The 144,179-nt window shown below is 36.9% G+C and overlaps 6 protein-coding genes and 2 long non-coding RNA genes across 21 annotated transcripts; 2 read left to right on the forward strand and 6 right to left on the reverse strand.

Annotated features, from left to right (window-relative positions):
• Positions 1 to 7,924: 7,924 nt before the first annotated feature.
• Positions 7,925 to 11,872, reverse strand: rom1a (retinal outer segment membrane protein 1a). Its single transcript, XM_058776061.1, has 4 exons — positions 11,723 to 11,872; positions 10,201 to 10,631; positions 8,920 to 9,166; positions 7,925 to 8,149 (listed from the first exon to the last, which is right to left on the reverse strand). The coding sequence occupies exons 1-4, from the start codon at positions 11,870 to 11,872 to the stop codon at positions 7,925 to 7,927; spliced, it is 1,053 nt and encodes a 350-aa protein (XP_058632044.1).
• An 18,744-nt stretch (positions 11,873 to 30,616) lies between these two features.
• On the reverse strand, positions 30,617 to 35,674 carry cdca5 (cell division cycle associated 5). Of its 2 annotated transcripts, XM_058776387.1 has the most exons (6): positions 35,514 to 35,669; positions 35,306 to 35,416; positions 35,035 to 35,111; positions 33,280 to 33,342; positions 32,691 to 33,197; positions 30,617 to 31,564 (listed from the first exon to the last, which is right to left on the reverse strand). In XM_058776387.1, exons 2-6 carry the CDS (start codon positions 35,358 to 35,360, stop codon positions 31,484 to 31,486), a joined length of 783 nt encoding a protein of 260 aa, XP_058632370.1. In that variant the 5' UTR covers positions 35,361 to 35,416; positions 35,514 to 35,669; the 3' UTR covers positions 30,617 to 31,483. The 2 variants fall into 2 exon arrangements, with proteins under 2 accessions (XP_058632370.1, XP_058632369.1); XM_058776386.1 differs by having other exon boundaries at positions 35,306 to 35,674.
• A 2,377-nt stretch (positions 35,675 to 38,051) lies between these two features.
• Positions 38,052 to 71,705, reverse strand: clip1a (CAP-GLY domain containing linker protein 1a). Of its 3 annotated transcripts, none has more exons than XM_058775797.1 (31): positions 71,483 to 71,705; positions 67,003 to 67,235; positions 65,683 to 66,182; positions 63,971 to 64,095; positions 63,660 to 63,876; positions 62,321 to 62,518; positions 58,940 to 59,043; positions 58,243 to 58,303; positions 56,573 to 56,677; positions 54,239 to 55,138; positions 52,842 to 52,937; positions 52,249 to 52,306; positions 52,060 to 52,143; positions 51,804 to 51,960; positions 51,441 to 51,606; positions 50,576 to 50,791; positions 50,154 to 50,294; positions 48,747 to 48,832; positions 48,223 to 48,343; positions 48,022 to 48,074; positions 47,272 to 47,389; positions 46,357 to 46,442; positions 44,357 to 44,477; positions 44,117 to 44,169; positions 43,855 to 43,972; positions 42,490 to 42,542; positions 42,240 to 42,357; positions 41,997 to 42,144; positions 41,625 to 41,677; positions 39,560 to 39,687; positions 38,052 to 39,197 (listed from the first exon to the last, which is right to left on the reverse strand). In XM_058775797.1, exons 2-31 carry the CDS (start codon positions 67,091 to 67,093, stop codon positions 38,969 to 38,971), a joined length of 4,704 nt encoding a protein of 1,567 aa, XP_058631780.1. In that variant the 5' UTR covers positions 67,094 to 67,235; positions 71,483 to 71,705; the 3' UTR covers positions 38,052 to 38,968. The 3 variants fall into 3 exon arrangements, with proteins under 3 accessions (XP_058631780.1, XP_058631781.1, XP_058631782.1); XM_058775798.1 differs by lacking the exon at positions 71,483 to 71,705 and adding an exon at positions 71,313 to 71,467; XM_058775799.1 differs by lacking the exon at positions 56,573 to 56,677 and having other exon boundaries at positions 71,483 to 71,704.
• Positions 71,706 to 75,059: 3,354 nt separating this feature from the next.
• Positions 75,060 to 80,925, reverse strand: zcchc8 (zinc finger, CCHC domain containing 8). Of its 2 annotated transcripts, none has more exons than XM_058775189.1 (14): positions 80,604 to 80,925; positions 80,003 to 80,043; positions 79,834 to 79,908; positions 79,647 to 79,752; positions 79,489 to 79,566; positions 79,289 to 79,392; positions 79,091 to 79,156; positions 78,840 to 78,900; positions 78,603 to 78,730; positions 77,965 to 78,101; positions 77,611 to 77,720; positions 76,954 to 77,040; positions 76,746 to 76,854; positions 75,060 to 76,296 (listed from the first exon to the last, which is right to left on the reverse strand). In XM_058775189.1, the coding sequence occupies exons 1-14, from the start codon at positions 80,784 to 80,786 to the stop codon at positions 75,443 to 75,445; spliced, it is 2,139 nt and encodes a 712-aa protein (XP_058631172.1). In that variant the 5' UTR covers positions 80,787 to 80,925; the 3' UTR covers positions 75,060 to 75,442. The 2 variants fall into 2 exon arrangements, with proteins under 2 accessions (XP_058631172.1, XP_058631171.1); XM_058775188.1 differs by having other exon boundaries at positions 76,746 to 76,857.
• A 138-nt stretch (positions 80,926 to 81,063) lies between these two features.
• si:ch211-110p13.9 (uncharacterized protein LOC562347 homolog) lies at positions 81,064 to 86,146 on the forward strand. Of its 2 annotated transcripts, none has more exons than XM_058775196.1 (4): positions 81,064 to 81,202; positions 81,735 to 81,864; positions 81,960 to 82,093; positions 82,191 to 86,146. In XM_058775196.1, the coding sequence occupies exons 1-4, from the start codon at positions 81,080 to 81,082 to the stop codon at positions 82,971 to 82,973; spliced, it is 1,170 nt and encodes a 389-aa protein (XP_058631179.1). In that variant the 5' UTR covers positions 81,064 to 81,079; the 3' UTR covers positions 82,974 to 86,146. The 2 variants fall into 2 exon arrangements, with proteins under 2 accessions (XP_058631179.1, XP_058631180.1); XM_058775197.1 differs by lacking the exon at positions 81,064 to 81,202 and adding an exon at positions 81,509 to 81,633.
• A 1,195-nt stretch (positions 86,147 to 87,341) lies between these two features.
• On the reverse strand, positions 87,342 to 102,881 carry rsrc2 (arginine/serine-rich coiled-coil 2). 6 transcript variants are annotated; one of them, XM_058775191.1, is made up of 11 exons: positions 102,734 to 102,881; positions 102,188 to 102,311; positions 100,259 to 100,299; positions 97,924 to 98,099; positions 97,658 to 97,810; positions 97,458 to 97,574; positions 96,210 to 96,284; positions 94,880 to 94,959; positions 94,520 to 94,773; positions 88,165 to 88,254; positions 87,342 to 87,767 (listed from the first exon to the last, which is right to left on the reverse strand). In XM_058775191.1, exons 1-11 carry the CDS (start codon positions 102,737 to 102,739, stop codon positions 87,579 to 87,581), a joined length of 1,305 nt encoding a protein of 434 aa, XP_058631174.1. In that variant the 5' UTR covers positions 102,740 to 102,881; the 3' UTR covers positions 87,342 to 87,578. The 6 variants fall into 6 exon arrangements, with proteins under 6 accessions (XP_058631174.1, XP_058631173.1, XP_058631178.1 ...); XM_058775190.1 differs by having other exon boundaries at positions 94,520 to 94,776; XM_058775195.1 differs by lacking the exon at positions 102,734 to 102,881 and adding an exon at positions 99,888 to 99,967 and having other exon boundaries at positions 94,520 to 94,776; positions 97,924 to 98,121; positions 102,188 to 102,283.
• A 16,180-nt stretch (positions 102,882 to 119,061) lies between these two features.
• On the forward strand, positions 119,062 to 123,702 carry LOC131541065 (uncharacterized). The gene is made up of 4 exons (XR_009271393.1): positions 119,062 to 119,359; positions 119,460 to 119,532; positions 120,106 to 120,189; positions 121,909 to 123,702. It is a non-coding gene; the product is annotated as an uncharacterized LOC131541065 (long non-coding RNA).
• A 14,641-nt stretch (positions 123,703 to 138,343) lies between these two features.
• Positions 138,344 to 143,194, reverse strand: LOC131540155 (uncharacterized). 4 transcript variants are annotated; one of them, XR_009271201.1, is made up of 7 exons: positions 143,076 to 143,194; positions 142,858 to 142,950; positions 142,664 to 142,763; positions 141,725 to 141,850; positions 140,768 to 140,938; positions 140,083 to 140,373; positions 138,344 to 139,955 (listed from the first exon to the last, which is right to left on the reverse strand). It is a non-coding gene; the product is annotated as an uncharacterized LOC131540155 (long non-coding RNA). The 4 variants fall into 4 exon arrangements; XR_009271200.1 differs by having other exon boundaries at positions 140,768 to 140,941; positions 141,725 to 141,847; positions 143,076 to 143,190; XR_009271198.1 differs by having other exon boundaries at positions 140,768 to 140,941; positions 143,076 to 143,187.
• Positions 143,195 to 144,179: the final 985 nt, after the last annotated feature.

Consider the following 144,179-nt stretch of genomic DNA (forward strand, 5'->3'; position numbering starts at 1 on the left):
GGTTCATTAGATTAACCGTTCGAACTAACCGATTCGCTAAAATGATTCTGACTTTCCGATAGTAAGCCGAAGTGCCGCTCCTGGAATCGGTTTCAGCGTACATCAGACGTGTGGTTGGGTGGGTTGGTTCTCTGTGTAGGTGGCGAAAGAGGAAAAGCTGGTGCAATCCAACTTGCCAACTCCCGTGCTAAAGGACAGCCTCTCCCAATAACGACAGCAGGGCTTTTATCTTGCACGCCCTTTTTGGATTTCAAGTTGTATCTGTGTAATTCCTATGTCATGTGTAAGGTCATTTTGAGCTGTTATCATAAAAGTATCGATTAAGCGAGTTATTGCTAAGAGATAACAGATATAACAACAACAAAAAACGGAGCACCATCTAACACTTTGACTTTCTCAGCTTGTGTAGCTTAAATCCTTCTTTTTTTTTTCTTTTTTTTTTCACATTCACGCTTGTCTAGTACAAAAAGCCTATTAGTTTCATAATTACAGTGTATGGAAGTGAAATTTTATATATATAAACTTTCACTTCCATACATTGTAATTATATATGGGTCAATGACGTGCTAAATTTTCTGTCCGATTGCATTCTTTCAGTTAAAAATTGGTTTAGATGCATAAAAAACATGCCATATATAAGAAGTACCTCTCCCACATATGTACCAACTTTAACTTTTCAAAAAAACATTAGTTATTTGTCATTTTTCTGTTATTCAAAGTGTCAAAACATCATGTGGTGCGACCGTCCGGCCATAACTGTTGTTTTGGAAACATCTTTGAAATTACCCTAAATTTATTCAGAATAATTTTCTGCACTATTTTGGCATGATTTCCAAAGTGTTTTGTAATCCTGTATAAAATTGCAAAGCATTTGTATATATATTTCCATCATAATATTCAAACAAACTTTGTCCGATAATATCATGTGATGCGACCATCAAGAAACTACCATTTTGGTACTTTTATGTTGAAATACATTCAAAGATAGGACGTTGCATCATATAACAACTTGCCAAGGACCCATAGAAGCATCAAGCAGGTTTGTAACTCTCTTTCAAATTTGAAAAAAAAACAAACAAAAAAAAACTTTTTAATGGCTGGTATGCAGTTACCATATTTGGATATCATGCGGTATGACCTCAAAAAAACAATGAATATTAAGTTATTTCTACAAGCATTTATTTTTATTATAAATGTCAACAAATACTGTTTTGTGGCTCTTTAATGTGTCGTGACAGATCGCTGTAGCACCTCAGTTCAAGCAGCATGTGAACCGATCATCTCTTACTAGTTATAGCACAAAATAAATATGAATGAATATCAGAAGGTATCTTGTTTCAACTGTGAAAAGATGTCAATACACACTATTTTTCAAGTTCAAGTCCACCGACGTTAACCTACTCTCCTGTCTGGTTTGTTTGCCAGACAAAAATGGAACATTTGGCATTATGATTGCTCAGATTGCCTGTTAATCAAACTCCTGGCGAAGGGTCAGTTGAGCAGCTAAGGTTGGGGAAAGTTTAGAAATAACTGGGTCTAAAAAAATCACTGCAGTTAATACCATATGGCTGAACTTTAAACGCGTTTCTTTAGATTTTTAATGATGTAAAGTCTTTGTGTCATTTGGAGTGACCACTCATCATGTGGTGCGACCAATAATAGCAATAATTGTATTAAATTAAAAATAAATTTTCTAATTTCTTCGGCTTAAATATGAATCACTGCTACAGTATGCTTAAGTGAATGGTATTTTTAAAATATTTTTATTTGTATGCAGTTTACAGAAAATAATAAGTCTGCTAACGACAATTAAGAAGGCAAGTCTGAAATTATAGAACAAAAATATGAAATCATTATTTAGAAAAACTCAAATGAAATGCAAATACTTTCTCTAAACACTTTAATTACTGAGAATATCTAAAAAAAAATGTTAAGCATGTTAAGGAAATTAATTAATTTGAATATAAATCATGGTCACACCACATGACATTTTTTAAGGCTACGGCCAATTCATCTAGATTAAAAAAACACTAAAATCGCTTAATTTTATTACGAATTTATGTGTACACAACCTTCTTAATGTTTGAACAACTACAAAAGATATTATTATTTTTTGTTTAAAAATTTGCCTTAGATGTCCTTAGATGTCAATGACCCATATATATATATATATATATATATATATATATATATATATATATATATATATATATATATAGGCCTATATAATATAGCAAGTAGTAGGCTAAACATGCGCATTTATTGTCAGGGTTTTGTGACAGAGCCCCGACACTCCTGTTTTGTCCTTTTCTTGTGTGAGCGTGCGGTCTCGAGTGAGCTCGAGCTGCGCGCTCTCTTGTCTGTGTGCTCTGTTTCATGCTTGGAGCATGGCACTCATTAAAACTGAGAGGGGATTGGGCCTTTTCTGTGATTGCCCCTAAATTGTGGAATAGCCTTCCATTGTGTATCAGAACTGATAAAACATTGTCTAAGTTAGACAATGGCTAAGTTAAGACCCCATCTGTTTTCTCTGGCTTTTAATGTATTGTAGAGATTAATTTATTTTCTTTAAATTGTTTTGCTTTGTCTTGCTTTGAATGTTGTTTAAGTGCATTAATGTAAAGCACTTTGGTCAACTTTAAGTTGTTTTAAACTGTGCTCTAGAAATAAATTGACATTGGCTCATGTCTTGTATGGTTTCGGTTCTGTGCTCGTGTTTGGACACTCACGCTCTATGTCTTGTCTTTCATGTGAGCGCACAAGCTGTGTGTTCATTCACTTGCCGTGCGCTCTTGTCTTGTGAGTGCTTGGTTTATGTTTTCATTGTCCTGTTTTGTGCTAACACGCAGTCATTAGTTAGTCATTAGTTCATGTTATGTTTTGTGTGAACACGCAGCTTATGAGTTTCTCATAGTTGCGTGTTCATGTCTTGTTTTTTGTGAGCACATGACCTGTGAATGCTTTCATTGGCCATGTGCTTGCGTTTTTGTTTTGTGTAAGCACATGGCTTTTGTTTTGTTTCTTTCTGTGTGCCATGTGTTCTCATGTCTATTGTCTAAACCTGGCCACCTTGTTACCTGATTATTGGTTCGGTCAGTTGTTCCACCTGTGTTTCCCTTGTTACCTGCCTTGTTTGCTCCCTATTTATTCTACTTGTGTTTGCAGTCCTGTGCCCGTTTGTTATTGCATGTTTCCAGTCGTATTCCTCGCCTGTTCCTGTCCCAGCTTAGCCTGTCAAGTTGCCAGCTGTGTTTTTCCCCCATGGGGTAAATTTTGTTGTTTGTTTTGTTTATTTTTTACTAAATAAAACCAATTCATTCCTGCAATTGAGTCTTCGTCTCATACCTTCCCAACTGATACATATTGGGGTAAGATGGAAACTTGACAGTGAGAGGAATACTTCAAAAATATGTGTTAGATTATATTACACTCTCTGCCAAATATGTAAAACTATCTTTAAATAGCCTACCTGAATTTTTTTTTTTTTTTTTCAGAATTGATCGTTTTTAAGAACCATTATTGATAATTCAGCAACAATAAGTAGTGTATTGTATTGTAAATATTTATATAGAATATACTGATTAGCAACAACATTAAAACCATTGACAGGTGAAGCGAATAACACTAATAAATATAACAAGTGCTATAACTATAATGTGTTAATAACTAGCAAGTGAACAGTCAGATCTTGAATTTCATGTATTAGAAGCAGGTAAATGGGCAAGTGAAAAGATCTGTGTGACTTTGACAAGGGCTAAATAGTGATAGATGACTGAGTCACAGCATTTCCAAAACGGTAAGACTTGTGGGGTGTTCCCAGTATGCAGGTTAGTGCCTACCAAAAGTTCAAGAAAGGAAAACTATTAAACCACTGTCAGGCTCATTGAAGCACTTGGTAAACGAAGCTGGTCTGATTACACAGAAGAGCTACTATAGCTCAGATTTCTGAAAAACAATGCTGTCTATGATAGAAACGTGTCAGAACACAGAGAACATTACAGTTTGCTGAGTATGGGGCTGCATAGCAGCGGACCAGCCAAGAGTGGCCATGATGATCCCTGTTCACCACTGAAAGCAACAATGGGAACGTGAGCATCAGAACTGGACCATGGAGCAATGGAAGAAGGTTACCTGGTCTGATGAATCACATTTTGGTGATCAGGTGAATGGCCGGGGGCACATGCATCGTTTACCTGGGAAAGAGATGGCAGCTGAATGCACTATGGGAAGAAGGCAGGCCTGTTGGAAAACTTTAATCCCTGCCATTCACTTTGACATGATCCACCTAATTACAGATTGTTTCAGACCACCCCTTCATGGCAATGGTGTTCCCTGATGGCAGTGGCTTTTTTCAGCAGGATAATGCACCGTGTCACACAGCAAAAATTGTTCAGGAAAGGTTTAAGGATGTGTTGCCTTGGCCTCCAAATTGCCCAGGATCCATGGGATGTGCTGGACCAACAAATCCAATCCATGGAGACTCCTCCTCGTAGCTTGCAAGATTTAAAGGATCTGCTGCTAATATATTTATGCCAGATACCACATATGTTTAGAAATCCTGTAGAGCAGTGTTGGGCTAGTTAATCAAAGAATGCAATGTATTACTCATTACTAGTTACTCCTTTCAAAAGTAATATTGTTGCTTTACTTATTACTTTCTGGCAACAGTAATTAGTTACACTACTAGTTACATTACTTTTTCTTCACACCCCACAGAAGTTGTAACTGTGTATCTTCCAGATAAAATTCTTCTAGAATGTTACTAACAACATATTTCTGCCTCATCATTTGACCAAAATCAACATTGGATCACAGTCAGAAGTTATTACAAACACTCAATATTGATTGATAGTGGCATTCAAGTACAAGTGTTGTATTAATCTCATTAATTGTCATGTGTAGCTTGAAGTAATTTTTCCGTTACCCATATGCGATTAAATTTCGTTATGTATTTTATCAAATCACATGAGTTTGTAAGAAACTGTTTAATTTTCTAAAAATATTTTTAATTATATTAATATAACGTACCACATGCTGATGTAATACAATATTTCTATCTGCCGAATGTAAGCTTTTCCATATTCCAAGCTTGCCTGCTGCACTGGGGACATCACGTGCATGTGCGAGTCATGAAAATTATGAAAATAAATCTAGGAATTATTTGATTGTTAGATTTTAAATCAGCGGGGTTGAGGCATCAAACGTAACTAAGCTGTTTTATGGAAAGTAACTGTAATATTATTACTGAAATGTTATTAGTAAGTAGTTACACTACTAGTTACTGCAAAAAGTAATATTATTACAGTAACTAAATTACTAGTAACTAGTTACTGCCCAACACTGCTGTAGAGTACATGCCTTCATGCATCAGAGCTGTTTTGGCAACACGAGAGGGACCTAGACAATATTAGGCAGGTAGTTTTAATATTGTGGCCGATCAGTGTATATAGTGATAGTGGAATTTTCATATTAGACAGCAGGAATCTATTCTTTGGTCTTACAGATTTGAATGACATCTTTAAAACCAACAATGATAACCACTGCTATACACATTTGTATAGCTGGACCTTTGACTCAAAATGTTCTAGCTATTGAGATACAGCCCTTGTTAAAAACGTCCCCATGTGCCATCTAACCCATGTCTCCCGTTTTATATTGTTAATGACAACATCAGTATATAATATTGGTCTGTTAAAAGTGTATTTATATTTCACAAATCGTAGATGATCACTTGACATATATACATACTGTATATACTGCATATTCATCTTGCCTCATGTATTAACATGCTTTGTTAGGTATAATCGGATGCAGTGAGTTTGAATGCTTGTGCAGCAGTTTGCGTATTAAGAGATTAGCACAGGTTACAGGATAAAGGACGCAGACACACTGGGCTTTCACTGTGCATGCTGCCATCAATCATCATCCTTCATTATCTGTATTTGATATCCAGCTATTTATGTATGTAAGAACGTGGTTGCATGTCTACCTGGCTCATGCGATTGTGCAGATCTTTCTGCTTGCTTATTATGTGCATAAATACACCTGAATGCTATTGTGTAGATGTGTAGAAGTTTGAAAGAAAGAATCGATAAAAAGACAGAAGCAGGTGAATGCATCTAGTTCCACAAAATATCACTACACGACAAAGCGGTTCAAAATGTCAGATTTTATTAGACCTGACAGTTTTCTGACAGTTCTGCGAGTGCAGTACAGTGTTTCATAGCAGAGCATTGAGCATCATCTACACCATCTTTAAACACTTACAATGCATTTAATTCCATGCTGAATGCAAAACAAAAAACATGCAATTAACATTGGATGAGAAAATAATAATACGGTAATAGAGAATATGAAAATATGAAATCGAGTTTCTTCAGATATATTATATATTTTATAATATATATATATTGATTAATCATTTCCAGCATCAAATAATTTGCTTGTCCACACTGCAAGCGAAAATACAGTGCAATCAAAACCTATTAAAACGTACTTAATATACAGTACAGCAATTTGGAGGTTGATTTTGGGCCAGTGAGATTTCTTTGTGGGCGGCGCTGCTCAGTGTGAAGCCAAAGACATAGAAACCACGTAACAATGTGTCCTAGCATTTGTCAAGGTCGCGGATGGTTAAAACAAGAACTTTGTTTTGGAAGAGAAAGTTTTATCTTCGCACGCCTGGGTAGTATATGGTGTAAGATTCAGATGATTAGAAGGGGCTTACCCTTGTGAAAAAGAAGTTCACTTTAGCATACTTTAAAAAAAGAGTACTTATTACAGAAATAATATACTTTAACAATACTTACTTAAGTGCAAATTGAATATTATGAATTAAATGTTATTTACAATTGCTTTTTTAATTTGCGAATGCTTTTTTTGACCCACTTAAGTAAATCTTTATATGTAATTTCATAATTAGTTGTACATGGTTAAAGTTTGTTAAATGTACTGACAAATATTTATGGAAAACTAAAATATACTTTAATGTCATGTCTATTGAAACGTATATGTCATGTATTTAAATTTATGTGTAGTTACACTCTTGTAATGATGAAGTTGCAATTTAGTAATACCGAATAACAACAATTAAAATTAAACACTTTACACATGCTTTAGTAGGCTAGTCAATGCATCAAAATAAGTGTACCTCTGTAAAGCAGGAAAAAAACCTAACCTGACATTATAACAAAGTGCACTTTTTAAAAGTGTACTTAAGAAACATTGTTATGCAAGTTGACTAAGTACACTTAAGTGGCCTTTTATTTTCTTAATGTTATATTACCTGCAAGTACAGTTTTTGAAATGCACCACAAGTGCACATTCACTACAGTTAAGCGCACTTCTTTTTCACAAGGGTATTGATTTGCATCTTTCTGTTATTCCAATCATTTACATACATCCATGTGGTAGCGTAGTATTACAACATAGGCTATTTTACACAATCAGCCTCTTTTAGGTATATGACATGATTTTGTAAATGGGAAGAAATAAAATAGAACTTTCTACTGCTCAGTCATTCAAATATTCAACCATTCATGGTGGAAATTTAAGCATAATGCTAGTCATTTCCCAGGCATAACTGCACCAGGTTTTCCCTGACAGGAATGAACAGACGTTTACTCACCCCAAGACTAGCAATATCATATGTTTGCCATAAAAATGTGTGGAGTAGGGTGCTGCAGAATTGACAGTGGAATCATTCATCAAAAGAAATATTTCTCATTAAATTGGGTGAAATGTTGATGCCGTTAATTTATTTTAGAAACAACCATTTTAGTGTATTAATGAAATATACAACTCTTTCAGATGTAGGTCATTAAGACTGATATATAAAAATACCAAAACATGAATTATTTGATTAGTTGTCAGCACTCTCAGCCTCCAACTGGAAACATTTCAGTGGTCAGATAAATCTGACTCTTTAGCTCGTGGTGGTTGTTCCAGTGGCCCCTTCTTCCAGTTTGGCTTCAGAAGGGTTTACCTGGTTCAGCAACAGGAGCTTCAGCACAGGATCCATATATTCCATGAAGGTCTCCTTCACTCCCTTCTCAAGCAAGTAGCCCTCGGTTTCAATCTCCACATTCTCCTGTCCAGCGACGGCCTCCATGGATGTCTGCAGGAGGCGCACACTGGCCATCACTGAGCTCTGTAGAAAAAATGCAATTGACATAGAATATGAGAAAATGGGTCAAAATAGCTGGTTTGTAGAAGTAAAATCTGGTCTAATAAATATCTGGTCATTGCATGTTTTGAATGTTGCTCGCTCTTTGATGAATCACTTTATGTTCACGTTGGATAAAAGTGTCCACTAAATGCGTAAATGTAAATTAAGTAACATATACAAGCCTACAACAAAATACTAGTAAATATACTATGCAAGCAATGAACTGTACATTTATAAAGCACATATTCTACATGACCATATTCTACATCCCTAATCCTACCCAATACCTAAACTTAACACAACTACCTAACTAACTATTAATAAGCAGCAAATTAGGAGTTTGTTGAGGCAAAAATTGTAGTTAATGGTTTGTTAATAGTGAGAATTGGACCTTAAAATAAAGTGTGACTTTTTTTTTTCATTGTTAAATAATGTAGCTAACTCATGTTCACAAACTGAACCTTATTGTAAAGTGTTCCCAAATTTAGCTTTTGTAGCACATGATACATGGTACAAGAAATTCTAGGGAACTAAACTGGCAAATTAAATTGTCAACAAAACTAACTGATCTTAGTCAGGGTTGTATATTAGATGTGAATGAAAACAAAAACCGGTGGTCTGTTTCATCTTGAAAGGTGATTGAAGACATTTATGTCTATCCCTTGGAGTCTCATTTTCATTTATGCCAAAATAAATATAGTTTATACCCTGATTAGGTCCATTGTCTGCATGCAAAACCTTTAACAGTGTACCTGAAGCAGAAAGACAGACAGAACTACAGCTCCAATAGTGTTCATCAGCCCCATGTAATAGTTGACCAGGGCTTCTCTGCAACCACGAATGAAGATGTTCAGTTCTTCGGTCTGGTGGTCGTAGTTGTAGTGGGCGGTGTTGTTGGTGATTTTGTACTGGATACAGGGTCTGGGAGAACTAGGGTTACAGCAACTGAAGGGCACACCGTCAACCAAGTAACGGCCATCCACATTGCTCTTAATGCGGCTGGAAGATTGAGAAGGAAATGGAAGAAAAGAACCTTGAATCATTGCAAACTGTTATGATATTGTTGCTCATAAAGCTACCAATAGTTCACTGAAAACTTTCTTACTTCATGCTAAAATTTCATTGTACTCACCAAAAAGATTGTTGTATTTACAAATACATCTAAGAGTCCATATTTGAACTTGGTATTAGAATTTGTCTTTTGTGATCTGATAACAAGTCATCAGCCAAGACACTGTTCACTCCAGATATTAACATGAATCTTAAATGCATTTTTGTGAACACTTGTGGTCGTATTTGTGCATGGTCTTTGATTTTGTGACTATACTGAGTATGAACGGTTTTGGACACTTAAGACACTCTTAACAATCATGAATGCCACTGTGTTAGAAATAAAATATCAAATGAATGATGCTAGAGCTTTTCCTAGAACTTAATGAGCCATATTGGTCTGAAAGTGATTTATAATGGATGTATGAAGTCTTAAGTTCTCCTCAAGTGTCCCTATAGGTGTCTTAAATAGAGCAAATAGAGATGGTAAAAGGATAGTCGACCCAAAAATGAAAATTCTCTCATTTACTCACCCTCATGTTGTTCTAAAACTGTATACATTTCTTTACATGGTAACACTTTAGTGTAGGGACCAATTCTCACTATTAACTCATTGATTATTACTGCATATTTCTAGCATATTACCTGTTTATTAGTACTTATAAAGCACATATTAATGCTTTATTCTGCATGACCATATTTTAGATCCCTTAATCCTATCCCATAATCAAATTACGAGTTTATTGAAGCAAAAGTCGTAGTTAATAGTGAGAATCGGTCCCCAAAATAAAGTGTGACCCTTTATTCTGTGGAAAATAAAAGAAGTAGAAACATTCTTCAAAATATGTTATTTTGTGCTCTGCAGAAGAAAGTCATACACATTTGGAATGGGATGAAGGTGTGTAAATGATGACACGATTTTCATATTTGGATGAACTACTGTATCCTTTTAAGACTTTGAATTGACATTCCCATTGACTCACTCCTTAACTTCCTTAGTGCTGAAATCCAGGTAACGGTTGCTGATCCACTGCACCTCAAACCAATCCCTGTAGTCGTTATTACCACAGCACTGGAACTCCATCTGAAGGCGATCAATGGTCTGCTTCTGGAAGCATCGGCCTGGAGTGTCGGTGTCCTTGTAGAAGCGGATGCCGTTCTTCAAGCCGATTTTCAGGGAGGTCTCCAGGCTGCCCTTCATGGCGTAACTCAAGATGACTGAAATCAGCATGAGGGTGGTGAAGAATATTGAGCATCCAAAATAGGGCTTCAGGAGGGTCTTCCATCGTGGGAAACGCCCAGGATCTAGGGCATCCTGGCAGATTCGACTGGCAAAGTAATTGATGCCCATCGAAGCCAGACCAACAATCATCAAGGTGTTGGGCACACAGTGGATGTCTGTGTTGTCCATTACCTAAAGGACAAGATGTTAATGTCAGTCCATTTTGAGCTCAGATTTCTGTTTTTTTTTTTTTTTTAAATTAGCTACTTTTTATTAGAGTAGATTATATGTAATACAGAGCAAACTAACCCCTAAATTAGCCGTAATAACTTATATACATTTGGAGAATACGGCAGAGCTTTTGGATGATACATTAACAGCAAGCGGTGGCTTATTTTTTTCATTATGATTAAGGTAAATTTCATCATTCATTGGGACTGTAGTAAACCAATTAGTAAGTCATTAAGCTTCGTGAAAGGATTTCTATCTTTTCTTTAAAGGAAAAAATATAATTAAAAAAATTATTTATTATTTCAGTTAAACTTTATTCGAGCTTATTTTAATTCAACCTTAACCCTATCCCAATAAACAAATGTTTTTATTTTGTTTTATTTTTTTCAGTTAAGCCTGGCTATATGGCTGTTTTACACAGAATGATTAACTTGCCATTGCATATATATTTGGGTAAATCAGAATTTCATTTCTGTTACACATAATATATAATACCTAATATTATCATTCTCATTTTTGGACTGGTCATATAATATATAATGAAGAACATGCAAAAATTATTTGTAGTATCACGCTACGAAATTACAAGTCAATTAAAACAATGGTGCGAAAAACTACAAAATGATATATGTCCTGCATAAGACCGATGCCAGTCTTTATCATCAGGTTGATAATGACCCATCTAGACTGTTGAAGAGCTCCTTTGTAAAGGACAGCTCCTTAAGCCTATTATGACCAGCTTAGATAATATTTATATTCACATAGGTTAATCCCTGCCAGATATTTCTGAAATCTTTGAGCCCTTCACATATTTATTTATTAAGACATTTACAATGTCTTACAATTTATTAAGTCAGTTAAGATAAAGATTCTATAAACGTATATAAACTAAACCAAAGAAACACGCAAACCACACAAAATGTTAATTGCTAAACACTGAATGTCAACGCCTGTTTTGAAGTTCAAAACTAATCAGGGTGTCGTTATGTAATGCATGAAATTATAGGCAAAAAGCATCAAGCAAATGAAAAATATGAGGGTTATATGGATACCTCTCCCCTCCTTCGAAGCTCAGTCTTTAGGAAGCATCCTAAAGTGAAGGTAATCGCTCCACCCAGAGTTGCCAACCATGAGAGCAGCCACAAACCCTGGGCCAGCTTGACCCTTTTCTGAAAAGTGAACTTCATCTTACCCACAACCATTGTGAAAGAGTATTGTGGCGTAAACCTGCGAAAAAGGAAGACTAGTAGAGTGTGGAAAAAATGCAGAAGTGTTCAAACGTGGTCAAAATGTGAATTCTCTAGAGAGAGAGTGTTGAGAATCAGGCTGAAACTGCTGGAGCTTCAAATGAGCTGTGAAAAAAAAATAGGTAACTTTGTGTAAATCCGTTAAGTTTCCTTTCTTTGTTAGAATATGAGATCAATTCGATTTCATCGAAACAGCGCAGCCGATATTCAATATGTCGTGGTCACTTAATCCGTTAGCAAAGGTCAGTCCAGATTTTTTGGTGGTGATCCCCTGTTAGCGATGCTAAAATGAGCCAGATGCCCACTCAATGCTGAGAGTGGTGTCCTTGCACCTTCATGCCCATGGTTGGGTGAGACACACTGGATTTGGCCAAAGTTAGAGGTCTTGGCCGTCTTACCTGTAATCCATAAACTATCCTATTACAACAGCCCTCTCCAATGGGAAACAAGGCCACTGTCTGCTCAGCAAAGCCAGTGGTGCATCGCTGCATTGCGTCACGTTTGTAGAGGATAAAGATGATGAATAACGACAAGGAAGAGATTGGAAGGGCTGTGATTTGCCTTCCTTCAAAGTTCAGTCTAGTTCTAGAGAGTCTCTTGGTTCAGAAGTGAAGATAATCAATTTACTGAGGCATGAGAGCAGCCATAATTTCAGCGCCAACTTGATCCTTCGCAAACAACTCTTTCATTTCAAAATGTGGCTCATGTAAATAAAAGGGCAGGTCCTGTGCTTGTACTTCAATGTAAAAACTAAGACGCCATTTGGACTGTGTGCCTAAAAAAACCTTTTAATTTAAACATCAGATTTTTATTGATTTTCTGCACTTTCAAACCTTAACCCATTTGTGTAACGGAGGGCAAAATGTTATTTATCAATTAACTTTACTCTTAAAATAAAAAAATTAAAAAAAGGATTCAACAAGCTTTATGGGAACCTAGGACCTTTTTATGATAACTATAATAATATTTTATAACAATGTAATAAAATCAAGTCATTCTTAAATCTTCTCAGCTTTTTCACTAAATAGATTTTGCAGCCCGTTTGTGGTCCTGGCAAACAGGGGACATCATTGCCCTTCATGTTATGTGTGATGTGTTATGTGTGATGTGTGTTTTTGAACTTTGCTAAGACATAATTTTTGATTTACTTCCAGTTTTATGTAAATGACTTGTTAGTTGACATTAAATATTTTTAGAAATATGAATTATTTAATGCTTTGTAGTGTGACATGCTACACTCCATGTACTGTTAGTTTGTGAAACAACATTTTGTGAATTTTTAGTTGTGTGCATGCAGCTTCTGTGACTTCATATTAATTGGGAGACTACATTAAATATGTTTATTTTATAATTGAGTTCTTTACACTGCAGGGAATAATAAAATTAATTACATATGTAAAAAGATTTTTATTTATTTATTTATTTATTTTTAATCTAATACTGATTACCAAAGACTACTCTATATACAGTAGTACTATAATTTCAGATTTATTTTCTGTTAGGTATGGATTTATCTTTATTTATCATTATCTTAATTTTCAGGTATAAGAAATCAGGTGAAACTGTATCTAAATACAATGCACATTTCCTTCTTTCAAGATAAAAGATTCCCAACATTAATATTTGTTCTACTTTTATTTATATCAACATGCAAATAATTACAGACATTAATACAAACTTCAAAAGCAAGACAACACAGAACATGCATTATACAAGCTGGTGTATCATTTCATACCATTATTTAAATAAACAAAAAAGTCAAATCAAAATGACATTCAGTTACAACATCCTGCTACACCTGGAGTTTGTCAAAAGAATGCAATATGCTTTTTATTTCATGTTCTATTATATTGATTAGTATAACTACAGAATAGCATACAGACATTTACAGACAATTATTACATCAATTATTACATCACAACATACATTTGCATTTTTCTAATGAGAAAATGTATATGAACTATATCACATGGGTAACATTTTTCCTATAATCTTTTAATCTTTCACAAAGAAAAAAAAACTATGTGAAATAGTCTTATAGTGACTCCCATTTCCTTCATTTTTCTCTCCCTACTCTCTACTTTAACTATAGTTTTTATAGTTATACGTTAACAATAGTTTTACATATTCATACTTCATGGTGCTGCTATGTTTGTCATACACAAATAAAGCTAATATAGAAATAAAGAGTAAAATATAGATGTAAGAGTATTAGAAGAATTATAAATACATTAGCACATGCACTCAAACAAAGCATTATATTGAATAAATAGGAAAAAAATATCTAAGGAGCAGTTTGTTTGTTTTTTTCTTTCATTATTTGATGCAGTGTTTTGTCTTTATGTACCAAACCAAAAAACTACATACTTTAACAACACAGATAAAATCAAGATGGACAATCAGATGCTGGGAGGGAACCTTAGAATTATCTTTCACTATGATCCTAAACTAAACAGAGCAATCTTCAATGAAACAGCATTTGCAGTCCATTTCACTTTTCTAATGAGATATTTTTCCTATACTAAAAACTGAATATTCCAGGGGGAAAAGTGGGGGCTTGGTTTTATCCATTTGGAATTAATTAGAATGTAAACAGAGCGCAAGCAGTCCTAAATTGTATTTATAGGAGCCTCTATTTGCTGGGAAGCGAGGCTGAAAGCCAAGTTAAACTATCTTGGCATATACCATTGCTAATGCTTCTTTTTTTAAAGCAATTTTTTCTTAATAAACATCAACCTGCATTAACTATTAGCAAAATTTTATACTATTTTATATACAGTAGCCTAAAACAATGCCGACATAGCTATTTGGTTATTATTAGCCTTAGCATTATTAGCAAGTGATGCCAGTTGACAGTTGTTTTTGAGGTGGAGCAAGTTACATTTTGGTGAAAGATTACAAAGACTAATTCATTAATGTTCCGTATCTCAAACATTTAAAATTAAAGTATTAATACTTTTTAAATTACGTCAAATTTAATTGCAGGTGGCAGATTCACAAAATGTGTTATGATTTTTCCACAAAATTATGATTTTTCCTCTCTATTTTCTTCCCATTTTTTCATGCACCAGTGAAAATGTAAGTTGCCGAAGTGGCTAACCTGTAATTCACCACTAATATTTTCTACATAGGTACTATAATAATCAATATATAGTAAACATTCCTCATTATAAAATGTCCTTTTTAATCACAAGTGTGTACTCTCCCCATCATGAATAAAGTGGTTGAGCATTTTTTGAGCAGACTCCAGACCAACCATCCCATTTCTATCCTCTCCAGCACCATGGCTGTTCGCTTCTCTCCAATTACATACAATCTCATCCGCGTACGACACTTGTCTGGTGCCGGCTTGTGACTGGTAGAGGTCCATCATGGATTTATTGCTCCTCAGATGGCTGTGATGATCCTGCTGCTGCTCTTGCTGCTTCAGAAGCCCAATGGAATGGATCTCTTCCAGGCTAGCGGAGAGCACGCGAATGGGAGAGCCCAGGTTACGTACCTCTGTGATCTGGTAGCCATCGCATTCTGGACCATCAGGACTCTGCTCGAAGCAAGCCAGACTGACATCCTCGATAGGAACCGGTAAGGTTTCAGGGTGAACGGTGAACTTGAGATGCGGTATCTGTAGGCCGCGATGAACTTGATGACATTTACTTTCCTCGCCCCCAGATTCACTTTCTGTATCTATGATTCCCTTCGAATACTGGTTCACCCCCTCCCAACCGCCTTGGCTCTGCTGCCATTGGAAATACAACGCACTTCCATGACTTCCCTGTGAACCTCTCGGGATGCAGTTTTGTGCCTCCTCTCCCATTTCTGACCAATCAGATTCCTCCTCCTCTGGGAGGGTTCCCAGCGATTGGTCATCGGCATGCATGGAGACTTTGTCATAATGATTACAGTCCATGAACTGAGCTGGAGGTGGTGCGACTGGAAGTGTAGTGATGGGATCATCAGACTTCAAATGTTTCACTAGGGCATCCTGTAGCATTGATGTCACCTAAAGGTACAGGAATGTCTTAAAATAAGCCAACTCGTACTTGGTAAAGACATATTTGAAATAAGTACGAATGAACTACAGTAATTATTGTACGTAAGAATTTATGTAATACAAAAGATTTGAATAATAAGACCAAATGTTGTGGGAAACGTTTCCAAAAGCAAAGATACGTCAATATACTTTTTATTTCAAAAATAAATTTTGTTAAAGGAAATGACATCATAAAATTCCTCACTGTGAGTTTCTCTCACAATCTTTATTTATTTTTTGTAGAATAGCCCCTTATATTCATCATATTCAGTATCTTGACTGAGCTATGATATTTTTTAAAGGAAATATTGGAATCAGCTATGTACTATGAAGAAGCATCTACATAAATATGAATATTACTAATTATAATGAAATCAAACTCTCACATTAATGGTCTCTAGACTTTGGATGGTTGTCTTTGCTGCAGACAGTTGTTCTGTGAGCTCTGAGATCCGCTCGTTCAGTCGCTCTCGCTCTCCATCCATATTTTGAGCCTAAATTGAAGTAGCAAAACAGGCAGGAAAGTGAATAAAGTCAATAATAATGTATTGCGAATTTTAAAGTTTTTATGTAAATCAATGGTCAATCAATGATTGAAATAAAAATAATGTAATTATGAATCCATTTAAATAAATGGGCTTAATTAGGCTGGAACAATTAAACAAGAATGAAGGGTTAAATTGGGCTTTACCACACAATGCAGTTTTTTCTCCAGAAGGTGATTGCTTTGTTTTGTGCAGGAATAGTTGTCCTGAAGTCTGTTGAAATAGAAAGACATAGAAATCCATATGATATATTCACATGAATGCTTTGAAAAAACTACAAATTTCATGTTCTAAACACAGACTGGGTTGCACTAAATTAAGCATGGTTTAGAGCAAATTGGTTGGTCCAGGTTTTATTTTAAATAATGACAAATATACAATTTGTCTTTGACTAAAAACAGAAATAACATTACAATCACCCTTTTGAAAAGTGCAAGCTTACCTCATGGTTAAACAGAGATCCAAAGCATAAATAGCTCACTCACCCTTATAAAAAAATAAGTACACTTTAGCCAAATTTTGAAAAGATTATTTATTATGAAAATAATATACTTTAAAAGAATATACTTAAGTGCAAACTAAATATGGTGTTTTAATTGACTCAATTAATTGCAATTATATGAAAATATATTAACGTTTACATTTTTAGCAAATGTAATTAGCTGAACTTTAGAGTTTTGTGAATTTGATATGGCTTCTGGTGGATATTTTGAGGAACTTAAAGAGTTTTAGGAGGATGTTATTGACAGGTTTGATGAGGTAAAACCCAATTCTCCTGAGTCTCCGCTGGTTCCATACAGCTCCCCTGCATCTCCTAAGCTTCCTGTGTCTCCCAAGTTCCCACCCAGCCTCCCTCTCCCACCTCCTCAATCAGCCAGTTCCTCAGCCCAACTTCCGCTGCTGTCCTTCAGCCCCTCTGCAGCTCCCATTGACATGGAGGACCTGCCCAGTGTCTTCAGGCCATCAGCTCCACCCAGCACAGAGGATCCCCTGGTTTCAACTCTAGCCTCCATGCCCATTGCTCCACCTTGGCCTGTCGACACTTCGGCTCCATCTTAGCCCTTCCCTGGGCTCAACCGAAAAACATCAGCCATATGGCTTCTCTGGGCTCCCTCGTCCCTCCGGCTCCACCTTGGTCAGCCATCGACCTGCCTGCACCTTCGGCTCCATCTGGCTCCACCTTCATCCTCGGTCCCACCTGTTCAGCCTCTGTCCTCTGGTTCCCCAGTACCACCTCGGTCTCCAGGACCATCAGTGTCACGTGGGCTCTTCAGCTCATCTGCTCCACCTGGGTCTCCATAATTGGTGGCTGCATCTCCATCGGTAGTCCCAAGGGTGTCATCTCCTATCAAATCATTTCCACCATGGATCCTTTCGCCTTCGACTTCGCCCTGGGGCCTCGTCCTGGCTGGCCTTTGGATTACCATCCTGTTCTTGGCTCCTCACAGGCTCTTCCCTCCATCCACTCCCCCATGGACTGTAGCTTCTGCCCTGGACTCTTTAGCTGCGTTTTTTTTTTTTTTTTAAATGCCCTTTACTCACAAACTTCCCTCCATCTCGTTTACTCGGATGTACTTCATTGATTATGTTGCATGAGTGCCCACTACTGGCGGAACCCTAGGAATGGGCTGAATTGGAACGTCCTAATCCCTTAATCACTTAGAACTTGGAGTTGGATTATTGTCTGCATTTTTCTCCTAATGAATTTGTTTGGTGCAGCATTCTATAAGTCAATAAGTCTTGGTACGCTTGCTGTTATAAACGTAAAAAAAACAAAACACTTATATATTATAGTTGTTTGGGGTGTGAATAAATTAAATCCGATCTGCGATGCCATCATAATTGTGTTGCATTGTGGTCTATGGAGTGGCCTGAAGTGTGCATATGATGCAGACTCACTCCCTCACTCAAAATCGAGGGGTTGAGGGTCTGTCCATATAAACTTCCCTCGTCCACTTCACAAAGTGGAATGCACTTCAAAATGGCAGCGGGGATTCCCCCAAGAGGAAGTTCTTAGGGATGTTCGCAAACGCATGTCTAAATGTGAGTGGAATGCAGCCTTTTTCTTTTGCTTTGCGCCCTCCCTCCTCAGTTTGACTTTCCATTTAGTTCTGCTCCCTGTGACCAAGTTTTCCTCAGTTGTCTTTATTCATTATTATATCCACCTGTGTCTTGTTAATTAACTCATCAGTTCCTTTGTTTGCTTCGTGTACTTAAACCCTTAGTTCTCCATTTGTCTCTGTCCGTTCTCTTTGATTATTTGGTATGTGTCTACTGGTTTATTATTAAAGTCTATTTCCTGTTATTCTTCTTTGTGTGAGTGTTTCATACTACCAAACGTTACACATGTGCTTTAGTACGTTAGTCAACTCAACACATCAAAATACTTCTTTAAAGAACAACAAACGATTATTCAAACATAATGATTTGAATGTACTTTAAAGTAAAACTTTTAATTTAACATTATTACAAAGTGCACCTTTTAAAAGTGTGCGGAAGTTTAAGACACATGAAAATTTTGGATTAGCTCAGATGAAAAAGTGAAATCAGTGCTGTTTCTCTTGTTAGAGCAAACCTATTACCTGTTATATAAAACTATCAAAAGCTAAAACAACAGATTTGTTGTTAAATGTCTTAAAACATTATTCTTTGTTATAAAATTCAGCATGGTCAAGACTGCCCTCTTATACAGTATATCCTCTTTATATATCTATTCAACATTAAAATATAGGGTCTACTAAATGAGTTGATGTAGTGTAAATGTAGTGTATGTATATAATGCATGCTGAAGCATGTGCATTGCCCACAGAACCAAAAACCCTGACTGTTTTTAAACAAGGCTTAAAGTTTTAGCTCAAATTATGCTAAAAAACTGTCTATTTTATGTGCATGCATTATATATGAATAGAATAGAATAGAATAGAAGAGAAGAGAAGAGAAGAGAAGAGAAGAGAAGAGAGAAGAGAAGAGAATGTGATAGCTCAGTACAGTTTAGTCTTGTGTCTCACCTTGTGAACCGCTCAATTAAACTGCTAAGCTCTATGCGAGTTCTTTGTAACTCAGATTCAAGGAGCTGGTGTCCAGTTTTGAACTCAGCTCCCATACATTCCATTCGCATAGTGGTCTGCAGCAAACTGTGGTGGAGAGCCTCATTCTGCTGTTGTAACATCCTGGATGGAATAAACAGACAGACAGTCCATCAAGCATGCCTTCAAGACAACACAAACTGCAAGATAAAGAAATATTTTATGAGCTATGACATGCCAAGAAGGGATTGTTTGAATCTGAGTGTGTCTTAAAGAAAATTGTTTCACTACCTCCCAGACAAAGCTGAAAAGCCATGTTGAGAACCAAAGGTAACTCAATTAGTACTTTATCATTAGCAGGCAGCATGCAAAAGAGAATGCAATAGTAAACAAAAACTCACATTAACCTCTCCATTTCTGAATCCTTTTCCTGTATAAACATGAAAGCAGAGTCAAACGTGGAAAACCACAACAGCAAATAATATTCAGTATATATAGATATATACTAAAGCAATAAGCCCCAAGAAGCCATGGTTTACAGTGAATTTATAACAGCTAAGGGCCATTGTTAGGCACGACATGGAGCGGAGTGCCTAAAACCCCCTTAGCTGTTATAAATTTACTGTAAACCACGGCTTCATTGGACTTATTGCTTTAATAAAAAGGTTATTCCATATACGTAGCACGGTTTCACAAAATAAAACAAAGCAAATCAAATGGAATGATTTTTATAAAACCATTCTTCCACCAAACAATGTAGTTCCTCAGAAATGGTTGTTGTTGCAACAAAGTGGTTGCCAAGCAACACACAGAAACAAAGAGGTGTATGTTTGTAGAGTAATTTACAACAGCTTCGAACCAAGTTTAACCAATCAGAATCAAGGACCATAACTATCCGTTTTATAAATTTTCATTCTACTTCAACACTAAAGAAAAAAATATCACCTGTGGGAATGAAGATGACTCTTGGTAGCTCACTGTGGATTGATCATCCTGGATAGTGGAGCTAGCAGATGAATCTGACTTGTTAGAAAGTGGAGAAGTAGACCTTTGGCCAACTGGAGAGTGGCGAAGATGGCTTGGGTGATCATCCTCTTTGAAGTGGGAATGATAATGGTTTGATTCAGAATGAAAGTGGTGATGTCCCATTTGGGAATGCTGATTCTGTGATTCTGGATGGTCATGGTGGTGATGGTGATCTTGGGAATGATGATGGTGGGATTCTGGTTGGGAATGATGATGAGATTCTGAATGCTCATGATGTTGAGGATGATTAGTCTCTGGATTAGAATGGTGATGGGCATTTGAATGGGAATAACTGTGGGATTCTTGAGACTTGTGTTGATGGTAATGATCTGATTCAACAGGGGGGTTATCATTAGGTTCTGGAGAATTGTGATCACTTTGGTGGTGGAATTCCAAATTGGAAAGGTTTCCTTTAGAATGTGATGTGCTGTGATTTTGGGACTCTGAATATGAGATGGGATGATTTTCATAACGATGGGGTGAATTAGAGCGTACAGGACTTTTTGGATGACTGTCAGACAAGTGATGTTGATGAGGATTATGGTGAGTGTCAGTGTGAGAAGAATGATAATGGTGTTCAGGTGTAGAGGATGCATCATGTGAATGAGAGTATTGGTGAGTTTCAGAGTGTGAATCATCATGGAAATTATGGTGCTCTGGTTCTGAAACTGAAGTGTGATGGTGATGATCAGGGTTGGATGAGTGATTAGGATGGGAATGATGATGGTGATGGTGCTGGTGAGACTTGGGATGAGAGGACTCATAGTCAGAATGATGGTGTTGAGATTTCACACAAAACTGATGGTGTGTTTCTGAGTCAGTAGAAAGATGAGATATACTACTATGGTGTTCTCCATGGAGGTGGAGAGGAGGAGGAGGCGAATAGTGGTGAGATTTTGGATGGGAATGGTGGTGGGAAGTTTCTGAATGGGTGGAGTGATGGTGTGAAGATGAAGTGTGGTGACTTCCATGGTGGTGATGTGGTGGCAAAGGTGAATGATGATGTTGATGTGATTCTGCATGAGAAGGATAGTGGTGAGCTTCTGTATGATGGTGAGTTCCTGATTTAGAAGAATGTGTTGGACTGTGAGAAGATTCATGATGGTAATGTGACGGAGAAGGGGGACGATTGTGGGAATCTGAATGAAGAGATTTATGGTGTGGTGATGGGCTACGATGAGTTTCATGGTGGTGATGTGATGGTGAATGGTGGTGATGAGATTCTGAATGGACATGATGGTGTTGAGATTCTGGTTGGGCATGATGGTGTTGTGATTCTGATTGAGAATGATGGTGTTGAGATTCTGGATGGGCATGATGGTTATGGGATTCTGGATGGGCGTGATGGTGATGAGATTCTGGATGGGAATGATGGTGATGAGATTCTGGATGGGCGTGATGGTGATGAGATTCTGGATGGGCGTGATGGTGATGCGATTCTGGATGGGCATGATGGTGATGAGATTCTGGATGGGAATGATGGTGATGAGATTCTGAATGGGCATGATTGTGTTGGGAATCTAGATGGGCATGATGGTGATGTGATTCTGGATGGGCATGATGGTGATGAGATTCTGAATGGGCATGATGGTGATGAGATTCTGGATGGGCATGATGATGGCGGTTTTCTGTTTCTGGAGAACAAGGACATGAAGGTGAGCTATGATTATCTTTGTTGTAATGGTGGTGTGATGGAGACGATTTGTGGTGTGAAGTTCGATGATTCAGTGAACTGAAATGTTCTTTGGGGGCAGTTTGGTGCTTTTTCTGACTTTTGTGTCCACGTTCAGTCCCAGATGAAAGACCTTTTGAAGAAGAACTAGTATAGCTTGTATCACTTTTTGCACTGTCACGTCGATGCCTGGGAACAGCCTGGTGCTGTTGTTGATAGATGAGGTCCCTTTCAGGATTAGAATGTTTATTCGAGCAGGAGGTCTTGCTTGAATGTGAGTGCCGATTGGAATGGGAGCGCTTAGTTGAGTGAGAGTGCTTACTTGAGTGAGAATGCTTACTAGAGTGCGAGTATTTGCTGACATGGGAGTGAGCAGTTGAGGTTATGGAGCTAGCACTACTTCCTTGCCGACTTCTGGTAATTTTTGACTTCTTTTCTCTTTTATGTTCAGGCTTTGGAGACAATGTCTTGGGAGACATTGAAGTTTGACCAGGGCTCAAGGGCCTGTGGACATCTGTTACCCCAAGTGATGTAAGTCTTGATGGGCTAAGTACCTGCCTTGTGATTTCATTCAGAAAGGCAGAAAACTTCACCTTCTCCTTCACAAAGTTCTTATGAGCCTCTTGTTTCCTTTTCTGCAGCCCTTTCTCATCCAAGTCTCCAACACCAGCATGATCTGTTTGCCTTGACAAAACCTCCATAGACTTGGTCTTTCTTATGTTTGCAGCCCCTTTAGCACAATTCTGTTGTTGGCTCTTATTGCCCTTTTCATTCTTTTGTTGAGAATTTGTTGCAGTCTTCTTGGCAGTAACTCCACTTTTTTCTTTGACAGTCAGGTTCTTTTCCATGCTTGTGGACTTCTTCAGTTGGCCATCATCATCCAATAAAGGCATTGTATCTACATCATCCTCATCATCCTCAAAGGCTCTCCGTTCTCTGCTGATATCCATACATGACTGTGAGTGCTTTGGACGTTGAATAGCTGGCTTGGACTCAGTAGGCAAAGGGGCATTTTCTAGACTGGTTTCGGATGACCACGAAGAACATGAACCAGAGGAAGAGGAAGAAGAAAAGCTAGAATTTGAGAAGTATGATTTGGAGGAAGAAGATGAAGAGGAATTGGAGGAGGAAGAGGAATCAGAAGAGGAATCAGAACTCGATGAGCTTGATGAAGACTTTGACAAAGAACTAGAGGAAGACCCAGAAGAGTTTGAGGAAGTGACTGAAGCTTTAGAGTGAGTTTTCTTTTTCGGTGTGTGATGTTTATCCTGATGTTGTGGATAATGATGATGATGATGATGGCTATCAGTTTGGGGGTGATGATGGTTATAATGTTCATGAATGTGATGACGACCACTGCTGGCATCTGAAGCACTATAGATAAAAGTGAAGAAAAAATAATTAGTGGATCTTACTAAGGTGCTAATTATTAGTTACTACTACTATTACTTATTAAAACCCCATTACTTATTTATGTATAAATTCATCCCACACTCATTTGTGCTGTAGATGTAATGGAAGCCAGCTAGTAAGAGCTGTGCAGGTAAACCTCACTCCTCTGATTTCAAAAGGGGCACTAGCAACTGACACTAGAACCTGCAGTCTTTTGCGTCTTTGTTGGTGTGCCCACCTTGGAATCCCACATAGAGCGGATCAAGTATAACCGGAGGGGTTACGTTAGTGCTGTGACCTTGATGGAGGTGAGGTTTAAAGGGGTGAGCGTAAAAGAAGCCAGCTAGTAAGAGCTGTGCAGGTAAACTTCACTCTCCTGATCTCAAGAGGCACAGTAACGACTAACACTAGAGCTTGTGGTCTTTACCAACCTTGTTAGTGTGTCCACCTCCCATGCTGAAAACACCAGCTTGAATGCTGCTTAGGGTGTGGCGAGTAGAACCAGAGGGGTTACATAGACATGAATAATACCTTAAAACCATGTGCTTTCTTTTGATTTGAGCTAGTCAACAATCACTCAGGAGACCCTAGCAACAATCTAGCAAAGCCCTAGAAACCACCCATAACACCATAGCAACCACTGTTTAGCAACAACACTCACATTTTCTTAAGGTCCATAAGTTTTGCCTCTTTGTCACCATTTTTGAAACCTGCAGTTGGAGTTATTTGTGGAATTATCATCTTTACGTGGATTGTGCATCAGTATGGCTCCTCAGCACGGATGAATCTAATGTTTTGAGGTGTATGTGAGGGCTGTCAGTCAACTCATCAGTGTGGATATTCACTGTACTTCGGGAATTACAGATACTACGTCTTGGAAGTATGTCCAAAATAAGAAGTTTCACCAGAAAATGACATCTGAAATGTCTGCCAGGTTTGTTCTGACCAACTGAAAAAAAAGGTTTACCATAAATTGCGCTACCCATGGTGATTAAATCTAACAATCGCACAGTTATCTCAGATCACGTCAAACTGTGCAAATTATTATTATTGTTATACTTTGTTCTCAAATTGTTAATGTTAACTACATCAGCATTGTGTGACTACATATATTTAGTGTGTTTTAGTGTTATCTGTAGATTTCAGTTTCTGTGCAATCTAATCTCTAATTGTCATACCATTCAAATGTCATCGAAAGAAAGTCTTCTTTTAACCTCAAAAACCAACTTAATGTTCCTTAAAACTCTTTCTAAAATGACAAGTTTAATTATTCCAGCTGCTGTAAGAAGAGGCTACAAATGATCCGCCAACTGCAGCATTCACACATCCAATATAGTCTACTAGCCAGGACTTCTTCTTTATATACACAGACATGACGTAATGATGAATAGCGGCAAACTTGAAAATACTTAAAATACTGTAATTGTTTCTAATATTGCTAAGTGTGCTTCAAGATAACCATGTTTATATTAATATGTACATTTTTAAAATGCTTTTCAATGTTTCTTTTTCTTTTTTACAAATACATGTCATATATTTTTATTACCTCTTATCCTCATGTTCCTCTGGCAAGTGTGCACCATGATGGTGATGATGGTGACGATGAGATGAGTGGCGATGCTGATGATGAGGATGATGATGGTGTTGACTATGGTGATGTATCTGATGATGAGCCATTGTCTATATTCTTGCTTCTTCTCAGAAAGACAATTTAATTAAATTAAATTGTGTTTGCTTTGTAAAACTGTTTGTTTCCTGAGCAACAAATCATCCAAAAGTGTAATGGAAAATACTGTGGGAATACATAATAGATATGGTAAAGGTTTGGTAGTGGTAATTTAAAATGTTAAAATATGTATTGCCAGTTACAAAGCAACAAACATTGTGCACGTGGTAAAGCATGGAATATCAAACTGAATTACTGATATTTTATTAATTGGCATTTAGATTTTAGTTCTAAACAAATGGGTTTATATAATATACAGTATACTTGATCTAAGAAAAATATACAGGAATTAAAAGAAAATACTTAATGAATATTTACAGGTGTCAAATAAAATTGTAATACATAACTCTTTTTTTTAATTAACATAAAATAAAAACTGTTACAAGTTAGCTATGTGATATTGCAATATCTTACCGTAAAATGTTCAAAAATGCCAACAGAGAAAAGAAGCCAGACTTCCTCAAAGGATTAAAGAAAAATAAATATTGTGTAATATCAATTTAAAAGCACAATTTAAATTCTTAATTTCAAACAAATGCAACTTTGAGCAAACAAATGGTGCTTTCTTGAAAGGTTCAAGAGAGATGATGAGAGCTCTGGCATTTTCACAACTTTTCTATCCATGTCTGTCCGGCCCCTTTATCTGACATGGCCGATTTTCCAACAGTCATCAGCACAGTGTGAGCACCAGATGTCAATAATTCCTATCTCATTGTCTGAAGTGCCCATGGCAAATTTGTGCAGCAGTGACAATAACATCAATTCACAGCTAAAATAACATTTGAAGGGGAGATTATTTTCCATGGTAGGCACTAGTGACTGCCTCTTTTAATTTTGAGGTCCATCAGATAAAATAAGCTGCATGCATAATATTTTTCAATTATGCTTTTAGGTCTTTAGAAATCATTTATAAGTATAAATAAATACATTTTTGGAGTTTTCACCAAGTAACAGTCTTTTAATTTGACCTTGTACATAGTTTTGTCATTTTAATAAAACACTGATAAATTAGTAACTTGGCATAGTACATATTGTACTATGGTTCACAGTTTCCTTTGCTTCAGGCCTGGGCTTGTATCTGTCATCACTATTGATGCATGTTAATGCAACAGGGCTGATGATTCAATCTGAGAATGGAATCATTGAGAATCAATTTGAATTTACAACATTAATCATAATACACGTTCACAGGCACATGTTTGCCCTCACCGTCCATGCCACCATTTAACAGTCTGAAACATCCTGATCGCAGCACTGATGCCATAGATTGGGGTGTGGACACTATGAAAACTTATGATATAAAAACTAAATAAGATTTACTGATATAAGTTCACAAGTATTTTTTGTGTTATTTTGTAATTGGGTTGATTTCTATTGTATTTTATCATACTATATTGTACTACAGTATATTGATGTAGTACATTCCTAATTATAATAATAATTAATAATAATTAAAGTAATAATCTATAGTTAGGATTAGTAATTATAGCTACTATATTTCAGAATGGCATTACAAAAACATTACAAAAGGCTATCCAAACAATATTTATCATGTATAAAGAGAATCCAAATCTAAAGTCTTCAACTGACAAGGAACACACTCATACTAGGAGAATTATAAAAGCTAACCACACAAACAAAAACGAGGGAACTGAACCAGGAGTATAAATACACACACGTTAACAAAGGTTGCAAAATTTCACCATTGTGAAGCCCATTGCTTTGATATCTTGTCTTTCCTGAGCATCTTTCCCTGCAAGCTAGGAAGATAAAACTTGGATCTGTTCATCTCAGAGCAGTCATCTGGCATCCCTAAAAGTTTAATGATCCTGGAACATTCTGAAAGCCCTCTGATCCATGCTAAAATACCTAAAAATGCATATTTCGAAGCCTACAGTGCAACTGCTTTGACCTGACTGCAATGTATCTGAACAGCCCTCTTTCTAAAGTTTCATTACACTATGGCACCAAAAAACATTTTGAATGTTTATCTATGATTTATTTTGTTCATAGAGGCCATGCTGTGTTGTGCCAAACGATGCTATTTATTTTGTGACTGTATTCCAAAATTGCACAACAACCACTTGTTCCCTTTTGCTTAAATAAGGCACATGCGATTGTGTTTTATTCCAAATATAAAGTTAGATGAAGGAAAATATTTACCTGTAAAGTAGTTGTGATTATATTCATAAAAGTCACTTGTACCTTTTTGCTTAAATAAGCCATTACATGAGAAACACCAACACCTATATTGGGTGATAAAAGAGAAATTCCTGATAGGAATCTCATCTCCAGGGTTTGTGGGTAGGTATGTATTTGTTCATTCCATCCCATGCTAGAAACCGTCAATGATCAATTATGTAACACTGGTCAGGCACCCAACCATAATCAATGTCAAACTGGAATGAATTTTAACCTTCAGAAAAAGAACAAATAGACACAGTCCTAAATGAAAAGCCATACAAGGACGATCATTTCCTATCAGCTTCCTCTTATTATATAATACCAGAATTCACACAAGGACATTACAGTATGTAAATTCATTGCCAACGTGTCTTCAGGAACTATTCACCCCTCATTGATTATTGTTGTACTTCTGTGCTGTAGATTTTTCTGTCCCAGTGCAATTCTCTGTCATTTTAAAATGAAATAAAGTACATAACTGTATTAAAATACAAATATAAAGAAAGTGATAAGTATTCACCCCATCATTGTTTAACAACCTAGGCTAGGTGAAGTTTACAGGCAAGGTAACTGACACAAATGCCTACCTAAACAAGATACACATGTGCAAGTGAATCACGGTTAGTTCTTTGATTACAAGAAATCTTTGTCATGGTCGCACAACTATAAAATCAGACCAGTCAGAGCAAGTGATTAAATGTAAACCAACAACAAATGTCTAAGTATTTTACTATTCTCTGCCATATTTTATGAAATCACCTGCTCTGACTGGTCTGGTCTTTTTTTACATTGTGTACAACCTAAACTGACTCAAATATTCTCAAACAGGCTCAAATATTCTGCTTTCCACTCAATATTCTGAAAAATAAGAGATTAACTCTATGAAGCCTACGGTATCATATTTGAATAAGGGCTCCAAATTACCAACATGATCAAATCTTTGGTGAAAAACCTGTTGTACACAATCTACTACATGCCTTGTGTCATCTGACTGATAGTTTATACTTATTTAGCAAGTAAAAGCTCTTGTAGTTAAAAAAAGAATGAAACAGACTGCTCGCGTTAATTGGAAGAGGTTCAGAGAAAAAGAGGTCAAAGCCATCACATGCATTCATCTGCTGCCAATCACGACAGCTGAAGACACAAACAGGAAAGCGAAACAATTTAAATTATTGGCGAAGCACCATACACACAGAACATGGCATGACTATTCCTAGACAAAGAGTGTTGACAAGGAAGTATGGCTGTGGACAGATGAAGTCAAGGTGAAAATCCGTGAGAAGAAATGTCTCTACTACACTTTTCTTGCTGACAAGAACCATGAAATCTGTCAGAAGTATCGCGATACCGAAAGCAGAGCAAAGATGGCTGTATGGTCGCTTACGACAGGCCTACATGACATTTATTGCCTCATGAAGTCACGCTATCATCAAACTGAGGATGTCAATCACGAAAACGGGGCAATGGATCAATGGCTGTAAGAAGGCCATCGAATGCTGGTGGGACTACTTTAAGAAGGTCTCGACCGAAGAGTTTCTGCATCCACCGATTGCATCTGCTCTTCCTGTTCTTGGTCCAGTGCAGCTGATCACAGTCGACAAGGTTGCCAAAGTAGAGAAAAGAACGAAGCTGGGTAAAGCAACTGGACCAAAGAATCTGGTGGAGGTGTGGAAGTCACAATGCTGGTATTTGGTTAAAGGCTAGCAAGTTTCATCAAGCAGGTGTTTTAAAGAGAAGTTCAGCACGGCCATGCGAATCTGGAAAAAGAAGGCCAACCCAGCTGATTGTGTCAGCGGCCAGGAAATTTGATTGCTCTCACACACCATGAAGATCTTTGAATGAGTCTTGGATCAGCAGATTCACAACACTGTTCGCCTCACCGTCAACCAAATTCGCGAAGAACTGCGGGACAGTCGATGCAATTCACCCAATCCAGCTCCTGTTTGAGAAGAATCAAGAGAAACAAAAGCCCATGCGTGCTGCCTTTCTCAACCTCAAAAAGATGTTTGACCATGTTCCCCATAAGGCCATCTGGCATTCGCTAAGAACCCATTAACTTCCTGAGGAACACACTGAATGGGTAAAGCTGCTGTACGACAAACCAAAAACCAGAGTGCAGGTTTCGGTCTATACCTCAATGTGAAAAAGACAGAGTACATAGCACCCGACCCGAACGAGTAAGGTACGATTAAGATTGACAGCACTGACCTACCAAGAACTGAGACATTCAAGCATCTTGGCTCTTAAGCATGAAGTCACTGCACGAGTAAATTCTGCCTGGCTAAAGTGAAGCATGACGACCAGCTTCACGTGCGATAGAAAGACCAGAGACCGCCTCAAGTCACAGATCTACCACATTGTCATCCGTCCCATCGATCTTTATGGAGTGTTGGGCCATGAAGAAATAAGTAGAATGTCATCTCAGTGTCACGAGAATGAAAATGCTGTGGTGGATCTCCGGCATCACACGCTTCGACTATATCTGTAATAATGATATTCGGCAGTGATATGGTGTTGCCTCAATATCTGACAAACTGCATAAAGCCTGGCATCTGGTGGTTTGGCCATGTCCTGAACGCTGACCATGTGACATTGCCAAAACTGGCTTCAAACTGGAAGTCAGCAGAAAGAGACCAAAGGGATGACTAAAGCAGCGCTGGCTTGACATGCTGCACGACCAGAAAAGCAGACCCTGTCACCACGCAGGACAAACTATTGCATAGTTTGTATATTAATATTGCATATTGATAAATCCATGATTGATAAACAAAAAACACATGCTTTTTTTTTCTTTTTCATTATATTTCATTTAGTCTCAATACATTCCATTTATTAAAAAAAAAAAAAGAAACTGACTTCGTTCATATTATTTCTGACAATTACTTCATGTCAGACTTTACGGGGTTAATTTTACATTCTGGAAAACAGCAAAACATTGAAGCTATTGTGTTTCCTGGATTAAAAAGGAAACTGCAAAGCTCTTTGATTTAATGAAAAAAAAAAAAAAAATTCCCTCACATTTCATAACAAAAGAGGAGAAGAAACCATGTTAAATAAGGCTAAATGCATTTATTAAAAAAAACACATATATACATATATATATATATATATATATGGATGGCAGCAAAGCTCAATCAGTTTAGCTGCAGCATGTCAACAGATCTTCAGATCAGTCTCTCACAAACTCTTCAGCATGCGCTGATCCACTCCAGCTGCATTCAGGTTCTGTTAGATTATTGATGGATGGATTGTATTGACATGCTGATCACACTGCATACCACAAAACAAATGTTCTGGAACCATGTTGGAACATAGAGTAAATGATATACGCACATATGAATACTATGATGATCAAGTGCTCACTCTAGTGGTGAAGCATAGTAAAATTACAACAAGCAGCAATGATTGCTCAACATACTGTTTTCTGTTAGCATTCGGTTCCCATAAAAAATATATATATATAGCTCAACTAATCTATAATTTGGAAAGACCTAAATCTATTTTTTAAACATGAAATTTAGCCAGACAGAATTTATGAATATAAAGGTAACATGAAATGAGTATTCCATATTGTACCAGTGATCTTCCTGTCTGCAGACATTTTACCATAGGAAAAACACTTTGGATGCACACTTTCAACTCTGACAGGCTACTACTCCAAAACGCTATTTATTAAAATAAAAGTTTTTAACAAAATCGATTCATCAAATATGAAAAAACATACACTGAAATAACCAAAGAAAGACCAACATGTTTTTCAACATTGTCATTTAGAGATTTACTGATGATTGTGGTATTGTGAGAAATGATTAGAACAACAAAACTGTTCGATCTATTGAAACATGCTTTTAGTTAAGATTTTGCAAGCAGGAAGAAACAGAGGGCAGTAAGTGTAATGAACAATAATAAAAGTAATAAATTGAAAAGTATGACATGTCCTGAGCATGTGGGGCTCTTTAGAAATTTCATTCAACAACCAGTTCAAAACTTTCAGCTTCCTCAAACTCAGCATTCATCTGTGCAGCAAGAATGTCCAACTCTGACATCTGAAAAGAGCAGGAGAAAAAAAATTAAACCCAATCTAATAAATAAACAAGTAGTATTTAATGAGGCAACCCTGTTTGAAAGTCATTTCTGAAAGCATTATGGTTCCATGAAGTGCTTTCAACATCCATGGAACCGGTCCAGTACACAAAAGGTTTTTTACAGTGAAAATCACTGAAAGGTTCTTTAGGGAACCAAAAATGGTTCTTTATGGCATCGCTGCAAAAACTCCCTTTTGAAACTGTTATTTTTAAAATCATTTCTAAAAATATTTTCAATAATTAAAATTTGCTGAACATTTACTCACCCTCGGCCCATCCAACATGTAGATAAGATTTGGAGGAATTTTGCCATTATATCACAATGGATCCTCTGCAGTGAATGGGTGCCATCAGAACCCAAAGCTGATAGAAACATCACCATAATCCACAAACAATTTACATCACTCCATTCCATCAGTTAACATTTCGTGAAGGGAAAATCTGCATGTTTGTAACAAATCAATCCAGTGTTCAGGCATTTTCCCTAATATAAACCACTACTTCTGAGTCTATAATCCATAACAACACTTTCTCTGGTGTTGTCCTCTCGCATCAAAATCCACCACCACCATGTTTGTTTAGAACTGTTCTGGCCAATTTTTGCTTGACAGGAGTACATGATCTATGCATATTTGCATTCTCCTGATTCAGACAAGATGACTTTTTACTGGAAAAATCAATATCATGGATAGACAACTAATTTTTTTGGCCAGAAGCAACAGTTTGAAGTTAAAAACGTCTTCTAGATGGAGTCGTTTCTTACACAAACACAGCTTTTCACTTCACAAGTCATTAATTGAGGGACTGGAGTTGTGTGGATTACTTCTGGATTATAGTGATGTTTTTAATCAGCTGTTTGGACTCTCATTCTGACGGCACCCATTCACTGCAGAGGACCCATTGGTGAGCAAATCAGGTAAATGATAAATTTCTCCAAATCGGTTCTGATGAAGAGAAAAACTCATCTACATCTTGGATGGCCTGAGATTGAGTACATTTTTAGAAAATTTCCATTTTACACACTCCACCTTTAAATTTAAAGAGATGTTTTATATCACTATGTCCTTCTTCCCCAACTCACTCTCACCTTTATCTGTTGTACGCGCTTCCGCCTGGTTGTCTTCTTCCCCAGAGACACACCCGGGATGTTTGGATCAATTTCTGGTGGGTTTGACGTGCTGTCATCAGCAGCGGAGATGCTGAAAGAACCCAGTGAGATAGACATAGAGCCCAGAGGAGCTACTCTAGATCCCTCAGTTTTACGCATCACCTCTGGTGTCTGAAGCCTCTCAAAACCAAACAGGGTCTCTCGGTTGTTGACAGAAGTGGAAGGTGCAGGATGGGATTTGGGGCTTTCAAAGGACTTGTCCCCCATACTCAAGCGACTGTAAGAGCGCCGCGCTTTTTGGGACCAAACGGGGTCCTGCTCCGATTCTTTGGGCTGAGAAGATGGAGATGAAGGAGGCAGGATGGGCGAGAGGACAGCTGTCTTGGGCACTGTTGCTACAGCTGGGGACGATGTCAAGATTCTGGACAGCTTTGTGGGCACTTCAGATAATCTTTCCACATTCTCCTTGTTACTGTCACACAGGGCCTAGAGGAATATTTTTAAATGACATCATCATGAAATAAAAAATTAAAAAAAAAAAAAACTGGGTAGAGTTTGTTAGAAATACCTGAGTTTTCCTGGGTGCAATTTTCCTAACAGTGATTGACCGTTTCACAGCCACAGGTGGAGCCTTAAATGTGAGAGACATAATAATAGTACACATCTATTATAAAAAACATTAACAAATAAATGAAACACATACTAATATAAACATACACACACACACATTTATATATATATATATATATGTGTGTATGTATGTATGTGTGTGTGTGTGTGTGTGTGTGTGTGTGTGTGTGTGTGCGCGCATATACAGGTGCTGGTCATATAATTAGAATATCATCAAAAAGTTGATTTATTTCACTAATTCCATTCAAAAAGTGAAACTTGTATATTATATTCATTCATTACACACAGACTGATATATTTCAAATGTTTATTTCTTTTAATTTTGATGATTATAACTGACAACTAAGGAAAATCCCAAATTCAGTATCTCAGAAAATTAGAATATTACTTAAGATCAATACAAAGAAAGGATTTTTAGAAATCTTGGCCAACTGAAAAGTATGAAAATGAAAAGTATGAGCATGTACAGCACTCAATACTTAGTTGGGGCTGCTTTTGCCTGAATTACTGCAGCAGTGTGGCGTGGCATGGAGTCGATCAGTCTGTGGCACTGCTCAGGTGTTATGAGAGCCCAGGTTGCTCTGATAGTGGCCTTCAGCTCATCTGCATTGTTGGGTCTGGCATATCGCATCTTCCTCTTCGCAATACCCCATCGATTTTCTATGGGGTTAAGGTCAGGCGAGTTTGCTGGCCAATTAAGAACAGGGATACCATGGTCCTTAAACCAGATACTGGTTGATCATTGCCAAGTCAGCAGTCTTCCCCATTAATGTGGTTTCAAAGAACAAGAGATACCCAGAATTTATACTGTAGGGATGGTCATTAATTGAAACTCAAATGTAAATATTTTAATTTTCTGAGATACTGAATTTGGGATTTTCCTTAGTTGTCAGTTATAATCATCAAAATTAAAAGAAATAAACATTTGAAATATATCAGTCTGTGTAATGAATGAATATAATATACAAGTTTCACTTTTTGAATGGAATTAGTGAAATAAATCAACTTTTTGTTAAATTATATGACCAGCACCTGTATACACACACACACACACACATATATATACATATATATATATAGAGAGAGAGAGAGAGAGAGAGAGAGAGAGAGAGAGACATTAAAGACTACAATTTATAAACTAACAAAAGACCAACAATGACCCACAAAGTTGCTTAAAAATAACAAAATTTCAACAACAAAAAAAGTTTAAATTAATGAGAGATGAACACTAGAAAGGTACCATTTTATCAAAATTATGGCATCACACAATACCTCTAATATCTTTAGAACACAACTCTATACATCATATGCATTAAAATATGCAGTAAATTTTAATATAACTAATATTATGTATTTTAGAAAATCATGTCTATTTTTTTTTTTTTGTCTATAGTTTTTTTCAGCCATAATATCTCAAACAAGTTATCAAGGTAACAAAATTGTTTTGGATTTATAAAGGATTCATTCTCCCAGTTTTAACAGTGAGCCAGAAAAACTAAATTGCAACAATTTTATACATGTGATGAGCAAAAAACCTTACTTGTCAACTCACAACAGAAAATCAGCTTCTGATTTCATTTATATAAATTAAGTAAATACCAGACGTGTCTTGTTTTTTGTTTTGCCGTTTTATTTTTATTTTTTTATGCATTCCTACCACTCATCAATCAGTGACTGATTTTTGTGAACTCACCACAACTTTGGCCAGATTTTCATCATTTGCAGACAACCTGCAGGACCTCCTTCGTGGTGGACTCTTTCCATTTGACTCTATGTACAAACAGTAAACTTTTATAGAAAAACAACTAATACAAAAAAGAACATACTTTAGTATTATAAAGCAATTGTAGCTGTCATTTATGCATCCATTATTCCTTCGATATTTGCTTACATAACAGATAACTTAATAACAGCCTTGTTAAGAGACTAACGTTAAATACCATGTTCACAGTAATAACACTCACTTCTGATTTCATCGCTGCTTTTCCTCGACGGTAATCGTGTGGTTTTGTTGCTCATCTTGCAAGACAATACAGTTCCAGAAACTGCAAACTGCTGCTAGTCGGTAAGTTAAGCTAACACGACGAACACACGAGAAATTTACGATGCCACGATTACAACAACAAAAACTTTGCATGTAAACTAAAAGAGCTGTGCCTTAGTTTTACTTACACTGTCCAATCTGTTATATAGTCGGTTATATGGGATTGTATAAAACAAATAATACAAATGTCTGTGTTTTCGGGTGTAAACGAATATGCTATTCTTTCAAATTCGCCCGCCTTCCCATGTAATAACAGGAGATGGCGGATGCAGGGGGTGGAGCTACACCAACTACTTCCTGTGTGTTAAACATGTGTTTTCCTTTGGGGGGCGTTTCAAGGTTCAGAGACACGAATCAGCTTCATATCAGGATACTTTGAATAGTACAGATAAGACTAAAAATACAGTATTTTAAATGCAATGAATTAAAAAGATCGCCCTGGCGCGCGCACACACACACACACACATACATACATATATATATATATATATATATATTAAGGACAACATCAGTCTATAAATTCCTGATGCCTTCGGACTCCTAGAATAAAAAGTAAAACAATTCATACCCATTAGAATTTAATGTTGTCACAGGCATATTAACACAACTGCAAGACTAACTGTAATCTATAAACTACAAAAAAAAAAAAATAGCCTTTAATTTAAAGGCTTTAACATGACATTTTGTGAGACTGTATATAGGCTTCTATGTTTTAATTTCCATGTATTTTTCATAAAATGAAAACAGTATTTCAAAGAGGAAAAAAAAAACATATACATTATTTGGCCAGTGAATAAGGCAAAAATATTGGCATCTGTTTTGATTCTTCACCATGTTTCATCCAGCCACTGTCTTCAAAGCTTTTTCAAACTCATCAGAATCAAATGAACCGAATGCCAAATGATTCTCTCATTCTAACACCCTGACAATGACAGCTTTTACAAATCAGTTCCAAATGTTTTCATGCAAGTGTAATATAAATGCAATCTACAAGTCATTAAATGTGAGTGTATAACTTGTGTTGTTCATTCATCCTTGTTTGTTTGTTTGTTTGTTTGTTGAGAGGGCTTGCAATCGGGCCAATTTAGTGAAAAATAAAACTCAGATATGTCATTAAAACTGAACCTAAATCATAAAGCCTGAGATATATGCTGATTGAACTATTGAATGTTGAAAAGGTTGACATTAGGCCTACATTTAAAAAAAAATAATAAAGTACATATTTAGGCTATTTGGTATGAGCAGCAAGTGGCGGTGATAGTCCAACTATACCGGCTGCTAAACATGTTCAGATTGATGATGCACTTAAATCATTTGCTAAACTGCTTCATGAAGCTTTAAAATGTTTATGAAACTTTGGTTTCAAACCAGTGTTTCGGAGCGCATATCAAACTAGACACGTGATTTTAGCAAACGATCGAGTTATGTCATACGTTTCCTTCAGTGTTGCCAACTAATTTTCAGGGGAAGTTGCCAAAGGAAGGTCGATTTGTTGCTAAAAGTTGCTAAATGACATTGTGATGTTATTGCACGATGACATCATTGCGTAATTACGACGCAAAAATGTCACTATCAAAAAAAAAAAAAAAAGTGTTAATTTAGATTTGTTTGTAAAATAATATAAATACATTATATAATATTAAAACGTAAATAACTATTTTTTAAATACAACATTGAATTATCGAACACTTACAGAGTTTTGAACCATTAGATTTATTTATTTATTTTTATTAGCTAATAAACTAGTAAAATTACACATTCTGAACATGTATAGATTTAAGCAGTATATTAGTAATTCGTATGCTATACTCTAAGAAAAATATGTAAAAATAGGGCACAATCTACTATGTTAATATTGAGGAGTTTTCTGTATTGATTTTTCACGTGTTTTTTTTTTTTTTTACCTGTATTTTAAATTACGCATTATATTTTGTGTTTTTGGGTTACAACGGATAATGGATAACGGATAATGGCCTGAAAAATTACTAGCTTTTCCATTTTTCTAGATATTTTTCTTACAGTGTACCAACAGATCAACAATCACAGCCAGGCTAAGGTGTATCATAAATGAACAATTATCCAGTTATTATTATAAAACTGAATAATTGCAAATAGCAGCTAACTTAATTCACATGATGTGTGTACTGCTAGGCATCTTTGGTTTCCTCATTTTGTGTAATTTAGATGGAAATTGTGTGCCTTTTTATCGTTTGAGCCACTTATCAAAGTTGGCAACACGGGTTTTCCTTAATGTTTTAAAATTCTAATTGTTCACCACTAGGGGCGTTGATCTGGTGTCCCCATGAACCAGTGTATTTCAGCATAGTGTAAATTAAACTTAACACTAGTGACTTCGGTAATAATAGGCTTAGATAATAGCAGCTTGAACAAGACTATTTCTTATTTTACCGTATAACATGACAAACAACCAATTTTAGATGTAACAAGGAATGTATACATATTTTGATATTTTAAACTAGGTTACAATTATGAAAAATATAATGCACTTTTGATATTAGAATGTTTACGTCAAATTCTCAAATGCCAACTGCAATTCATTTAAAGTGATGCATTTTTTTTTCTGTTTTTTTTTTAACGAGAAAAAAGGTTGGGAAACACTGGTATAAGTTGATGGTTATGATTGACCACATCAAACAATTTAAAACTTATTTGAAAACAATGTTTATTGTAACTCACTGCTTCATTTGTCAGGCAGTTTCATTGTCAAAAACAACGTCTGGCTTGGACAAGAGCCAAATAGCCCTACATTTTCTGCAGACAGCTCAGGATGCTCTTTAGGGCCATACACACGTTTTTTTTTTTAGAGCAGCACATTGGCATTAACATACAACACAACAAAGAATATTTTTTGCACTTAAAAGATATTTCTTGAAGTTTATTTCCAAAAAAATGTCCCCCCTTTGATATTTGTACAAATAAATGTCTCACAAACAACCTGGGAAACATATGTTGACTTTGAAGTAACAAAAACAGTAAGATGGTGGTTCTTTTTTTTCTCCATTTTTTTTCGGGCAAAAGTTGCAGTTTTCCTAACAGTCATTCTTAAAGATAATAAATGACTGAAACATACTTATTTACGTATTTTTTTGTATATAAATTTTGAAATTTTCACAATTCTAGAATAACTTACTTTTTATATTAATACTTCTCTTACAGTATCCAAACTCGTTGATATGTGAAAGGCCGTTGAGAAGTCAAGCCTCCCTTCCACTAGAGGTCAGCACTGAAGTTCAACGATCTACAACCTTTTGAGCATATAAGAAAACAGTCCATTCCAGATTTCTACCACCATATAAAGAATGAGCATTCACTAAAAGGTTCTTTCAAAGTGAACTTAAAACCCTCTTTCCTCCTAACAGTCATCCAGTGCAATAAAGGCAGGTACAATTGCCACTGAGTAAACTACAGATGCTTGCTTTAAAGTGACTGAAAGGTTTAGGCTTATATGGTGGTAAACACACAAGTGAAAAACCACACAAACTTACAATAGTCTTTTGTGCACTGTTTGATTCAAGGCATAGTATTGCAAGTACAAATGTTGCGGAATCATGGAAGCAGGACCCTAGAAAGTTTGATCGTCATTGCAGGACTCCGTCCAGTGGCCGAAGACCTCACATGTGTCACAGTAAGGTCTTTCATCATTGGGACTGCCGTGGTAGGTGGTGTGTGGTGGGGAATCTAGCATCTGGTCCTGGGTGGGACAGTCCTCTGTGTCATGTTGGTCAAAGCAGTCACATATGTCACAGAAGAGACGGGGAGGGGGTTTCTTTTTAATCGTTGGCTCGGTGTGACTAGGCAGAGAAGACAAGGGTGTGAGATACTGTGTAACAGTATATTAACAGCTTTTTTTAAACACATTTTACACATTGACATAATAAAATGATGGATGAAGCATGGATAACCCAAGCTGAAATAATCGATTTCATTCTAAACAATACATAGGAATTAAGTAAAAAAGGTAACACTCCATTTTTGTTTGAAGAACTGAAAACCATCACTAAGTCTACAAAATCTTTATATACCCAAAATCAACTAATATAAAACCAGTACCAATTAAGTGAAAAAATTATGTTTGAAGATTAAATGAAAAAAAAAAAAAAAAGTGAATTCAGCACATTCTTGGGATTGTATGCTGAGATTTAAAACAGAACACCTGTTATGACTGTCCATTTCAGTTGCACCGTTTCCATTGAGCGCTGCTTCAGCCATCTTCTCTAGTTTCGATTTTAGGTTTTCATTCTTCTGCTGAAGCTCCACAATAACCGAATTCAGGAATTCAACCTTTCCAAAAAAAGAAGTTAATCAGTAAGTGTTTCAAATGTGCAATTCATAAATTTATAATCTCATAAATCAAACCGTATGATTGATAGTTTATAATTTAGCTCCACACCAGCTACCACAGCTGTAGACAAGTGAAAAATAGACAAAGTAGATAAACTATACAAACCAACAAATAAAAAGGTAAATTAAAAAAAAACTAAATCTAGTCTCACTTAATAGGAGTCGACTGATAAGTAAAGAGCCCTAGAGAAGTTTAAGACATCACAGTCCATCAAAATATGCTTCAGAGGTAATGGAGTCTGGCATAAGGGGCAAAAAGGAGGATATTCACCCATTGACAAAAACTTGTAGGTGAGATTGGAGATTATTCATCAAAAAAAGGATGTTAAAACTCCAAGGACCACAGCCCATTTAAAATTTCCACAAATGCTGGCTGTTCATATCTGAAGGATGCCAGGGGTTGGAAGACATGATTATTATTATTATTAGGGAATTCTGTTGCTGAGAAGTTTTGCTGCAATACCAAAATGATAGCACTGGCTTCTGCAGTAAAACCTGATCTATGCTGGGGAATCTGTATTCCATGTTTGCGATGGTTAACCACAAAGTCGGATGAGACAAGGGAGGCAGGTTTACATGATCGTTTCAGATTAGAGATGAAACGATCATGTTATTAATATTATTGTTAAAATGTGCTGGAAATGTTCAAAAACTACTCATATACACACACTGAAATCATTTTGAGTTATACGTCGAAAAGCAAAAATTAATAAAAATTAGCAGCACTGCATTTTTGTTAAAAAATAATACTATTAAAAATGGTGGCAGATTTTAAACCAACAAAATATTGGTTGGGTGACTTAAAATGTAACTTATCTACATGGTCAAATAAAATTAAGATAAAAGAAAGTCATAAAATGATGAATCTCACAATTCAGCCTTTACATAATGATAAATTATAGGCATTTTATCTGCTCCATAAACAATTGTACATAGGCTACCTTATCATCTGCAGTATTACATTTCTTAGAATGCACATTAGCTTGTTTTCCATCTACCGGTTAAGACTTACGACAAAAATTTGGTCCAACAAAAATGGCAGACAGGCTGAATGAAAATGTAACTCCACTGTCTGACAGCAAGTGGCACTTATGGAACAGCAGAAACAGAACAGTCTCCTTGGTAACCTTTGTAAACAAAGCAGCGCTGTTTAGCAGCTGAGAAGAACAAGAGCAAATGCTATTATCGGTTCCCCCTCATGCATTTATAGAATTCATTCATCCTTTCATAGAATTTCTCTCAGCACTCTGTTTTTAAAATATTCTAACCCTTGTTACTTTTTAATCACGGTTTATCTAGATACAATATTGGGGTGTATGATGGAACGCTTTCTCTGTTTAAAATTTGCTGGTGATAATCAAGAATGACTTTGGCTAGTTGTTAAAATTATATATATTTCAATTTGTAGGAATTCGTTTACATATAAAAATATCTGTAAATGTGTTAAAAAGCCAGTTTTAACTCAGTATGGACAACAAAAGTAAAGTAATTCATGACAAAATTCTAACAAAAATATCCTATATTTTTATAATAAAAATATTGATTCAATTTAATTGTGCGACTTTTAATTAGGCAAACTTGTAGACAGTTTAAACCAAAAATGTCCTCAGTTTGTCAAATGCCTAGAAACTCAAAAAATTAAGTTTATAAAAAGAAAGAAAAATGCCTAAGACTTTTTTACTAATTTCTAGTGTAATTTAAGTACACAGAACAACCTTTTTAAAGCAGGTTTTACACTAATACTGTAATTCCTTGTATCTGATGTTGTATGACAGTGGGCCAAAATAACAGTATGCCATTAAAATGATGGACCAAAAAAAAAAAAAAAAAAACATTATAAAGAGAAAACATTAATTATAACTTTCCACTCTGCATACCTGCCGCTCAGCATTCTCCTTTGCCTCCTTCCACATTTTTAAAGCAGAATCATCTGGTTGGAACGTAAAACATGCAAACCGGTCATGTAGATTAAACAAATACAACACACTCATAATAAGTTTGATTTAGATCAGTTTAAGGTAACAGTTACAGTATATAGGTATTTCTAAGCATAGTTTGATCCCAAAATGCAATAGCAGAACTACAGTCTGCCTGGAAAAATTTTAATGCAATGCAATGAAAAAAAAACTACATTGTCTAAATGTAATCAATAATTATTTTCCTTTTTTTTCAAATGTGCATTTCAACCTGTTTTATTTACTTTTAACTGATGGAATAGACGCATGCAATAAAGTCGTGTATAGAGTTACCTGAGGCATCATCTCCTTTGCTGGTGATCTGAACGTCAGATAAACTCGTCTCCAGATTCTTCACTCGCTCCTGCAGCAAAGTATTCTCACTCTTGTGAGATTTCAGATTGGACTGCAGCACCTGTGTCGTATCACGCAGACCTGCTATCTGCTTGCAAGAACCACAAAAGAAAAAACAAACAAAAGAAAAATCAAGTAAAACTGAAATTTGCACATACACACCATAATTCAAACAGAAGTTACCTCATTTCTCAGAGTCTCTAATTCTTTGTCCTTCTCTGAGATCAAGGCACTCTGTGTTTTGAGGGACTGCTGTAGCGCTTCCTTCTCTTTTTCTGTTTCTTTTGTTGAAGTGCTTTCCCTGTGCAGAAGACATTCATCCATTCATTAATGCAGGAATGTACGGTCAAGAATGTCTATATTAAAACAACAAAGCAAAGACTTCTACACATAGTACAGTCAAAATTGTATTAAATTTCTTGTAGTTGCTCACCTCATTTTTATCTTCTTCAACTGACTATTGAGGCTGTCACACTCCTTTTTGAACTGCATTGAGGAACAGAATTGAGTATTATGCAAAAGTACAAAATTATTTTGCATTCATATTTTCAGATTTTAAAAAGTGTAGCAACTTAGTAAAAGAGCCTATGATTTAGAAACCATAGGTCACATATTCTAATAGTATAAATCAAAATTTATGAAAAACAATCGTTTTTCCCCCTGAAACATAATTACCATGTTGTGTTCATATAAAGTTGAAAAGTACCACTTTTCAAATATTTCTGCCCGAGTAACCCTGACTTAGACATGTGAATTAAACTTACACTTTTATTATTTATTTATTTTACATGTGCAATTTAAGGATTGATTTATCGGAAAATTAATACCACGATAATAAAGACTAACCAGGGAAAAACTCCACAGTTCCAGTCTCTGAACAGAAACTGATGAATTACAAAACTGTCCAAAAGTAACAATAGCTTAATATCATGCAACAGACAAATTCATATATTTTAAGAAATATTGCAGCTTGGAGAATTGCTTTACAAATACGGTGTGTAAATTTATTACTGTAACTATTATATATTTGAAATACAAATTTCTCAAATATTATGTGTTTGTAGTTCAGAGTCAACTTGAATCTAGAATCTCCACTAATTTTGTAAGTTAGGGTTTGATGAAACAGCTTAGAAAATTATAAGATGGCTCCAAAAGAGACATGCTTGTGGACAACATTATTACAGCCACTCATCCGTCATTTACATATAAATACAGATAAATCACTGATCACGCAAAATTTGCTTTTAGCCCCCATGAAAATCAGGAATTTGTGAAATTTGGTGGGTTTCCTCAGGCTATTCTATTGGCCATATGTACCAAGTTTTGTGAAGTTAGGAAATTGCATTCACAAGATGTAGGCCAATTCGTTATAATGCCTCACGCACATTATGGATCAAACAGTAGCGAAGTTACACGGTGTAGGTTGCAAACTGTAGTATCCTCAGAATGTCCTGATGTCTGTGTATAAAGTTTTGTAAAGCTTGGATATTGTGCAAATATAGGTAAATTAGTAAAGATTAATTAGCTTTAAATCTTCACAATGCTCTGACAAATCAAAATTATTTTGATAACTTTTCAAAACCCTCAGGTCATGCTTGTCATAAAACACACCAAGTTTGGTCTAAATAAGATACATTTCCAAGTTACAGCCTCAAGTCCATTTTACCGTGCTCTTCATCAATTTTTAATTAATTTATTTTGGATGTTAATATGTTCTCAAACTGAGATAACCACTATGTAATGTGTGACAGTTCTACTCCAATATCATTTAAAAGTATTACATAAACAGCCACACTACCTCATTTCTCAGAGAGTCTAATTCTTTGTCCTTTTCTGAGATCAAGGCACTCTGTGTTTGGAGAGACTGCTGAAGTGCTGCTTTCTCCTTTTCTGATTCGCTTGTTAAAGTGCTTTCCCTGTGTAGAAGACAGATTTTTGTAGGATGTGTGCATTCTGCTTTCATTCATTTGGGATTGCAGGTTCAGCACAGCTATAGTTGAAAAGATGAAACAAATTCCTTGATACATGACACCATAAATAAATTCTCTGTTGTTCCTTACCTCATTTTCATCTCCTTCAATTGATCATTAAGGTTGTCACACTCCTTTTTGAGCTGTATTGAGGGTGAAACACCTCTCAGATTTAACATTAATCATAGCAACATTGCATTTAAAACAAAATATTTACATAAAACACATTGCACAACATTGATCCATTTCATTTTTTAGCATTCCCAAAACTGCTTTAAAATCAGACAAAAATGAATTGAGCTTAAAGATCTGGACAATCGGTTAACATACATTTAGCAGAATGTTACTGTCTTTGTGGCTGCTGGCAATTTCCATGGTTAGCTTTTCCTTCTCATTTTTCAGAGCCTCCACCGTCTGGGCTTTTTCAGTGTCTGCTTGTTTCAACTCCTCACTGAAACACACAACCAGCGTTTATTCAAACAGAACCGAGAGACAGATAAAAAGTGAAATCACAAAGGATTCCTATTCCACTTGTTCTTAAAACAATTATAAAAAGCAGCAGCTCTCAACAATTCTCTCATCTATTAATTAGGCTATACATGAAAAGAGTGTTACGCTACAGGTTTGGTGACAGCAATTTACTGTAGACCATGTTGTTGTCACACAGGCATTATATAGTACTAAAAAGGGGTGTGTGTACATATATACAGACACACACATTTCAACATTTCAAAGTAAACATTCAAAAGGATAGTTCACCCAAAAATGAAATTCTGTCATCTTTTACTCACCTTCAAGTTGTTCCAAACCTGTATGAGTTTGTCTTCTGTTGAACACTAGAGAAGATATTTTGAAGAATGTGGGTAAACAAACAGTTGCTGGTAGCCATTGACTTCCATAGTATGGTAAAAATACTATGGATGTTAATGGGGACCAGAAACTGTTTGGTCACCCAACATTCTTCAAAATATCTTGTTTGTGTATTTGTGTGTGTGAAAGAGAGAGGGTGAAGGAATAGCCGCTTTTTTTCACCGAAATTACCTGGAACAATTTGTCCCAGGAACGTTTTTCCCCCAGACCTGTTGCTGTCTGCGTTTCCATCGCGGTCTAAAGTACCGAGAAGATTAGGCAAGTCTGGTGCCGTAGGTCTGCGTGCCTTTCTCAATACAAAGTACGCAAATTTCGGACTTGAATCCTCGGTTGTTCTGACTTCGCGAGTTCGACTTGGGAGTGTGAACTCCCGCGGACGGGATGACGCAAGTTCGGTAATTCTGCAAACAGCAGCGTAGGCTACTTGATAACATCAGTTACTGCAATTTCCTTCACTGTATTTACAATAAGATGAAATATGATATCAAACATCACTGCCTCTTTTCGGTTTCATTTAAACATATTAATAGTTAATTAATATTAACAGAAATGTAGTTCGGGGAACGTACATACATTACAATGAAACTAAATTTTATATCAAACTAAGCTATTGCCTCTTAATTTTCATTTTAACATATTAATAGATTAATAAAATAATAGAATAAAGACAAAAGATTACCTGTTACATTTACCCAAAACAAAATTTTATCTTATGTTTAACCACAACAGAGACATCAGAGTCAGCGGCAAATGTCAGAAGGACTAGCCGAGTTGAGGCTGCTCTCATCGGGAAACATGAGCACTGAGCGCCCGCTGATCGCGTGGAGCTCACATCTCCGAAATCAGCGACACACATTTTCAAATAGGTGCTGTCTTTAGAAATAAACCATAGATTTGAGTTTTAAACAACTACATTCTCTTTTTTTTTTGATTACCAATTTCATGACACAATAACAGTAATATTTAAGAAAATAATGCGAATATGGTGGTTGAAATACAATGCTGCATGAAATCAACCAATCAGCATGTTCAGCGCCAAAGTCCCGCCCCCCGAAAGTTCCGGACCTTTGAAAAAGAACTACGGCGCAAGCAGGGACTTTCTGAGGGGCAAATTTTTTACCCAGAACTTTATTTAGATCTTGGTTCCTGTGGTGGAAACACACCGAGTACCGGCCCAAAGTCCCTAGTTCCTGGGGAAAGTTCCTGCGGTGGAAACGGTGCTAATGATAACAAAATTTTCAATTCAGGGTGAACTATACCTTTACGTTTTCCTTCCCTAGTATTATACATGGCTGAATTACAAACAAAGTAAATTAAATATCAGTAGCAGATTGAGACAAGATTTTAGACCGAGTGAAAGTTTATCATGAATATAAAACAGTTAATACCAAAGAGAAATGACTTAAATTTCACAACAACACAAAGAATAGCAATGTGGGCGAATGGTTGAAGACACTCACATCTCTTTACTGAGGCTGCTGATCTTCTGACTGTCAGAACTCAGATTCTCTTGATACTGCGAGTTCTGCTGCTTCAAAGCATCTAGCTACAACAAGTACAGAGAAAACCATTTAGAAACATCCTCTGATCATCTAAAAATATACGCATTATAGGACAAGGACAACCTGAAGCGGGCACTAATAAATATGTAAAATTCTGCACACATCTGACAAGAGATTTGCATAACATTCTGCCATCTCATGTTTTCAGATAACACAGAAATAAGACTCTTCTTCCAGTTTGCAAAAAAGAATAGAAAACTGCAGGTTTAAAAACAGAAATGTGAAGGTTCATATTTTTGTTCAAGCATTTACGTGAACTATTCAGTAATACGAATACTGCATTATTACTAATTCATATTATTTGAGCTGTAAACTGGTCTAAAAATCATCCTTGACTTTGTAGGTGGATAAACTTCTGGTTATACATTACTGACAATTTTGGTGGGGGAAATTTTACCCATGTAGCTATTATCCTAGCTAGTGATTGAAAGACTGAATATAACTGTACATTTAAGATTAGTAAGCACTTATGTCACATTAGTCGCATGTGAAATATATTGGCCAAGTTTTGTGGCTATACTTTCAAAACAATCCGTATCTGAGTCACCATGAAATCAAAATGGACAATTCTTTTTTTTTATTCTAAATTAGTAAAAAGTTAAAGGTGATTTATTAATCTCTATTTTTTATTTATTTTTTAACTAATGTGCTCTCACAATCTTTAATCAAAAACATTAATGACAATAATCCCATCACTCACGTGAGATATAATGATTTCACAATGGACAAAACCATATAACCATAAATATGCCTACTTTTGGACGCGCCAAAATAGTTTTCGGGTTTTTTTTAGTTAGCAGTTGAAGATATTACCTCATTTCTCAGAGAGTCTAATTCTTTGTCCTTTTCTGAGATGAAGGCACTCTGTGTTTGAAGAGACTGCTGAAGTGCTGATTTCTCCTTTTCTGATTCACTTTTGAAAGTGCTTTCCCTGCACAAAAGAGAGATTGTATGATATGTGCATTCTGCATGCAAGGAACAAATTTAGCTTTAGTCATCATTTACTCGCCCTCAAGCTGCCCACTTTAGTGGAATGTTCACACTGCTTCTTTCTATGAAGTAAAAAGCATGCAGCTCCAAAAAGCGCCATAAGTTTTCAGATTCCAAATCACATATTCTTGCACCACCTGAGTGACTGGAGTTGAATAGGAATGCTATTGCATGACTTCAGAAGACTTGGAATATAGTTCACAAGTCACGATGGATTAATTTTATGATGCTTTTTAAATTTCTTTCAGAGTTTGAGATTTCCTGGTCACTTTATGCTCTCATTGTATGGAAAAGAGCAACTTGAACATTCTCCTAAACATCTCTTTTTTTGGTTCCACAGAAGAAAAAAAACAACAACAATGTTTGTCATTTGAGGTTATAGTGGGCCAATGACTGACTGGAACTAAAAATCAGGCCCAGACCTAAAACAGTCTATAAAAATAGCCTATATATCTATAATGAATAAACTGCTATAGGACATATCCGTTTAAACATTAAACACAGTCACTGTCTGTACCACCATCTTGATGATATTGTAACAAATTCTCATTTCTTTTTGTAAAAATTCATTACCTCGTTTTCATCTCCTTCAATTGGTCGTTGAGACTGTCACACTCCTTTTTGAGCTGCATTAAGATAACAATGAAGAGAACACATAAATGAGAACAAGATAAAATTCAAAACAAAATAATAATAATAATTAGTTTAAGCATCTGGATTTTGAGTGTCCTGGTACAAAATAAAACAGTAAAACACACATTTCACTTTACATACATTTAGCAGAATGTTACTGTCTTTGTGGCTGCTGGCAAGTTCCATGGTTAGCTTTTCCTTCTCATTTTTCAGAGCCTCAACTGCCTGGGCTTTTTCAGTGTCTGCTTGTTTCAACTCCTCACTGTAATACACAAAATTATTATGTTTATTAAGGCCTCTTTTGAACTGCTGTTTCCACACAAAATCCCACTACAATGTCACATTTGAACTTTTATAGTGTGTTTGGTGATGTTTTTTGTCTGTGTCAATACCCTCAATCAATATTTACTATAACGATAACCAAAGAATGTGGAGAAGAGACATTTATATAGCTACTTCAAGGATTTAAAAAAAAAACACCACAGCAGATGTTGTATTAACTGTGTCAATTATTTGTAACATGTTAACAGACAAATATTAAATCCCAGAATTTAACACTTTATCCCAACCCTAATAATAATAATAATAATTTGAATGAATACCATACAGAAGTTACTCAATCTACACAATTCCAAAGAAAACAGAATTGAAGTGTAGACACTCACATCTCTTTACTGAGGCTGCTGATCTTCTGACCGTCAGAACTCAGATTCTCTTGATACTGCGAGTTCTGCTGCTTCAAAGCATCCAGCTACAAGTACAGAGAAAACAATGAGCAGCTTGAAGCAGACACTAGTAAATATAAATTATTCTACAGATATCCGAGGAGAAACCTAGCCTATATGCAGGATTTAAAAAAAGAAATGTGCAGCTCATATTGCCATTAACACAAATTATTCAAGTTATCTGAACTGCACATATTTGTAAGTTTTACTAGCAGACCAACTTTCCCAGGTAGATGAATGTCTGGTAAGACCTTACTGATGTAATTCCTGTAAGTTTGTACAGTTTTTCCTCTCTGTAAACAGTACTTCAAGGACAGGTGCAGGGCATTTCTTTATTTGTGGTGCTACACACTTGCCTGCTAAGCTTCCATTTTGTGACAAATACATTACTAATGTACAGTCGAAGAAGAAGAAGGAAAACATTTATTTTTTTTAAGAGAAAAAACAATTTAATTTTAACAGTACACCTCTGCTACTCTGTTTAATGAAAGGAATTGTTCAATTCATTTGTTCACATTTTAAAAGATTAATTAAATTGTTAATGTGTTCACCACCATTTTTGATCATAAAGGTTTAAAAAAATGATACATTCAGAAAAGTTAATATAGACAACTCAAGCTCCTATTGTAGTGTAAAAAAAAAACAAATTATATATATATATATATATATATATATATATATATATATATATATATATATATATATATATATATATATATATATATATATATATATATATATATATATATATATATATATATATATTTATTTATTTCAATTGTTTTATGAATTAAATTGAGTGGATATGCTTTTTGATTATTAACATCTTATTAAACCATTAACAAAGAATAAACAAATATTAAAATGGGAAAAATACAAATATTAAACTTAATAGGGCTCTAAAAAAAAAAAATGTAATTTTTTGTTAAACTTTTAATAAATTAAATTTCATGATTTCAATTAGACCTGATTTTGATTACCAAAATATAATTTAACCATTAAAATGGAATCTACAAATATTAATATTGAGAAACTAAGAATCTAGAAAAATGAATGAATTAGGGAAATAAAACGTTTAAAAAATAAACTAGTATTATTATTATTAATAGTAGTAGTGGTAGTAGTAGTAGTAGAATAGTATCTGTTACAGTGAACCTTAAAGGGCATATTCTTGGGTCTAGTCTAGGTTTGGCGTTTTAGTGTCGGAACTGCAAAACACGGCAGAAGTGTCTAGAAATCACACAGAGATGACAGAACTGTGACACTTCTTCCCTTTTTGTCCTTATGACAAAGGTGTTAAATGTTATACCTTGGAATAATTCTTCCCTAAACTCAGCATGCATTTACCTTGCACTGCATTTCTTGCATTGAGTTCTTGAGCTGCGTTACCAGAGCCTCAGCCTCAGACTTGTCTTTCTGAAGTCGTTGGTTCTCCTGGGTCAGTTTCTCCAGTGAGGCCTGCGCAGTCTGTTCTGATTTCTCTGAGACCTAGGTGCAAATTAGCAGTAGGGGAAGAGTTCAGCCTGAGGTCACATTCTGATTATGATTATGCGTCATGAGACTGAGCATTTAGGAATAGTATAGATGTTTTTAAACGCTAAATTATTTTAGAATTTTACCATTTCTTCAAATAGCTTTTATGGATTAATAATCTGTAAATGTATAAGTGTATTTTCTCTGCAAATTTCAAGATCTACATTTCCAACTGCAGTACATGAATTGTCAAAAAAGCCTCATGCTGTTTCACAAATGAAGTATTATTGTCTTACCGTAGCTTTTTCTTTGAAGGTCTTCAACTCCTCGATCTGTTTCTTCAGCTCCAGGCTTTCATCCTCAGACACTTGGAGCCCCTGTTGCACTTTTTCAAACTTGCTGTTTAGTTCCTGCATTTCTTTTGCATGCTGTTCCACAGCATCTGCAACAGCTTTCTCTCCCAAAGCAAGCATGTCTTTGGCTTTAGCCTGACTGTCTTCAGAACTCTTCTCCTGAGGAGTCATGGGAAAAAGGCAATTTTCAAGTCATATAAGAGTGCACTTGATAACAAGAAGGGAAGAAAATTACTACAACTGGTAGAAAAGTTTACATCAGTTCAAATATGATCAGGAATTTTAATAACGTTAGAAGTGTTAAAGGGATAGTTAATCCAAACATGAAAGTTGAATCACCATTTACTTATGTTGATCCAAATCCATAAGTCTTTGGTTAATCTTTGAAACAATTGTGGATATTTTAGAAATTTTCTTAGAAAATGTAGAACTTTTAAGATCCATTAAGATAAATCCGTTCAACATATAAAGTAATCGCATCTCTTCAAAAGACTTGGAGTAAACTGCTTTATTCACATGGATTGATTTTACTCAGCCTTTATGACCCTTTGGGATCTTCTAAATTTTGGTTACCTGGACCTTTAAATGGAAGGACAGAAACCTCTCAGGTTTCATTTAAAATTTTACTTTGTGTTTTGAAGATGAACCATGCGATTGGAATGACATGAGGGTGAGGAAATTATGATAATCTGAATTTCTGAGTGAACTATCCATTCAAATCATTACACTAAAACACCAGAATCAGACGATGCCTTTATTCCGGGTGGTAACAATACGTGTGTGATGGGAGAAGTTTAACAGTTCTCACCAAAAGCTTGATCCTCTCCTGCAGGTTGGAAAGCTCTGCTTGGTGTCTCTTCTCAAGGCTTTTGGCTTCATTCTCAGCCTGGACTTGTGCTTGAGACCGTTTCTCCTCAGCCTGCGCTGCCTTCTCCCTCTCCTCTTCAAGCTGGTTCTGAAGCTCGTCTAGTCTCCTGAAATTAAGTAGGATTTGAGAATCAGTTATTATTTCTTGAAATAAGGCTTGATTTACAAGATTCCGATTTTGTCTACCAAAATATTAGGCCCCACAAACTAAATCAAGCTAATATGTAAACTGAGGTAAATACCACCGTTTACTTTCTGTATAGTTTTGTTTTTAAGCATTTTAATCAAGCATATTAAAGCAGACCTTTCTTTCTGCTTCATATCTTCATTCATCTTTGTTATTAGAGTAGAACTGTCTCCCGATGACTTTGTCATGTCCATAAAGTCATTCTCAAGTTTAGTCTTGTCTTTGGTCAGCAGCAGTATCCTTTCTTCGTTTGCTTTCAAAGTTCTCTGTAAACCTTAAGATGGACAAGATACCAATCGTACATAATTACAAACAAGACATTTTAATCAGTTCTTTCACGGATTCATATTTCATTGATGAACTTGGTACTGACCAGCAAACTGACTCTTCATATCCTGTAATTCAGCAGAGAGAGATGTGCATTGTTCCTCTTTATTCCTGAGCTCTTCACATAACTCTGAAATAGACAGCAAATCAGTCACGCTGAATGTATAGTTCAATAAGCAATAAGATAATCTGACATATTTCAAGTCGTAACTGTGTAATCTGTGCATACACATACCTTGATTAGACTGAGCAGATTTGGCTTGATCATTAGATGTTTTTTCAAGATTCTGTTTCTAGAAAATGAAGAATGTAAATTGATTTGAGGATTATGGCTGAAACATTCTCTGGCTTAATTCCTTGTTGCCTTGTTATTTTGTTGAGCGTGACATTCATTCACTCACTGAATCAGTCTGAGTGGTTCTTGAGTTTAACTCCTACAAATCCTAAACATAGACCCCGGAACCCCACTATCACCCCTGCCACTCAAGAAGGCTTTAATCAGCGGTGTCATTATTTCTGCCTTTCAAATGTACTTGTGATACTTAAAGAAGTTGTTCACCCAAAGATGAATGACCTCTGTGACTTACTTTCTTCTGTGGCTCACAAAAGATGATATTTTGAAAGTCAGTGGGGTCTAAACAATATTGGACCACGCTGACTTTCACTGTATGGACAAAAAAAAAAAAACAGTAAATGATAGAATATTCATTTTTGGGTGAACTATCCCTTTAAGTGCTTCTACTATCAGTTACTTTAATGACTTTACTTTATTTTTCTCATGAGATAACTAGTCAGTTTCCATTAAGGGATCTTTTCACGGTCACTTACCAGCTCACTAACTTCTCGCTCCAGAGAGCTCTTTCCCTGCAACAGGCCATTCAGCTCTTGCTGTTTACCCTCTAGTACAGAGTTCAACTCAGTGACCTAAAGCAAGGTGTAGCACCATAATGGAGGGAAATGACAGGGGACAAAACATGAGGAATGTCACACACAAAAACTCAAAAAGCTGCCAGTCATACAAATTGGAACTTAAAAGTGAAGGACTGAAATATTATGGAAAATAAAATCTCAGAACATTCTTAAGAACAAAGCTACCATGGATGTATAGGGCTGCATGATTTGGAGGAAAAAAGTATTCTGATAAAAATTCTGAATTCAAAAAAAAAAAAATCCAGGTTTGCCGTGCTTGTTTGTAGGGTCACACAATTTAGCAAAAATATTGTAATTGTATACGTTTTATATGGCTATAAAACAACAACAACAATAATAATAATAATAGTTATTATTATTATTATTACCAAATAAAGATATAGAAAATAAACAATAAACAAAGAAATATAACTATTTTAATATTTCACTGTAAAATAAGAAAAACATACACACAGATAGATGGAGTTTGTTTGGAGCAACATTTACTGTGAACTGAGCCGCTCTGAGATGCTGCAAACAATGGCAGATCACGAGCTGCTCATGTGTAAGAACACAGTGCTGCGCTTCACTCTGAAACACACAGCACATTTTTTTTTTTTTTTCCAATTAATCATGCAGCCCTATTATGCAGAATGCACAAATAACATGATCAAACAATAAGAATGAATGAATGACCTGCAGTTTTCACTGAAAAATCATTGTCATGGAACACCACTGAATTTGGCACAATGCACCTTCAATGCTTCAAATGAGATTTGAAAACTATAGCAGACGGAATGATTCCTGCCTGTTTCTCATATATGGCTTCAGAATAGCTGAAATGCTTCTAAAAATACTTTTATAATGACCTTTGTCACTGAGCTTGACAGACCCAGTTTCCATGCATTTATGCTGAATAGAAAAGAGCAACTTAGACATTCTGCTAATGGTATGTGTTGATTACAGCATTACATTTATATTTACTCTGATCGCACTGTATGTAATTAATGTTTCTACAAATAACAACTAATAAAGAGATTAAAACGTCATTTAATATAAATTATAAATTAATAACACTCAAATAGTGCTCTTTTGTGTGTTTACAATCTGCATTTGTTATTATTGATCCAACCATTATTTTAATCACCAAATGGTTTAGGATGTCTTGGAATATCTAAAAAATAAATGGAGTTCGCACTCAAAAGAACATAGCATTTGTGCCAAAATCTTTGGCAACTGCTGTTGATTCTTCATTATCAGCCTTTGTAGATTCCTTGTTATGCATGTTCTACATGCAAATGGACATAAAGGCCTACCTTTTCTTCCTGAGATCTGGATTGGCTTTTTGCCTCCTCTATTTGGGTCAATAACCTTTGCATCTCTTGGTTCCCTTGACTTTGCTGTGACTGCAGAGTCTGAAGGGCTGTTTTTTGCTCCAGAGCTTCTTGTGACTTTCCATGCAACTGCTGACCTAACTTAACTCCCGTGTCCTCTAGCTCTTTTACCCTGAGCTCAGCGCTGTGAAGTTTTCCCAAGACCTCCTCCATTTCCACCAGGTGCTGCTCCTCTGCCTTCTCCAAGTTGGTGCGTAGCGTTTCTACCAGCCGTTCGTTCTCTTCGGTGACTTTCAGGAGCTGTGCCTTGTGCTCTTTGGCTTCACCCGTCCACCCCATGGTTTCAGAAGCATGTTTGATAGCAAGCTGTTCAAGCTCCAGTTTGTGTGTTAATTTCAACTGTTCCAGAGCATTGTGTACCTCCAGCAGCTCAGATTTGCTTGGCTCATGGGAGGTTCTGAGCTCCTCCAAGGCTTGCTGGTGTGAGGCCTCAACTGATGCTAGTTTAGCACGCCACTCCTCAATGATATTGGAATTCTCCTCCTTGGATTTTGTCAGCTGACCTAAAAGCTGCTCGTTATCCTTCGATAAGCGACCTGAGGATGACTGGAGATGGGACAGAGATTCACTGTGTTCTTTTTCTCGAGCCGCAAGCATCTCACGCAAGGAAGACAGCTCTGCTTGGTGACTGTCACTTTGAGCGGCCAGCTGTGTGCGGAGGGAACAGAGTTCCTCCTGGAGTACTGCCATGGTGGAGTTGGTAACCCCATCCTGCCCTGGTAAAGCTTCCAGTGACTTACGAAGTAAAGCTACCTCCTTGTCCCTCAATGCAAGATCCCGCTCCAACTCCAATATACGGGACTTCTCAGAGACTGTGGCCACCTAAAAGAAAAAAATGCTCTTTTAGTTAACTACTGTATGTGTGCTGTATGGATAAGTGAGAAGTAATCTGATGGTATGGATATGATCGTCTTTTGAGGTTAAAGTGGGTAATTTAAATATATTTACATAGAAATGTAGTTCCATTCAATTTATAGGAGCAATGTTACCTAAGCCAAGTTTAAAAAATAAAAATAAAAAAAACACTGGGACAGAATTGGGAAGATTAAGGACTTTACAAGAAGGTGAACCACCACCAACCCAAAACTGATCATCTAACTGGGTTCCCACATTTGAATGGATTATCATGATCTTGTCTGTAAATTTTTCATAGACATAGACATGCCAGTTTGTTTGATTTTTCTTTAATCAAATTTAGTAAGACCTTCAACCCTCTGCTTTACACTACCTCTCCCTAATAAACTGCATTTGTTGGGTTCAGAAAGTTAAAAAAAAAAAAATCCATTAATTTTTTTTTCCAAAAGAGAACTGATTTTACTGAATATGATAAAATCAGTATTTGTAGTATTTGATAAAAATGCGATTTTCTCAGCTTTTTGCTCAAAATGTTGCTTTTTCATGAAACTTGCCTACATTCAACAAGTGTTGATAAAAAAAAAGCTTGAAACTAGAATAAAACAGATTTCTGTTTAAATAAAATAGATTATTGTTTAAAAGTAAAGGTTCTGTTCTTTATTTTGTTGTATTGTGTGTTCAGTTTTTCATACAACAAAATATTCTGGGGTCCATGAAACTGTATTGAAAATGATCAAAAATGCTGGCAGTGGCTGGAAACTCTAGTGGAGAAAGAGTTAAAAGCAAATTAGAAATATCCTCTCCGGACATCAGTTTTGGCCACTACATGTACATATAAATCAACTTTAAAATTAATAATTTCATATTTCTATATAATATTTCTTTGAAGCCGTTAAGTACACTGTTTCCAATTTTTAAATACTTTTGTGTTTCAAATAAAAGTTTGTAATGTTGTAATTCATTTTATAGCTGGTGGCTTAAAATGCTTTAACAAAAGCATTTTAAAAAATCCCTATGGGAAAAATGAATGGAAAAAATACTTCCAGAACCAACCAATGCACTCTGTATATACAACATATATTTCCTCTAGAACTTCCTAAGTTTGTACGGATTTCCATAGGACTCTATGAGGGTTCTCTATGACTGTGGGAACCCTGGTGTAAATCAAATTTGCATTTTCCATACCTATATGTATATTAAGACACCACAATGATATTACAGCAATTAGATATTTAGTGTGTGTTAGTAATCATTCCTCAAATTAGATATTAATTAGAATAACTGAACAGCATGCAGTGAAGATCCCTCACTGATGCCCTGACATAGAAAAAAATGTTAGCTGGAGCATTGTAGCATATCTTCAGTGATCCTTGACCCGTAGCCCAGGTGAAGATCCATTACCCTAGAGTCTTCTAACTCCCTCTGAAGTTTGTCAGCTTTGGTCTTTTCAAAGAGAAGACTCTGTTCAAGCTCCTTAAGAAGGGCATGCTCCAACTGCGTCTGCGTCTGTTAGTACAGAAAGGGGAGAGGAAGAAACACAACCAGTGCCACCATCACATGCCAGCCTGATGCAGAAAGACGAGGGGTGAGGAGGACAGCTGTGGAAATGTAACGCAGAAAAAGAGGAGCAGGAAGATGTTGTGATGAATGCAAGTCAAATCAATGCCACAGCTGAGGAAAGTGTGAGGAAATATTGCAAGAGAGTATCGGTCAATGCTTATAGACATGCTGATGATGGCCAAACAAACAAATAAAACGCCAGACATTGCCAAACGTCATGCAGCGTTATAGTGACTGGGGTTAGGAAAAGTAACAAAAACGGTACTTTGACCACAACAAAGAGGAGAGGAACAATAAAAAGAGTTACTCCTAATGACTAAGCACTAAATCAAATAAAACATGATTACACTGAAGTTCGCACAATGAGATCTTCATGTAGGTTAGTGACTTGTTATGGCATTACAGATTAATTCAGTATTTATTACTCTACAAAATTCAATAGACTTCCAAAAGAGTATTTTAAAAAGACCAAAATATTTAACATCATGCTGTACATTGTGTGGGCAGGATGACCAACTTGACAAATGAACTTGAAAGTTGATACTATGTGTCAAAGGAAATTCACTTAATTTTAAATTGTTAAACAATTTTATTTAGTATTGCTACAACTGTTCAAGTATGTAAAGCATCTCCACAAGAATTCATTGTCTAGGTTGCTAATTTGCATGTTTTATAACCTAAAATCATTAGCCAACAGTTTCACGAATTTGAATGGATGAAAATAACCTAAGAGTTATTTTTGAATAAGAAGGTCAAGTCATGAAAACAACTCAAATGTGCAATAATGAAGGCTGGAAACAATCAATGAACCTATCAAGAGTACTTGATTCATGAATAAGAAACAAAATCAGAAAACATTACAGCTCTTTAAAATCTTATTTTGCAGATGATTCAAATGATACAAACATATTGAACTCAAAGTAGTGTGACCAAGACTTATGTATAATATTTGAAAATGCATAAGTTCTGCTGAATGGATACATGGAGTACTTTTATAGTTAGGTCAACAAAAAACTGGCAGTCCAGTCTAAATAAAAGATTTTTCTCATTGTGGTAACATCTTTATTTGGTTCGAAATTTAAATTAGGGAGTAGTAAATATTGATATGATGATCTCCAACCCTGCTGCAGGAGAGCACCCATCCTACAGACCTCAGCCCCACCCCTGCTCCAACAAACCTGCCTGTAATTATAAAGTAATCCTGAACACCTTGATTATCTGGTTCAGGTGTGTTTGATTAGGGTTGGAGCTGAATTCTGCAGAACAGTAGCTCTCCAGGAGCAGGGTTGGACACTCCTGCCGTCTGTTTTAAACAAGCAACATGTAAATAACAGACATGGATAACATTGAAAACTACCATCAACTCTGCAAACCTGCAGCTTTAAAGTCTGCGGTCAATCTGTGGTATTTAAAACCTCTATTGGTCACGCATCTTGTCATTTAAATTCAGAGTCTAGTGTGACAACAGCTGTGGGTCTGAATGTTATATCAGAGCAAAAAACTTCAAATACCTCCAAATCTCCTTTGGTAATGCAAGCTTCCTCCACCCGAAACTGCAGATCCTCCACCTTCCTGTTTGGGACAATAATTTTTATCATTGTCAATTTTTGTTTCTATTTTACATTTTTACCCCTTTGTCAGCTGTATTGTAAGGGTTTATTTTTATTTATTTATTTTACTTTTGTGTTTGACAGAGTGGAGAAAGTAATACAAGTTTGGAACGGCATTATGGTGCGTAAATTATGTCAGCATTTTAATTTTTGGGTGAACCCTATTCTCGTTCTATGCATTTTATTGAACAAAAATGCAAACGCCTCTAAGTGCCATCTGAAATTTTTGTTCAAAAATTTGCATTTATCTAAGGCTCCGATGTGTAGGTTCAGTAATTTCACTTTAATGCCAATGAATAGGTTCTTTTCACTGTCATTAAAGTGAAATAACTGAACATAAACATAGGAGCCTGAGAAAAAAAGCTTATTTTATAAAGAACATTTCAGGCGGCACTTAGAGGCTTTTGCATCTGAACTCTTCATATGCCCCTGCATCAACAATATCAATATTCATTATTAATGAATACTGTGTTTACTAGCTCTAAGGTTATTTATATGCAAATACATTCATAAAAGTCATGAAAAGCCACACAATTTAAACTGATTTCATGGAGTCTTTACTATGATGAAATCTTAAACTGATTCATTAATACTACACCTCTTCTCCTCCTCCAGCTGGTTGAGCAGTTCCACCTTCTCTTTGTCCGCAGCCTCCACAAGAGCTCGCAGCTGGTCCATTTTGGCATCAACCTCCAACACATACTACAGAAACCATTCAAAACAATTACATTAATCTAACCTTATAACTTGCATTAATATTTTCCATAGCTGTAAGAAAAACATACTGAACTGACTGACTAAATGAATAGAAATTATTGTGCAAATTATATTACTAATATTATATATATATATATATATAAAACTATCAGCATAAACCAGCTACAGTGGCAACATGGCTGCCCAAGCGAACAAAAAGACACATAAATGTAAGCATTTTTGGCATTAGTGAAGATTTGAAAGATTTTAGAAATCACTAAACCTTTTTCTCAAATATGGCCAATTTGAGAGAGAGAGAAATGAAAGTTGCATGTACGCGTATCTCTGAGTCTCTCTTTACAATAAGTGAGTTTACCTCAAAAACAGCGATTATATCCTCTCGTTGCTGGAAAATATAATGTAGCCTAGTGATTCAGTATTTAAACTGTTATTAATAAAAGTTGCGGGGCAGCGTTGACAAGCTTCTTTGCTCATCGATGTGTGAGCTGTGCGATCTCCGATATGTGTGTGGGTGTGTGTCATTAAGAAGCACATTATATAGAATGGTAATTAAAGGCTCTACTGCACACCAGCATAGGTTTGTGTACTGTAGTAGCTAGATGACAATCTAAAATAAACATTATAAATAAATATAAACAAAATATAAATATTACGTTTATGAATTGATTTCACAACCACTACTTCTGAAACAGAAAGTATCAAGTGGAAGTAACAAGGGGAAGAAAGGCTTTTATTAGAACCTCAAGAGCCTGAGAACTGACGTAAATGACCGCTCGTTCTTCCTCTTCATTAGCTTATAAAGGCTATAATACTTTTTCATATGCTGACAGCATTCTGCAAATGCGCATTTATATCATTAAAATCAGTATTTGAATATCTAATAAACATTTAATTCCACAAACAGTGTAAACTTTAGCAAATGCAGTTAAATCTTCTAAACTGTGCATTAAAAACATGTGTACTGTGTGCAAGACCTGTGCAAATGATCCAAGCAGAGTGAATTGTATGCAGAAAGCAGTCTTTAAAAAAAAAAAAAAAAAAACAACAACACTGGACACCCACAAGCAATTTCTATGATTGTAAGTTATTGTGTATCGATTGTAACACCGGGTTTGTGAGTAATTAATGACAGAATTATCTACTATCCCTTTAATTGAATCTAATTGATTCATTTTTAAATTATTTATTTCTAATAACTTAAACATTACATTATGTATGCTTTCCAAAATGTCAGATCTGCATCAGACATAAAAAAAACAAACAACTATATCGGTTGACCACCACTCATGAATTAGTCTTATGTTATGTTTCAAAACAAATCCATAAGCAATTGTTTTATGTTATGGTCATGCCTTGCTACCATTATCTTGGTGTAAAAAAAAAAATGGGCCTAAATCAGGGGCTAATGTTAATAAGCTCAACTTATGTTGTAATCATCTGAAAAATGGTAACCTTACTAATATAAATGAAGTAGTCCCAGAACTCGAACATCAATATGAGCTGTCCAAAACTTGCCTATTCTTCTGTTACACACTCAAAAGTATCTACAGCTTAAAACACATTGGGCTACAGCTAATTTCTGAATTGCATCCAGAAAAGTACTCAGAATGATTGCACCTGATGAGCTGACAGACATTCTAAAGGCTGGAATACACTACACAACTTTTGCCCAGATTACGAGTCTGGTGAAGCTGATATTTTGCAGACTTCATAGTCTCTTGATTTGTTAGCTTCAGACTATGAATACATCCAGTCGGAGGATATAAAACATGTTATATATGTTGGGCTGATTTTAGAACACACATTGTTTTAATTTGTCATGCATCTCCTAGCAACAAGGTGCACGTTTTAAAATCGGTTCAGTTTTTAAAAGTTGTGTAGTGTATTCCAGTCTTACGCCCGTTTCACACCGCAAGCGTGAGCTTCGCGGCAGCGTCACGTCAGCGTAACTACAGCATCACTGCAGCGTCAGACTCGCCAGAGTATTCACACTGGAAACGTTTGTTCAGCGTCACAGCAGCGGCTCCAAAGCGACATATTTCTTTACAAAGACAACTATAAATTTGTTTTTAGAAGTTGGTCAGTTATAAATTTGAAAGTTTTGAAGTCTTGGGGATTAGCGTGTAAATGGTCAACAACAAAAACATCTCCTATCATGTTGTTTCAGTCATACTCAAATATAGAAAGTGCTGTTTATACTGTTTTTTAAAAATTATTATTATTTAATATATACACTTTTACCCATAATCTCCATTTCTTATAGAAGCTGTCAATAATGAATGAAAAATGAATTTATTATGTAGGCCTACTGTATATACTCCATTGTAACTTAAGATCCTGAGCAAGATGAATTGTTCGTTGTGAGTTTGATAAAATTATTTAAGTTATAATTTTCTTATGGTGATTAAAAATGAAAAACAAGTTAAAATGGGTAAATCTTCTATACATATTTTTGATTGTTCATTTTCTTTCCTGACTTACTCCAATTCGTCTTAAAACACACTAGACATGCTTATTCTGTGCATTTTTAGCACGTTTTGTGTGAAATATTTATTTTGTCCATCAAAAGTGTGCTGTCACTTTAATTGAGCGTGAGCGGCGCAGCAAAAATAGACTCGGCGCCGAAACCATCGCTGCAGCGCTGCTCACGCGACGCTCCTGCTTGACGCTGACGCGTTGCTCCTGCTGCCGGTGTGAATGCACTCATTTGTAAACATGGGCGCCGAAAAAAATACGCGCTGCTCACGCGCCGCTCACGCTTGCGGTGTGAAACCGGCGTTAAACTGCTAATTATTTTTCTACACTAAAAAAAAAAATTTGGTGTAGAAATAATTTGTACTTAATAACTACTAGCACATTTCACAAAATACAAAAAATGACATGTAAAACATTGAATTAAACGTAAACTTTTGAAGTAGAAAGACTAAAACAGGCTAAAGTAGTGAGGTATCGACCACATTATATTTCTAGAGCATTTTGCATTTGCAAATCGCAATGGAGCATTAAGATGGAATGTGTAATAATCTAATTTAGAAGACCGCTTCAAGGACAAAAACCTGAAAAATGTCTTGAGGTGTGGTAACTGACAACAGGCTGATTAAGAAAATTATAGAAAAAAAATAACAGAAAAAAAACACCCTCTTTGCGTTGGGGCATGACCACGCATTATTTTTCTATAATTCAACAGCCTGTTATCAAATTATTCCTTACTTGATACAAAATAAATAAACAGATAAAAGACGACGACACAGCTGGGTCTAACCTGCTCCTGGCCTTCTCTCAGTAACGTAAGCTCCTGCTCCACTTCGCCCACATGGCTGGTTGCCTTGGCAACCTCAGCTCTCTCCAGGTCACGCTCGGCAAGGAGTTGCTCAATGTGTTGCTGTTTCTCCTTCAGGGCTTCCTGAAGTGCCGTAGTGCCCGAGATCTTCCTCGCATACCTTGTAGATGTCTCAGTCAACTTCAGAGAGAAATTCATTCAGGATCTTTAAAACTACAAACACTTTATTTACTGTTTCATATAATATTTACTCAGATATAGTTTTCAGATATGACCTTCCCTCTAAAGCTAGACTTAGTTACAGTTGTTACAAAGTAAGCAGGGGCCGGTTGCATAAACTGTTTAGACTAGTCTTAAAAAGTTAGTCACCTAATTGTCTTCAAGACTGGTCACAACTTTTTCAATTCAGTTATGAAAAGGTAGATTAAAGTAAGACTGATTACCCCTTGGCAACTGCTAGTTGGTCAAACTAGTTCTACACAGTCTTAACATAGTGGCTAAGTTTATGCAACTGGCCCCAGGTGAGTAATATCAAAGACAATAGAATACCCAAGATGTGTCACTCGTATAGTTTTGAATGGGGCAAAATGCAATGCTCAATATGGACGCTTTATCAAACAAAGCCCCGCCCTCTAAGCAAAAGAACCAATCGCTAATCGGTAAAATCATCCCATCACTGCAGCTGCCGTTAGAAACAGTCAGCGTTCTGAGACGTGTGCTCAGGACTGCGCATGCACACATGCACAATATTGAATCTCCAATGATAAAGAAAGGTTTAATGAAAGTGTTTACAGAAATACAAGCTATTATGATTTTTGGGATTTTGAGCACATAAGATATAGTTAGTATGCTTTTCAGAAAATTAGGAATGGATTCATAGAAAACAACCAATTTGATGCTAGCATGCACGGATAAACTGTAAACACGTCAAGTTTATTTCCAGTGCATTTTATAACAAGCCTTATTTGGGTAGAAAGCAGGCATTTGCCTAGGAAAGCCATTTGTAAGCTGGTTTCCCTGAAATGCTGCACACTAAAACAGTGCAACAGATCAGTGAATTTATTCATGTGACTCTGCTATCAAAACATTGCCCTATTTGTTTGAGACCTGGCTTGTCAACTGGCTCAATCAATTCCTTGAGTTTGCCAAACACTAATGTTTGCCAAAAAATAGCTGATGGAAAAAAACAGTCTGGGAAATGATTTTGCAGTTGCGTTTTGGTGCTGCAAATATCCCAGAAATGACACATTTTGGCCCTGTTAAGCATGCTGAAGTTATGTAACCAAAGAAATGCATGCATATGAGGACTAATGTAACTCACCAGGCCTGTTCGGCTTGGCTTGCAACTAGCAGATGAGGCCACAGAGCTCATGGAGCTGATTGAGGAGGCACTGGGGCTGCGTTTCAATCCTGATGGTGTGGCCGCTGTCTTCCGCACAGTGGTCTTTGCCTTGGCTGGGGTAGTGGAAGGAAAACCTATACGGGTCACCTTGTGCACTGGTGCAAACAGACCATACTTGGGCTGACACTGGAAATACCTGATGATGCACAAATCCATTAATGAAAAACTCTAGGCATTCTGATAATTTACCTTTTTGGATAGATGGTAAATGTAAGAACAGGCCACAGTACCTGGTTCCAGCCACAGCACCATCGTTCTTTCCCAAGGGCTCATCCAGCTCAACTCCACACCACTCACCCTTGGCAAAATCGGTTTCGCCTAAGAAACGCACTACACCAGCTTTTGAGCCAGCAACCTAAAATATGTGAAGGAAACAAGAACTTAACATGCATTCCGATACACAGGACTCCTAAACAGTGAAATATGTGTAACAGCAGCTTCACTGTAACAGCCTAATAATTCACTGGTACAATGTTTCTCGATACAGAGTTTAAAGGTTATTACTTTGTTTATTCTGACTGATATTAAGAGGCTCACTGTCACTTATTTTTATATGAAGCCTGTATTTAGAACGCAATATTCAAGCATTATAATGCATACATAATAACATGACAAGCAAGTAAACATATAAAATATCTTTTATTTTGATTGTTTTTATTTTATTTTGATTGTTATTATATTATACAGCTGCACAACTTTGCCAAAAAATATATTGTGATTATTTTATCATATATTGCAATTTCAACCCTCACATTCAATTACATATGAGGATTCTCATATTGCTACTGCTGAGAAATTGAGACACAAAGACCAACAGACTGAAATAGTTACTTCAGTGTTCACACTTGGGTTCGCTTTTCACAAGAACCAGCTAACACTACACGTTACAATAAAAATATTTATCTTGAATTCTTCAGTTTCAGATATTCAAACCTAGGTTTTAATATGCCGAATTCTTAAGCTTTTACACTACCGATCAAAGATTTTTAAACTATTTTTAAAAAGACGTCTCTTATGCTTCAGTGTCACATGATCCTTTAGAAAACTTTCTAATACGCAGATTTGGTATCAATATTGAAAATTGCCTAATATTTTTGGAAAACATACTTTTTTTTTAGGATTCTTTGATAAAAAGAATGTACAAAAGAACCACATTTATTTGAAATAAAATATTTTCCAAAATAAAACATTTCTTTACTCTCACACTTTAGAATAATTGAATGTGTCCTTGTTGAATAAACTTATTAATTTATCTTACTTTTTAACTGAAGACTGGAGTAGTGAAGCTGAAAATTCAGCTTTGCATCATATGAATAAATTACATTTAAAAAATATATAAAATTAAGAAAACAGTTCTTTTTAATTGTTGTAATATTTCACATTATTATTGTTTTGTATTTATTGATGAAAATAAATGGACCCTTGGTGTGCATAAAATATATGCGTTTTAAAAAAAACATAAAAAAATCTTTTGACCAGTAGTTTAAAAGCTGGAGGAAACACAAATTCAAGATAAATATTTGTACTGTAGCTTGCAATGTTATATAACTGTTGTAGATTATTCAGATGATACAGCAAAATTTGTATATGGAATTATAAATGCATTATAATGCATTAAAAAAAATAAAACATAAAACATGCATAAATAATGAGTATAAAAGAACATGCAAAATGCGGATTAAATAATGCCGTAAATCACTGGTTCTCAATTCCGATCCTGGGACCCCCTCTGTGCAGCACATTTTGTATATCCCCCTTATTTAACACCTCATTCAGATCATCAGCTTCAAGAAGAGAGATCCATGAACTGAACTGAGTGTGTCTGATAAGAGAGACATTCAAAATGTGGAGAGCAGGACTGGAACTGACAATCTTAAATCCTTGAATTAGCCTAACTTGACACACAATAACGCTCATCACTATACCATCACAACACTCTCACCAGCACTCGATCGTTGATCTTTAGCTCCCGATCACCTTTCTTGACCGAGCCAGTCTCTGACAGATTGGACACCGACTCGCTCTTTGACCGCACCAGGTCTGAGGTTGGTGTAGCAGTTTTAGTAGGTGAAGCTGGTTTCTTGGTCGAAGCAGATACTGATGTAGTGGAGGGTGTAGGTGATGCAGCACGGGACGGAGGAGCCGTTGTTGTGCCGTCCGGCTCACCTTCTGTGCGCGAAAGCTTGGACGGCCGTGTGAAAATACCTTTCAACGGTTCACACTGAAAATAGCGCACACCTGACACTGAACCATCGTTTTTCCCAATTGGCTCGTCAAGTACAATTCCAGCCCACTGGCCCGGGGCAAACTGGGTATCTCCTAAAAACTGAATGACGCCTGGCTTGTTGCCATTAACCCAGACACGATCCCCGATCTTGAACTGCTCTCCTGCATCTTGGGCTTCGGTTGGGGATTTTTCACCTTGTGTTGGTTTAGCAGCACCTGTTCCAAAGGAAGGAAAGAAATAGGCTTTGTTCAAAATTCCAATTACCACAATGCACTTACTGATTCTGCACTTAATATACAAACTGTCATTATTAAGAAATAACTGAATTTAAAAACTTAGAATAACATAGGCTGCTTATATTTTTGACCTGATTTCATTACTGCAAAGGGTCACTGCAAGTCTGGTTCACCTAACAAGTCCTTTATTCGTATTAGACAGCCATATGACTGCAGAAAGAAATTGTTACAATAACTTGAGATTTGAAATTACATAAGGAAGTGAACCTTAGAGGGTTAGTTCACCCAAAAATGAATTTTTGACTGAACTACTTCAGAAACAATATTACTGATATTGTATATGTAAGGGATAATCAACGGCTAGCTGTGCATTAAACTATTTGAATGCACGACGTGGAGGCGAAGAACCATCCGACGCGCAGCGGAGGGAGGTTGCCTCCGCGGAGTGCATTCAAATCGTTTAATGCACAGCTAGCCATTGATTATCCCGTTTATGCCATGGTCATTTGCCAGCATTCACATATTAAAGATGTTAATAATATTTGCGCTGCAATATTTGACCGGAACAATAAAAATGACGGTTATTTTCTTCTGTATTACTATTTAACTGTAACTGTATGTTACTATGGTTACCAATGTTTACCAAGGTTCCCCTGACCTGGAACTACCTGTGCGGTTCAGTGAATTTAATCAACACCTGCCAGCCAATCAGAATCGAGTATTCAGACAGACCATGGCATAATATAAAAAAAAAAAAAATTAAATATATATATATATAGTAAAAAGAGATGGCTCTTACCTACAGAAGGAGACGTCTTCGTGACTCCAGCATTGGCTGTTCTGCCAATTTTGCTGGGTGCTTTGAGTCCACTGGGTTTTGATGTGCTCATTGTTGCTCTGAAATGGTCTGTCTGTACTTGCACGTTTCCTCTCCAATAAACATTGACTGTTGAGTTCGGTGCAACAGTGTAGGAAAAAGTAAAAAAATTAAATTAAAAATAAAAAGTGAAGGAGAGAAGGGTGCAGCAGTGTCTGCGGAGAGAAAGAAAAGAGAAATATATCAGCCTATTATGATACAGCGTGCATGATATAGGCCTATGCAAGGATGTGTCTTGCTTTCTGCCGTTTCAGTAATTTCATGCAACACATTGTTTCACTGGTATGTTGGTGGAGTTGAGTGTGAAGTGTAAAGCCTATTTCACACTGCACACATAAGCAATAAGTAACAGCAAACTTCCGATGTGCTCACAGTGTTTTCTACTGCGCAACAAAGCTAACTCTATACAGAAAGTAAGTCCTACACTCAAGTATATAAATTAAGTAAAGGCTTAATATATAAAACGGTTATCAAGAATTAGCCAATAAAAAGTACTTAGTGAGCTTGTGCTGAGATAAAGTGAGTGACACTTCAGTGATTCACAGAGCTGGGAATCAATTCGAAAAAGAATAGTTTCCAAGGCACTGAGATCAAGAATTGATTCCATCAAAGGAAATCGATTCTTCTTTTAAGAGCCTTTTTTATTTTGTCACTTGTTCTTTGAGACAGTTCATTTCAATTAACAATCGCAGCCCTTCCTTTGCACTGATTGTTGTATAACAATTGCGTATGTGTTTCTAACAATTTGATGTCACTGTACGTCTGTCACACTGAAATATTCGAATTAAGCCATGTGCAAATGCATATGGCTGAATATTTAATTCACTTGAGTTAATGAGGTTTGTCACATTCTGTGATCCCACATGTCAAATAACACTGTATGACTGACAAATATTCATTAGCCGCATTTAAATGTGGGAGTGAATTCACTAAATAATTATTTTGAGAGTCATTCTTGAAATTGCTTGCTAATGGTGTCACTGGGGTGCGTCGTTGAAAACAGTTTGACCCTTATTGTAGAATTTGCTGTATTCCACTTCAAACTGTAACACTGTAATAATTATCTTTTGTGCTTGCCTTTCACGAGCATTTATGACAATAAGTGAAAAGTCAGTTGAAACAAACAAGTTGGAACAAACAACCTGTAAAAAGTCAAATGGCAATTTAAAAATAAGGAAACGTGTAAACAACTGTGAATGAAAATCTTATTTTCTACTCAAAATATATAAAAGCAAATATTGTTTTTCCTTTCATCAGACTCAAAATGGTTGACAATAATGGTCAAGTAACCTCTACTAAACCGCTATGAGATGGACTGACCCATAAACTAAGTACTTCAAATGCCATATCTTTACTTACGGCAGATTATCATGGTTTAGATGAGTGCAAAAAATAACATAACATGGTGCAAAGATGCTGAAATAATCCCCACAGAGTGAAATGACATGATAACTTGGCTACACGTATTCCCAAACACACATGCTGCACATGTGCTTGAGATCATCTGAAAACAGAAAAGCTCCAGGAACTTAGAGACTAATTCTCTGGTGAACGCAAATATACCACAACTTATCATCCGGGAAATTCCACTGATGAAAACAATTATAATAATTTCATTTTTCCCAGCTACTGGTTAGTAATATATTGGCCACAGATATATTGTATCATGATACATCATGCATCCCTACTTAGTGTGATTAAAAAAGTCTGCAAAATATTTAATGTGCTGCTACACAGTTTGAATTGCTTACAATAAAATCCACTTGGGAAAGCAACAGGCGCCAGATTCACTTTATTTTCACATTTGCAGAATTTACATCATATTTGTGGACAGACGTTTACACCATTTCACGTGTTTCCCCTAGGTTTATGGCTTTGGGGGGGTGGGGGTTCCGTTTTATTTTTCTTAATTAATCTTTTTAATGGTCAAATTAAATCGTATTAAATCAAAAAGCATGTATAATTCATTAAAATCATGAAACGTAAACAATTTAACATCAACTTATTAAAAGTTTAACAAAAATTACATGTTTAGAGCCCAATTAAATGTTTCACCAAATTTTACCAAATTCTATTTTAGCATGTCTAATTATTTGAAAGTATAAAAACAAGTTTCATTTATTCTTACAATAGCCTTATGATTTTTTTCCTCAGAAACTCTGTGTTGTGTATTTACATTTTTTAGGCATAAAACATTAATTAAAAGATAAATTAAATGAATGAAAATTAAACAAATCTTATTTTTTTTTTAAATAAAGGGTATTTAATATTACAATTAAAACATTGGAGAAATATTGTATGATTATTCCTTAAAAATAAGGTTTTAATAATTTTAGTATAGCCTACGTACATTCTACTGAACAATAGGAATATATTTCTGCCGCAATGTCTTCAAGTGAAACCGAACGTTTATTTTGACAATAGCTCTTCAATTTAGGATTTTCTTCATCTTAACTTGGACAATTTAACACTGGGATTTATAAGACAATTAATATTCAGTAATATTATCCATTCACTTGCACGGATACTATTGGACGAGAACGAATTTTGAACTGAATTGAACATAATGATACTATTGCCTTCCACAGATCTGCTTTACAGCTGAATTGAACTTCATAATTGATGTATAAAGCGCTACATAAATAAAGGTGGCTTGGCACTGTTTTTGATATGCTGTATACAGAGACCCAGACTCAAGAAGGAACATGAAATAATGGATTGTTGCGTGCACAAAAGCATGGAATTTCCTTAATATTCAATTCTTTGTCTTAAAGAACTTAGAGGAACAGTTCACCCAAAACAATCTGCTGTTAATTTACTTACCCTCTAGCCATCCAAGATGTAGATGACTTCCTGTCTTCAGTAGAGACAGCTTTTTTGACTCTCAAAGTGACGGCACCCCTTGACTTGCATAATATGAACCAACAAGGACCATGGATTTAGCTAAAAATCGTCTTTCGTCGCTACTGAAGAAAGAAAGTCATCTACATTTTGGATGGCCAGAGGGTGAGTACATTAACAGCAAAATTTCATTTTTGGGTGAACTATCCCTTCAATAATGTCAATAAAAGTGTACTGAAATGATCAACATTTAAAAATTAAATATGCTAAATGTCTGTAACTACAACTAGTCTTTAAATTAATAATTTAATACAATCGTGTGCATGCCCAGCTTGAAAGTATCTAAAATACCTTCATGTAAATTACATCTGTAATTAATCTCTGTAATTACATCAATAATTACACTGTTGACCCTATCCCTACATTTGAACTCACCCTTAAATCTAACTAAACCTGTAACATCTCCCACCTCAATAGCAGCAGATGTTTTGCACTACAACATGAGCAAGTAGCCTATAGTATCAAATGTTTTAACAAAAATACATGGTAGTTAAAGATAACTAGTAAAAAGAAGAAACTAAACTTCTGTAAAAGATGGCAACTCAGAATTCAGTTTTATTTGACTCTCCATGACAATATCTTACTCTTAACCAAAACAAGTTAAACACTGAATACAGAAAACACTGACCAACAAGACAAACTTCAGTAAACACTAACAACTAGTTTAAGCAATCAAATATTTCATTTTGCAGTGGCAATGAAAAATGGAAAAGCTACTCAAAAGTTGAATCTTGTCCTCGAATTATTTTATTCTGGCATAAAATCTAGTGCAGCATTATAATCAGGCGCCACATCTGGGGCTTCAAAATCTGAGCCGATTTACCCTACAGCTTGACCAATGCGAGCCCGGTTTAGGATTTCAACCAAAACAACGACCTAATATGAAGAACAGGATATCATTTACAAAGCCTTTAAATAAACTATAGGTTTAACGAAGAACACTTGGAAGTTTTGACCGTAAAGCCCAAATGAGTAGCTTTAATGAGGTAAATTAGTTTTCCAATAACATTTTAACGGAGTTCAGAAAAAGTTGAAATAATCCCACACGAAATAATCAACAAACCACGTCACAAAAACTAAACCGATATATTTTGGCGTCACATGACTTTCCCCTTCAAGTTACACGCAAGTTTCAATACGCGATGAACATGGAGAAAGTTCACTAGCAGTTAGTCCTCATGACGACTTTCCGCAATGTCACATCTTGACTAATCGAACCAAAATAGAGAGAGCCGCAGTCAATAAAACCGCAGTGCTAGTCACAACACATCTATCACCAACGCGTTTACACCACAGCTTTAGTTTACAAGGAAGAACAGCTGATGACAAACCTAACGAAGGTGTCTAAGGTTAGCGAGTGCTGACCGAGGGCCGAGGAGCAACCTGTGTTAGATGGGAAATTCTGACTTAGCAACTTCCGATGGTAAAATGCGGTGGTGATCTCCTCGCGATCCACGCCACCCTCTCATCTGAGCACTTAACCCGGCGATCGCGTGCTCACCTGCTGGCTTCTGGCTGCGTAGTGCTACCGAAAATGAATTGCGCCGGGATTCTCTTCTATCTACTTAGCTTGACGCCCGCGTTGGTTGAGGATTTAACCTGGTGCGTTCAAGCACCCACTTCACCAGCGACACGAGTGGCGTCATGACGTACAGTCTCTCCGCTCCGCCCAGGACAACGGAGCTGAAGAGGCGGGCAGAGGAGAAAAGCAAACATCGGTCGGCAGGAGCTTCAACATGAAACTGAGGATGAATATAAAGCTTTTGATATGTTAGAGCATTCCTTTTTATTTTGAAGTGTTTACAAATGTATGGGTTTGGCGAGAATTTTTGTAAGGTTATTCAGTTATTTTACACAAATACTAATACCTCAGTTGCCCTACCAACAGGTACTTCACCTGCATTTTATATCAAGAGGGGAGTTAAACAAGGCTGCCCCATCTCACCTTCATTGTTTTTTTGTTTGTTTGTTTTTTGGCTGCAGAGATGTTGGCCTTCCTTATTAAAAATTCCAAAATTGAAAGATTAAACGTGTTTGGACAGGAAATTGTGATTAGTCAATTGGATGAGGATACCACATTTTTCATAAAAAAATCTTGATCGATTCCTAAAGTAGCCTAATTGAGATAGTAAATTACTTTTCAAAATTTTCAGGTTTTTAGGCATGGGCCTATACATTTCTAAAGATGAGATCATGATGGAAAAACTAAATGTTTGGGACAGATGGAATGAATGCAGTTTTATGCATGGATGCCACGGGATTTGTAAATTTTTGGTAGAATTTATTTAACTAAAATGGAGAGTTTGGCTAGGTGTATCTATCCTGCATCTTTGTCTTTCTAAAACAGCTATTAACACCATCAACCAAATTAACTTCAACTTTACATTTAGGTTAAATTTAGAGAGCACAACTTATACAAGACTATGAAAATGGTGGATTACAAGCCTTTGATTTTTCTTGTATAAATGGTATGTTGAAGGTTAAATGACTTAAAAAGTTTATAACAAATGAAAATAATTTTTGGTTTTGTATTCCCAGAGGTTTATTTAGAAAATTGGGTGGAATTGATTTCCTACTAAGATGTGATTTTCCAGACAACCAATCAAATTATCTTCCTCAACAGGTCTTGCTGTATTGGAAATTATTATACAGTCACAATTTCACTCCACACAGAACCCCAATATGGAACAATAGGTTTATTCAATTTAGATATACAGGTGCTGGTCATATAATTAGAATATCATCAAAAAGTTGATTTATTTCACTAATTCCATTCAAAAAGTGAAACTTGTATATTATATTCATTCATTACACACAGACTGATATATTTCAAATGTTTATTTCTTTTAATTTTGATGATTAGAGCTTACAGCTCATGAAAGTCAAAAATCAGTATCTCAAAATATTAGAATATTACTTAAGACCAATACAAAGAAAGGATTTTTAGAAATCTTGGCCAACGGAAAAGTATGAAAATGAAAAGTATGAGCATGTACAGCACTCAATACTTAGTTGGGGCTCCTTTTGCCTGAATTACTGCAGCAATGCGGCGTGGCATGGAGTCGATCAGTCTGTGGCACTGCTCAGGTGTTATGAGAGCCCAGGTTGCTCTGATAGTGGCCTTCAGGTCATCTGCATTGTTGGGTCTGGTGTCTCTCATCTTCCTCTTGACAATACCCCATAGATTCTCTATGGGGTTCAGGTCAGGCGAGTTTGCTGGCCAATCAAGCACCGTAACACTATGGTCATTGAACCAGCTTTTTGGTACCTTTGGCGGTGTGGGCAGGTGCCAAGTCCTGCTGGAAAATGAAATCAGCATCTCCATAAAGCTTGTCAACAGAAGGAAGCATGAAGTGCTCTAAAATTTCCTGGTAGATGGCTGCGTTGACTGTGGACTTCAGAAAACACAGTGGACCAACACCAGCAGATGACATGGCAGCCCAAATCATCACAGACTGTGGAAACTTCACACTGGACTTCAAGCAACATGGATTCTGTGCCTCTCCACTCTTCCTTCAGACTCTGGGACCTTGATTTCCAAATGAAATGTAAAATTTACTTTCATCTGAAAAGAGGACTTTGGACCACTGAGCAACAGTCCAGTTCTTTTTCTCCACAGCCCAGTTAAGATGCTTCTGGCGTTGTCTCTGGTTCAGAAGTGGCTTGGTAGCCCTTTTCCTGAAGGCGTCTGAGCGTGGTGACTCTTGATGCACTGACTCCAGCTTCAGTTCTCTCCTTGTGAAGCTCTCCCAAGTGTTTGAATCGGCTTTGCTTGACTGTATTCTCAAGCTTGCGGTCATCCCTGTTGCTTGTGCACCTTTTCCTACCCAAATTCTTCCTTCCAGTCAACTTTGCATTTAATATGCTTTGATACAGCACTCTGTAAACAGCCACACCTTTCAGTAATGACCTTCTGTGACTTACCCTCTTTGTGGAGGGTGTCAATGTTCGTCTTCTGGATCATTGCCTAGTCAGCAGTCTTCCCCATTATTGTGGTTTCAAAGAACAAGAGATACCCAGAATTTATACTGTAGGGATGGTCATTTATTCAAACTCAAATATAAATATTCTAATATTTTGAGATACTGATTTTTGACTTTCATGAGCTGTAAGCTCTAATTATCAAAATTAAAAGAAATAAACATTTGAAATATATCAGTCTGTGTGTAATGAATGAATATAATATACAAGTTTCACTTTTTGAATGTAATGATATTCTAATTATATGACCAGCACCTGTAAGTCTCTATGTATTCTTGATTGGCTTGAAAAGGCTAAAATTCAGAATTGAAATCAAACGGAATAAATTACATTTTAAAATATATTCAAATAGAAAGCAAGTATTTTAAATAGTAAAAATATTTCACAATATTACTGCTTTTGCTGTATTTTGGAACAAATAAATGCAGGCTTGGCGAGCAGAAGATAATTCTTTAAGAATATTACTGCTCAAAAACCTTTCACTGGTAGTGTAAATCATATAAATGTAAGCCAAAACCTTCCAGAATGCCTTTCCCCATAGACTTTCATTGTAAATAGATTTTTCCTGTCTTTAAAAAATTGAGGGGAAAGACAAAATGTGCGGCAATAATTGACAACAAAGACTTGTTTTGAATGTGGAAGGAAAATATAGTAAGTTGTCAACAAAAATTAAAATTCTATTGTGATAAAGTAGATATACAGTCTCTATTCTAATTCTGTTTGATGTATCTTTCTTCTTTGTATTTATTAGTCTTCTTTGTATCTATCTGACCCTCTAACACTAGCTTTCTTTTATTATTCTATCTACTTGTTTTCTTTATTAAAAAACAAAACAAAAAAAAACACTTGCTACATGTACTGCGACTTGTCATAAGCGTTTGCATATTGTTGCTTTTTTGTTGATTTTGATTGCTTCTATTGTCCTCATTTGTAAGTCGCTTTGAATAAAAACATCTGCTAAATAACTAAATGTAAATGTAAAAGATATAATAAAAAAGACGCAGTAGGAGCCAGAGCACAAGGTGTAAAAATTGCATTAATAAAACTTAAAATCATTACCATTAAAATGTGTATAAAGTGCAACGATTTCATTGTACTTCCAGGTTTGAGTTAAAACTTTTAATTCAGTGAGAATTCTTAAGAAATTTATGCTGAGAGATATTCACAATAAATTACACAGATGATCTATGGTGGACATACAAATCAGCATGCCATGAGATGTAGCAATAACAAGTGTAATTACAGAAAACGGAACAGGAATAATAAAAAAACAAAAAACACCTACACACAGAACAAGTACCCACAGTCAGTTAATATTCAGGTACAAACCAAATGTTACCTTTTTGTGTTTTTAAAAATCACACAATAGCAGTAAAAATATACAAAGCACCAAAGTAAAACTACATAGAAAAGGACTGTAATAAGAGAAAAAACATTGCTTGTTGTCCACAGGTGGGCAGTATAAAACTGACGACTTTGATTATTTCTTGTTCTTGGCCTGATTTCTTGGGGAGCCTTTCAGTAAATCTCGAATCTTGAGGTAAACCCCTGTCGCTTCAGCAACCTCCGTAAATTCAGGCGTATCCTCAAAAGGAATTATTCCCTCAGCAAATCTGCTACGGTGTGGGACGAAAGTTACTTTATTTTCAACAGGTTCCTCCATGTTATCGGCCACTTGTACATTTGACTCCTGTGTGCTTATCTGAGGAGTGTCTGAAGTTCCATTTGTTGCATCATGATTACTGTTTTCTTCATAAACTTCATCCAGGACAATAATGTCACTCATCTCCGCTTGCAAATCGATCACGTTTTCATTAACTGAATGTTTTTCCTGTTCATCGCTGGCTGTTTCATCTATCCGCTCATCCTCACATACATTAGTTACTGGCTCAGCAGGTGAAGATGGTGTGCTTTTGATTTCAAATGTATGACTCGAGTCCTCCATCTTTTCTCCGTCTTCCTCCGAGTCAAGTTTAAGTGAAGTGACAACACTAGGGGAACTTGGGACGGGGGTCTCAGAAGCTCCAGCTTCAGAATCACTGTTGGTTGCAGTATCTGCGTTCTCAAGGGCTGCCCAAAGAAGCCTTTGCTGCTCCTCCAGTTCCTCCAGAGTCAGCCCATCCTCTGACTCTTCCCCCTCAGTCAACCCTCTGGCTTGAGTGGACGGAGAATAATTTGTAGGTGGAGTTGGGGGTGGAGTTCCCTTAGGGATTGGAGGTGTGGATGGAGGTGTTCCCAGCGGCAGAGGTGGAGCAACGCCCAAGGACGAAGAGCCAGGAGGAAGTGGTGGGTGGAACTGGAAACCATCAGATCTAAGTTGAGACGTGTCTTGATCTGAAGGAGGACAAAAATTAAATCATGATATTTTTTCACAATCAAGTATTTTTTAGTGATGCACAAAATTTAAGCAACTGAAAATAATTGGCCGAAAATGTACTTTTTGGAGGGCAAAATCAATGAAGGATACTGTAACGTTTAATTAGCACTTCTCAGACGGTGACGTCTTTTTATTGGATCTTCATTTTTATCAACCAAGATTTTTTTTTAGTTGATGCGTGAACAAACCTTTACTAAACATTATTATTAGTATATTTACCATTCAATAAATCACAATCAATTTGGCAACACAATCAAAAAAAATATATATTTCAGTGCATCACTAATATTTGTGTAGTATCTTCTGATATGAATACATGATACAAAATATACAAACAAACTATACAAAATAGTGTAAGTCACAGTGAGATTCAGCAGAAAAAAGGTTTAAGGCTTAAGTTGTGTACCTGATTCTATCTCCATATCTGATTCTTGGTTTTCTGAATTAGATCTCCATTTCTTTGCCTTCTGGGGTGTGGATTCAGACTCATGATGCCTCTTACTGCAGCCGGAGCCCTGCTGAGCACATATGGATGCACAAGGTCATAAACAATTTGGGAAATAAGGATAAAGGCAATAAATTAGAAAAATTAACAGATTTTTTTTTTTTTTTACCATTGGAAAGTTACTGCTTAAAAAAGCAGCAAAATTTTGCTTCCAGTGCTGAGGCTGCATTGGAACAGAACTGAAAGACCGGTAATCCTGTACAAAAAAAAAAAAAAACACATATATATTAGAACATGATGAATTTAAATAAAATAGCAAGCTAGATAGTCAGTATGCATTAATCATGGACTAGATAATCTTTAATTGCCGGCATACTCGCATAAACATGCACGTAAATAATATATAACCATACAGATCTGCATTTGTAGATGGTCAGCCTGTAAATTAACAGTTCTAAATTTCCTGAGGAAAATGTCAGTGGTAGGGCTGTTGCGATATCTTTGTTTTGTTAAAGTTTTGCTGAAGTATCACAAAGTTGTATAGTGGTACCACACTATGTTTGGAAGAATCATTATTGCAGGGGATCTTCTTTATTAATTCTTTGCGGTCTGCGTAATTCATTACTATTATTGTTATTATTACACAAAAGTAATGTTTCTTTATCCGTGCGGTGCGGCTGACACAGAACATTAAATGAAACCAAAACCCTCTAGACTCCACCAAACTTTAACCATCAAATACTTTCCATTATGTCCTTCTTAATGCAGCAGTGCTCTAATAATCCACGCATTGTTTTGTGTCCAATAAATGTGCGTGTACACTTACATCTCTTACGTTGGGGGGTGCAGACACATTGAAGCCAGGAAAGTCAACCAGCTTTGAGACATCGTAAGATATCTTTTGGCCGTGGTTGTTTTCATCTTCATTGTTTGATCCTTGTGAAGAAAAGTAAGAGAGCCAACGGCAGTTTAGTTCTATTGAAAACACACTACCCTTCTTTAATCGTGCTTATGACAGGTGAAGATCAGGTCCTTATGACAGGTCATTTGGCCAGCTGCAACAAACCCCTTATGTAAGAAAACCCTTAGTAATAATTGTCTTACATTTTCAAACTCTTATAATTAAGGGCTTTAACCTGACTGATGACTGGCCATAATAAAATATAAAACTCAACCTTACCATCATAGAGCATCAGGCCTGAGTTTTCCATTTCTGCCTCTTTTAACCAGCCAGGTGGGTAGCCGAGCTCCCTCATGCGATAGATGAATGGAGGAAGGGTTTTTGTATTAATCCCAAGCGCATCAAGGAGCTCTTGACTATATACAAAGACAATATGAATCGCATTTCATTTGAGTTGATTTTCTGATAAAAATTCTAATTAAAATATCTGGGGGGAAAATATGGGTGGAAACACAAAATGCATTTGTTTTGTTGTCAGTGCTGGAGTCAGAATTCAGTAAGCTTGGAGCTTAAATGAAATCACATCAAACAAAAATGTGAGTCCACATCTGTAAGCTTTGAGAACATCTATATTTTCTAAAGCATAATTCTTAACAGATATATTGTGCAAGTGTACAGTGTGTTTCTTCCTGAATACATGGACTGATATGCTGAGGAATTGTATGTGCAGGTCTATAATTTTCAATGTCAACTTCTCTAATTTTCATGTTTGGATGAACCAACCATTGAATGCAATAAATGCAAGGCTGCAGAAGTTACACCAATTTGTTTGTTAAGGACATGCTGTGAACTTCACAGGTTTGGACTGATATTTTTTACTTTTTTGACACACAATGACACTTCATAAGACAGCTGACCTCAATTTTCCTGGCTTGTACTTTGCAAATCGCTCTTCGACCTCTTCTGCATGGTAGCGTTGGTTGCTCTGATTGTTGTTCTGTGAAAATTCTTTCCTCTTTTCATTAATACGAGCCATATCTTTGGGCTTAAAGAGTGGAAAAAAGTCTGATTTATACTTGCATTCTTCAATGATCTTATGTCGATTTCAAAACATAATGTAACTGTAAGTATTAATCTAGTATTAAAAGAAACACCTCTGGACAGTCTCGCAGTTGATGGTCCTCAGAACAGCAATTAAAACAGCATGGTCTCGGTCTGTAAAGACAACACAAGCTGATTTCACTTCCTCAAGCAGAAAACCAAATGAAATGCAAAACAGGAATTAATCAATCTTTACAAGCAATCCAGTAAGAAAAACAACAAGTCTTGTAAAGACCAGCATTAGTCTTATAATAATATAAACATACCAATATCCAAATGCTACTATTGTAAACTTTTGCCATACCTTTTCTCCTTTATCTGCACCTCTTGGCCCTCAAGGGCAATGATTTGGCCAAAGATCTGCTGGTATCTTTGCAAAAATGATTCAGGAGCAGTGATATACATAGACATGATTCAAATAGACTAAAAGCATTGTTTAACTTTAAATTAATAAGAGCACAGCAAGTGTAAATGCACAGCTTGCTGTAAATGTTTAGGATACTTGGGAACCTCCCATCCATCAGTCAGCTGGGGGTTTTCGTTCAGTAGCGGTTGGCCAAGTTTATCAACACAGAAGTTGGTGAAGTATAAAACACTTCCGATCATCTACAATCCCAAAACAAGAAATACTTGTTTCATTTGTGGTTCATTAGCAATTGAAAAGGAATAATGTGAGCTATGGCTTCGGTTTGTAGAACTCACGCTGAAAGCATTTTTTATATGCTTGAAGTCACTGGAAGTCTTGACTTTGTAGCTTTCCTCCATAAGGAAACTTGAATGCTGCAAACATCAAAAAAACAGCATTTTTGCTTACTGATGAAGACTACTGTACGAAATGTTCAGTGACATTAAAGGCATACATGTGGCTTGACATGAAGAGCAGAGCCTTCTGGGTCATTTTTACACTCTTGTAGTCTGTTCTGGACAAGACTGAAGATGAAGTCCTCCATTTCTTTCCGACACTGCCTAAACACACACACACACACACAGGTTTGGAAAAACTAATAGCATGAACCATTAAAATAAAGTGATGCAGAAAACACCTACTTGGAAATGATGTTGTTTCCATAGTTAATTTGACAAAGGGGCCCATCAATTTTAGAATCTTCTATTTTTATACCACTAGAATGAAAATGACCATAATTAATTAATCAACCACTCTAAATGAATGCCCAGTTTAGCTGTATTTTGAAATTGAAGTTCATTCTTTACTCACGTAGGACGACTTAATATGTTTAACTTTCTCTTCAGTTCCTCATGTGGATCATCATTAAGGTACATATTTTGACTCTCAGACAGTGACAGACAACAAGCAGTGAATACAACCAAAACAAATGGTAGTCAAAGGGTAGGGATACAATATATTGGGGACCATATAATCAGTCAGTTTTGGCGTTTTTAAGAATATCATTATCGTTCTGGTGACTAGAAACAGTTTACACTAGAACTTAATTAATCATCTGTGCGCCAGATTTCTAAATACGATGTCTGTAATTTCCATTTATGTGAAAGATTTAAGTTACAGTATGCTTTGATTTACAAAAGCATTCCAAAATTGCATAATAGCAGCATAAGAGTTATAGTATCGATTACAGATTAAAACCAAGTCTCTGCTATCAAAGCAAATTCAATTGTATTTTCATCTTAGCTGAACTGAACACGTATCTGTTCTACACAAACACCCCACATGTTTCTATAACGTTACACGGGCTTTTAACATCTGATGAAGATGATAACTACACAAGCATGCATTTCAAATGCATTTCAAGTTAAAGCGAGAGATCCAGCACGCTCACTGGTGGATAAGCTATAAGGATATTCTCTGCGTTCAGGCGCTCTATTGTGTCTTCGCACACTTCTAATGTCTGCCGAAGCTCCCGCAGTCGATCTGAACTCTCACTCTCTTCATTATCAACTTCATCTATGACACGATTGCGCTCTGGCGCTTTCTCTTCGAACTGATCGAATAATTCGCTGTCCCCAAACTCCACCGCAGCCATGTTTGATGACCACAATGCGCGACGCGTACTACAGTTCAAAGGGCAAATCCTACAACGCGCTGACTCTTGGGCTGCTGATTGGCTAGGAGACCACAGTCAGGAAGTAATACGCATTTAAACATGCAAAAAAACACCTCATAGCTAAAGCAGTCTGTTTACGGTTGTACAGTTTTCTTTTGTTACCACGTTGAAGATAGCTGGCATGCAGGGCGTTTGCAGTAAAAACGCTTAATTTGTTCGGTATTTTAACGTCTTTGTTACTCTTTGGCGGACTGCCCTGTCTTTACGGCATCATGACATCTGGAGGAATTTCTCTCATCAATATGTCGTATTGGGAGTGTGGTAAAAGGAGGGTGCGGTTCTTGTATCTTACAAACAACAACTCGTTTAATGTTGCTAAACCAAGCACAAATGAGGTAGGTGTACCAGTAACAAAAAGTACCATAATACAATGGAGTTTTGAGTATGTATTCATAACCTGCTGAAAGAAAAACAGCTAAAACCAGCATAAGTTGGTCTCCCAGCCTGGTCGTAGCTGATTTAGTTTAGAGGGTTTTTGATTACTTTTTAGCAAGCTGGTCGAGCTGGGACACCAGCTTACATCCATCTCAAAACAGCTAGTACTAGCCAATAAGCTTAGACTATTTTTTTTTCCAGCGAATGTTTGCCTTATCTTGATTATTAATTAATTAATTAATTGCATCTATTAATGTGTATTAATGTCTCTTTAAATAATGTGTAGCTGTTTTCCTAATCATTTTAAATAAAGTATAACGTTATAACTTTTTGTAGTGTAGTTGTACAACCTGATGATTCTTCAAAAAATAAGAATCTTGAATTTATTAATGTATGAACATTCTTTTTTTTTTTTATGGTCAGATAATTCTTCAAATTAATGAAATTTCAGTTAATATATTGTATTTGTTCATTTTTTCATTTGATATGTAGGATCAGATGATCCCTCTCTTTCTTGGAGCTGATCTGTTCTCAGACACAGACGTTCGCAGTGAAAACCAACCCAGATACCATGCAAAATTTGCTAAACGAGGATTGGCGACCAAACTGGTTTTCCCATCAGGTATGTGGTTAGATTATTATTTTTTTGACCTGGTCAATTTTCATTAGTAGTTAATTAGAGGGTTAGAGGATAATATTTATCTTATTGACCTCTAGACTACAGATTCCAAGGACTGCGACTCCCTTATTCCAACAACAGTCTGTGGTTCTATAGTGTTCATGGAGTTTTTCGAGTAGCATTCGAACTGTATAGCAAACCAGATCAGCTCTCAGTTATGGAGTCATTTCAGGTAACTTAAATTTGTCATTTTACGATTTTTATTATGCCCTTATATTTTCAAAATTTCTGATAAATTGTTTTTTGTTTTAAATAATTGTGTTCCTAAGGATCTATGGAAATCTCGAATAAACGACAACAACTTGAACATGACCTATCATCTTGGTGCCCAGGATGTTCAACCCCAAAATGATCAAGAGGCACAAACAATTTTGGAAAATAATAATACATGTTCATCATACCAAGTCCATCGACAGTCTGGCGAAGTAGAAACAAACTTCTTTCCAGTAGTCACAGATCAGTCAGATATTTCATCATCTTCAGACCATGACTACTGTTCCTCAGGGCAAACAAACTTAAGGCAGTCTACTTTACTTACACAGAAACTTCAAAGCCTTGGGGAAAAAGTGAAGTTATTTACAAGTATTGAAGCAGAACATTTAAAGACTGCCACAAAGTTCCTGGACTATGTTGAATACTGTATTACTGGGATGATTGATGAGGAAAAGCTGATGGACACTGTGATGGCCCTGTTTCAAACTCATTTTCAGAGCTACTCCATCTACTCAAGCAGTCTGCTGAAGGCTGTGGCAGGTTGGCTTGGCCAGCAGTTCAATGCAGCCAACAGCACCATTAGCCACCGGGTTGAAGGATTTAAGGCCCAACACATTGAGCACATTACAAACTTGCCGCCTCCAGAGGAGCTGGCAGCTGAACTTTTCCCAGAGGCAATGCGAAATCTTCTTGCACACTGGATGGGTCTGAGTGACGAGGCAGAAAACTGGAAAAGACACAGCGAATACCCCATTTTATTACTTATTCTAGAATTTGCTAATCACAATCTTATCACAGGAGTAGCTCATGTCTTGTATTCCAGTCTAATATGCAAATAAGTATACTTAGAGGTAGGTTATACATTACATATCATTTGGTCGCAGTTTTGTAGGTTTATAGCCTTAAAAAACACAAATGATTCCAAATAATTAGTTTCTTTAAAAGTCAAATGTTTATGTCCTTTCCACAGCTAGCTGTTGACAGATGTAGTATTTTGTCCTAAAAGGAATAAAAAGACAGCGATCTCATGATTTTAGGCCAACCTTTTAAGAAATTCTGAACATGAAAACATGACATTTTGCATACACTGCTTATAAGAGCTTCCCCAGATTACTATAAAGAATGTTTAATGCAGTCATGTTTAATGTTTGATGCAGTCCAATGTTCATAAAAATATTCAGGCTGAAAGTTTGAATCCAAACACAAGAGGGCAGCAGAACATCACGTACATGTTCTCATCACTGAAAAATAAAACACCTTGAACATCAAACATTTCAAAATTCAATTTTGTTTGCAATTCAATTGTATAACAAAACAAAATAATAATAAATCAAATATTTAAATAATTATAAAGAAATGTTACTTTTTTTTTTAAAGAGACAAACAATATCGTCTTATCTTAATTGGGCAGCAATATGTCTGGCAACTGACAAATATGTATATATAAAAAAATTACTATTAATTAATCATTAATTTAATCAAACTCACAGGCCTTTTTTGGGGTGAAGATATTCAACCATATACGCTTATACCTGAAAGTGGTTTCTTACCACGTGGATAACATTACAGTATTACAGTCTTCTTCTGTCATTTACTTTGAAATAAATGTCTGATCGTTTAGGCAACTCCCCTAGCGATCGCGTCATATTTCATTTTCCTTGATCAAACTGTTGTGGTGTTATGGCTTTCAGTTGTAGCATCCCCTATGGGCAGAATTTCATGCAACTTTTATTGTGCGTCCTCAGAATGCCCTGTTGTCTGAGTAAAATTTTGTTAAATCTGAATATAGATCAAATCATCAAAATGGGTTATGTAAGGCCATTTAAATGGCTTACAACTTTGTAACGCTTGATAAACCAAAATTATTTGGTTTGGATTTACCCCACCAAGGCTGACATTTCTTATGACTTGCCTGGATTCTTTTAGGGCAGAAAAGGAATAATTGGCAAAAAAGTACAATACAATAGGGTTCTAACACATTCTATGTTTGGATGAAAAGAGTAAAATATCTAAATAAAATAGAATATAGGATTCGGCAGAGCTTCCCTGATGGAAGAACTGTGAAGAGTCTATGTCTGGGGTGGTGAAAGTCTTTAATGAGTCACCTGGCCCTGCATCGCTGGTTGTAAATATCTGTGATCCAGGGAAGGGAGGTCCTGTTGGCCTTCTCTGCTGTCCTCATCACTCTGGACAGCACCTTTCAGTCCCGGCCCATGGTGGCTCTCAAATCAACTGGGGCCTCATTTATGAAGTGTGCGTATGCACAGTGAATCACACATACGCATATTTTGAGAGATGATCGTAAGATCAATTTTAGGATGGTTTCTGCACAACATTTTATAAATGAGACCCCTGGTGATGCTCCTTGTGGGTAGACACTCCACAACCCCAGTGTAGAAAGTTCTCAGCAACCTGTCGGAGACCTTGACACTGGCCAAGCGTTGGAGGTGGCACAGACGCTGTGTGATGTGTGTGTGTTGTCTAGCAAAGACCTTCTGTGAGGTGGACCCCAAGTCGTCGTCTTAACCATTGCACCATTGATCAGCAGGGGGCTGTAGTTCCTCGCCTGCTTCCTCCCATATGTAATCCTGTATGGCTGTAGATTCTCTGGTCTCGTCTGGAGCCATAGACCTTCCTCCTCTGCCCACTGGTCCCAATCCAGCATGAATTACTGTCTGGTTCTATTCAGTTCCCCGACCTCTCCTCCTCTGCTGGTTCCTTCCAGCATAGGTGATCCCCTGGTTCTGTCCAGTTAGTTCTATCCAATTTAAAGGACTCAGAGTGGTTTCTTCCAGTTCTTAGGCCATGACTTCTCAGGCCATAGTCTCCTGGTCATCCAGTACCACCGTGGTCTCAGGGTTTCAGTCTACAACCATTTGGCCCCACCTTGGGGTGTAACCCCGGTGTCCTGGCCAAATTCCCGCCACTGGCCCTTGTCAATCATGGCCTCCTAATAATCCCCATCCATTTGATTGGCTCTATGACTCTCTCTCCTCTCCACCTGTAGCTGGTGTGTGGTGAGCGCACTGGCACCGTTGTCCTGTGGCTGCCGTCGCATCATCCAGGTGGTTTAGGCGAGACCCCTTATATGACTGTAAAGTGCTTTGGGTGTATAGCAATACACAATAAAGCACTACATAAATGCTTCATTCATTCACCTTGGCCCTTCAAGGACACAAATCTGCCTCTGCCCTACAACCCTTCATTTTCATGTGGATCTCCAGCCTCTTGACTCCACCATGGTCCTCCAGCCTTCTGACTTGATCAGGGTCCCTTGTCCTTCTGAATCGACCATGGTCTGTTAATCCCAACTCTGCCATGGTCAGTGGTCCCTGTGGATCCGCATCCCTTTAACTCTGGCATGGCCATCCACTCTGCGCGGCTCAAGGCCTTCTATCAGTTATGGACTCCAATGTATTTACATTTCTAATGGAAGAGCTCCTAAAATTATGGACAGCTGCTTGGGAGTTCATTAAAATAACAGGTTTCTGCGTAGCTTCATGTGCTCTATATCAGGCAGATTGGTCTCTAGGAGATGTCCAGTTTTTGCGCTCTGCATGATTCAACAGATGATTCTATCTTATGCATAAAGAAATGGTATTTGAATATGCCAAAAAACAAGAAAGACTGGGGATGTTTGGATTACTATTTTATCCAAAATGCACTGAGCCACTTTGGTTTGAAAAGGATATTTACTTTTGGATTTTGAACATTTTGATTTGAACAAATACTGTCAGGCAACTATACTAAGTGTACAAAGTATAGCCTATGTACGTTTACCTACGTTTTTTTAAATTACATCAACCAAAATGTAAAAGTTAGGACTGCCTTCATATAGGAACTCCTTAGTGGTCCCACAAAATCTTTATTAACTTCAGTGAGCAGTTCAGACATTCTGCTGGAACACACGACAGCTATTTCTAATCATTTATTTTAGTATGGTTATTTTCTCAAGTAGTTTAATTAAAGTAGCTCAGCCTAGACCTAACTTACCTATTAATAACTGCAGAATCTTAATATTGCATTAACATAAGTTAGTACAAGGACTAAGCATATAGTACGTTTAGATTTCAATTGTTCTAATTTTTCCACTTCAGTTTCTTTTTGGTATAATAAGGAATCAAAAATGTATGATCTTCATGAATGATGAAATGTATTTTGTATGTTAAGTTATTTTATTGTTCTGTGAAATTGTGGTGTTTTTTTCTCAACTCAAACTCATGAAGGTCTGTCATGTTAATTTGTGTCCTTGATATATTTATGTAGTAACCTTTCATAAAAAGCAGTAAAGCATTCACAATATATCATAAACCCCTGGTACTCACTGGTCATTGATATATCAGGAATCACTAGCTTCAGAAGGGCTTTTCACACTTGAAATTGTTAACCCTGGATCATCCTAAACCCCGGATAAGCGGAATCCTGGGTTATCTGTAATCACGTTTCACACTGCTCATACTATGCCTGGGGTTAACTGTTAATCCTGGGTATTCATTAACAGACGTTTCACACTGTACATTCCCAAACCCCGGTTAACGTTCTTATTTGCATATTTGCGGTGTCACTGTCTCTGATTGGACGAACAATTTATCCTTTGCTGAAACTTCTGCGTCTTCATGAAGAGCGCAGGTCATGGCTGCTTAGCAACGGGAGACACTATGGGAGCGCAAGCAACAGCGCTTTGGAAAGAAGGAGAAAGCAGCGCGCTTAGAGTTTTAAACGCGTTTTTAGGCGCGACATATGAACATCCTCATGACGCACAAAGGCAAGAAAACAGAAGACAAAAGTACAAAAGAAAGAAAACAAGGAGCAAAGTATGTGAATATTATCTTCTCACCAGCTGCAGTTTACATGACGCGCGTTTCCTGTTAATGGCGTGACATGAGCCTCGCTGCTCAATTTCTGATTGGCTGTCTGTTGCCAAGTGTTCAGCAGAAACAAGCAAACACCGCTCCGTTTCACACTGAACAAACTTAGCACCGGAATGCAGGGTTTACACCAATGCGGTGCTAACCCTGCTCCGGAGCAGGGTTTCATAACCCCGGGTAAAATGCGGTGCTAACACCGCTTTCAAATTACAGGTGTGAAACGTGTCTTTACCCGGGGTTAAAAGCGGTGTTTAGAACGACGATAATCCGGGGTTAAGCGCAGTGTGAAAAGCCCTAGACAGTGTCAATACAAATACAATATACAATCACATTCTCCTCCCAAAATCCAAACAAAACTTTACAATATTAAACAATCCTCAGAGACCAAGCAACAATATATGTTTGAGCAGTCAACTGTATTTACATGTGAACTTCCAAAATGAATAAAATGACAGACCTGATGAATCATACATGCAGGCTAATGCACCAGCATTCTCTACAAGCACATACAAACCGGCTTTACAGTGGCAACGTCAGCCAGAATTTACAGAAATGAGAAGCACAAATACAGAATGTTCAGACAGCATCCATGCCTCTTGAAGAAAACGAAGAGGAGAAACCTAGGCCCATTCCCCTCTGCGTGTGTGTCTGTGAACGGGCCATCTCATACTGGACGTCCAGATTGCGGAACATTTCTTCCTGCTGCTGCAAGGTTTTAAGACCTTCTTCGTTACCTGCTCCTGATGGTTGACCTTCTTCTTCACCCTACAGTAAACACAACATGGTTATCATCATTAACTTACACTATTAAAGCATTTTTGTTAGTCGAAATCAAGCTAAAATAAAATAGAATTTATTGATGAAAAACAAACTAAGAGAAAATTAGAAATGTTGCCTTGGTAACTAACTGAAATACATTTAAGTTGAAGCACTGAAACTACTAACTGGATATAACAAACTGAAAAAGGTAAATATTACAAAACATTAACAGCTCATTCAAAATATTAATAAAGCCTATAACAGTATAAAAATAATAAAGAAACAATCAAACATAACATTTATATATTAAAATGAGAAATTTCTCCAGTTCACACATTAAGATAATTTTTAATAAAAAGTAAAAGAAATGAACAGGCAGACTTTAGTACAGGAGAACACTTACTTTGATGCCCATTAGTTTGCGAAACTTCACATTTTGGTCTTTATTGCCAAAATTCAGCTTCTCCCAAAGCTCTGCTGTTTGTGACTTGTCCTACAACATAAACATATATTTGTAGCATTTGGACCAGTCAGACACACATTTAGTCATTATATTTAATGAATAATCCAGGAAACCCTCTCATTCAACAAACCACCTGAGGGTCTATGGTCCCTTCTCCTGAAAGAGCACCCTAAAGGGCTCAGTTACCAGGGAAACCATCTGATAAGACTGTTTTATTGCTCAAAAGTATGAGAGATGCGAAGTGCAGTAAGAACAGACCCTTCTGAAACCCACGCAATGCCCATAAAAACAGAACTTTCCTCCTTTTCATTTATACGAATAAACATGCATCCCAGGACTTTGTGTGTATGATTTTAACTGTTTTGTATGGTGTCTCTTGCATTATATTTTGTTGTATGCATGCTTTTTGAGTGAAGTACTAGTTAATGTAACCCCACCTATATCGTGTCTCCTACCAAATTAATGCTCATTTGATGACGGATACTTTGGTGTACACCTCACAGAATGCCATGTGTGTTTGTAATGTAATCAAAGTATAGACTGCCAGAGCCATTCGAACCATGCTCTCAGACAAAGGGTCATAAACCCCCCCAATATTTCCAGCCTCCCGCTTGGAAATTCAGATTTTCTCATTGGTCAAGCCCATACTGAAAGGTGTGACTCTTCCCTGACTTTAAAGGGCTCACACACACGTCCGTCCCCCTCTTCTGCTAAATCTTCCGATTGCTGCTCGCCTGGAGTGACTTGCGGAGGGCCTGAGCCGATGCGGGCGCGCCCAGCAGATCCAACATATACAGCCGTGTGCGATCTCCCTAGCCTGGGGAGATGGCTCTTGACCACAAAGAGTCAGACTAATACCACTGGAGTTCATCTTCACTCAACCTTGGAATGCACCATCATGGAAATGCCCTCGCTCAGACATTTCTCTCTCCCCGCTCCCAGCAGTCTCTGCATTTTCATCTCTGCAGTTCCACTGCGGCCCACAGGGTCAGCAGGCCCCATTTTACACCCAGCCATGTGCTTACTTAGGAGAGAGGACTCTCTCAACCCCAACAGAGTCAAGAACAACCTCGGGAGTTTCAAGAAATTGCAACTTCGGCCATCGAATTGAACCATCCAGATCCTCTTCAGAGGCTTCACGAGACTCTCGTTCCACATCCTGTGTCAAATGCAAGTATCATTCCTTTCACCACACCGAGGTTTGTTGTAAGCTATCGTGTACTGTGCTTTGAATTAGAGACTGATGGTTCTTTCAGATGGTCAACTCAGCCTCATTTCCACCTTTTTCTGTCCGGTTTCATTCATCATCTCACTTACCCTTCCCATATACCATGTATGTGTGATTTGTGTGTGTGTGTGTGTGAGTGTGAGTGTGAGTGTGTGTGTGAGTGTGTGTGTGTGTGTGTGTGAGTGTGTGTGTGCGCACAGCTTTTTTCCCTTAATAAATTAATTATTTCAAAACTGCATTTTGTATTTACTTGGGTTATCTTTGTGTAATATTAAAATTTGTTTGATGATCTGAATCTTTTAAGTGTGACAAATATGCAAAAAAATATAAAAAACAGGAAGGGGGGCCAACACTTTGTGTGTGTGAATTTTTTTTGTTTTCAGTGGTGTGAAAAAGTGTTGGCCCCCTTCCTGTTTTTTAAATTTTTTGCATATTTGTCACACTTAAAAAGATTCAGATCATCAAACAAATTTTAATATTACACAAAGATAACCCAAGTAAATACAAAATGCAGTTTTGAAATAATTATTTAATTTATTAAGGAAAAAAAGCTGTCCAAACCTGCTTGGCACTACGTGAAAAAGTACTTACTAAATCTAATAACTGGTTGTGCCACCCTTTGCAGCAACAACTGCAATCAAGCGTTTGCGATAACTTGCAATGAGTCTGTTACAGCGCTGTGGAGGAATTTTTGCCCACTCTTCTTTGCAGAATTGTTTTAATTCAGCCACATTGGAGGGTTTTCGAGCATGAATGGACTGTTTAAGGTCATGCCACAGCATTTCAATTGGATTTACGTCCGGACTTTGACTTGGCCACTCCAAAATTCAGGGTCACTCCAATTTTGTTTTTCCTTGAGCCATTCAGAGGTGGACTTGCTGGTGTGTTTGGGATCATTGTCCTGCTGCATAACTCAAGTGCACTTGAGCTTGAGGTCACAAACTGATGGCCGAACATTCTCCTTCAGGATTTTCTGATAGAGTGCAGAATTCATGGTTCCATCAATTATGGCAAGTCATCCAGGTTCTGAAGATGCAAAGCAGCCTCAGACCATCACACTACCACCACCATGTTTGACTGTTGGTATGATGTTCTTTTTATGAAATGCTGTGTTGGTTTTACACCAGATGTAACGGGACACACACCTTCCAAAAAGTTCAACTTTTGTCGCATCAGTCCACAGAATATTTGCCCAAAAGTCTCAAGATAATCAAGATATTTTTTGGCAAATGTGAGAGAAGCCTTTGTGTTCTTTTTGGTCAGCAATGGCTTGTGCCTTGGAACTCTCGCATGGATGCCGTTTTTGCCCAGTCTCTTTCTTATTGTTGAATCATGAACACTGACCTTAATTGAGGCAAGTGAGGCCTGCAGTTCTTTAGATGTTGTTCTGGGTTCTTTTATGACCTCCTGGATGAGTCGTCTGTGCTCTTGGAGTAATTTTGGTAGGCTGGCCACTCCTGGGAAGGTTCACCACTGTTCCAAGTTTTCTCCATTTGTAGATAATGGCTCTGACTGTGGTTCGCTGGAATCCCAAAGCCTTAGAAATGGCTTTATAACCCTTTCCAGACTGATACATGTAAACTATTTTGTTTCTCATCGGTTTATGAATTTCTTAAGACCGCGGAATCATGTGTTGCTCTTTAAACATGCTTCACTTTGTCAGACAGGTTCTATTTAAAGGGGTGGTTTACTGCGATTTCACTTTTTTCATTTTAAATAGTGTGTAATGTTGCTGTTGGTGCATGAACAGTATCTGCAAAGTTGCTGCGCTGAAAGTTCAACGTAAGCGGAGATATCGTCTTTTAAAAATCAGGAAGTTTAATGCCTACAAAAACGACTCATATGGGACTACAACGAGATACTTCCCGGGTTGCATACGTAAAAAAAACATAAATTTGCATCAACCCCTCCCTCCGGAACATGCCAAAGAGGGGGCAAGGCCATGTTCTGCGGCTGTGTCGAAGAGGAAGAGTTATAGTGGAGAGTTGTAGCCATGCCGTCGAAACGGTGTTATTTTCACCCAGCTGTCAGGTCTTCTGTGTTCGGGCTTCCTACGGATGCTGTAGTTCGTCAACAATGGTTCAAATTTATGTTTGATTATGTTCCTGACAATTACAATCCTAATTTAGCTCTCTGTGCTGCGCATTTTACGGAAGACAGCTTCCAGAATCTACACGAGTTCAATGCCGGATTCACACAGAAACTATTACTAAAACATGGAGCGGTTCCAACTTTAAAACCAGAGGCAGCAGTTGTTGGGCCACAACCTGTAAGTAAGATTTCATAATTTTAAATATATTTGCATGTATAATTTCAGACGTAATGTTTTAGTTTGATCATGGATGTAAACAAATGCCAACGCTGGCTTTAGTAGCCAGTTAGTTAAATGCTATTTCGTGTGTCTATGACAAACGCGTACAAACATTTTGGACCCGAATTTGTAATTATGTACTAATTTTGTAAATATATTTTCTATGTATACTTTGACGTAATTTTTCGATTTGATCAAGAATGTAAACACAAGCCAACGCTGTTTGGTTATAGTAGCCAGTTAGTTCGATGCTATTTTGTGTATATAAGACAAACGTGTACGAACTTCAAAAAATTATATGTAATCACAACAGCAAACTTCCATTCAGAAACGTTTTGTAAGAGTCGTGCTTGCGGAAGTCGTGCTTGACTCTCTTCATTACCGCTTTCTGGGTCTGATTCTGGCTCAAACTGATACGGCAATATTGACACCATTATTTACATTTGACCGGAGCACATGCAGCTGTCGCCCGTAAAGGTAATGGGCGTGAAGTTTCCGGACAATGTGCAGTACGCAGTTTAGCCAATCACAACACACCAGCCCAACTAACCAATCTGAGCCCATTGCCTGTTTCTGAGGGAGTGGTTTCAGAGAATCAGGAAGTCAACCAGTCGTTCAAATGACAGAGGAGAAAGCGGCTTACAATAAAGGTGAAATATATGAAAAATAAGGCGTTTTTTAACAAACGAAACACGAAGACATGTTATATTGCACCCCATAAACACAATCAAGCAAAGAAAAAAAGCAGTAAACCACCCCTTTAAGTGATTTCTTGATTCAACAGGTCTGGCAGTAATCAGGCTTAGGTTTGGCTAGTGAAATTTAACTCGGCTTTCTAAAATAATGTTTAATCACAGTTCTTTCATGATTTAACAGGAGGGGGCAATTCATTTTTCACGTAGGGCCAGGTGTGTTTGGACAGCTTTTTTCCCTTAATAAACGAAATCATCATTTAAAAACTGCATTTTGTATTTACTTGCATTATCTTTGTGTAATATAAAATTTGTTTGATGATCTGAATCTTTTAAGTGTGACAAATATGCAAAATAAATTGTAAAATCAGGAAGGGGGCCAACACTTTTTCACACCACTGTGTGTGTCTGTGTATGTGTGTGTGTGTGTGTGTGTGTGTGTGTGTGTATGTATATATATATATATATATATATATATATATATATATATATATATATGTGTGTGTGTATATATGTATATATGTGTGTGTGTGTTTGTTTAGACTAGTTATGCATTTGTGATTTAGTTAATAAACTTTGTGCACAATACATATGAGTATTTGTTTCTGATTCCCTGCTTGCAACAAAGTGAATTTAATGATTCTGATCTTGTTACATACTCTGAGTAGTACTGTACCTTAAAAAGGGTATTTCTCTTATTCTGGAAATTATTATTCATAAATAATCAATACTGAGCATTCGCTAGACGACCTGGTGAATTGATTGTACTTTAAAATTCTGCTTTATCAAGCTAATTCTATTAACTTATCCAAATATTATAATTAATTATAAAGAGTTATGATTAATTATTAATATTCCCCCTTAGAGCTAATTTACTACATATTAATACTGAACATCTCAAGACATAAGATTTTAAGGATGTCAAAAGTAGTGTTACTAGTATCAGAGGCATTAGGTACTTTGCAAAAGCTAATGATTCATCAATGGCAAAATGAGCAATAAATATTTTTTTTTCAATGTCTAAGAATGATTTAACAGTGGCAAAATAAGCAATAAAGAATTTTTTTTCAATGTCTAAGAATGATTTATCAGTGGCAAAATGAGTAATAAAGATTTTTTTTCAATGTCTAAGAATGATTTATCAGTGGCAAAATGAGCAATAAAGAATTTTTCTCCATGTCTGATTTTTTTGGACTGTTTTTGTGGAATCTTTTGAACTGCTCAAAAGTTATAAAATAATTGCTTAATTGTAAACATTTTTTTAAAATGGCATAAAAAAAGTCAAGATTGAACCAACACAAATGCAAATTTGAACTGTTGGTAGCACTACAGGTTTTGGGTTAGAAAATCCAAATTTGCTGTGGTTAATGTTTAAACTATCCTGTCTATCAAATTTAATTACTTTCCCATGAACTGTTCTATGGGCTACCATAGACTCAGAAGTGGAGGAATATATACAGCAAATAGAAAAATGAATTGTATATTACATAAAACTTAGAATAAACAGAACAATCAATGCAAACAATATAAGTGGTATCATGCTAACTGTCAACAACCTGAAGGAGTGGATGCCGTTCTATCATATCCTTGATAATAATATTATTTCATTATTTCTTGTTTGTCTATACTAATAATAAACATATAGAATGTGGGTAGTCTTCCATTGTAGCAAGAATGGAATGTCCTTCTTTCCATGCTGAAGTCTATTTCGTTCCTAGGGTCACAGTGCCACGATTAGGTCAGGGTGACCTCTCATCTACGTGAGCGACAACTGTGACATTTATGTGTTCTGCTGTTTTATGATATTGTTTGCAACTTGCTTATTGAGCAATTTAACTGGTATTTGCATAATAGATATTAAATAATCCTGCGTTATTCTGTATTTTTACTCTCTAAGAAGAGACAGGCATAGTGTGTGTAATGAACCATGCTGACTGCGGATAAGATTCTCGCCAGAGCTAGGCCACCTTGAACAGTAGCTAAGTGTTCTCTGGGTTTTAACTGTAAATTCCACTACAAACCCTATATTAAAAATTTATACAACAGTTAATTTCTTGGCCTCACCCCATCTTTTTTCCCCTGCCACAACATTTTCCTCTTCTTTTCCTGCTCTGCAAACTTCATTGGGTTCACCGCTGAGGGATTGTAGTAGCTTGGCACAGCAATGCCAGTCTCTGCCAGCGTTTTGGCCTGAAGCGCTGCCATCTGAGCAGCCATTGCGATCTGAGGAGTGACCTGTGTGCCAGAGGCCAGCAGTGCTGCAACGTTCAGGCCTGAACTGGGTGCTGCAGTGGCCGTATCGCACAACAGTGGAGCTGCTGCTGTTAGGAAACAACCAACAAAATATCAGATGGATGTCTGCTGCAGTGGGTCAGATATGAAGCCACTGCACCAATAGGCAGATCATTTGCAGCAGTTACTTGCCTGCTGCTCTCTCTTGTTGTTGCCGTTTTTCCAACAATTCTTTTTCCTTCTGTTCTTGAAGCTTCTTTGCTCTCTCCAACCTAAAAATGAGGGGAGAATATATTTAGTGAACAAGACTACAAGGAAATTCAAACTTCACAAATCTAGTCAGATACTTTAGGTGGTTTTCACAATGGGTAATTTTGAAGCGGTTCAAAAGAGCTTGATTAGAGCTGCAGGATATTTTGAAATAACACTGAAACTAGGGATGTGCGATATTTATTGTCTGCGATAATATTGTAATTATTGTTTTAACAATACACAAGCTCACATTACATCGCTCGCTTCGCAAAAAATAAACAAACATCTTGAAAGTACAAAAGTCTATATTCGTGATGAAGCCTATTAGAATAGATTGCAGTCAGAATTCAAGTTATGACAGCAAAAAAACTAAAATAAATTATATAGTTTTTATATAGTTAGGTAATATCACACAAGCAACCATGCCATTTTCCTAAATATCAGCATGTGAGTGCGATATTCATTTTAAACAACAGTTCAACAAACAGGAAGTAAATACTGGGAGTAAGTTACATTTTAGACACAATATTGTCTGTTTTTTATGTTTCACCAATGAAAATAGTTTTAAACAAAGCTGGAGCACAACATTTGTGCATCTCAGATCAACACACAGCAGTGTTCCTGAATCAATCTGTTTTTGAATTGATCATTAAAGAAATCGCATACTCTCGAGTATGTACAATATGCAATAAAGTTTAATGCGACTGTCAAATTATGCAGGCTGTCATGTGTCGAGTCTATATTGCGTGTTCAAACCTTAATCATTCATATAAACAGGTAAACAGATGTTTCCTGGAGTGTATAACAAGTTAATTAATGCTTAATTATCGCATTCCAATTTAACCATTAAATTTTAGTCAAAATCTACTGCAGATTTAAGCCATATTCGGACGGGACTAGTTTTACTGGGAGTCATTAGAGAAATTTGTATTTCACAGACGTACTTTGCCATTTCAATCCTGTCCAAATCTGCCACGTCTCTGTTGTTCTTACTCAACCTTTGTAATAACTCCAGAGCAAATTATTTACTGTTTTCGGTAAACTCAGTGATCCTCTGAGAAAACTAATCCCGTCCAAATGTGAATGTCTGTGTTGGGGGATGATGTCTTGGCCAACGTGAACTACCGTGCGACTAAAATCATCTTATGATTAGGGCTGGGTATCGTTTAAAAATTTTCCAATATCGATACCTTGAGTCCGATACCGGTTCCTGAACAATACTTTTTTCTATACCAATTTTACAAAATCAGTTTTAACAAGATTACATTACCTCAAAAAAAACTTTGCTTTTATTTTCTCAGCTTGTTGACATTTATACAGACTCAAAGCCTCATCTCCTGAGCCACTGCACAAAAGAACAAAATATATCCAACACAATAAATCAGTGCAAATAATTTTAATAAAGTTCAAATAGTTTTCATTTTACACATCTGTTAGGCTACATTTACACTAGTGCATGTTCATTTAAAATGCATTGCTCAGACAGGATCATCATTTCTATTCATTTATTCTAGGTTGTTAAAGACTTCAAGAAATTGAAAATCTTTATCCACTTTCATAAGTGGGTGTTTTATTTTCTTTCACCATATGTTTTATTGTTATTAAATTCTGGTGTAGTATGTCTAACTATTTTAATGCCTAAAAACTTAGTTCATTCAAATTTATTCTTAAAATAGCCTCATGAAATGTTTTATTTTTCCTCAGAAATTCTGTGTTCTGCTTTTCAAATGAAGGCATAAAACATTAATTTCATTTATCTTTAAATTATTGAAAATCAAAGTTTATTTATTTATTTTGGCAAACAAAGAGGATTTACTTTTTAAAAATTAAAACATGGAAGAAATGTGTGATCATTACTTAAAAAAATTAAGTTTTAATAATTTGAATAGTAGCCTAGTAGTAACAGTATGTACATTCTGCTGAAAAACAGTAATATATTTCTGCCGCAGTGTCTTCCAAGTTAAACCAAACTTTTATTTTGACGGGTTGCCGTGAATACCTTTACAGTTTTGTGTGTATATGATATGACACTAGTTTTACTCAAATCAAACGGTAAAATGCTCATGAAGTGACTCTCAGAGCAGTTCTGGTAATGTTGTTCATGTGTTTATGTCCTCATTTAGTGAGACGGCAGACGCTGAAATCACCGCGAGCATATGATCAATCGAGAACACTGATCAATCTGCACCGCGTCGCTTCTAGTCCAACACACCTAGTGCTGCAGGCTTATTGGCTCATTGACGTTGACGAGGTTAACCCTTTAGGTATCGAAATTTGGTACCGAACAAGACATTTTTCGATATTCGATGATATCGAGGCAATTCGGTCAGTGCCTAAAAAGTGTCGAACTCGATACCCAGCCCTACTTATGATATTTAGTCGAATAAAATAGGAAATTCTAAAATCTGGAAATGGCTAAAACCAAGTCAAAATGACCTCACTTCGGTTATATACAGTGTACAAAATCCAAATAGTTTTTTTTTTTTTTTATACGTCGGGGAAAAAGACAGCACTCTACCTTCTGGCTAATGCCTCCTGAGCATCCATGGCTGTGTTTCTGCCCCTGAAGGCCACAGGGCTAGCTGACCGACTGCGACTTTTTCTCCGTGCTTTCTCTGACCTCTTCTTCTTCTCCCTAGATAAAATTGGACCATCTCATAATTTTAGTACAAATTCGCAGTTTCATGCAAAATCATGAACACACAATCTTCGTCCGACCTGCTCTTGCTACGGCTCCTGCTGCGATGTCTGTGCTTGCTTCTGGAGTTTGATCGAGACTTGGCCCGTCTCTTCTTGTCACGACTCCTTGATCTCCTTTCACCGCTTCGTGAGCGAGATCTTTTTTTGTCCCAATTTCGATTATGATGTCGTCTTCAGTAAAATATTAATAAACATCTAAGCACACTAAACCTTAACATATTCACTCGTTGCATAAATTCAGCCGATGTTAAATTAAATCAAAACAATCTGTCAAATGAAAATACCTTTCCCTTGAACGTGATCTTGATAGGCTTCTTGGTCTGGAGGATTTCTTGTCTTTTCGGCGATGTCGCTCCTCCATGTCTTCAGACAGCCTGTCACGGCCTTTATCTGACATCTCCAGCTGCTCCTCTGATCCGCTCTGACATTTCAGAGCTTTCTCAGAGTCCTTCTTCCGTGCCTGTTTTAAGAAGAATTGGTCTCTTTCAGGAAAATAGTGCAATAAAGAGAGTTAGTAAGTTGGTTTGAGAACAAACTTGCCAAAATAATTCTGACAAGAAAAACAGTTTTTAAATTACAAAATCTCTATGCCAACTTCCACCACCATCCGAGTGCAGCATATACAATTACATTTAACACAAATGAGTGCACTTAACCAGCACATTTACACCCAGTTCAGTACCAAAAAAAAAGCATGGGAGATCTTTATTGCAAGAAATGTACACAGATTTCGCACTGGCATTTTCTTTTCTCACATGCACCATTTTTCTCCTAAACAAAAAAAAAGTCAACATGAAATCAAAATGAACCCCATTTACTTTCACATTCCTGGTCTTACTCTACTTGTCTTCTTGGTTCAAATGTTTATCTTGTCAATCTTTCTTCAAAATGTAATTAACTGACAAATCTAGTTTTTGCTTTGTCATGACGGATGTGTAAAGATGCTCCTGAGTGAATTTGACCAAGCCATCATCTTGGCTCAAAATATAAAATATTCTAAATTACCATACATCTACATATTTCTGACCACAAACTCGCATTCAAGTCTGGCCCGGCCCCATTCAAGAACAGAACACACAAATCAAATTTTAGGGTCTCTTAATTAGTTGCTTATAAGCATGCATATTACTAGAATATTAGCCATTTATTAGTAGTTATTAAGCACATATTAATGCCTTATTCTACATGACCTTATTCTACATCCCTAATCCTACCCAATACCTAAACTTAACTACCTTACTAACAAGCAGCAAATAAGGAATGTATTGAGGGAAAAGTCGTAGTTAATAGTGAATTAGTGTTCCATATTCTAAAGTGTTACTATTGTTATTACTATTATTATTTTAACTCAGAAAATTCACATTATTAAAGTAAACTGGGTTTGGTTTCATGTTGACTTTAAAGGGCATTTTACATGATGCAAGAAAACCTTTTTTTTCGCCACCTATGTGTACAGGCACATTTCTATACATACAATAAGCTATTTAAACCACAAAATCGCAAGTGGTTGCAGTGGTAAACAATGATGCTCACATGTGCTATTGAGTGAAAACATCCTATGTCTGAGGTGATTATTGTTTAAATATTGCATTCTGTGAGGCACGCCAAGTAAGAGCTAAATTACTTTTTTTTTTTTTTTTTGTAAGTTTAGGTAATACAATATTTATTGTATTATGCAAAAGTGCAAAAGTAATACTGCTATGCAAAGGCAAAACACAGTAACACCACCAAACAAAAATGAAAAAAATGGCTTTAGAGATTTGTTTTAGAGCGGACGTTAATGCAGCTTTCACAAACAATAAAAACATTACTGTGTTTAGGCTTTGTATGGCAGAATGGGTTAAAAACTATAATATAATATAATATGAATAATATACTCTTGATGCAGTCATACACAACAAAGTGGCATGATTCATGTGAACAAGCCCATTCTACCACCTGTCTTTCTCTCCCACAAAAAAATGAACTGAAAACTCACGGTCACTGTGTACAGCGTAAAATGCCCTTATGACCTTCAATCCAATTATGACCAAACAAATATATATGAAAAATATTCTTAGTGTGCGCAACTTAACTGTTTTAAAACGTATTTATATACTGTGAAAATCTGCATGCATTCACATTGGGAATGGCCACTTATTTTTTTAACTGCAATTCTGCTGGTGTCTACAAAAAAGGCAGTTACTGGGGTTGTGAGACAAAAAGATATCGTTTAATAGGCAAATAAATTTAAATGACTGATAGTTACCTGTCCAGGTAGTAGGCATATAATTTTGCTATCTGTCAGCAGCGTCTTCTGTTCAGAGTGTCTCTTCGTGCATTAGCACGCTGAGTATAATTTATTATAGAAATGTTATCATATGATCTAAAATACAGGACGTTAAAAAAGCTCCCAAACAGACATTTCTCTCCATCTGTTATCAATATTAATAAAATTTAAGACTACATGCACTTGTGATTACATCTCAGTGCTTTTCTTCTCAGTCTGGCATTTCATTCCTTCTGTCTAAGCTGCATACTTACCCTGGACTAAAACTAGAAATGCCAGCTGTAAAACTACTGATGCTGTGACCAGTATAATTTAGGTCTACATGACATCAATGGACTAAAATTAGTTACCTCTTTGCTTCTGCTGTGGCTTCGTCTGTGCTTCTTGTCTCCTAAAAGACAAAGAGATACAAATGACTTATTGTTGGAAAGATTTACACAACAAGCATTTGCCAAACAATTTCATTTTTAAAAGTTACAATAATTCAGGACTCAGGAGAATACTGTGATTGGGCCAAAAAAAATATTTTGACATTGTCAGGCAAGCAGTTTTAAGTATTGCTCCAGATACACCATAACTGAGCATCACCTCTTTACATTTTCTTTAGAACATGTACATAGGCCTACTTAGTTTATAAATAAAATCTAGACAGAAGTTTAAACTAATGTAAAGTTATTTGTAATCTTAGTATTGAAAATGTTAATTATAAAGTTCAACAAGTCTAAAGTATTACAAATAAGGTAATAAGGCACAAATTTTAATGAGAAAACTGAAAACTTCAGAGCTTGGGTGGGTGGGAGGGGCTTGTTTTATTTACGCAGTTTCATTTATTTGTTTTTTTTTAATGGATTGTGTCCATAGTTTCTGCAGGTTTGATGAGGATGAATGTTCTTTTTTAAAAAAGCACTGTTTAAAGGTCAAGTAAAGAACATTTAGGGGAAACACATTGAAGGGAATACAAAATGTCTCCATTACTTTTAAATAATTTTCAGTTCTTGGTTTAATTTTCTTTAGTACAAATGTCTAAAGATCCTTAAATCAAACTACTCAAAATAAAATAAGACAGTGTAAGAAGTCTTATTTTCTGTGGAACTTATCAGAATGAAGCATGTTCATGATTAAAACAAGAACAAACATCCATGTAACGACTCGACTAACGACAAGTTTTCACTAGATTTGTGTAAAAACTACATTGCACACAATTTTACAAAATGTCACTGTAGAGTATGGAGTGTAAATTTAGCCTATGTGAAAAGTAAAAGGCATTTTAGTGAAAATGAAGGTGTCTAGATACACTAAAGTATTGTTATAAATAGGTAATATAGCCCCTTGAAAGTCTTGCCAATAACTTAATTTCGTTCACGTTTCAAGGCTTAATTTTACTTTTGAATGTCAAGTAAATGTGCCTTGATTTAAGGACGTTTGGACATTTGTGCTACTGTGGGCAGGCACGGCGCCAGAATTCTCTCTTCACCGGGGCTAAAGGGGGGCTAGACCAATATGTGGGGTGCTAAGAAAATAATCCATATTCATAAAAAAAAAAAAATTTTTTAAAAAGCATTGCCGCGGGAAGCACCCCCTGGCCCAAGAAAAAAATGGGGGCTGGGGGTGCAGTGTTAAAAATAAATAAATGAAAATTTTGTAACAGAAAATAAATAAAACTCATTTTATTAATTTGTATATTCATTAAAATTAATCGAAAAATGAAGCCTAAGCCTACAAGACAATAAGCAACAGTAAAACATGAATTAAGTTGAATTAAATTGATTGTGCTTATGAAGTCATTTGTTGACATAACTTTTTTAATCATATTATTACCTGTAACATGTTTGTGCCGTACCCAAATCAAGAATTAATGACCATTTCTACAGCCATTACAAAGATACAGAGATCGAGAGCGTACCTCAGCAGCAACCAATCTCACATTCTCGCATCTGCAGCTTATTTTGATCTATAATGTTAGATCTTTCCTATTCTTGGAACAATATTAATGCTTAAGGTTGATTCAGGATTACTCTTAATGAAAAAATAAAAATTCCACACACAACATCAGCAATAGCCTACTAAGTTACAATGACAAAGTAGCTAATATTAAACATAAAAATTGTATTAACAATATGAGTAAGGGAAATATTACCCGTATTGTAACACAAACAAATAACTGTCTTTAGATTTCCCCTTTCTTTAAAGCGCCGTCACTGACTGTGGGAGACATTTTTTTTTTTTTTTTTTTAAATGAGAACGACTGCGACATGTCATTATTAATGAACCTGGTCTACCTGACTTGCGCTTTCGGTCCACTGATCGTGATCTGGACCGCGAGCAATGCTTCGAGCTCCGCTGACGATCTTCATCTGTGTGCGATTTTCCGGACAGGGACTCGTTGTATTTGGCGTCATTTGCCTGTTTGGAGACAAATCACAAATGTAAATCTTAGAAAAGTATCAATTATGAATATTCATATTTCTTAGTACAATTTGAGCGTTGTCCTGAGTAACGTTATTAAGAACCGTAAATTGTATCACGTTAGCCGCGAATTAGCCAGCTAATCGCCGCCTGTTTATATGCATGATACTTAAGTACAGCAGATTCTCACAAAATCAAATCATTTATCATCTCAGATACACTCTAATTTCTAATATAACAGGTTGGCATTTTAGTTGACAGCATCGTTTTGAGCCTTCATTCTTTTCTACTTAGTTTAGAATAAGCTATCCGCCATTTTCCGAGTACAGAATGCACCCAATGAATTACTCTTTCATTAATTATATGATTTTCCCGACTATAATCTCGCCCAAAAACAACAATCAAACAAATGTACTTGCCGCCATATTAACGAATAAAGAAAGGAATCCTCTGTATCCCTGTGGTTTGTAGCAGAATGCGACAACCTCCTTCTATCATTCGTTTCTTTTGCGGCGGAACAATACCCGGATGTTTCTTTCTACTTCTACTAATACTCGCAGAAAGCGGCAAAAGCACAGCGCCCCCTTGCGGCTGGACCTTCTCACTAGGCTTTTGGTAATGAACCCAGACCGTAAGACGGTGCAGCTGCAGTTTTTAGGACATCCTCAGACCTCACCCCAGTCATCTATGCCAAAAAGGCTTCATGCTTCAGACTAAAATAAAAATATTTTCCATTGTAAATGTTATGGGGATTAATAATAGAATGAATTTAACACAATTATCCCTTTCAATTTAATTTTATCATTATTATGTGAAATCTATGACACTTATTGTCTTCTCACTACATCTGAAACACTGTGTCCACAGAGAAGGGTTCAATCATTCATATGCTATTAAACAGATATAAATGTTTTTTAATGATGAAAAAGACCTTGTTTTATCAAAAGCAACACTTAATAATATCTCATATTAAAGCAAGGTTGTTTTTCAGTGACACATGCATGTTTCATAAGGTTTTAAAGATGTGTCCCCACTTTTTGTCAACACCATCAGATATTCATTAAAATGTAATAAAATCAGGGAATATCAGGGGCAGCTGTCACTCTAAACGAACCCCTTGCCACAATCCTCCTCTGCAGAGTACATCAGTGTCAGACAGGCTCTGCTAAGTTTTAGTTTTTTGTATCAACTTTTTTTTATTTTTTTTCACACACAACATCATAACAAAACATCCATTCAAAACAAACAAAACAAAACAACAGACATATAATCAATATTTTAAAAGTTCAGTCAAAAAGGAGAGAGGAGAGGGAGGGAAAAAATAAAAAAGGAATAGAAAAAGAAGAAAACAAGTAATTCCTTTATATAATCGAGTATGTTAAAGAAAAAACCCTGCCAAGCATCAATAGTAGAAGGCTTGGCCCCATTAATTCGCGCTGTTGTACATTCACAAGTCACTATTTTCAGGAGGCTATGGATCAATGTGTTTTTCCACACATGTGCGGTGTAAACCAGTTCTGTATTATTGTCTTCTTCACAGCTGTAAAACCAGCAAACAACATTCTCTTTTGTATTAAGCTTATACAGAGACCAGAATCATCATTAAGAAGACATAAACCTGGGTTAGCAAAGCAATCAATTTGTAGTAAGGAGGATAAAACCAGGTTTACATGTGTCCATAGATTAATGACAACAGCACATTCCCAAAACATATGAAGAAAAGTACCTGATGATGCAGTATTACATATATGGCAGTTAAAATTTGGTTGTAGTTTTATTTTGAATCTTTTGTAAGGAGTTATGTATGCTCTATGAATGACTTTGAAGTGAATAAGACGATGAGTCAAGTTTTTAGATGTTAAGCTGAGGTTAGACCACACTCTCTCCCAGTCAACAGATAAATTAAGCTCAGATAATTCCTATTCCAAATAGATTTAATAGAAAGAGGTTTTGTAATGCAATCAATAATTTTATTATATATTAAGGAAACAGATGGCCGACCAGAAGATGGTGGAAGGAACTCCATACGCTTTGAGAGCCGAACGTAATTGAAGAAAGACAAAACATGCGGATGCTGTTAAACAAAATTTAGTTCTTAATGTCTGAAATGAACAGAGGCCATGGTTATCATATACTGTATATCACCGCACGTGTTTATGCCTAAAGAAGACCAAGAGGGTTGGACAAATGGACGATTTCCGCATACAAAATTTAAATTGTGCCATAAAGGTGTACTATTACAAAATATGAAGGGTCCTCCTATCAGACGTTCAACCGTTTTCCAGACTTTAATAGAATTAGCAACAACCGGAACAAATTTATAATTATCACCTTTTTTCCTTGTGCCCACATATAGTTCCACTCTAGCCTGTCAAAGGCATTTTCTGCATCAAGTGAAAAAACGCACAAGGGCTAGGATGAGAGTCTGCAAAGTCAAGAATATGAAAGAGTCGATGCATATTGTCAGACGCATTGCGCCCCTTGATAAAACCGGTTTGGTCCTCCTTGATCAGACTATGAATTACCTTCTCCATACGAGAAGCAAAAACTTTAGCATAGATTTTTAGATCACATGGGATAAGTGATATCGGTCTGTAGCTGGAACAATCTAATGGATCTTTCCCTTTTTTAAGTAATGATGTCAATTATGCTTCTTTATCTCTATGAAATACACCATGTTCAATTGCAAAATTAAATGAATTAAGCATAAGTGTCCCTACCAAATCCCAAATTTCCAAATATAATTCAGGGGGGAGACCGTCTAGACCCGGCGATTTGCCCTTTTGAAGGCTTTTTAGAGAGACGTGGAGCTCTTCCAAACTTAATGGGCCTCCAAAGATTCTTTATCCACCTGTGAGATCCGAGGCAATTCCAATTTATCTAAATACTGCTCACAAATTGGTTCATCAAAATATGTTTCGGCTTTATACAGATTTGTGTAAAAACCTTTAAATATGTCGTTAATCGCCGCAGGGTTTGTAGTGACCTGACCATCCGATGATTTTATTGTGCTAATATATGCCTTAGACTCACATTCTTTCAGCCTAAAGGACAATAGGTGACTAGGTCTCTCTGATTCAAAATGATATTTTTGCCTAGTCCTATGTAAGATAAATTCCGCCTTTGAGTGTGAAAGTAAATCATATTCTTCTTTTAAAGAAGACAGCTGTGTAGCCTGTTGCACAGTAAAATGTTGCTTTTGTAGGTTTTGTAATGATTGGAAAATTAGAAATTCCTTTAAATATTCTTTTAGAGAAGTAATGAAGGTTTGATTAATTAATAATGATATGTTAAAGTGCCATCTAGGGGATTTGGCTTTAATATGAAAAGAGGAATAATTGCACAACACAGCACAATAATCAGATAATAAAATTGGTAATATAGAGATGGAGGAATTAGACGAAATTAAAGATGGGCTGAGAAATATGTGGTCTATCCTAGAGAAAGTCTTATGTCTATTAGAAAAAAAAGTGAAGTCCTTAGATTTAGTATTCTGAATTCTCCAATGATCGATTAAGTTGAGCTCAGTGCAGGGGCGGTGTTGTTGTAACTGGGGGGGCCAGACAGGGACCACTTGAGATTTTAGGGGACACAATTTTAAAATTCATATTAACCTACTAGTAATATTCATTCAGTCATTTTTCACCATGTCATGTATCACTGCAATCTCTAGAAGTAATCTATAACAATTTCAACTCAAATTAATGTTTCATCATGTTTCATTTATTTGACAAATAATTTTGTATTGTAGTGTCAGGGGCATCAGGTACTCATTATTTTTGAGGGGGCACGAGTGAAGGGTTATACCACTGTATACCACTGTATAACTGACATAGGCTTATGTCCTTACTGAGAAAAAATAAAATAAAATATAACCATCACAGAAAATTTTAATGGTTTCCACTACAAAAATCATTACAAACATTACAAACCATCAACTTTTAACCATTAAAAAATGGTTTTCTGTAGTGTGTTTTGGGACATGTTCCATTAGGATTTATTGGTTTTAACAAGCCACCAATAGAAGGCAACCAATTACCAGTAGAGACCAACATTACATTACAGTTTCCAGTAAAACCAATACAAGTCCCATTATAACCAGTAAAACCATTACTAATTTTGTATTGGTGTCTATTGTTTTGTTTTTTGTTTTTCAGCAGGGATTTTATTATTTATTTAATTTTTTTATTCGATATATCCCCAAAATATATTATGAAATATCTTGATTAATAATAATAATATGTTTTATTTATATAGCGCCTTTCCAGAGCTCAAGGACACTTACAATAAACATCAGAAATGGGAGGAAAACATCAAACAGTAAACAGAAAGAAAAGAACATCAGAAAACCAAAGAGTAATATGCAACATAAAACAGAATAAACAGAAGTTAACTAAGAAAGATAACATTCTGAAAACAAGTGAGTTTTGAACATGAGAATACGAGCGGCTGAGTTTTTAATATACTGTAATCTAGCAATAGAGGTAGCTGGCAAGCCAATGAAAAGGGCATTACAGTAATCGAGACGAGATGAAACAAAAGCGTGAATGAGAGTTTCTGCATCATTGGTACTAATGAAAGGACAGAGCTGGAGAGAGAGAGTTAATATGAGACTGAAATGAAAGAGATGGGTCAAACATAACACAGAGATTTCTAATGATACTAGATGGAGTAATTAAAGTGCCAGTAATATCGCAAGTAAAGTCAGCAGGAACTTTGGTGGTAAGTGATGGAGTACCAATAATGATGATCTCAGTTTTTTCCATATTTAGTTTCAGAAAATTAGAGTTATTAAGTTTTAATAACCTGCACGCAAACAGAAATTTTGTCGATTTGGGTGGATAGGGAATGCCTGCATGACGTGTAGATTTGAATGTCATCAGCATAAAAATTATAGCTAAAGCCATGACGCTGTAGTATCTGACCCAGTGGTAAAATATAAATAATAAACAGCAAAGGCCCAAGAACGGAACCCTGGGGGACGCCTTGTTTCAGGGGGGCAGTAGGGGATCTGAAATCCTGAGCAGAAATGTAAAACTGTCTGTCATATAGATATGAAGAGAACCAGGAAAGAGCAGTACCTGATATACCCACAGCCGAAAGTCGAGAGATGAGTAAATCATGAGAGATAGTGTCAAAGGCAGAACTGAGGTCTAGTAACAGAAGTAAAGATAGAGAGCCAGTGTCGCAAGAGAGTAATAAATCATTAACTACCTTTACAAGGTGTCACGACTCAAGGGAGTACGGGAACCAGGAACGAGGAGACGAGGAATACACGTAATGAGTCTTTTAATGATCCGGAGGGACGAGGGAGCCCGGTGGAGCTGGAGGATCGACGGGTGACGGTGGAGGCGAGGGAGTTAGGAGCCGAGGTGGAGCCGCTGATCCAGAAGATGATTTAGAAAGGAGTAGCAGAATTCAGCTGAACCTGCAGTATCATTAGGTGGGGGTTTGGTAAGTTTATTTACTGTGTCGAATAGTGCTTTTGGCCTGTTACTGGCTTTATTAATCATGGCAGAGACAAAACTAGAGCGTGCTAAGTGTATGGCACATTTGTAATTTCTGAGATGTTCAAGAAAGGCTTGGTGATGAACAGTGAGGCCAGTTTTCCTATAGAGACGTTCAAGCCGTCGACCGGAGCTCTTGAGGATGTGAAGGTCAGGGGTAAACCAGGGAGAAGTATGAGTAGAAGGAACAGTTCTAGTCTTAACAGGAGCATGTACAGACAAAATATCAGATAATATGGAGTTAAAATTTGAAAGAATCAGTGAAGGAGAAGATAAATCAAAAACATCAGAAAGATTAGAGGAAGCAATAGAGGAACAAAATGATGTGACGTCAACATTATTACAATTACGGTAGGATATAACAGTCTTTACAGATTTATCATGTATAGGCAAACTAAAGTGAAAGTCTATGAGTTTATGATCAGAGATACCAGTATCAGAGGAAGAGATGGAGCAAATACCAACCCCTGAGGTACAGATCAAATCAAGGATATGACCATGAGAGTGAGTAGGAAAATTAGCATGCTGAGACAAATTGAAGCAATCAATTATTTGAATAGAAGCGGAGATTATCACGGTAGATGACAGCGAGACCACCCCCTTTACCATGCAGTCTTGGCCTGGACAAATGCTTATATCCATATGGCGTGAGTAAGTTTAACTGCAGGAAGTCGTCAGGAACTTGCCAAGTTTCCGTGAGAAACAAAAAGTCATGAGTATTGTCAGTTATGAGTTTGTGAGTGGTATAGTCTTGCATTTTTTTTTTGTTTTCGTTTGCAATGTCCAAGAACAGCTTCACATTTAAATGATTTTATCTTTAATCAGATGAGAATATGGCTATTAAATATACTATTTGTGTAATATTGATGTTTAAGTTAGAGTTTTTTTTGTTTTTTTTGTTTTTGTTTTTTAGACAGAATTTTGTGTAAAAAATGAAAAGGGGACAACAGCAGCAATACATTCAAGGTTTCTTTAAGAAGAAACCATGTCAAAGACATGTAGATACAGTGCAGTGCAGGTCAGAGCCAATCCACCCGGCTGTCAGTCCTCTGTCGTGTCTGTCATGTGTTCCCGCCTCTTGTTTCCATATTTGGTCTTGTTCCTGTCCTTGTTAAGTGTGGTTATTAGTTAAGTCTTGTCCAGCTGTGTTTTAGTAATTATCAGTGATTGTCATGTGTATTTAGTTCCTGCCTGTTTAGTTAGTTTTCGTCTGGTCTGGTCTATTCGTTATTCCCCGGTGTTCCTGTCGGTGTCTGCCTTGCCTTGCCTTGTCTTGCCCTGTCCTGATGTCCTCATTAAAGACTATTAATTTGAAGTTACTCCTCGTCTGCGTGTTCCTTGTTCATCCCTGCTGTGTGTTCCTCGTTCATCCAAGCTGGCCAGCAAATTAGCAGGTCAGAGCCAGCCACCCTGCTGAAAAAAAACAATAGAACCCTGCCCAAAACACAATAGAAAATGTAACGGATTTAACGGTTATAATGGGAATTGTATTGTACTGGAAACTATAATAGTGTCTACTGGTATGTGATGGATTCTATTGGGATGTTAAATCCTATTGGAAAAATGCCCAAAACACACTACAAATAGAATTTTGTAATGGTTTTACTGGAAAAAGCTAATGGTTTATAATGGTATTTTAATGGAAACCACTAGAATTTCTGTGATGGTTTCTATTGGGCTTCTATTGTTTTGGTTTTTTTTAGCAGAGAGGGCCAGTGAGGACTACACCAGCAGCCATCTATCTGCAGCAACGGGTGAAAGTCAGAACATGAAAATTTTTTACAAAAAGTTCACTAGACACAAACACACACACACACTGTCCGTTTGGACAATAAAAATCGAGAACAAATATTGTCTTATCACTGGCTCCCTATCAAACATCGGATAGATTTTAAAATCTTGTTAATTACTTATAAAGCCCTGAATGGCTTCGCTCCTCAGTACTTGAGCGAGCTCTTATGGCATTATAGTCCTCCACGTCCACTGTGTTCTCAAAACTCTGGCCGTTTGTTAATACCTAGAATATCAAAATCGACTGCGGGCGGCAGATCCTATTCCTATTTAGCACCAAAACTCTGGAACAATCTACCTAACACTGTTCGGGAGGCAGACACACTCTGTCAGTTTAAATCAGATAAAGACCCATCTCTTTAGCCTGGCTTACACATAACACACTAATACGCTTCTATTATTAAAATCCGTTAAAGGATTGTTAAACTGCATTAATTAGATCAACCGGAACCGGGAACACTCCCCATAACACACGATGTACGCGTTACATCGTAAGTAGAATGGCATCTACGCTAATATGTCTGTTTCTTTCCTATTCTGTTTCTCAGTCCGTATCCGATCAGATGGTAGATCAGCACCAAGAGATGATGTCTACAGCCCTGATCGTCAGCAGAGACCAGGACACCCAGATGACCCCCAGAGACATATCCCCAGCGAAAACCTAGATTAAAATGCAATAAAACTAAAAATATAACAAAATAACTAAAAATATAATAAAATACCTAACTACATAATACTATTATTGTTAGAAATTGCAACAAAATAAAAAATAGAAATAGAAACTTTTGAACTGTGGGTTTCGTCTGGCCAGGAGAACTGGTTGCACGCGCACGCAGCGCGCCCAGTCGGCTTCATTAACAAATGACTCTTATGAACCGGTTCTTTTTGAGTCGAAAACACAAAGCGCAGCCCATAACGAATTGTTTTTACATTTGGTCGTGAATCAGATACTGATTCTCGGTTTATTCAGAAGTCCTCTGAGAAATCTAATCCCGTCCGGATAGCCTATGTCTGAGATTCATCCCGTGATTTTTTGGTGATTCTCCGACCGCTCGCTCCACTTTCATCATAGATATAGAGGCCTTTCTGCCATATCGTACGAAACAATGACATGAAATCAGTAAGTAGATGCCGATCACGAAAACTAATAACAGAGTTAGGTAAGAATCTTGTATTGCAGTTTTCTCGATTGTTAACATAATAACTGATTTTAGTTGGCAATTTTCCCAAACCATTAATTCAGTTCTCAAAACAAAGACACGTTTCTCAAAAAGTTTAACAATGAGTAAGTTAAACATTAGGCAGCAAAACTGATGACACCAATCAGAATCTCTGCATCCTAACAACGAAGAGAGGAGAGCTGAACGAATAATATACATGGGTTTTATACTTACACATTCAGTATAATTACAGTACAGTACCAGTACATTAGATGATGGAAATTTCTAATTTCAGTAAACTGTAGCACATGTTGTACACCTTCAAACGTGTGATTGTCAAATTTAATTTGTAATAATTTTTTATGTGTAGCTACTGCATGTTTGCAGAACTGAGAAATGACTGCCTACAGATAGTCTTGTGTCAGGACACCAGGAAACCGCTGTATACTGTAATGAAATTTGACCAAATGTGCAGAGGATACTGAATTTACTTATTTTTATTATGCATACCAAGTTCATATACAGTTCTTTGGTGTTTGAATTTTGAACGGAGAGCCCATCCCAGTCGGAGCCACGCCTACCAGCCCCAGAGCCCTATTCAGGTGATCCAAAATTTTGCAGAGCCTTTCTAACCCGGTGTTCCATGCATTTTTCTCTCCAACCCAAGACTTTCCAGACCGAGCGATCCAAAGTCACCTTTGTACTCACCCTCCTGACTGGGAAAGCGGCGTTATGGGGAACGGCGGTGTGGGAGAATGAAGATCCGTGCTGCGTCTCGTTCCAGTTCCAGAGTTTTCGACCGGGCGGTCGGCGGAAGAGAAGCTGCAAGAATGCTGGCTGATTTACGTCAAGGAGAGAGATCAGTGTCAGACTTTTTAATAGAGTTCCGGACCCTAGCAGCGGAGAGCAAATGGAACGAGGAGGCGCAGTGGGACATGTTCCTGCATGGGCTGGCTGACCGCGTCCAGAGAGAGATCTATGCTTTGGACCTGCCTCAATCTCTTAATGAACTCATCGCCTTAGCCCTCAGAGTTGATGCTCGACTAGCCCGAGTGGGAGGTCACGCTACGAGTAGACGCCCTCTGGCAGGTGCCGAGGGTCCACGATTTGGAGGCGGGGACGCGGTCAGCCCCGTCGACGATCACGAGCCCATGCAGGTTGGTCGAGCTCGGCTTTCCCGGGAGGAGAGGGAAAGGCGGAGGTCCCAGGGCCTTTGCCTATACTGTGGAGGGGCCGGACACTATGCTTACAACTGTCCGGTAAAAGGCCAAGCCCGATAGTAAGTGTGAGGCTACTGTCGGGTGGGATCTCCGCTGAGAAGACCTCATCAACATCTACCCTTCTCCCGGTAAGACTGAGATGGTCAACACTCACTCACGACTGTCAAGCACTCTTGGACTCCGGGGCAGAAGGTAATTTCATGGACCACTCATTCGCACGCCAATTCAAGATTCCCCTCAAACCCCTCACACATCAGATTGCTGTACACGCACTTAATGGACAAGAACTTCCCACCATCACTTTTGCCACAGAAGACATCACCCTCATCACATCAGGCAACCACACTGAGATCATCTCTTTCTATATCCTGGACACTCCCCTTGCACCCATTGTCCTTGGTCACCCTTGGCTCACCCGTCACAACCCTAAAGTGGACTGGCAGCTCAAGTCTGTGTCTTCGTGGAGTAATCAGTGTCATAAGTCTTGTCTATTGTCTGCCTGTCCGTCTGTTTCTGTCCCTGTGTTGCAGGAGGAGGCAGTGGATCTGTCTAACGTGCCCGCGGAGTACCTGGACCTGAAGGAGGTGTTCAGTAAGTCTCGGGCTGCTTCTCTCCCTCCGCATCGTCCCTATGACTGTGCCATAGATTTATTACCAGGTATGGCTCCGCCCAAGGGCAAGTTATATTCACTCTCGACACCAGAGAGGGAGGCTATGGAGAAATATATTTCTGATTCTCTAGCAACAGGGTTCATTCGCCCTTCCTCTTCTCCAGCGGGGGCGGGGGTTTTTTTTGTGGGGAAGAAGGACGGATCTCTGCGACCTTGTATTGACTACCGAGGGTTGAACAACATCACGGTAAAGAATACTTATCCTTTGCCGTTGATGTCTTCAGCCTTCGAGAGGTTGCAAGGAGCATCCATCTTCACAAAATTAGATTTACGTAATGCTTATCATTTGGTCCGCATCAGGGAGGGGGATGAGTGGAAGACCGCGTTTAACACCCCCAGAGGACATTTTGAATACTTGGTTATGCCGTTCGGGCTTTCCAATAGTCCAGCGGTCTTCCAGGCACTCGTCAATGACTATCTGCGAGATATGATAGATCAGTTCATTTATGTCTACCTGGACGATATACTAATTTTTTCTTCTTCTCTCCAGGAACACGTGCAGCACGTCCGACGAGTGCTTCAGAGGTTGCTAGAGAATGGGCTTTTTGTCAAGGCGGAGAAATGCGATTTTCATGCACAGTCTGTTCCATTCCTAGGGTACATCGTGTCGGTTGAGGGAATGCGCATGGATCCTGAGAAGATCAAGGCTGTGGTAGAGTGGCCAAGTCCAGAGTCTCGTAAGGCCCTACTGAGATTTCTGGGGTTCGCCAATTTCTACCGGCGTTTTATTCGCAACTTCAGCCAACTAGCCGCGCCTCTGACCGCCTTGACCTCCCCCAGAACGACGTTCAGGTGGTCAGACGCAGCCGAGGCTGCGTTTGCCAAACTGAAGGGTTGCTTCGTTTCAGCCCCCATTCTGACAACCCCTGATTCATCACGTCAGTTCGTGGTGGAGGTCGATGCATCAGAGGTGGGGGTAGGAGCAGTGTTATCCCAGCGCTCTCTCTCAGACGACAAGATGCATCCTTGCGCGTTTTTGTCTCATCGTCTATCTCCTGCTGAACGCAATTATGACATTGGGAACAGAGAGTTGTTGGCAGTCAAGTTAGCATTGGAAGAATGGCGTCATTGGTTAGAAGGGTCGGGGGTACCTTTTATCGTTTGGACCGATCACAAGAACTTAGAATACATTCGGACGGCTAAAAGATTGAACTCCAGGCAGGCTCGGTGGGCACTTTTTTTCGGTCATTTCGATTTTACTCTCTCGTACCGCCCGGGTTCTAAAAACATTAGTGGTGGGCATAGATTAATTTTTTTAATCTAGATTAATCTCACTGTAATCTTGGAATTAATCTAGATTAAAATGGCTCATTTGAATTCTGCCAAGTAGATCAGAATAAGTTCACTACTAGTAGTAAACAACTAGCAGTCATCAAGAAGCAAACATAATATGGTGGTAATTCGTGGTGTCATGGTAATTAATAGGCTAATTAATTAAATTAAATTAAATTATGTAATTTAAAATTACATAAGGTAGCCTGCCTAAAGGCTTTTGCGTTTTTTCCGGACATAAAAATAAAGGGGATTTAATATTGATAATAACATTGAAGACATTGTATGATTATTCCTTAAAGATAAGGTTTTAATAGTTTTAGTAGTAGTAGTCTATTACGTTCTGCCCAATGTCTTCAAGTGAAACCGAACTTTTATTTTGACGGGTTGCCTTGAATACCTTTACATTTCTGTGTATATGATATGAGGATAGTTTTTCTCAAATGAAACGCTCGAATGCTCATGAAGTAACTCTCAGAGCAGTTCTGGAGATGTTGTTCATGTATTTATGTCCTCATTTAGTGAGACAACAGACGTTAATATCACCGCAAGCGTCGCGCGCTTCTGTATGAGTAAACAAACCCGCGCCTCTGCGCCATACATTAACACAGAGACACGCAGAAGTCATATTTAAATAGACGTTTTGCGGCTTAATATTTACAAATAGGAGTGGGAGTGTGCTCACTTGTGTGTGCGCTTACGTTTGTTTGTGTGTGTGTGTGTATGTGTGTGCGCGAACCGGGGCGGAACTCCGCTGTGCGCGCGATACAGAGAGCGCTACCATGTAAAGTAGAGACATAAATGACACGCCGTCGTGTAAATAAGATAAATAACATAAGGCTATTTAGTTTGTTTAATAAAAGAACAAGGTATACACCTGTTCTATAGGGAAGGTAACATTGAATGACTTCTTTTGTGGTCTGGCGCTATAGAGAAAATAAAATTAAATAAAATCAACTTGACCTTCAAGGGGGGCGGGGGGTGCCGTTGGGGTGCCGTTAAAATAATGGTAGGGGAAACACTGAGATTTCCATTGGGAAGCTTCTAAAAAATAAATTTTCCCTGAAGCAAACCTGGCGGCTTCATAGCTGCATCCATATTAGCACGCATACACACAGGTTCGAAGACTCGTTCTCGCCCCCTACAGTGCAATTCGGCTAGGTATACATCCGCGCTAAAATATCAGGTGAAAGTCATCATAGCTTGCGTAATAGACCCAGCTCCCAACCCAACTTTGAGAATAGATTAACGGCGATATTTTTTTTATCGCCCGATAAGAGTCTCACGTTAACGCAGCACGTTAACGCCGATAACGGCCCACCACTAAAAAACATCAAACCCGATTCTTTATCGCGCATTTTTGATCGTTCCGAACACCCGTCTACTCCCGAGTGCATTTTACCGGAGACTCATTTCATCTCCACACTTGTATGGGAGGTCGAATCGAAGGTCAAGAAGGCCTTAGAAGGGGTAACGCCTCCGGTCGGTTGCCCACCGAATCGTTTATTTGTGCCTGAGGGTCTGAGGTCCAGCGTCATTCAGTGGGGGCATTCTTCCAATGTGGCTTGTCATCCAGGAGTTACTCGCACTAGATTTTTAGTCAAGCAATGATTCTGGTGGCCTCTCATGGCTCGTGACATTCACAATTTTGTTTTGGCTTGCTCAGTTTGTGCCACTGGTAAGACTTCCAATCGACCCCCAGATGGGTTACTCCAACCGCTGCCGGTCCCTTCGAGACCCTGGTCCCACATCGCTCTAGATTTTGTTAACGCCACCAGAGCAATGGCCAAACTGAGAGAGCCAACCAGGATTTGGAAAGAACGTTACGATGTTTGGTTTCCAAGAATCCTTCCTCATGGAGTCAACAACTTTCTATGGTGGAGTACGCCCACAACACGTTGCCAGTGTCATCTACGGGCCTATCTCCGTTTGAGTGTAGCGTAAGGTACCAGCCACCAATTTTTCCTAGTCTGGAATCCGAAGTCGCGGTCCCCTCCGCTCACGCCTTCGTCCAGAGGTGTCATCGCACATGGACTAGAGCCCGTGAGACTCTACTCCAGGTGGGGTTGCGCACCAAGGCCAAAGCCGGTCGCCACCGGTCTAGGCCTCCCGTATACGTCGCTGGTCAAAAAGTGTGGCTTTCTACCAAGAACATTCCTCTCTGTACTGTCACGGTTCATAGATCCAATGTCTCTCTCTTGTCTCGTGCTTTGTTGTTTACATGTGTGTGAGTGGGTGTGTCCGGATCGTTACTGTTGATCAGTATCCAGCTGCAATCACTCTTCATCACCAGCTGCCACTCATCTCACCTCCTATAAATACTTACCACCTTCTCATCTCCTTTGTCAGATCGTTTCATGAAGTCTAGGTTGTCTGATCCTGTTTCCGTGTCTCGTGTCCCGTCTTGTGTTCCGGTTTCACGTCTTGTTGGATCGTCTTCATGTCTGGCTCACGTTATTCGTCATCAGAGCACGCTGCACTTCATCCATCACGCCACGTCTGACCATCAAAGTCCCTGTGCCACCGCCTGCATCACCCGGATCTATCATCTTCTATTTTGACTTTCAATAAACAGTTTTACTTGCATATTGTATCCTCGTTCTTGACGTAACAACTTTACAGTAGTAAAATGAAAATGATCTGTTCCCCAACGTTCATTGCTGAATTATTATTATTATTATCTGTAATTTAATTTATGTTGTATACTGTAACAGACATTGAGCTGCAATAATAATTCCTGAATCCTAAGAGTTTAAGTGTTATTGATCTCATGAGTGTTCACTGGGCAAGAAAGTCATCTGTGTATTTGAATTGTGTGTAAGCATTTAAGAATACCTGTAATAACTAGATTGAAAAGTTTGAATGACACATTTATGCTGGCTTGTCTTAAAGTCTTGTTTAAGAAACATATATAGTTTGGTCAGTTAGATGTTCTAGATGTTTGCTAAAGTGTTTCTAGATGGTTGCTAGGATATTCTGGGTGATTGCTAGGCTCTTGCAGTTGCTGGGGTGTTGCTAGACTAGTGTGTTCTGGGTGATAACAAACATTCCCATCTCTGGTAATAACAGAAAATCAAACATTGTTTTCAAAACTGATCCAGTTTCAATGCTTTTGTCACGAATCTGGTCTGCACTTCCGTTCATTCACCACCAGAGGTCACTCGCTCACCACATGGACTTTCACACCACACATCACAATGGACTCCATTTCCCAATAGCAACAGTTGCGCCCATGACGTGACTGTGCCGCCGCCAATTTGGACTGAAAACTACACTAAAACGCCAGTCGCGCTTGACCAACTTAAAATAACACATTTAAAGTATATATACTATTTGTCGGCACTCCACTAGATTCTACCTGTCACTATGGCAAATATCAGCTGATTTATTTAAAAAACCATGCATTAAAGCTGAAATACAGCCTGAACGATGACAACAATAACGTAAAATCACTAGACTATGATCATCAAATCCTTTTAACAGTTTATTTTACAGTCTTCCCTTTTTTTCACAAAACTTTTTGCTCTCTAGAAACAATGTCAGTTTCGGCTGAAAATATTTCAAGTTCAAGTGTTAGCATTATAAACACTGAATTAATACCAACATATGAAATTAAATAGGAATATTGGACAAAAAATATATAACAGGAATATAACAGCTTGATAGTAAACTGTTTTTGCAGTATTGTCTAATATTAATGTCCGTTACCGTTAAAGGAAGACAGTAAAAAAAATTAAAAAAAATAAAATAAAAACCTCTTTATGTAAAAATCAAAACAAAAACACATGTACAGCCACTTTCTCCAAAATTGTTTAAATTATTTAATTATGACAGACACAGCAATGCATCATGTTCTAGATCATCATGTTTGTAGTGTGTTCCAGGGGATTAAAACGTACAATATTTCAGACCTAGTGGACTAATAGTAAATAATAATATAGTAAGTAATTGTAAATGTGTAAAGTTGCATAAGCTCATTATAACTTAGTGTCATCCATATAAATCATTATTATGTTTTCTATGGCTAGGGCTGCAGTTCCTAAAAGGATTTAAGTTTACTACTAGACTAAAAACAGTTAAAGTTAGCAGTTGCATAAGACAGCGCTACGTTCCACTTCAAAACACACAATATTTTTACACTTTTCTGAATATTCACCTGTCAGGGTCTTTGAAAAAATGATGAAAGGCAAGATTTTTACTGTCACACTGATAGTTTTTGCAGTGGATTGCCCAACATTGCGTTTTTTTATTCCACTTTGACTTCTCTTTCGTTGTTATTTGGTCTATTTCAGTGTATCTGTGCTGTTGTCCAGTTGGAATTTTCACCCCAAAATGGCGGCCGCGCTGCCAAAGCACCACCTAGTGGCTTTTATATTCATCGCACGCGCCCATTAAACACGTGAAAGTTAAGCAGCATTTACATAAATGGTACATAAAATTAGAAACTTGTCCTGAAACTTGATAACATATTGTTTAAGTGGATAGTAGGCCTAAATTGAATGAGAAAATAGGATTTACTGTTCTATTCTATTCTATAATATAGTATAATATACCCAGCCGGCACATGACCGACCTTCAACGTTGAAATATGGTTGAAATAAGGTCAGTTCGTATTTCAACGTTGAAACAACGTTGAAACAATGTTTAATGCTTAATGGTTGAAAACCAACCGGTACATGACCAACCTTCAACGTTGAAATATGGTTGAAATAATGACAGTTGTTGTTTCAGTGTTGAAACTACGTTGAAATAATAAATGGTTGAAAAAGGGTAATAAAAACACTTATAAATCAACTTTGATTATTTTATTTTTTTTACAAGATCTGTATGTGAATCACTTAATGTATGTACAGAATAAATTTCTGCCTTTTAAGTTATTATTAAGATCGTTATTATTATTTTATTATCATTTTACATTTTTATCATGAAACCTTCTGGTATAACTATTATCAACAACAATAAAACTAAACACATTGCGCTTCCTTACCACACTGAAACAGTTCCGATTGGTTATTTAATTTATTTGCTTTGATCATGATTGGTTAATCTGGCTGTCATTCATGAAACTGGCCAATGAAACTGTGCGCGCCATTTTAAGTTTGAAAATATGACCGTTATCCTGACGGTCTTTCTGAATGAGAGAGCTGTGAGTGAGAGAGCTGTTGCGCAATAAAACTGCTAGGTTGGTCCCGAATTATAATTATTGTATAAAAAACGCTTACCATTAAAGCTATTATTATATTATAGATACTGGTACTATTTATGTAACCGCTGCATAACTTTCATGTGTTTGATGGGCGCGCGTTGAACGTTCGAGCCGCTTTTAAACTGGAGTGGAAAGAGTTTCCATGGAAACGGGGCGGCAACTCAGCTGACAAGTAGCAAAAAATCTCCGTCTCTCACTGTTGTTTTTTACTGCTTTCAGGTAAGTTTAGTCCCTAAAATTACACAAATAATACATATAACTGTTCCTGACACTTTCTTACATGTAATTGACACGCTTCTGTTGAATATTTACTTTACAGAAATGGTTCATTGTCATCGGAAAAAGTCCGTTAGCATCACAACCGTGAGCTAACCAGAGGCTAACTATAAGAGGTAAGCTAGCTATAGATTTGAGCTCTTATTTATGAAAGTTTGGGATTTTAATCACAGATTATGTGTAGATGAGTGATTTTTATAGCTTTGTAAATGTTTTGCTGGCAATTTGTTAATGGATGAATTGAAATAAGCTAATTAATTTAACCTAAAAGTATGCACTGTACTGTTAATCAACTTAAAGTTACATGAACTAAAATGGGCTGAAGCTAACGTTATTTCAAACACATTTTTATCTTTCATTGTAGACAAATATTGATAAAAATTGTACTGTGATTTTAGGAGTGTCAGAAAAATCCCTCGAATGCTGCTGATAGATATATTGGAAACATAGGCGATCTGAGAAAGCATATTAAATAACTTCATATGCATTTTTCCCAATATATTTCACCTATATCATCATGCATCTTTAAAACCTAAAAACGTAAATCTTCGTTTCTTAAGATTTTTTTGTATGTTCTGTACATTATTCTCTCTCATTTCTGCATTTCACCCCTGCCGTAGTTTATTTCTAATAAACCTGACATTGTATACTACTGTTGGCTCTGTGACAGATTGTTTATGTTCCTATAGTCTTACATGCTGATGGCCGTGCAGCAGAGTTGGAGGGGACCTCTTGTTGAAGAACATCTCCAAGACACTGTGAGCATCTGATTAGTAAGTAAAACCTCAAACATTCAAAAGTTTATCAGATATTAAAAAATATATCAAATAAATCAAAAATATTTTTGGAGTCCTGTATGTCTTACAAGGCCATCTCGTTTAACACTGCATGAGGACACTACAACCAGAGAGGTACAACATAATTCAAAATGAGACACATGGTAATGGTAAGACAGAACCAAGTACCTTGACTGTGCCTCACTTCAAAGTGAAACAGTCTGTAATGGCCATCTGCCATGCCAGATCGATGGTGAAGGTGGGAATTATAAGTTTGATTTTCTAGACTTTAAATGTACTAACGTGTTTGTTCAAGTAGACTTTGTTGCTTGTGGAAACCTCACACAAGCCTGAAAGGTACTTAACTCTAGATCCGCCAGAGGTCGCTGTATACTTAAAGCGCCAGCGGGTAAATTTTACCCACACACATGGCAACTGTTTTTATATGGCTCAAGAACATATTATTTCACTGTATTATGCCACTGTCTTCACAAAGAAGTGTCTAGAGTCATGAAATGATTATGTCTAGTCGTCAGCTATGTTTTTACCCTGTTGTTTTATGTTCAAGACTTTTTAATGCAGCCTAAACTAATCCATAACGGTCAGTAAGCTAAAAAAAAAAAAGCCTGCACTGACTACGAAAATTAGAAGGTAGTAAATATTTGGGTGGTGTAATATTATAATACAATGTCATTAATCAATATATTAGGATAACCCACGTTATTTAAATTACTAAAATAGCCAATAGATAATAATGAGCAATAATAATTGACCACACTGCATAGGATGATGCTATGACAAATTCAAGCGCACAGCTTCACCTAGGCCCAATTCTTAATTTGTTTAGTTATATCATTCATAATTTGAATAATAGAACACCGCCAATAAACTTCGGGTAATCAAAAAAAAAATGTTTTATTCATTACATCATAGATGTAATAGATTTTTTTTCTTCAGGAAACAGCCAGACTAGAATAAATAGCAACACAGTAGCAGACAATAAACGATATGGCAAGACAAAAATTAAATAAAACCAAAGTTTGACCAATTATGAGTAACGTTAGGCTAAAACATCTAAATATGATGTCTGGATCACTGTCAGATGCTGAGCCGACCCAGGACGCATAACTCACCATCAGACTCTCCATCACTCATGGAATTTAGTGTTTCTAATGCCGACCTTCCATAAATCGCATTCTTTTAGTCATTTTGACATTATTTTTTAAACTGATAACCGCTAAATCGGTGAGTGAAAGGCATTGCCTAGAAATGTATGATGTTAAAACACAAGCGTCAAGAAAATGACAGCGTGAAAATACATGCATTATATAGCGGGTAAATTTGATCCGTGCGGCGCTTATAGGTCTAAAAGCTCTGGGTTTTTTTATCTGGTTTATCTAAATAATTTTTAATAACATTGGATTGTAAATTACATAATTTTAGGAAAAGCCAATGACTGGAAGACTTGAATGTTTTGTTGAAAATCTGTTATGTACATTTGAAAAACAGCTGCAGGTCAAATTTACCCCGTGGCGGTTCTAGTGTTAAAACTTAACATCTTATTTGCACTCTTGAAAACTGTTCACCAAAGACTACATTTCAGTCTAGCCGAATTTTCTGCACACTTCACCACCAAGATCAAAATGAGCGTTGTGAATGTAAAAGCTTCACATTACATTCATAACAATTATTGTTAATGTTTGACTTGTGTTTCAGGCTTTTTGTGAAGACAGAAAATCAAGAGATGTTGTGACAACCTGGACAGAATTCAGCTCCAGATCCAGCCTCCACACCAGACTTCTCACGCACAAGGACTGCTGTCTACTAGCATATTATGTGTTCTCTTTAGAGTTAGGTGCATGGAGATATTACCTGATTTTTAGATATAATGAAAACTATATCATATATATATGAAGAGTTCAGATGCAAAAGCCTCTAAATGCCATCTGAAATTTTCTTCTAAAATGAGCATTTTTCTCAAGCTCCTATATTTATGTTCAGTTATTTCATTTTAATTGCATAGAAAAGGACCTATATATTGCCATTAGAGTAAAGTAACTGAACCTAAACATAGCAGCCTGATCAAAATGCTCATTTTAGATGGCACTTAGAGGCTTTTGCATCTGAACTCTTCATATATATATATATACACACTATATTGCCAAAAGTATTGGGTCACCCCCTTCTAATGAACAGGTTTGACTACTTTAGCAATTTCCATGAGTACAAATCTTAATGTTTAAGCATATAATGATATTCTAGGGAATTGTGTGCTTCTAATTTTAAAGCAACAGTTTGGACAGGACCCTTTTCTATTCTAACATGACAATGTCTCTGTGTATAAGGCAAGGTTCAAAAAGAAATGATTGATTGAGTCAGTGTGGGAGAACTTGACTGGTCTGCAGAAAGCCAAGTCCTAATCCAAGCTGAACACCTCTGGTGTGACTTTAAATGCAGACTTTGAGCCAAAAACTCTTTACCAAACACCAATTTGATTGGTTGAATAGAGGAGAATGTGATTAGTTGAGAAATTGTACATAGTTAATGATGGATCTTAAATATTTAAATACAGTGTGTTGTATGCCTACTAAGACTTGCATATTTGTGCATAATATTTTGACCCTGGATGCTTACAGAAGGATAATCTTTCATTTATGTGCCAGAAACATCATAAGCATTCATAATTTTGTTGGTCAGTTTATATTGTCGCTGTTTTTAAGTTACATTGTCTGGAGAGTTTTCCAGTTTTTCAGTGTCCAAATGTTGTTTGTATTCTATTTATTATGAAGAGGCAAATTATAATCTCGATAATGAAAACATTTACATGTGTGGAGATTTAATTTAGTTACATATAGTTTGAGTAAATGGGAATATATTCTACGAAACATGTTTAAGTTTATTTAGTTGAATATTTTAATGCTTTAAAATATGTTTGCATTTATAGAAATCTAATATATTTACATGTACAGAAATCTAATATGTTAACAAATATTAGAAATTAATATATGGACAAATATTGCAAATTAATATATTTACATAGTCTGATATCTAAATGTATTTACATATAAAGGAAATAAATATATGTAAATATTTCCGATAAAAAAATATTTATTGAATATATGTGAAAAATATTAAAAAGCGGCCAAAATCAAATATTTTAATATATATTTCAAAATATATTTACATATATTGTGTAAAATATATTTTCTTCTATTTGAATTTAAGATATTTAAATATATCAAAATATAGTTATTAAACATATATTTCTATCTATGTGACTTCTGTATGGGATGGTTTATGTATTTTTGGTCAAACAGACTTGAGCAAGTTTCCAAACTATATTTATAATTATTTATTTATATATATTGTGTGAATCTTTGCAGTGTGTATGAAATTAGAATGAAAAGCTTTTCCTCTCTGCATTGATATATCATTAAACCCTTAATAAAGTGCTTTGTTGTTGAGTGAGAATTTTCTCAAGAAATTCTGTGAAAGTGTTACTATATACTGTATATTTAAATTCTAAGAAAATTATTTTTCCATTTGGCATAATTGTTCAAAAGTTTTTCTTTAGAAAATGAAGCATCTCATCACTGCAGGTTTATGGACATCTAATTGTTAGAATGTTTTTTTTTTTTAATGCCGTCCGATTGATGTACAGCAAGTTTTATTAGTTGCTGAAAACACGAAATATGCGCCGAAAATCATAGTTTACATCTCAGTGTTGACGTTTAAGCTAAATTGCAATATTAACAATTTCCAAAGTGAATGCTTGCTTGGACATTTAACGACGATCGACCGTTGAAAGGTACGTCGGTGAAACAGGGTCACAATATCAACGTTGATCCGTTTTACAAAACCGAAAGGTAATTCAACGTCGACAGAAGACCATAACCCGAAAGGTAAGAGTGAAACACCGTCGCGATTTCAACGGTGAATCAACGTTGTTAGTTCCGCAGTGAAACGACGTCACAATATCAACGTTGATCCGTTTTGCAAAACCGAAAGGTGATTCAACCAAGGTATCTGACGTTGTTTCAACGGTGAATCAACGTTGAAATGCCGGCTGGGTAATAGCTTTAAAAATGGTAAACGTAGTAGAAACAAAATGCATTGCTGCATTGAAAAAACAAATCGATTAAAAATGCATCATATGAGGCATTAATATAATTTCACAAATAGCCTGTAAACACACACAGGCAACATGAGCATTATGTTCTATGCATTTTTAAAATATATTTTCTAAATATATTTCAATATATTTAACAGTGCTTCACATATATGTGAATATATTACCTTTTCCGTATGGGAGATGTGTCAACTCCGTCAGTTCTGTCACGTCCGTAAGTTGAATATTTTGATAATATTTCATTATGATATTTTATATTTGTTGTGGAATTGTTGGTCACATGTGAAAGTGTAATCTGTCTGCTAACATGAGAATGTGTTTTGAAATGTTGAAAACATCTTGAATGCTGTTAAAGTTGAAATTATATTACGCAGTCCAAGGTAAAAAAGTCCTTTTTGTTAAAAAAAAAAAAAAAAGAGAAAAGTTGGGAGGTTGTAGGCCTATCAAAGCATAGCTCAGTAGCTTAGTACATATAGACATAAATGTAGTTTCATTTGCCTGAGTACAAAGTTCTATTTTTTTTATTTTCAATTTTGCACCCTGTTTTGTAGCACTTCTCAAGAATCAGTGGCGTGCACAAGGGGGGGGGCCAGGGGGGCTCGAGCCCCTGCCCCTGCCCCTTTGAGGTCCGACGGTAAAGTGCCCTTGCGGTCCGGTGCCCCTAGTCTGCGATTTCTGCCGAGAGTAGGGGTGTTCGATATGAAGATTTTTGATCGTGGACTATAAAAATGTCTCCACGATTTGCTTTTTTGAAGAAATATCGTAGTATCGTACTTCAGCGCGCATTCTATCAGCTGCAGTTCTGGCGCCGCCGTCTCTATATACTATACAACGCCACATACATTCAGATCAGTGTTAACTCAGCGGTAGAGTTACTCTCACGGGACACTGCACTTATTCGCAGTCACCAAAAGTACATTATCTGCATCTGCTTCAAAGACTTACTGGTTAAACGTTTCACTCAGTGTGCTGTTCTGACGAGCGCCTTTTCTGAGCACATACACCCAAAGCGCGTGCTGTAAAAAGCCCGTCAAACAGCGCTTGATTACTGAACTAAGTTATGTTTTGTGCTAATACTGTCAAAACACACCAGGTTTATGTATAGACTCAGTTGGTTATGTCTAAAATGAAGGTAAACAGCTGAGAGAAACGCATGTGTGCCTCTATATTAGATGCGTGCAGGTCTTAAAGGGACAGTACTAAACATGCTGCCGACTGTAATTAAAGGGATAGTTCACCCTAAGCTTGTAATTCTGTCATTATTTACTCACTCACATGTTGTCCCAAACCTGTATTAATTTCTTTCTTGTGCTGAACACAAAAGAAGATATTTTGAAGAATGTGGGTAACCAAACAGTTGCTGGTCCACATTGACTTTAACAGTAGGAAAAAAACAATACTATGGAAGTCACTGTAGACCAGCAACTGTTTGGTTTTCCACATTCTTCAAAATAGCATTTATTTTCAGCAGAAGAAACTCGTTCAGGTTTAAAACAACTTTTGAGTGAGTAAATGAAGGTATAAAAATCAAACACTAGCCTATTTTAATTTTGGGGTGAATTATTCCTTTAATGTTAATAAAACACCAAACACAAAGAGAAAAATCACTCACTACTCTTGACTGAAAAACTTTAATACAGTTGCTTTAATATGAATAAATCTGTATAGTGTTTTATTTTTATATTTGTTCATTCAATTTCTTGAATGCTCCTGCTAAATACACCTATTGTAGACTACCTGAAAATAAAACACTGTTTATTTTATTTGTATATTATGTGTATTTGTAATGTGTATCTTTGCTCTCATTTTTTAATAACAAAGATAAAATAATGACAACGATTTTTATCTTCACCCACTTTGGCCTAAATATCCGCCATATTTTTTTATATTTTGTTACCTTGAAAGGCTTTGTCTTTATAATAGGGAAATTAGTTTGGCTGTAATGCTCAAACAGCTTGCAAAATCGAAGATCCAACATGACAAAGAATTGTGATAATATTGTGAATCGTGATATTTCTAAAAAAAAAATCGTGATATTTTTGCCATATCGCCCACCCCTAGCTGAGGGGGACCAAACCCATACCCCATTTTGCCCCTGCCCCTGCCCCTCCGGAGGTCTGTGCATGCCACTGTCAAGAATGACTGAAAAGTGTATGTTTTTTTTCGCAAGCGAGGCTTTTCGTACAGAAAATGTACAAGGTATTAATTGGTAAATGTCATGTCAACTGGCGTTACATTTTTCTAACACAAAAATCTCATTTTATACTTATAATCTCACTTAGAATCACTTAGAATCTCAAACTTTGCCTGATGTTCCTTTTGAATTACAGTTTTTGCTTTGTCCATTTCTGAAGTAAGTGGTTGTTGAGTTCAGTGTTGAAGACAACATTATTTGTATGAATTTCTAAAATGAAACTACTTTAAAACAACAAGGTTTTTAAATCGAGTTTAAACTAAGAAAATATTTTATTGTGAAACAGTTCATACTAACTGAACAAATCAGTTCTAATAATGGTTTATCACAATGCCATGCCAACATCACATAATTTTTTTTTTTCTGTGGTGATCTACAATAACCTGTTGCAAAGGAGTATAATAACCGAGAATCCATGTTTGGTGTGTTAAAGAAAATAAGGCAAAGCCTATGAGTCTAAATGATGAAATTGTCAACTGTATTACCCATTAAATCAATTATCCTGTGGCCTGTAGACCCTTCCGTGTGACTGTGTTAACTAATGATAATGAATGGTATAAGATTTAAGAAAAAAAAAAATTCCTGTCCTTAGTGACTGTGCTGAAATTATCACTCGGATATCTGCCAAAAAAAATATAATTCTTATACAGTTCATGATGCACCCACGTCCCATGTGGATGGTTACCAATACTTAAAATGTTTACAGCAACACAGTGACTTCTAAAGAAAACCACTCCCTCCTACTGTTCCTCTTAAAGAGAAGATAAAAAACCCTCTGTAATTTTTTTTATGCGATCAGTAGATATGTGGGATATGCAGACTTACAGTACATTATAAATTTTAATTTACACGAATTGTGTGTCAGGATGTCATAGGTCAACTATGCTTGCATGTTACTTTAGCCTGCAAAAAAAAGATTTCAGTCATATATTTGTACAAATTAATAATGCTACACAGAACAATATTACTGAATTAATTACAGTCATATTACTGAAGACATGTTAGAAAAAGTAAATTAATTAAATAATTCTAGGGCTGTGGGTATGTGTCAGGTTACATGAGAATGTGCTCAAATGTCATTCAAACCAAAATGCTAAATAATTGTGTCTTTATAGAAATTGTATTATCTTAAATGAGACCAATAAAATCGTCCCTTCATTTTAAACGGAATTTACAGCTGTCACAAACAGAGCAGAGAACCAAGAGTGAGAGGTGAATGTGATTTTTATTAATGGAATGAAAGCAGATGATGTGTAAGTCTGAGTGTCTCTTGGAATAGGGGAGATCAAGCAATGTCCTTAGGGGAGAGTGTCCTGGGAGCAATGGAAGTAGTCGTAGGAGTTCGCTGGAGTATCGTAGGGGAGATCTGAGGAGTAATCAAAAGAGAGTTAGTGATGTGAGGAGCCAGGTCTGTGTTCAGTGTGTGAACCGTAGACCGGACGATGAATGCCAGAGAGTGTGGGTGCTTTATGGGAGTGCTGATGAGGGTGCACAGGTGCAGGTGATCAGAACTCATGTGATTGCGATCTCGTGATTGCTGGTGATGACGGTGACAGTGACTGACGCCCTTACACGGCGACGGGGCGACCTGTTTATTTTACTTGTATAGGTAAGTGGGAGTGGGCTTATGGCAGGCGTCTGTGAAGGCCTTATGTCTCCGCACTGCCCGTCTCGCTCACCCGGAACCAGTGGTCAACAGCTGGAACCTCAGAAGGCTCTCCCGTCCATGGGAAGAGCGGTGGTTGGTAACCGAGTATGCACTGAAAGGGTGTTAGGCCGGTGGTGTCTTGCCTGAGGGAATTCTGAGCATACTCTGCCCACGGGAGGAAACGGCTCCAGCTGTGTTGGTCTTCGTGACAGTATGCCCGTAGGTAACGTCCGAGTTCTTGAATCTTCCACTCAGTCTGGCCATTTGTCTGGGGATGGTAACCCGAGACAAACTCACTGTGACTCCCAGTAGGCGGAAGGCCCTCCAGACATGGGAAATGAATTGAGGCCCACGGTCGGAAACTATGTCCTCAGGAATTCCATAATGTCGGAAGACGTTGTGAAAGAGGTGTTCTGCGGTCTCCATCGCGGTGGGCAAGCTTGGAAGGGGAACCAATTTGCAACCCTTGGAGAATCGATCCACTACTACTAGTACACATGTGTTCCCGTCCGAGTCAGGCAAATCAGTCACAAAATCGATTCCGATGTGGGACCACGGTCTGCGAGGAACGGGGAGAGGAATGAGCTTGCCCACCGGTAGTTGCAGAGGAGTGGAAGACATGGCTTGAGGGAGAATTGGTTCAGGATCAGTGGGGGAATCTGGTGAATGAATGCGGGAAAGGGCATCAGCTTTGCCATTTCGGTTATCGGGACAGTAGGTGATGGTGAAATGAAATCGGGTGAAAAATAAGGCCCACCGGGCTTGAGTCTTCTGGCTTCACGGAGGTATTGGAGGTTCTTGTGATCAGTGATGACAGTGAATGGATGTTTGGCTCCCTCCAGCCAGTGCCGCCACTCCTCAAGGGCCAGTTTAATGGCTAGGAGTTCTCTGTTGCCGATGTCATAATTCTGCTCCGCGGGGGTCAGTTTCTTCGAATAATATGCGCAAGGCTGGAGGCTGGGAGGCTCGCCATAATGCTGCGACAGTATGGCCCCGACGCCGGTGGTAGAGGCGTCCACTTCCACGACGAAAGGCTGATCAGGGTTGGGATGGCGGAGGATGGGGGCCGTACTGAATGCATTCTTCAAGGCATCGAAGGCTTCGTGGGCGCTGGAATCCAAGGACAGGGACTTGGGCTTACCTCTGAGTAAGGTGGTGAGTGGTGCTGTGAGCATGCTGAAATTCTTTATGAATCGGCGATAGAAATTTGCAAATCCTAGAAATCTCTGGAGTTCTTTGATCCTTTGGGGGATTGGCCAGGTGGAGACAGCAGATACTTTCCCCTGGTCCATTTGTATTCCCTCCTTGCCAATGATGTATCCGAGAAACTGTACCGTGGGGCAATGGAATTCGCACTTTTCCAATTTGAGGTAGAGTTGGTGGTGCCTCAGCTTCTCTAGGACCTGCACAACGTGGTGGCGATGGTCGGCCAAGTTCCGGGAGTAAATCAGGATGTCATTAATGTATACCACGACAAAACGATGGAGGAACTCCCGGAACACCTCGTTCATGAATCCCTGGAATATGGAAGGGGCGTTGGCAAGACCATAGGGCATGACCAGATACTCATAGTGGCCGGACGGGGTAATGAAGGCGGTTTTCCACTCATCCCCCTTCCTGATCCGAACGAGGTTATATGCGCTGCGCAGGTCCAGCTTCGTAAAGACGCGGGCCCCATGGAGTTCCTCGAGGGCGGCCGGGACCAGGGGAAGAGTATATGGGAGTTTGACGGTTTGGGAGTTGAGGGCTCTGTAATCAATGCAAGGCCGCAAGCCCCCGTCCTTCTTACCCACGAAGAAGCTTGAAGCCGCTGGAGAACTGGATGGCCGGATATATCCCTGTTGAAGAGCCTCCTCAATATATTCCTCCATAGCCTTGCGCTCCGAGATGGACAAGGGGTATACTCGACCCTTGGGGAGTTTGTACCCAGGCAGCAGATCTATGGCACAGTCCCATGGCCGATGTGGTGGTAATTGCGTGGCTGCCTGCTTACAAAAAACATCCTGGAACGCCCTGTAATCAGATGGGACTTCCAGAACTTCATCGGAGTCAGGACTTTCAATCTGCGTGGAGGCCACTTGGAGTTCTGTGGACTTGAAAGAGGGTTGTGGAATGTTCTGGAGGCACTGTTGATGGCACCCTTCACTCCAACGAATTCTCACTTGTTTCCCATCCGATTACCCGTGAATGGAGGATGAGCCAGGGGCGTCCCAGGATAATGTCCACGGTGGAGCCCTCCAGTACCAGAAATGTTATTTCCTCCTCATGCAGAACTCCAACCTTGAGTGACAGCGATGGAACCTCAAACTGGACCCGCCCACGTCCTAGCAGCTTTCCATTGATCGTCTCGACTCGGAGCTCCTGGGTACGTCGTTGGAGGGACAGGTGGAGACGGTTGGCGAAGTCCAGGAGATAAAGTTCCCAGAGGAGCCCGAGTCGACCAAGGCTGTGGCTGGAACAGATTGGAAAGGGGTGAGTAGTTGTACTGAGATGACAGACAGTTTGGAGATCAGGGGGTTCGTTTGTAGTGTACTCACCGCAGGACGTGGGGGTTTGATGGGACAAGCCTTGATGAAATGTTCCGCTGAGGCACAGTAAAGACACAGGCCAGATGATAATCGTCTTCCACGTTCGCGGTTGGTGAGACGAGCTGTGTCAACGAGCATGGGCTCTGGTACTGGAGGGGTGGCGGCGGGTGAAACTGGCTGGTGAGTGGCTTCGGACAAGTCACAGGCGGTGAGACGCTGGGAGATTCGGATAGCTCGTTGCATGAATCCTTCCATTCCCAATGTATCGTCGTAAATCACCATTTGCCTTGCGAATTGAGGGTTCCAAATCTTGTCGATAGGCGCTAATGAGTGCTGCTTCATTCCAGCCGCTTGAGGCCGCCAGAGTGCGGAACTGCAATGTGTACTCCTGGGTGGAAGAAGTGTCCTGACGGAGGTTGAGGAGTTGGTCGGACACCAAGAGCGCTCCGGTAGCTGATCCAAACACTTCCTTAATGACGAGTAAAGGCTTCATAGGAATTGATTATGGCAGTATTGGCTTCCCCATATTTAAACGCTCTCCCGGAGAGGAGGGAAATTAAAAAAGCTACCTTGGAGCGCTCGGTGGGGAATTTCTGCGGTTGCATCTCTAGATACAGGGACAGTTGGAGTAAAAAGCCGCCACACTCAGCCGAATCACCCGCATAGGTGGCAGGCAGCACCATGGGACTGGCGGAGGCAGATGGAGGAGCTGGAGGTGGAGGCAAGGAGGCCCGCAGAGTGTTAACCAGCTCCTCCAGGATCTCCGAGGGTGACGATGGCTGGGGATCCATGCTGGTGACGGTGTTGGTCCGGTCTTCTGTCACAAACAGAGCCGAGAACCAAGAGTGAGAGGTGAGAATGTGACTTTTATTAATGGAATGAAAGCAGATGATATGTCTGATTGTCTCTTGGAATAGGGGAGATCAAGCAATATCCTTAGGGGAGAGTGTCCGGGTAGCAATGGAAGCAGTCGTAGGAGTTCGCTGGAGTATCGTAGGGGAGATCTGAGGAGCAATCAAAAGAGAGTTAGTGATGTGAGGAGCCAGGTCTGTGTTCAGTGTGTGAACCGTAAACCGGACGATGAATGCCAGAGAGTGTGGGTGCTTTATGGGAGTGCTGATGAGGGTGCACAGGTGCAGGTGATCAGAACTCAGGTGATTGCGATCTCGTGATTGCTGGTGATGACGGTGACAGTGACTCTCTGACAACAGCAGTATATTTAATCATGGCAACTTGACAAATCCAATTTCAGTGTTATTGGGATATATAAAATGTATAGTAACATTTAGTGATCTATAAACATTTGACAAATTTCTTTGTAAATTAATAAAACCAGTGCACAATATTTCAGCAAATAACCTGGCATTTATTCATCCATGCAGGCCTTCACAGTATGAGATTAACACAATGTTTCTGCTCAAAACTCACTTGTATTAACATTCTGTTGTGGATTTTGTATATAATATAATGACACATAAATGTAAAATGTGTAGCTTTTTACTACACTGGTTATTATTCTTATAAAATACCCCAAAACACACTGTAAAAAGTGATAAGTTGACTTAACTTAAAAAAATTGAGGAAACCCGTTTACTTAAAATGATTAAGTAAATAATAATTAAAAAAGTTAAGTGAACTTGACAATTCACTTAACTTATTTTTTTAATTATCATTTACTTAGAAATTTTAAGGCAACAGGTTTCCTCAATTTTTTTAAGTTAAGTCAACTCATCACTTTTTACAGTGCACATGAAAAACACATATAATCATAATTGTATATTTATTAGCTTGACGTTTCATCTGTGTTAGTTAGAGAGACAGAATGCAGATGTTTACCGTCACCGGTATAAAGGGAATTGCGATAACACAATATTGATTAAGGGATCTGCAGAGAATTGTACTTCTGTGAGCCATCAATCCCACAGGAGAGAGAGAGAGAGAGCAGCAGGCAGTGGTTAAAAGCACTTCTCAACAGAATGCATAATTAATGGAAAATGAATATGATTTTATCCAAAGAAATGTGAAGTAAACTTATAAACACGTCAGTATTTCTCCAAATGTGTGCACTTTTGAACTTAAAGCCTGGGTGTCATGCAGCAAAGCCCTATGATCAAAAATAATTTTATAATTTAGTAATTTAATTAGGCTAAGACAGCATACTGTGCGCAATCTTTTTGTAGATTATACATTCAGCCTGATACAGCACAGCTATGAAAAAATATATAAGATAATGAATCATTGTGTGGAAATCTTGGTGTCAGCAAAGGGATTGCAAAATTCTCCACTCTGAAGTGAGCATCATGAAAATCTTCCTCAGTCATACTCAGATGTAGATTATTTAAGGGAAATCCCCAGCTCTGTCATTATGTGTAAATATCATGTGGCCAGCAATGATGCAAAGATAGCATAGTGATTTTCCTGTACTGTTGCAATACCCTTAAAGAGAATCAAAAAAGAAAGAAAGAAAGAAAGAAAGAAACTGGTCCTGGTAGTAAATTCTTTTAAATTAAATGTGTTTGAAAAAGTGTGGCAACACTTCAATACAGTGCATCGATTTTGATGAGAATCAAAATTCTAGAGGCCAAATAATTCCACTGGCATGAAAGGAAAACCTTAGAAAGGTCATCTCTTAGAAATGTCAATCTTAGAAAGTCTCAGCAAACCACCTAGATGAGATAAGACTTGTATTGGTCTGTATGATTTCATTATTAGATTAAAAATTTACCGCAGCAAAGTCTGGATTTTGCCACATTTTGTAATTACTTGTGATGCTAGCAATAAACAAGATGATAACAGATATCAGGATAAGAGCGTTCTCATGACATCAGAGCTTTAGGTCTTTTACCGAGGGTGCTCTGAATCACAAACCGTTTCGTCATCAAGGTCTTAAAATTCCACTTTGAAAGTTTTGCATTGACCTATTAACAAAGATCTTGTGAGAATGGAAGCATGTGCCAAAAACCACTTTCACCTTTCTGAGAATAAACTACCCCCTGATTCATGAAACAAACTAGCAATGTGTTCCTTTTAATAATTATTAATATTCTTAAAGTGACCATTTTTACAGTTTTTCACTTTAAAACCAATACAGTGTGTACTAAAAAATTAACTTATAGCTTCAAGTAATTTGTGACCATGGACCACAAAACCTGTCTTTATAGACAGATTTATACATCACCTGAAAGCTGAATAAATAAGCTTTCCATTGATGTATGGTTTGTTAGGATCGGACAATATTTGGCCGAGATACAACTATTTGAAAATCTGGAATCTGAGGGTGCAAAAAAATAATCAAAATATTGAGAAAATTGCCTTTAAATTTTTCCAAATGAATTCTGAGCAATGCATATTACTAATCAAAAACGATGTTTTGATATATTTACAGTAGTAAATTTACAAAATATCTTCATGGAATATGATCTTTACTTAATATACTAATGAGTTTTGGCATAAAAGAAAAATCTATCATTTTGACCCATACAGTGTATTGTTGGCTATTGCTACAAATATACCCCAGCGACTTAAGACTGGTTTTGTGGTCCAGGGTCACAATTATTCTCTCTTTAATACATTACACAAAGAATGGTTATTGTTAACTGTTAACTTAATATTGTTAAAGTTCATAAAAAATGTAATTACTTGAAATTATATAATATACAAACTTATTTTATTTCAACTAGATGCCAAGGCAATATTTCTCATTTTCGCTTAGTTTAAGCTGAAGTACTAAATCAAAATAACCTAAAACTTAATGCTATACGTAGATATTTTAAAAAGACAAAAACACAAAACAAAATAACTAAAACTATAACCAAAATTTAAATTTTTGTTAAATTTAATCTTAGTTTAGTTAAACTTGTACTTAGTTAAACCTGACAAGCCAAATATAATGGCTTAAAGCGGGCATTTTAAAACTGGGGTCCACATAGAAAACTTTATTGAGAATAATAAAGGTTTTACAAAATAGATATTTTAAGTGCTGTCGAGTTAATGTCAAGTAAAAAAAAAAAAAAACATAAAGCGAGGAGGACAGCTGGGAATGTTGTCCCAGAAGGAGGCACCCACAAATGTCCTATATAGTATAGGCTACTCATTGTCACAGGACCTATGAGTTTTGTTGAGAATCCTTGCTCATACCGGCTTTCCGCTACAGAACACAGCTGCACTGATTGTGATTGTCAGTGTGGCTTCACTGGCTTGCATCATTTCACATCCTCTCATCTGTCCCGCAGATGTTAATAAGAGACGTGATTCCTCACCAAAGCCTCAATCACCAAATGCAGGCTTCAGGAGATCTAAATTCGTAAGAGGAGGTAGGATGTTGTGGAGCATGTGGCTGTTCTTTGCTTAGGTAAATATTTGAAACTAATTCCCGTTCTGCTCATATTTGTAAGCACTGCACAATACCGAGTGTAAAAAAAAGTGCAATGCTTTGTTACAAATGACAAAAGACAATAGTTGCATGGAGAGAGACTGTGGATTTAGCTTTTGATGCAACCAGCTCGATATATTCTGATACATTTCCTCTCCCTTTTCTAAATGCATATCAGCTCAGAGAAGCATTTATTTAAAATAAAAAAGGAAAACATTTTTTTGAAAAGTGAACATTAATAGGCCTATACCTGAAATTTTATGTGGCACATGCAGCTCAAAGGGATCCATTTATAATTATAATAAACACAATCATATACAATAAATATTTACATGCATATATATTTACTCAGTATTGCGTATGCAATTGCTTTCAGTTTTGTTTTTATGTATTTTGTCTAAAGGTTCAGTAAACTGTTCCATTTACGGTAATACAAAAATGTGATTTATCTAACTATTAGTTTATATGTCATATGTGTACATTATGGAGTATCAAGTCTAATGTTGTTTAATGTTTCTAGCGTTATTTTAGTGTCATTTTTAGTTTTGCCTTTGTTGCCTATAAAAGCACTTTTGATTAACTCTTATTTAGCATGTGGCCTTCAATTTACCACCTGTATAATTATGGTAGATATCTGTATATTTAAGGTAGGCTACAGCACAGTATTATTATGGTTGTAATATACATTATATTAGTTAATGAAATATACAATTATGAGTAACACTTTACAATAAGGTGTCATTTGTTAATGTATTAATTAACATGAACGAACTATGATCAACACATTTATTACAGTATTTATTAATCTTTGTTAATTTTGGTAATAAAAATACAGTCGTTCATTGTTAGTACAAGTTAATGAACTAATGTTAACAAGCACAAATTGTGATTTTAATAATGCATTAGTAAAAGCTGAAATTAACGAACTAAGATTAATAAATGCTGTAGAAGTATTGTTCAATCTTAGTTCATGTTAACTAATGTAGTTAACTAATGTTACATAATGCACCTCATGGTAAAGTGTTATTATGATATGTAAAATATATGGACACCAAAAAGTCAACCTATTGCAAACATTTTATTTCTGTAAAGCAAATTAACATTTACAGTTGGTGGGAAAATAAATATTGTGCATGAGTGTAAATCCCCTGACCAGATTAATTGATAACGGATGAGCAATTAGAGTGCTTAAATATGGCTAATCGCATCTACACACATCGACCAACTGTCTCAACATGACATACAGAATGCAGCTTTGCACCACTGGTAAGTCTGCTTTCAAATTTAGACTTCATTTGTAAGGAAAGAGACAGTATTACAAGATTTTCTCTAAGACAAACTAGAGTTCATGTAGCACATGCTAATTCTCTCAACTTCCACAAAAAAAAAAAACAGCAGTTAATGATCATTTAGCTTAGATAATTTTATTTTTTAGATCAAATCCACTCACCAATGTTTCAGCTGTTTTTTTTTTTTTTGGTATTATTTTAGGACTTTTAATGAAATGTTTCTCTTGTATTTGTAGGTTTACTCCTGCTGCTGTCTTTACTGCACACCAATCAGTCTGCACATATTGTGTCTATGCAAAAAATGGCAACGTTGGGTGAAGATGCGCTTAAATATCTGGTGGGTTTTTAAAAACCTGTTTACACTGTATTAACTAACATTTCATCTTTTGTTCTGGTTGAGCAATCACCTAGTGGGTTGATGAAGAACATTATCTAAGACATATGTAAGAAATATTACCAGTCGTGAGCCAGCAAATGGCCCAAAACATAAGTTAAACATAACTTCATATGATGGTGTTAGACAGATTTTGGGGGAGAAAAAAAATCTCTAAAAAGTGACTGGTTGCTTCTTTTTGAAGGAAAATGAAGCTGCTTCGGCCCTGAGGAATCACACAGGGTCCCACTCGGTTGGATGCATCCAGGAGGCGAAGAAGCATGGACACCTCAACTGCAATCTCATCTCTACGTTCAGCTCTTATTTGCAGGAGGCAGCTGATCTAAAGGGTCACAACAAAGGGCTGTGCAACAAGCTGAAAGCTATCATACAGAACGTTGAGGATCTAAAAAATGTAATGTGCAGCAAACATTTAACAACCTGTGAGGCAGCCTTTCAAGGCAGTAAGGAAGCTTATAATAATTTGGAAAAGCTGAGAAGCCTACTTGTGCTTTTCAAACAATGGATTGTTAAACCACTGGAATGATGGTACTGCTAAACACTCTATCATTCCTATTTCTACAGATGCTTTCACTATTTATTATTGCTGGTTCAAATATTTTATTTATTATATATATATATATATATATATATATATATATATACAGTAAAAAACGCAGTGTCAGTTTAACACTTAAAGTGTCAATTTTAACACTACTACATATACATATATGGTCCCAATCTGTCTAGTGTTAAAAGTACACCATTCATGGTGTTGAATTTTTAGTGTTAATACAGCACCTTACAGTGTAGAAAAATTACACTCAGAGTGTGAATTGTTACACTTGCAATTGTTGTTCAAATTTTACACTGTTTGTGTTGTTTTAATCCTTTAAGTGTTATTAATAAAGTATTCTTTTCAGTGCAAAAATAAAAATGCTATTGTATAGTGTTAATGTACAAGATTAGACAAGATGTACAAATTCCAACGTTTATTTAACAAATGGGCAAAGTGGCAACTTTAAAGCATATACCAGATGTGTAGAGGTTAATTAGTCAGTCACATTCATTAAGTGTTGCACGGAAACAAAATAGTTAATAAACAGGGTTCCCACTCTTTCGTGAACACCAGATTAGAGGTCTTCACGGGTCCAAAAATTCAAGGACTTTTTTAAGCACCATTTATTTTATATCAAGCACCTATCAAATTCACACGCCAGCATATGTAGTGTCATGAAAGACCTTACAGTACTAAACATTTTACTTGCACTTAACATTTACATGAAAAATTTCAGAGTAATAATGTTTTGAATGTGTAGGTTTCATAAATTTAGACAGTTTTGAGCAGCCGTGTTCAAAGTAATTCAATGAAATCCATTGAAGTTAATACTGGTAATATTCAAATACAATTTTTTAAAATATTTATAAAATATGCATCAAACTGGTTTTTGCTGTAGTTCTTGTACTAGATTTAAATTTGATTTTTTTTTTGCAATTTTTAAATGAATAAAAAGTGGTTAAATGTTGTAATAACACTGTAAAACCTGTTAATAATAATAATAATAGTTACATTTGTCTAGCGCTTTTCTGGGTACTCAAAGCGCTTTACATAGAAGGGGGATCTCCTCAACCACCACCAATAGAGACATTACTCATTAATAAATAACTCAAGTCAAAATTATTTTGTAAATCCCATTTTTTCATCTTTGACCTAGAGGAATGCAAGTGCTCAAACATGCAGCTGCTCAAAATTTCAATATTTTTTAAAAATATGTCATGAACATTTTAAACCTTGTGCATGTGCAAATCTGCAAAAAAAAAGAAAAAAAAAAAAAAAATAGGACTTTCTATTTGTTTTTAAACTGTACTAAGCTGTTTTTCTTATTTTTCAAGTTCTCCATGTCGCAGTAAGTTTTGGGAGCTCATTTTTAGTCCATCTCCTGTCCTGAAAAGTCTGTCTTGCAGTGATTGACTAAAAATGAGCTCCTAAAACTTACTGCTATTCTGGAAGATAAATTCTTCAAACAGTGCTACACGAGGATGTGGTGCTGGTCCTCCAAGAGTCACTCTCAACTTATCAGTCTATAAAAATTAGTCTTCATGTATTTCACAACACTTCAGCATGTTAGTCTTATTAAGTAAGGGTCATTTTTTAGGATTTTTTACCCAAGCAAAGTCTCTGAGAACTTGACACATTGTAATTCTGGAGACTCCAGGAAGGTTGCAGTTCTGAAAATGGTGGCGCTGAAGAATAAAGGTTTGATGGTTTACACCTAATTCTTCACATTAATTCTTAATTATTTTGCAGTTACCTTGTGTTTTTTATTCTCCACCTGTCTTAACTTTACAATTTCTGTATTGCATTATATTTGAATATTTCTCATTGGGGATTTAATCATTTTTGACTTTTCAGTTAAATCACTTTTTGGCTCATTTTATCTGTAAAAGAAAACGTGCCTAATAATTCTGCACACATGAATATAAGGAGATTTTCACTTCCAGCCTTCATGGATAATTACATATCACTTATAAATGATTAAATACAAAATTAATAGTAGTTATTAAGATCGATGTGGTTTGGAATTGGTAAAATGTGCTTGGGAAAAAATATGATCAGAATATCAACGTACTCAATAATTATTCACGCACTGTAAAGATGTGCTCACTTTACACAGAGTGAAAATCGAAATCGAAAGTGAACTGCGAGCGCTCACTCAAATGTGATTTCAATACCCCGCATATTATTAGCGCGAAAATTATATACAATATAGAATGTTTGCGGGAGCGGGCGGTAATGGTCAGAAACTCAGCGGGAGCGACTTAAGAAAACTAGGCTGCACATCAACACACGCCAAGATTTTTTTTTTGCGCTACCCCATCTTTGACAGCACATATAGGACAATTTTTGAAATAGCGCCATAAACTAAATTTTTCTCAAATTTAAATTCAAGCACTTTCAAGGACCCATTTTTGTTTTCAAGTACTTTCCAGGCCTTGAATCCATATGTCTGAAATTCAAGTACTTTCAAGAAGCGTGGGAACCCTGAATAAAACACATAAAATCATCAAATTTACCTAGACATTAACAAATATGACAGGTAGATTTGAACAAGACTGCAGCAAGATACTTGTCAACAGTTGTGTAGCATCCATGAATGCTGTTCCTCGTTGTCCCATCAGCGAGCAGGTACGGCTGTGTGGTCTCTACAAGGTGTTTTTCTGGTTAGTGCCTGCAGATCAAAGACAAAAATAACAATTGAGGTCAGCTCTCCAATTGATTTTATTTTTATTAGTCTTTCATATACAACACATCTGGCAATATTTTGAGGCAGACAATAGGTAGTGACAGAAATGTACCTTTTTGAAGATGTTTTTCAGCTTGATAGGAGGACATTTCTCTAGGCCCCTTGCAGCCTTGTGGCGATGGTGGAACCAAATGAAGTAGGAGACAAATTGATGCAATAATCGCTGTCCCGTTCTAAATAACAGAAATGACCACTTCAGCAAAAAATGCATGAATACAGAATATAGATAATCTTATTCTGAAATATAGTCTAAACTTAAACATCGGTTTCGTCCTCCTTTACAGCTGATTCCGAGGTCAATCGTGTCCTTGAAGGTCTTGGGAAAAGCCAGGAACTTGGCTTCCTGGAAAAAATTAAAATAATGACAATATCTCTCTCAGGAACCATTCTGCTAAACTGATTGTGTAGTCACACAGGGCTCTGTTCACACCTGGCATTAGCATGAATCTTGGGTGATGCACAAGTGAACAAGCACAAGATGCATATGACCACATTCTTTTATTACAGGGTTAGTTCAAAAATGAAAATTCCACCGTTTACTCAACCAAGACTTTCGTTATCTTTAAAACACAACAGAAGATATTGTAATAGAATATAAGATTTCTGTCCCTTGATTGACGGTCCACGCAACTACTACTTTGATAATTCATAAACTTCATAAAGAGATCTAATCCATAAAGTGTTATGATAGACTCGGGACACAAAGGTGAGAGGTGAATAACAAGTGGTTTATTTACACAGGTGAAGCACAACAGGTGAGTATAGCAATCTTGAGAGGCGAGTAGATATCTTGTGGTGAACAATACTGGTAGTCGTGACACACTGGTGATCGCTTCTCTTTTCTCCAGGGATACTGGCAGACGAGACGTGGGAATCCAAGGAGGCACACACACACTTCAAATACGGAGCTTCTACAGAGAGGGGACGACACAATGAGGAAGAATACAGGAGGCAAGTCAAACAAGGTAAGTAATTAGTTTCTTGCAAGGATATGATCATTGGTTTCAGGATACTGCGATGTCTGAGTCCACGTTGCAAGACGAGATTGGACAGTGAAGTGAGTGTGTGAGGATCCTTTGTAGTGAGTGATAATGAGGCTGTGATCAGGTGCAGGTGTGCGTGATTAGAACTCCGGAGATGTGGAACGCTGTGATTGGTGGAGTGAAGGGCCTGACTGATCTGTGACAAAGAGATCTAATCCATACGTATCATGTGGTTTAGTCCAAATTTTCTGTTTATGATCCCTGATCAATGTTTAAATGTGAAAAAAATTAATTAAATAAAATCTGTTCATTGTATAAAGCGATTGAGTCTCTTCAGAAAATTGTGACCAAACCGCTCGATTGATTTGGATTACTTTTATGATCTCTTTGTGAACTTCTTGAAGCATCCAAGTGTTGTACACTGTCGATGGAAGGACAGAAATCTCTCAGGTTTCATTTAAAATATCTTCATTTGTGTTTTGAAAATGAATGAAAGTCTTGCAGGTTTGGAATGACAGAGAGTGAGAAATGACGACAAGTTTTCATTTTTGGGCTTTATGTGTTTTGACATCTTAAATTAATAATTAGTAAATTCCAGGTGTGAACATAAGCAGATATTGTGTGGCTGCCCAGTTAAATTTTAATTTTTCATATTTGTTTGTGTTTAAAATTTTTACTGTACACAGAATAACATAAATGAGAAAGACTCACAATTCTGGCTTCATCTTCATCATTCTGCTCACTCCATCACTCTCGCTCAGTGTCATCAGACTCCAGGTTTGCAATCTTATGAGGAGCTTCCTTCACTTGACACTGCAGAAGTCTGGGCCAATTCTACTGAAAAAAATAAATAAAAATAAAAAACACTTATTTCAGTAATTTAAATTTACATTAGGACTGTAAATATGGTAAAATAATTGTGATTACCCCTAATTTTGAGTATGCTGAGAGCTGTTTATAATACAGGTGTCAAATTAAACATTTTTATTTACATCTTTAATTCTAGGGTCAATTAAACGACTGTTAAAGTTAATAGACACAAAACCTTGTGCAATATTCACATGGAGGCATTCCTGAAACAATTTAAGTATTTATTTAATTTGATTATTAAACACATTTATATAATTTTAATGAGTGACATCAGTAATAAGGCATCTTAAAATGAACATGGTGTACTACATTAGAATAAATTAACACGTTTAAAATTTCTTACTATTAATTTATAATGTGAAAAGAAAATACAGATAGATTCAGACAGATCTTTCTAAATTAAAACTTAACTTTGTATATCTGGAAGTATTTAGGACATTATTTACCCAAAATAGCATGCCATATGAATTGATAAAGACTGGTTTCAAGCATGCTCTGCCCATGGGCACTGAAGGAAAGACTGACGGATTTACAGTTTAACGTACTTTGCAAACGAAGTTTTTAAACGCGCTCTAATTTCACAGTTTTGCATTAGATAACGCCAATTAAATGACTGATAACGTTAAGTTAAATGTCCCGCGTTACACAGCTCCGTCTGTAGAAAGACTTGACGCGACGCGATACTTCAACACGGTGTTATGCGTCACAAAAACGAAATTGTAAGCGCGTAAATGTTTAACAGTCCCACTATTACGGTTTCAAAAACAAATATAAATTTACCATTTGATGAATTCTCTCCTCCGAGTAGAAAACCGCCCAAATGTGTCTGCTTCAGACTCGTAGTGAAACCAGGCCTCGGCGGGAATGAAGGAGAGAGGATCTGTCAACGAGCCAAAATGAAAGAAAGCTAAAAGTATATATATATATAACATAAATTGTAAACATTCCAAAAATTATTTTACACGTAAAATCACCTTATTTCAGGAAATCGAGCCCGCATTAGAAATTTCCCCTCTTCTGTAGGCTAACGTTGCCTCTCTACACCTCAAGAACATAACACCATAAACCTGACAAAAACACTTGCAGTTAGTAATTTCTAAATGTGTTCACCACCAATCATATTTTGAGTAAAATTATCAACAAAAAGTATTGATCCCGTGTAATTTTATAAAGAGAAAGCAATCCAACTTACCGTCTCGGTCGCCTGAAGATAAAATGGCGTCGTCGCTTTGAGGCAGCGGCGCTTGAGATCAATCAGATCAATTCGGCGGTTTTTTTTAAAAAACACTTTCAGTGTAAAAGTGAAATTACATAAATATTACACCGTGTGACAACACTGAACACCACCGTTTAACACTGTAGATTGTTAATTCAACTCTTTGGGAATTAATAACTTTTAACACTGCAAATATTACACTGCTGATTTTACTGTGTATATATATCATATATATATATATATATATAAAATATATATTTATTGTCTTTGTTTTATTTATTTATACATGAATGCATTTTTATAGCAGAGAACTCATTACTACTTAAAAATATTTCTGCATGTCAAGGGAAAATTCATGAGATGTTTAAAGATTTCAGATCTGTATCTTTATGCTTGTTTTAAAGCAGTCCCATTTTTATACAGTCTGATAGACTCTGTCACACATTTGCGATCATGCACTCCAGACAAATGTCTTTTCAGGTAAAGTAGGCCATCTCTGATTTATCAAAAGATGATCCTGTATCTTTAAAGACAAATTCTATAAAAAAAAATTAAAAAAAAATTAAAAATACCACTTTACACACAGGTGCATCTCAATAAATTAGAATGTCATGGAAAAGTTCATTTATTTCAGTAATTCAACTCAAATTGTGAAACTCGTGTATTAGATAAATTCAGTGCACACAGACTGAAGTAGTTTAAGTCTTTGGTTCTTTTAATTGTGATGATTTTGGCTCACATTTAACAAAAACCCACCAATTCACAACAAATTAGAATACTTCATATGACCAATAAAAAAAAAAAAATTACAAAAAACATTTTTAGTGAATTGTTGGCCTTCTGGAAAGTATGTTCATTTACTGTATATGTACTCAATACTTGGTAGGGGCTCCTTTTGCTTTAATTACTGCCTCAATTCGGCGTGGCATGGAGGTGATCAGTTTGTGGCACTGCTGAGGTGGTATGGAAGCCCAACCTCTTTGACAGTGGCCTTCAGCTCATCTGCATCTTTTTGGTGTCTTGTTTCTCATTTTCCTCTTGACAATACCCCATAGATTCTCTGTGGGGTTCAGGTCTGGT

The sequence above is a fragment of the Onychostoma macrolepis genome, chromosome 05 (genome assembly GCF_012432095.1).
Source record: "Onychostoma macrolepis isolate SWU-2019 chromosome 05, ASM1243209v1, whole genome shotgun sequence".
In the NCBI taxonomy this organism is placed as follows: domain Eukaryota; kingdom Metazoa; phylum Chordata; class Actinopteri; order Cypriniformes; family Cyprinidae; genus Onychostoma; species Onychostoma macrolepis.

What these genes read in the sequence shown, in the direction of transcription:
- zcchc8 (XM_058775188.1), bottom strand. Translation starts at nt 80,786, where the DNA reads ATGGCTGCGGTGGAGTTTGGGGACAGCGAATTATTCGATCAGTTCGAA. An exon ending in AACATATTAAGTCGTCCTAC is followed by an intron (nt 79,909 to 80,002) that starts GTGAGTAAAGAA and finishes TTTTCATTCTAG; the next exon opens with TGGTATAAAAATAGAAGATT. An exon ending in CTCTTCATGTCAAGCCACAT is followed by an intron (nt 79,567 to 79,646) that starts GTATGCCTTTAA and finishes TGATGTTTGCAG; the next exon opens with CATTCAAGTTTCCTTATGGA.
- rsrc2 (XM_058775190.1), bottom strand. An exon ending in AAAGCAAAGTTTTTTTTGAG is followed by an intron (nt 94,960 to 96,209) that starts GTAATGTAATCT and finishes CCTCATTTTTAG; the next exon opens with GTTGGAGAGAGCAAAGAAGC. An exon ending in ACAACAAGAGAGAGCAGCAG is followed by an intron (nt 94,777 to 94,879) that starts GCAAGTAACTGC and finishes GTTTCCTAACAG; the next exon opens with CAGCAGCTCCACTGTTGTGC.
- clip1a (XM_058775797.1), bottom strand. Translation starts at nt 67,093, where the DNA reads ATGAGCACATCAAAACCCAGTGGACTCAAAGCACCCAGCAAAATTGGC. An exon ending in GATATGAAGCAGAAAGAAAG is followed by an intron (nt 51,607 to 51,803) that starts GTCTGCTTTAAT and finishes ACTTAATTTCAG; the next exon opens with GAGACTAGACGAGCTTCAGA. An exon ending in AGGAGAGGATCAAGCTTTTG is followed by an intron (nt 50,792 to 51,440) that starts GTGAGAACTGTT and finishes ATGACTCCTCAG; the next exon opens with GAGAAGAGTTCTGAAGACAG.
- rom1a (XM_058776061.1), bottom strand. Translation starts at nt 11,872, where the DNA reads ATGGTTGTGGGTAAGATGAAGTTCACTTTTCAGAAAAGGGTCAAGCTG. An exon ending in AGCTTCGAAGGAGGGGAGAG is followed by an intron (nt 10,632 to 11,722) that starts GTATCCATATAA and finishes CTTGTCCTTTAG; the next exon opens with GTAATGGACAACACAGACAT. An exon ending in AGCACTAAGGAAGTTAAGGA is followed by an intron (nt 9,167 to 10,200) that starts GTGAGTCAATGG and finishes TCAATCTTCCAG; the next exon opens with CCGCATTAAGAGCAATGTGG.
- cdca5 (XM_058776386.1), bottom strand. Translation starts at nt 35,360, where the DNA reads ATGAGCAACAAAACCACACGATTACCGTCGAGGAAAAGCAGCGATGAA. An exon ending in AAAATCTGGCCAAAGTTGTG is followed by an intron (nt 33,343 to 35,034) that starts GTGAGTTCACAA and finishes CTCACATTTAAG; the next exon opens with GCTCCACCTGTGGCTGTGAA. An exon ending in AGCGCGTACAACAGATAAAG is followed by an intron (nt 31,565 to 32,690) that starts GTGAGAGTGAGT and finishes TGCTCTTTTCAG; the next exon opens with ATGTCAGAGTTGGACATTCT.
- si:ch211-110p13.9 (XM_058775196.1), top strand. Translation starts at nt 81,080, where the DNA reads ATGACATCTGGAGGAATTTCTCTCATCAATATGTCGTATTGGGAGTGT. An exon ending in CTAAACCAAGCACAAATGAG is followed by an intron (nt 81,203 to 81,734) that starts GTAGGTGTACCA and finishes TTTGATATGTAG; the next exon opens with GATCAGATGATCCCTCTCTT. An exon ending in CAAACTGGTTTTCCCATCAG is followed by an intron (nt 81,865 to 81,959) that starts GTATGTGGTTAG and finishes ATTGACCTCTAG; the next exon opens with ACTACAGATTCCAAGGACTG.